Source organism: Thamnophis elegans, chromosome 3 (genome assembly GCF_009769535.1).
Source record: "Thamnophis elegans isolate rThaEle1 chromosome 3, rThaEle1.pri, whole genome shotgun sequence".
Classification (NCBI taxonomy): Eukaryota; Metazoa; Chordata; class Lepidosauria; order Squamata; family Colubridae; genus Thamnophis; species Thamnophis elegans.
In genome coordinates, this window is record NC_045543.1 from 127,671,288 (window position 1) to 127,815,466 (window position 144,179).

Sequence of the window (144,179 nt, forward strand, 5' to 3'; positions counted from 1 at the left end):
CTTTTTTGCCTTCCCCACCACTTACCTGCATTCAAAACGGGCTCCGTGGGGACTCCTGGGAGGGGAGAGGCAGGGTGGGTGGGGCCAGGAGTGGGATTTGGGGGTTCTCTGAACTGCAGTAGAGGTTAGCTAGTGCACTTAGCTAGAAGTTCTCCCGAACCTCTGTGAACCCCAACAGTCCACCCATGCTGGGGCAAGCAGGAAATACAAATTGGTCTCTTCTCAGATATTTTAATGACTTTTGTATCAATAGCAATAGCAGTTAGACTTATATACCGCTTCATAGGGCTTTCAGCCCTCTCTAAGCGGTTTACAGAGTCAGCATATTTTCCCCAACAACAATCCAGGTCCTCATTTCACCCACCTCGGAAGGATGGAAGGCTGAGTCAACCTTGAGGCAGTGAGATTAGAACCGCTGAACTGCAGATAACAGTCAGCTGAAGTGGCCTGCAGTACTGCACCCCAACCACTGCGCCACCTCGGCTCTTCACACAGTCATGGCCTTGAAAGATGCAATTGCATTCTGAATTAGGTACTGATGGAATCCTGACCCTTTCTTTTGAACCCTGCTTAAATTCTAAAGTTAAAGCGCTAAGGTGTTCTGCTTTGATAACAGGTTGAAGCATGGAATTGGCCGTTTCTGATTGTCTTTAGGCCCCATTGGCTCCAATCAAGGCAGGACGTAAAGCGAAATTTGGACATAAGAGTGAACATGAAACGGGGTCAGACTAGAGGATTTCTTGGGGACCCCATCTATCCCTTCTAACTTGTTATAGATTTACTGAGTCTTGAAGTAGAACAGGAAACTTGAACTTAGGCAATTCAAATGTCAAACTGCGACACCTGTTGTAAGTAGGCCAAGTCAGTTGAAGGTGCTAAGTAAGCTCTCCATTGGGAGAGCGAGTACGTTCAGCGAAGTGTTGTGAGCGTTGTGAGAGTTGTGTTGGAGAACACACAAACCAGCATACAGAGACACTGCAGTTTAAATAGGCTTTTACTTTCATGGAAATAGAGGTATCAGAGTCCACCAAACAGTCCAGGTCATACACAGATAAGACAGATATCAATGTCTTTCAGTTAAGGGATAATCCAAATAACATAGTCCAGTAATCATATAATCAGTCCAGTACACAAAGTTTGCTAACAGTTGCAAAACTTACAATAGCTCACGGCACTTCCAGTTTCCAAAACACTCAGATCAGATCAGAATCTAACGAACAAAAAGAGCTAACAGTCGTTCTGGCTCCCTCTTATGGCCGATTGAGGAAAACAGCAACCAATCACATTTTACAGTATGACTTAAAGAAACAGGTACAACATTGTTACATGATTTATATATTGCCAACCCAACCGTTAGATTATATTTCTAACAGGAGGTCTCGCTTGTGAGTCAGGCATATAGCTTAACCAGAAAAACCAGAATGAAACTAGCGTTTCCTGCATGCTTTTCTGTCTAGCAATAAGGAACTTAATCAATTGAAATGCTTTAATATTTCCGTGTTTTGATGCTTTGCACATACTATAAGAACGCATGTTTGGATTAGAAGGCTGTTCAGATGTTAGAAATTGTTATCTCATTCTGAACTATTTGGCCAAATAAAGCTTTTTCTTGATCTCACAGTCCAAATCTCCTGATTTTCCGCAACACAATGGCATCAGAAGGCAAGCATTTTGTGTTCATTGTAACATTTGATATTCCTGACTTAACAGGAAGTGCCTGCCAAAGTTCACTTCATACCTCTGAGCAAGGAGCACAGAATAAGGAAATGCTAGTGAGTCACCCTGCTATATTTGTCATTTTTTGGTAACATTTTAACTGGCTTTTACATAAGGTTATTTTGTAAAGAAGCAACACTTTTGTCAAGGCAATTATACTGTCTCTTTCACATATGCAACATGGACGTGGAGTGAAATATTTTTTTAAAAAAAAAAACAGATCCCAGTATAGGACAAGATCAAAATGAAAGTTAAGGGATTGTTTGTCCCTTCTTTTTCTCCCCAACCCCTCTTCCTCTATATTCCTTCTAATTATTAATTAATCGATTTTTAAATACCATCTTTGAGGAAACAGAAACAAATGGATAAAATAGTTAACCCAAATTGTGAACTAAAGGCATGCCAGGAAAGGCAAAGTCTACTTACTTCAGAAAATAGGAATTATTTTATAACAGCATGATTTATATCTTGTTTTTATTATCTTCATAAGCACTTAAGGAAGTTAAGTACCATATTTTTGGACTATAAGATGCACTGGAGTATAAGACACACCATGATTTTGAGCAGGTAAATTAAAAAAAGTTTTTACACTCTGCAGACCTCCCAAACACTCTGCACACCTCATTTTTTGCAAAGCGGGTGGGGTTTTGGTAGGCCAAAAATGCTGTATTCAGTGTATAAGATACACCCAGATTTTCACCCTCTTTTTTGGGGAGGAAAAGTTGCATCTTATACTCCAAAAAATACAGTAACTATACATCTCTCCGAATATGCCAGAAATAGTTGAGCATTACAATCCAGCAAAGATCTAGCCATATTTAAGGTAGCATTTTTTCCCTTATTTTCCTGGGACTGATTCTTATGGAACTCCACAGGCATTATTCCTGAGTAAACGCACATAGATTCTAGTGCAATACCATTGATTTCAAATGCTATGGATTTAAAGTCAGGGATAGATTATGGGTTGTTTATTAACAGTTGGACAACAATTTAAACCCCCTCTTGTGCAACACTTAAAGCGGAAGGACAGATGTAAAGTTCTAGATGTCCGCTTCTTTACAACAATGTATAGCACTTGGAAAGAAACCCAGACAGGATCTGGTTTATCAGGGGTGTTAACTTGGTCAGAATATAATGTAAATATCAGTGGCTTCCTTTTTGCTGGCAACACTTTAGATTTTTTTCTCTTTTCCTCCTTGCTTCATCAGCTGTAATAGGTGGAAAAAAATAAAGAGGAAAAACAAGGAGAAAGATTAGAAAATAGGCAGCTGTTTAGTGAAGGTAAAGGTTCCCCTCGCACATATGTGCTAGCTGTTTCTGGCTCTAGGGGGCGGTGCTCAACTCCGTTTCAAAACTGAAGAGCCAGCGCTGTCCGAAAATGTCTACGTGGTCACGTGGCTGGCATGACTAAACGCCAAAGGCACACAGAACGCTATTACCCTCCCACCAAAGGTGGTTCCTATTTTTCTACTTGCATTTTGAACGTGCTTTCAAACTGCTAGGTTGGCAGAAGCTGGGACAAGTAACAGGAGCTCACTCCATTACGTGGCACTTGGGATTCAAACCACTGAACTGCCAACCTTTTTGATCGACAAGCTGAGTGTCCTAGCCACTGAGCCACCATATCCCTAGGCAGCTGTTTAAAAAGACCTAAATGGAGATTTAAAATTAATTGGATGACATACAGACTGGCTTAGTTTAGACATAGCTTTAAACGATGGTTTGTTTAATTATGGTCCATTTAACAAGTCAAACTGTTCTGGATCATCCATAATATTAAACCATGTAGGTTGGATTCACACGGTGAGCTCAATAAAAAAAAACACCCCACAAACATCTTAAAATATAATGTGTTCAGATTAACATGGGGTTTTTCTTCTTCCATTCATTCATGTCTGATTCTCAGAGATGCCTGGAAAATATCCCTGCAAGGTTTCTTGGCAAGGTTTCTCAGAAGTGGTTTGCCATTACCGCCTGTATTTCCTGAGGGAAATAGTCTGGCTCAAGGTCACCCAATTGGCTTCAGGCCCAAGGTGAGAGTAGAACTCATGGCCTGCCAGTTTCCAGAATAATTCCTTAACCACTACACAAAACTGGCTATCTAAAGAAGTTATAGCTTCAATTAAGTAGGAATGAGCTTAGTCACTGGAAGATACAAAACTCTTTGTCCCTTAATCCCTTTCTAAAGTTCAAAAGGCCCACCATTTTGGCCTTCTGATCACTGCCTCTTCAGCCCTCAAAGGACAATTTTAAAAAGTATGGCCTTCAGTTGCAAAAAAAAAAGTTGTTGATTCCTGTTATTTTGTTAAGGTTGGCATAGTCCTTTCTTCAATTATCCTAGCAAAGATATTTATCCAATTGTAGTTCTTGTATCATGTTTTCTCTCTCTCACCGAATGACAGCAATCTTTGCTTTTATATATTTTCTTCTTTGTAAATCGAAGTTATTGTCATAGCTGACAAATGAATTTCAGTATTAATGAGTTGACACAAAGTACATGTGACAGTTAAATCAGAGGTGGGTTGCTACCAGTTCGCACTGGTTTGGGCAAAACAGTAGTGGTATTTTGGCCTGGTCACAGAACCAGCAGCAACCCAGGCTGGCCACACCCCCGAACCAGTTCCCTGGTGTGTTTTACAGTGATGGAATTCCATTTTTTTTACTACCAGTTCTGTGGGCGTGGCTTGGTGGGCGTGGCAGGGGAAAGATACTGCAAAATCCCCATTCGCTTCTCATTCTTGGGGCCAACCAGAGGTGGTATTTGCCGGTTCTCTGAACTACTCAAAATTTCTGCTACCGGTTCTGCAGAACCTGTCAGAACCTGCTGAATTTCACCCCTGTTTTTTTAGTAATTTTTAGTAATTACTACATTACTAAATTTAATTACTAAACTTAGTAATTTAGTAAATTACTAAATTTAGTAATTTATAGTCAACTGCGCACACGCACACAAAGCGAATCAGCAGCAACCCACCCCTGAGTTAGATGCCTCCTAATAAGACAAAGGGCAAAAGGTCTTATATTTATTGTAACTGATGTGCTTAAGCTCCATTGCACTTTTTCCTCATTCAAAACAATTCCAAACTGATATGCCAGGGAGGAGAAGTCAGTTGATGTTTCATCAAGAGAAGCTAAAGGTTAGCAACCTGTTTCCTGATAGCTCAAAGTCTCTCTTTGTTTTAGGATAAGATATCCATAAAGGTTTAGACAAGTTGACATGTCCTTCCAACAGATATCAGTATATGTATGCACAGGTACATGGGTATCCTGGAAGAACTCTTCTCAAATGGGAAAAACAGAGCAGAGACAGAAAAGAGCTTGAATGTTTTCATCTTGGTATCTCACTGGACCATCTGCAGAGGTTAGAGACAGGAGGTGTTGTTTTGTAATGAGTCCACTGCTTCCTCGGTAGACGTTCCAGACTGTGATGGCGGAGGAACAGAGGTCAGCCCCATGGCCCCTAATGTGTCCTCTGTTCCCGGCTCTTTAACTTCTACATTAAACCATTAGGAGAGGTTGTCCAACAGTTTGGGATGTTTCATCATCAATATGCTGATGATACCCAATTGTACTTCCCTGGATTATGAGGAAGATGATATCAATCTCCCTTCCCAGGGTCTGGAAATTATCAGATTCTGGGAGGAAGAAATAGACTGAAATTGAGTCCTAGTAAGTCTGAATCCAAGTTTCTCTGTCACCATCAGAATTGTTCCTTGCACTATCCATCAGGGAGCAGGTTGACCACTTGAAGGCCCTTCTGGACTGATTGCTCCTACTGGAACAGCAGTGGAAGTAATAGTCCTCAATGACTTGGCCAGTGAGTCAGTGGCAACCCTACCTGGAACAGGAGTAACTCATGCTCTTATCGTCATCTAGTTGGACTACTGAACAATCTTCACTTGGGTCCACCTTAAAACATACTCAGAAACTATAACCAATCTTAAATGCAACAGCCTAGGTCAGTGATGGCTAACCTTTTTGTCATTGCATGCCAAAAGTGTGCACACGCACGTGACAGCGTGCCATCACCCATAATGCAATGTGTGTGTGACAGCACCCCTGCATGCCCCTTGCCCCTGCGCATGATTCCCTCCTGGCCCCCCTGCACCTCATTTTGGGTCTAGCAGGCCTCTCTGAAGCCTCCTGGGACCAAAAATGGAGTGTGGTTGGGAGCGCCCCCCCCCCCGCATGACCTCTCTGCCCCTGTGCATGTGCACACAACTCCCGCATGCATGCATATCCCCCATGTTCCCCACCCCCCGTGCATGCACAACAGAGACCCGGAAATCAGCTAGCCAGTGGGAGGTACACATGTATGCACAGTGGAACTGAGCTGGGGCGACAGCTCGCATGCCTGAAGAGAGGGCTCCACGAAGCACAGATGGCACTCGTGCCATAGGTTTGCCATCATGGACCCAGGAACTCCAGGTCTCTCATTGGGAGCATTTAATCCTAGTTTCACTATCTGTTGAATTCCAGATACAATTTAAGATGTGATTTTAACTTATGAAGGCATTTTTGGATTGGCAGCTGGATCACTCTAACCAGTATTAGCCCAATCAATTCAATTGAAGAGAAAGAAATTGCTACTGATCTCAAATTTTGGAGAGTTCTGGAGGTCAAAGCAAGAAAGCACTGTTTCCCCATAGAAATGCTCCTTCTCTGGAACAGCCTTCCCATTGAAATCAGGCTAGCCACCCCCTCCATGTTTGTCTTTCAGAAACTTATAAAACAGTGTTGTTTTGGACAGCTTTCTTCTGATTTTATCATATCATGCTCATGTTTTAATTGTTTGAAGTTTTCTTTTTTGAGTGGTGTTGTTTTACTGTTTCATCGTTATAATACTGTGGATGTTTTATTTGGGTTTCATACTCTGTGAAAGTTGCCAGGAGCCTCTGGATTGTGGTGGAGTAGAAATGTGGACCAAAAATAAATAAAACTTGTGTTCCACTCTGCAAATAATAACATTGCCTGTTTGCCTATGTTTATATTATCCTTAAATATTACTGAAAGGAGCAAATACTATAAGAACATCAAAGTCTTCAGTGGACTCTCTCTCTCTTGCTCTTTGAACTCTGTAGTGTTTGGACTATTCTTGTTGCATGTAATTATGTTCCCCTTGTGCATTACAAAGATGTGCTGACTTGGAAGCTTGGGAAATGAAGTTCAACATATCTGAAGAACAATCTTGTTCTAAAACAAGATCAATGATTCTCTCTTTACTCTTCACATACAGTATTTTTCCATCAATTTTTTTCTATTGATTAGGACCGACAACTACATGTAGTATATATTTTAAGATATATATAAACAGCTCTGTGTGCATGTGTCAGAGGTGGGTTGCTCACAGTTCGGCCCAGGTCAGGCAAGCCAGTAGCAGTGGCGGCGGGAGGCTCTGCCCACCCACCCAGAGGCTTCGTGCATGAGCGTGCACACACGCACATGAGCAAACCAATAGTAAAAAAATGGAAACCCCCCCACTGGTACGTGTTTGTGTATTACAGCATAACTCTGGAATGCCTCAAGTAATTTTAACCAAACTTGGTGCACAGATGACTTACTCTCTGGAAACAAATATCATGGGGGTAAGACACCCCTAAAACACCTCGAGGTGTTTGTTCTGTTAAGATATAGCATGTTGTGCCTTAAAATGGCTTCTATCATACAGCGCAGTGGAGTTGTCATGGTAACAGCTTCATAGTACTTCGCCTTACCCCCTCTGATAAGGGAGAAAATCCAACATTAGCAATTACATTTCATCTGGATATTTTCCCCCCTATAAATAAATACCCAGTCAACGCTGGGTTATGGGCTAGTATATAATAATTACAATATTGTAGTAAACTTATTGCAAAAATATATCTTCCTTCTTATAAAGAGTGCTTAAAACACTGAGGATCATTCCTATATTGATCAATCCTACATTGATTGCGAATGTAAAAGTACCAGATTAACAGAAACATTAATGGAAACAAACCTGAGCCTTCAAATTGTTCATTCGGTGCTGAGACACTGGTCAAGAAAAGACCACACTCCAAGAAAATCTTCCCAAAGAATGGGTGGCCTGAAGGGAAATTGACCACAGGGAGATATCCCAGCCAAGAAAAACTGTACTTGCAGGACTTTAAAACCCCGGGAAGAAGCCTTAGGCTTCCTAATCTTGCTATCAATGCCCTCTGGAAAGACACTGAGGGTTATGAGGTGATGAATATCTTGTGACACAGCTTAACTCTGGTTGACCACATTCTGAGTCTCCAGCTCAGTGCAAAAGCCAAACATTTGATGATCCCTTTCCTGCTACTTTCTTAGAAATATAGGAAGCTGTCTTATGCTGAGGCAACCCCATGGTATTTCTAGCCTTGTGTTTCAGCACTTTCCGATAAAGCCTTTCCAATTCAGCCAAGAGATATCAGATATTAGAACTAGGATTTGCTTAGCTGTTTTGTTTTTGAAATGCCAACTAAACTTTATGACTAATCGTAACTCCTGGGCAAATGCTGTGGAATTATATCTGATTGTCATAGCCATGGAGCTGTAATTAGCACACATGTCTCTTCAGGCTCAAAGTTGTACATTAAAAGAGAGTCATGACTTTCTCTGTTTCTGGTAGATATTTTGAAACCAACCTTTCAAAAACAATTGCATAGTCTATGATAAGGACATTCATGAACATTTAACTAGATTTTCAGTTGACCCATTTAAGGTTTGCTCCTCTGATTTCGCTTTTACAACCAATAGGAAGCTGTTTATATCCAGCCAGATGCAATACAATAGCAGAGTTGGAAGGGACCTTTGAGATCTTCTAGTCCAACCCCCTGCCTAGGCAGGAAACCCTATACCGTTTCAGACAAATGGCTATCCAACATCTTCTTAAAGACTTCCAGTGTTGGGGCATTCACAACTTCTGGAGGCAAGCTGTTCCACTGATTAATTGTTCTGCCAGGAAATTTCTCCTCAGTTCTAAGTTGCTTCTCTCTTTGATTGGTTTCCACCCATTGCTTCTTGTTCTATCCTCAGGTGCCTTGGAGAATAGTTTGACTCCCCCTTCTTTGTGGCAACCCCTGAGCTATTGGAACACTGCTATCATGTCTCCCCTAATCCTTCTTTCTATTAAACGAGACATGCCCAGTTCCTGCAACCGTTCTTCATATCTTTTAGTCTCCAGTCCCCTAATCATCTTTGTTGCTCTTCTCTGCACTCTTTCTAGAGTCTCCACATCTTTTCTACATTGTGGCAGCCAAAACTGAATGCAGTATTCCAAGTATGGCCTATCATTGGTCCTAGTCAGTGGTGGGACTCAAACATTTTTACTATCAGTTCTGTGGGCATAGCATGGCTTGGTGGGCATGGCAGGGAAAGGATACTGTAAAAGGATACTAGCCTGCTTTACAAATCCATTCTCCTGTGCAGGGCAACAAAAGAAGACCCAGCTGATCATCTGGGACTTGGGAGGCAGCAAATAGATGGGGGTGGAGCTAGCCAAAGGTGGTATTTGCCAGTTCTCCAAACTACTCAAAATTTCCACTACCAGTTCACTAGAACTGGTCAGAACTGGCTGACCAGTTCTGGTCCTAGTTCCAGGGAGATTCTAACTCCAGAATCAGAGATGAGCTTGAGGGAAGGAGGCAAACAAAGAGGGTTGCAACATTCCTTAAATTCTGAGAAATGTGATTGTATTTGGAAGAAACTCAGGCAGCTTCTTCATAATTTATTGGGATTGAAGAAGGAAGAGAGGTAAAGCACAATCAAGTTTCTGTTAGTATATAGCATATTTTCAATGAAGTATAGTTCTCGTCTTCTAATGGAGACTGTTTCCTAAGCTGGTCTACCTAAAGGTGGTATATACTGGTGCCAATGGCAATCTTAAATTACAAACAGAACCCTTTTGCAGAAGCAGAAATATTAGTTAGGATGCTCTATATTCAAAGTCATTCCTATAAACTTCAGCAATTCCCTTCCCATAAGCCAGTCTTTCTCAACCTTGGTGACTTTAAGTCCTGTGGACTTCAACTCCCAGAATCCCCCAGCCAGCACAGCAGGCTGGGGAATTCTGGGAGTTGAAGTCCACAGGACTTAAAGTCGCCAAGGCTGGGAAACACTGCCATAAGCAATACTTCAACAATTCCCTTCCCATAAACGGTACTTAGGTCTTCTCCTAAAAGACATAAGTACCTTTTTAAAAAATTATTTTTCTTTCCTTTTCGCCAAACCCTGGGCCTCTAAATATTTCCTTGCTTAATATTTCTAAGTAAGCCCCATCTCAGCAGGTGATAGCACTTGCCTGACATCATCAAGGCTTGGAAACTAAACAATTAAGGCTTAATTCATACTGGGATGGAAGCCCACCAGGGGATTCTGAGTAATTGTACGGTAGAGACATTCAGGAGAAGACACTGACAAATTGCTTTCCTGTTGCCAAGAAAAATGTACAGGTACCTACAAGGATTTACCAGAAGTGGAACTCAATCGGAAGACTTTTTATTTTTGTTATTTATTTTATTAGTTGATCAGTTGATAGGCCAGCCTCTTCAGCAGATCTTTTTCTTTTAATGCTTGTTTTGAAGATAGCTTGATCAAGACTCTCTAAAAACTGGCAGCTAAATTGCAGTCTCTTTCAGCAGCATGGAAAAAACCGACTTTGTTGCAGACAAATGGTGTTAAGTTTACCTTACTGGCACTAATTAAATTATAGTAAACAAAAATTAACTTTCCTCAGTAAACAAAACAGCTAAAAAATTATTTCGTGTGCCTCTTGAAACTGCTGTCTGCTCTGTCCAAATAATGAATCATTCCAATCCCACGCCTGTTCCCCATTGCTGGTAGAAAATATGGAACATGCTTACATAATCAGTAACCAACAATGCCACATGCAAAACCATTAATTATAGCAAGGAAACAGCTAGGGATAGAATATGAGAATGAGAAAAGTTTCAAATATTTCCTAGGAGTAACAGAGCAAAAAGTGCTCACAATATTTTCATCTTTTCTTACACTGCTCTCTTAGAAAAACTTAGGAACTAAGTGCATAAACAATTGATTTGTCAATTATTTATGTATATGGCCCACATTTTTCCTCTTCTATATGCAAAAAGAGGAAGAACAATGGTGTCTTGGGAATTGTCATCACTACTTTTTAGAGGAAATCACACTTATTTATGAAAAGCTTGCTGGGTACAGTGGAACCTCTGATCACGAATGCTTCTGACCACGGCCAAATCGGGTGCCGACCAAAAAATCTGCTAAATGTTTCACTCTGTTCACAAACACATCCTTAGATGGTAATCAATCACAGCCACAGCAATTTTCCCTGCTGCAGCGATTTTCCCTTCCAAGCCATTTTTGTGTGTGCGCATATGCGCAGTCCTTCATGCTTCCAATCACAACCAAATCAGGTGCCGACTGAACTCCTGGAACAGATTACAGTCATGACCAGAGGTTCCACTGTATTCTCTATATTGAGCAGACTACAGCATGTTTTCTTTCACAATAATCACCCTAATAATAATACGGAGGGATTTTTTTTGTGGAAACTTTGAATGCACAATTTTCTGAGCAATTGTTTTATTGCTCCCTGTTCAGTAAAACCAGGAACAATTAAAGCAGTGGGTCTCAACCTTCCTAATTCCCCAACCCTTTAATACAGTTCCTCATGTTGTGGTGACCCACAACCATAAAACTATTTTATGTTTTCTGTATTTGTTTTTTGAAAATATGTGTTTTCCGATGGTCTTAGGCAACCCCTGTGAAAGGGTCATTCGACCCCCAAAGGGGTCCCGACCCACAGGTTGAGAACCACTGAATTAAAGTGTTGTTTAAGTTAATAATACATTTCTGTTCTTAAGGATTGGAAATAATTAAAACATTATATATAATATTTCATTATTTTTCATTAAATCACTCCTATTTTAAACCAACCCTTTTCACTGATAATACAATGACCTTTGTGCTTTGATACCTTCCTTTGTCTTACTTCCCTAGGTAACTTAAAATGAATAATAGAAAACCATAAGTAATGAGTGACAATAGAATTACCAAAAAGTCTATCAGGAACAACCATGCTACCAGGTACAAAAGAACAGTACAAAACATACACCAAGGAGCCACATCACAAATCACAGATCCGAGAAGCTGCTGAAAAACTCAAGATTTCAAGAAGAAAAAAAATCCGATAAGGTTGAAGCCATATCAACTGCTCTTCCAGATGGCAGGCATAGCTAAGGAAAGACCAATCTCCGATGTCCTGCATTTTCCAACTTCTTAGAGAAAAAAACAAACCTTGTCAGATTTTCCAAACATGGAGAAACACTAGGAGAAAGGAAGAAAGGAAGAAGGGAAGAAATAGATATTTCTTTCTTTCTCTTTATTTTCTTTCTTCATTTCCCTTCCTTTCCTTCCTTCCTTCCTTTCCTTCCTTCCTTCCTTCCTTCCTTCCTTCCTTCCTTCTTTCCTTCTTTCCTTCCTTTCTTTTTTTTCTTTTAAAAAATAATCAGAAATTGTCAGGTTACAAAGCAATTTTCCAGATTCCAGCTTTATCTTTATTTGCAGAAATCCCTTTAGGGCTTACAAAGTCATTGTTAGCAAACCAAAATAGTAAAAAGTATGTTTTCTTTGGAACAATGCCATCTGCCCAGAAAGAGAAAAGCCAAGGTACAGAAAATCGGGGTAGTACGGAACATCAATAGGCAGCTAGAGAAGTTGTGAGTTATCAGTTTGTATGATGATTTGGATGAATTATGTCTGAACACTCCATTCATGCCCATCATAACAGCCATTTGTGAATAACATTCTCCATGATAGCTGTTTTATGAGAATATCATAAAATAGAGGTCATTTTAAATGCTAATCTTGTTACATGAAGTTTTTCTGTTGATGATTTGACTTCTTCAGTGAAGAATGCATGAAATTGGCCTGTCACTGATGCATATGGTGAAGCTGTAACATATCTCCGGGCAGCAGACCAAACATAGCTTGAAGCCTTTCCTGGTCCTTCAATAACTATGGTTTAATGGTAGATTTGGCTCTGCCTCCTATGGAACTAGAATTATATTGGAATAAATTACCTAACATAGAGGGTCTGTTAAGGTGTTTCTCTGGGAATTATAATCTTCTATGTTCCAGAGGTTGGACTCATGCAATTGACACGCACAGTTGGGTCATTTCCACACAACCCAGAAACTGTTGATAACAGGATAGGACAACATTTAAATGTTTCTTATAATGTCATAAAGATGCTGATAAATGGACATATATTTAATAGCTTCCTATATCAAATTTCAGTGCTGGAGAATGCAGCAGAGTCTTACTGCAGAAACAATGATATTATAAGTTGGGTAGACGAAACCTAATGCCTTAAGCTCTGAGAAGCTTTGCCTAGCCCATCTAGATCAGTCTTGGAAATTTCTGGTCCTCCAGGTACTGTTGAACTACAACTTCTAGGAATCTGAGTTAATGTAACTATTAAAAAACTGGGAGTTTCATATCAGAAACATCTACCATGTTTTCCTGAAAATAAGACTCAACTGGAAAATAAGCCCTAGCATGATTTTTCAGGATGCCCATAATCCTGCCCCAAAAATAAAAGCCTTGCCCCCAAAATAAGCCCCAGTTAAGATCGTCAACCAGACAGATGCATTTATTGTCGTATTTCCCACCCAATAAGACCTAACTGGAAAATAAGTCCTAATGTGTCTTTTGGAACAGAAATTAATATAAGACCCAGTCTTACTCTCAGGGAAGCATGGTAGCTTGCCATTGCTTCCACCCTCCTGCTGTTAAATAGACAAATTCATTTTTTGCACTGTATATTTACAAAGTTAGCATACTAAAGGAAAATAAGGTAGAGTCACTCTCACCAATGTGCTAACTTTGTTAAGGAACACATTCAGACTTGATGTTCTCTCAATTTTTTGACATGTCTTAGTCCAACAAAACATATAGTAGATGTTGTAGTTTTCTGCTCCCAAGAATTAATTTTCAGACTTAACTATTTCCCTTTTTTTTGTTTTTAAAACACTCCATTGTGTTCCCACTTTGAGATGATTCAGGACTGTTTCAACACTTCCCATGTTCATTTGCTGAAAGATACAAAAAAAAAATTTGATTTACAGGTGCTGAAACAATAGAAAGCTTTTTCCGCAATAAGTAAAACTCCTGGGTAGCTGCTGATTTAGCTGAACTTATGTCAACGGAGAATAGCTTGAATCTGACCTTAGCTCTTGTTCCAGGTAGATACAGGCTAAATCTGGAATCAGTACTGCCAATATATCTTGCATGACCTTGACTGCAAGAGCAGGTGCCAAATGGGTGACATTTATTTTTTCCTTTGTCAAATAATAATAATAAATAAATAAATAAATAAATAAATAAATAAATAAATAAATAAATAAATAAATAAATAAATAAACAGAAAACTCTATGCACAATTTCCTTTTATTATCTGGAGATTATATAGCAGCAGTTCTTCACATTAATTTTTTTCAAATTGTCAAAAATAAGTAACTAGTAAAATGTGCCTTAATGTTTATCTCCAGACAGATGACCCGAGAAGAAATCTTTGCTCTTTGTAACGGATCTTGCAAGATTTGGAGATTATCGGAATTATCTAAATTAGGAAAAGAAATGTATATCTTTATTTTCTTGGTGAAATGTGAAACATTTCAGTAAATTGATTATCAGGTGGTAGTTGAACATATGACTCCCTGAATTAGAGGAAAAGATATGTTAGTATATACTTAACATTGTATCACAAAAGGTTATCTCTGATTGATAAACTGACAACTGAAAACCGGCAAGGTAAGAAAGCTGCACTTTTAAAGGCAAGAACACATCAATTTTCCCCATGTCTACAGTCATTTATAGAAGTACACCTTCATCTCCTTAGCGAAATTGGGATGATTAAAAAAGTGGCCTTCCAAACAGATAATTATGGCTGTCATCATCATCATCATCATCATCATCATCATCATCATCATCATTATAACGTGGTATTAACACTTCACATGATCTTGATTCTTTCCCTCTATTAATGCAGCCTAGCCACACAGTTCTAAGCTGCATTAACAGAGGGGTAGAATCAAGATCATCTGAAGTGTTAATATCACTTTATAATGCCTTGGTAAGGCCACACTTGGAATACTGCATTCAGTTTTGGTCACCACGATGTAAAAAAGATGTGGAGACTCTAGAAAGAGTACAGAGAAGAGCAAGAAAGAGGATTAGGGGACTGGAGGCTAAAACATAAAAAGGACTAGGGGTGACATGATAGCAATGTTCTGATATCTATGGGGTTGCCACAAAGAAGAGGGAGCCAAGCTACTCTCCAAAGCACCTGAAGGCAGGATAAGAATGAATGGGTGGAGACTAATCAAAGAGAAAAGCAACCTAGAACTGAGGAGAAATTTCCTGACAGTTAGAACAATTAATCAGTGGAACAACTTGCCTCCAGAAGTGGTGAATGCTCCAACACTGGAAGTTTTTAAGAAGAGATTGGATAATCATTTGTCTGAAATGGTGTACGGTTTCCTGCCTAAGCAGGATTAGAAGCCCTCCAAGGTCCCTTCCAACTGTGTTTCTGTTTCTGACCAAGGTTTAAATGGACATACTTTTTGCAGACAGAATAAGTCTTATAGATGGAAAACTGGAGAATTGGACTAGAAGACCTCCAAGGTCTCTTCCAACTATTCTATTCTATTCTATTCTATTCTACTCTACTCTACTCTACTCTATTCTTTATCTACTCTACTCTACTCTATTCTATTCTATTCTTTATCCCGCTACTGATTATGTGCCATCAAGTTGTTTTTGACTCCTAGCAACTACATAAATAGCTTTTCTCCATGACCAACTATCCATAGCTTAGTCTTCCAGTCTTCCAATGTTGCACTAATCTCCAATGTATACTATCCACATTGCTGCTGGTAATTCTCTTCTCTTTTCTTTCCACTTTTCTCAGGAATTTGACCCCTTTCCAGCTTTGTATGATGTATCTGAAGTACAATATTGTTATTACTAACATATTTATATGATACTTCTTCTCAGGGTTCAAGGTGACACAAAAAAGGAAGAGGTCTCTCTTCCTTTTATACTGTCATAGCAGCCTCCAAGAGAAACACTGACTGATGAAGTGAGTTCCATGATCTTGAACCAAATCTACCTAGATTTAAGCCCAATCTTTTAATTATTATACTGGCTTTCAGTGTAATCCTGGTTACCAAGGCATTTCAAACAAATCCTGGTTTAAAAATGGGACTTAGACAGGGATGGGCTGCTGGGGGTTCGCAGTGGTTCAGGAGAACCTCTAGTTAAGATTCTGTGCAGTTTGGAGAACCCCAAATCCCACTCATGGCTGTTCCCCTCCTTTCCCCTCCCAGGAGTCCTCACACAGCCCATTTTGGATGCAGGTAAGTGCAGGGTGTGCACGGAGGCTTGAGGAGCGCAAAAAATGGCCCTACCAGAAGTTCAGGAAGGCCAGAAACGGGCCTGTTTCCAGCCTCCAGAGGGCCTCCAGAGCCTGGCGAGGCCGTTTTCACCCTCCCAGAGGCTTGAGGAAAAGCTCCGGAGCCCAGGAAGGGCAAAAATGCCTCCCCTGCCATGGTGCCAGAGACCGACTAGGCCATGCCCACCATGGCCACGCCCACTCAGCAACCAGGCAGAGAACCCCTTGCTAAAAATTTTGAAGCCCACCTCTGACTTAGCATGATGTATGAATCATATCAGTCATCTCCCTGGCACTTGTCAAGACAATGTTTTGGTAAGATGATCTTTTGAGTGCCAAAGACCTTACTGACATTTTCCATTCTGCAGCAAGTACAAGTAGCATCTTCAGACCGTCACAAGAAAGGCATATTTTCCAAGCGTCCTGCAAAGACTTTTTTAAAGCTTTCTCCCCTCTCCAAAAAGTGGGAGAGGCTACTCTGCCTTAGTTACAGAGCGCTTCAACTGTCTTTTGAATTTCCTTTGGTGTTTCTGAAGTTGCTTTATTATTATGGATAGCAGAAAGAAGCTTGAATAGGAATATTTTTTTTTCTGCACTGCGATGGAATTCTTTAAGAGTACATGATCGTATCAGCTGCTGCAAATACCAAGGAATATCTTTGGGAGGTTGGCATACAGCTACCCTGGTGGGAAAGATTTTTATTTCTATGTTTTGGAAAGAATTCTTGCTTGAATGCCTAGGAAAACATGGGTGGAACCACAGGCAGCAAGAAAACTATCTTGGTTCTCTTCCCACTCAGATACAGAATAACATAATTCTCAAAAAGGCTGCTTGGCTCAGTTTCTAAACAGCACTCAATATGCTGTTAGCAATGCAGGGAATACTCATTTGAATGTGATTGTATCTAATTTTGCATGTTTGCATCAATACGCAAACAAAACAAAGACATCCTTCAAAATAAGCCCTTTTGCAAATGTTCCAAGGCAGTTCTCCAATTGAATCTTAGGGCAGTGGTGGGTTCCAGATCCCATTGCAACCGGTACACTGCAATGGGGCCCGGCATCGACCACGTGAATGTGCGCAGCATGCCTGCAGTGCGCACATGCATACTTACTGCCAGTGACGCTACAGTTGCTCGGTGGAGCGTCATGCAGGCGCCGTATGTTCCATGCGCGTGCGCAGAAGCCCCAATCGGCTCAAATAGTGGTAAGGAGAGTGGGCGGGCGAGCCCTCTGGAGCACCGTACTGGAACAGTACCTGGTGCTCCCAGCAGGCACTGGTCCGCCCGTACCAGGGCGTACTGGTCGTATCCCACCACTGTCTTAGGGATACCTAAGCTCCTAAATTCATATATTCATAAAAACAATATATTAAAAAATCCTTATGTGAAAATTGACTGGAAAAAATATGGACATGATCTAAAATTGCAAATCAATATAGTTGGAGTATTGTGCATTGCAATTTTCAAGCTAGTATAGGAAGTGACTTGGATGAAAGGGAAATTGGGAAATGCCACTATTGGTAGATTTACAAATGTATGGAAAAATATCCAGAATGAGAGATTTTTCTCAACCTTAGTTCAGGTTTTGCAAACGGATTCTGGTCTATAGCATGTCAATGAATACTAGAATAATTCTTCCTCAGTCACAAGCAGTTATGGAGATGGTGGAGTTTGATGTTCAAATGTTTTATTTCATTTTTCATTTTCATTTCATACATTCACATATATACTGTGCATGATTGAGGCCATATAACATTGAGCAATAAACACAACCCTCCTTGTATTCCCCAAAATACAAAACCAATATAGCGCTTCAACCCTCCATACACCCTTTCTTTCTCCCCCCTCCAACTTTCCTTTCTCCCCTCCAACATTCCCCTCTCCTACTTCCCCTCCCCCTCTAACACTCCTTTCTCCCCCTCCCTTCCATCTCACCCTCCTTCCATTCATCTCTCGCTCCCTCTCTGCCCCTCCCTCTTCTTTCCCGCTACTCCTCACTTCGGTGTATTTCTACTATTCATCGATATATTCAGCTTCTTATTTATACTAAAAAATTTTTTAAAAAGGCAACAGTATACAAGTGCATTCATGTTGTTTTAAAAACTGGCACAAACTTTATTTCCCCCCTCCCCCCTCCCCCCTATGACCCCACCTCCCTTCCCCCCTTCCGACTTCCCAGAGCCCGTACCCGGTATAGCTTTTTATCAAACACAGTCTAGAATGTATTAAAACCAAGTAAGTTAAGAAAAAAAAAAAGAAAGAAGAAGTGATAAAGAAAAAACAGGGAAAAGAAAAAAGAATAAGAAAGAAAAAGTCAGTAAAATCTCTGCATTGAACTTCTTACCATTACACAAACTTGAGCAGTTTACATTGTTCCTAATCTTAATTAATTAATTACCTGCAGGATTTCAAAATGTATTAAAACCAAATAAATTAACCAAGTAGAACTCTTCTCTAGCTAGGGGCCTTATCTCTTTATCTAAATATCTATCTGTTTCCAAACCCTTAATTTGTCCCCTTTATGCCTCCTTCCTCTATAACACAATTTAGATACATTTCAAATTTTTCTTTTGGTTTCCTCTTCCAACTCTTTTCGTTTTTGCCTGTGTGTGTGTGTGTGTGTGTGTGTGTATACACACACACACACACACACACACACACATATACATACATACATACATACATATATATGTATACAGGTTCGAATCCCAGTAAGGGTGTGACTAGCTGATGAGAGCTAAATAGCTTGAAATAGATCTATACTAGTCTCCCTTTATTTATTTATCAGCACAAATAAACACACACACACACACACACACACACATATATATAATATTCATCAGTACTCCTCTCATATATGCTTTACTTAGATCTTCTACAAATTCCCTGGATATGCCCTAATTCATGTTCCGAACAGTGTATTCAGATAACAATTTTTACAATCATTAATATGCTTTCCGTATCAATATAAGCTCCCATTCGACCTCCAAGACCTTCTTGCCTACACTACACTTCCCAATTGCGTCCAAACTGGATTGTGATCCAAGAGAACCCTCACCGCAATCTTTGTCTTCTTCACCCTAGAAAATAAATCATTAGTAATTTGTATAAAAATTCAAAGTTGTCCATCAAGTCTTTTTAGATCCAATGCAATATATCTTCCAAAGAAATCTGCATCAGTTCGTTCAGCCTTAATGTCTCTTCTTCAGTATACAACTATACCATTTTTCTTTTGCGTAGCAAAAGTCACAAAATATTGACCAAATTCGAGATTGAGCAAATATTTTAGATCAGTTAGTTTAATATAATTTTCTTACCGACAAGTTATATCGTTTTTGAGCTGTTTGAAATAGCAAAATATTTTCTTTCTCTTTTATAATGAGTTCAGACATAACTCATTAATCAATGGCCAATGATTATTGAGGTTGTTGCAATCTACCTTGTTTTCCCATTTGTCTGGTAGTCGTACGGCTAGGTCCTTGTTCTCTGGTCTCCTGCCCTTCCGGAAGGGGAAAATGATACTTTCTGTCTTGTAGTTGTGTGATTTGTTGTTTATCTTGTCCTTCTCGTTGTCTTTCTCCAGGTCCAGATGATTCAGGGTATCCCACCTTCAGGGTCTTATGATAGAAATCTCGGGCTTCCCATACAGAGTTGAGACGATATTTTTGCTCACCGAATGTAATTATAATACCAAATGGCACATCCCATCTATACTGTAGCTGACAGTTTCTGAGTTCTTTGACTAGAAAGCCGTAATCTCTCCTGGCTCTTAACATTTGGGGTGGTATTTCTTTGAAGACAATCAAGTCCTGTCCGCCAATTTGTAGCCTGGTATTATAAGACTCTTGTAGTATCGCATTTCTAGACTCTCTTGTAGCAAAGTATATAATTACATCTCTAGGAAGCTGTCTCTGTTTTGCCGCCCACGAGTTATGACGATAATTTTTTTCAATCTGCCAGTCAAAGTTGATTCCCGGTCTTCCCACCAGACGACTGAAGGCCTCTGAAAAAATCTGTTTCAAGTTCTCCTGTTCGTTTTCATGCAGTCCCCTAACTCTTAATGCAAGCTCCATCTGTTTATAATTTATCATGACAATTTGTTTTTCTGCATTTTCAACTTTTTGTTGCATCACTTCAATTTTGGATGTCAGGTTGGTGTTGGCTTCCTCCAGAAGCTCAAGCTTATCTTCCATTCCAGCAGCATACTCTGTCAGTACAGTTACAAGTCCTACCATATCATCCTTTGTTTTAGCAATCCTGGTATCAAGCTTATCACATAAGTCTGTAATAAGTTGCTTCATTTCCTCTCTAAATTCTCTAAGAGTCTCAAAAAGAAATTCTTTCGTTAGCAAATCTCCAGTAGGGAGCGTAGAAGGTGAAAGCTGCGGCTTTGTGCCAAATGCATGAGGTGTATTGCTAAAAGGACATCTCCCCGACTTTAATTTTGGTGCCATTATTTCTTTTCTTCAAACAATTATTCAACAGTTATTCAAACTCAGCTGGCCCGTTATTTAGCTTACAAGGGAAGAAAGTATTATGCCCCCCTAATTTGTTCGTAGAAGTTTTTCAAAAGATGTCAGAAAAAAGCGTTATAACAAGGCAAGTTTCAAAAGATTAGCATTATAATGAAACAGTTCATATTCGTCTGCGTTTAGAGCGTCCCTTTATTGACAAGGAGGCTTTGGAGCTTTTAAAAATTGATAAGAGAGAAAAAGAAATTCTTGGTAGGTCTTCAAGGAAACAAATCTAATTAGTCAGAGAATGCTATCTGGCTGTTCCTTTGATCTTTCTCTCTGTCAGTCGTGCCAGGGAATTAGAGATATACCATTATAACAAATGCAGAAGCTACAAAATTGCCATCTTGAAAACAATTACACAAAGGAGCTTTTATAGCGTTGAAGCTAGGATTTTCCCTAGAAAAAGCGAATAAAGTTCTCAGGTCCGGGCTCTGCTTGTATTAATTTCAGATAAAATAGTTTCAAAAATTGTCCTAAGGGGGGGGGTGTTCCTTGCCTTGTGCTGCAAAAAACAGCTGAGATTTTCTGGCCGGAGGTATGACTCAGCTTTGGCCGTCTCTGGAGATAAAGACATAGAAGATATGAGTTGTAGTCCACCAAAATCAGGAAAGTATCACACCAGGGATTGTTAGGTAGCGATGGGATTTTTCAATCATTTTGTTCATCTGCCTTCACAAATTAAGTGAATTGGAATTGAACTATGTGTGCATGCTTTTATACTCTGTCCGTCTCCACAGCTTTTACTTGACTTATTTGATAACCATACAAAATCATCCCCTTCAATTATTCACATATATACAGTTTATCCATGCAAAAGTAAGCCCTAGCCAAAAGTGTCACTGGGAGCATGGTTGACCAATATTCCATGAATGGTGGTTGGCCTTTGTTAGCTCTAGTCAGAGGTGGGTTCCTGCCAGTTCTAACCTCTTCTATATAAGAGGTTCCACAAATCTACAGTGTCATTTAGAACCGGTTCCAGCTCCCTCCCACCGCCCATTCACACCACACTTGCCCCGCCCACCACTCACTGATTGACTGGCTCACCAATCACCCTGCCCACTTCTAAGAGTACTATCTAAACCTTAAAGTCTTAAAGCTGTCAAGTTTGAACATCCCTGGGTTTTTTTTTCTAAAGGGTTAGGGGTGAAACGGTCTTGTAACTTGACAGCTTTAAGACTTTCGTGCTTCAAATGCCAGAGTTTCTGAGCTAACATTTTGGTTGCTAAGCAAGAGTGTTATTAAGTGAGTTTACCACATTTTACAAGTTGGCCATGCCCACCCAGTCACATGACTGCCAAGCCACTCCCACTCAGTCACGTGGCTGGCAAGCCACTCCCACCCGGTCACATAGCTGCCAAGCCACTCTCACAAAGCAGACCACACCTACAGAAGAGGTTCTAAAAAAGTTTGAAATCCACCACTCCAATTTTTTAGAACCTCTTCTGTAGGTGTGGTCTGCTTTGTGAGAGTGGCTTGCCAGCTATGTGACCGGGTGAGAGTGGCTTGCCAGCCATGTGACTGAGTGGGAGTGTCCCACGGGCCAGATGCATCACACACTGACCACGCCCATGCCCATTTTAGCAAAGGAGGAAGGAAGTCCTGATGTATCACATGACACCATTGTGATGATGTGAGTTTGACACCCCTGTTCTAGTGCCTCCAGATATATTCATTTAACAAGTCTGCATAATATTGCTGCATAACACTCAAATATTCCTAAACTTTTGCTGAATGTTGAATAAATTGATTGAATTTATTTGTAGTGAATTGGTTTATTCATTCTTCTTGGGGAAGGATAATAAAACTGTGAAATTTTAGGCAATGAGAAAACCACAGTGGCAGCTGGCAGCAAAATAAAAATATCTGGAGACTGGTTGTCTCATTGCCCATTGTGGGGGAAAAAATCCTCTCAACTTCTGCTTATAGTTTTAAGTAGTTTATCTAATAAACCAGAACATTCCAGATACGTCTCTCTAGAATCCATTATTTTTAATATTTAACACGGAAAAGAGATGTGATTCTGTACATGAGTAGATGCCCCCACTGCATATAATCTCCCTGCACATTTAACTCTGTTTTACTCAGGTGGACTCATTTCAGATTTGAGAAGACTTCACAATATTTCCAGGAGTATCTGTGGAGGTTCAGTAAAATCAAGACAGCGGTAACAACTGTGTCCCACCCTACCGCACCCACCCAGAGGTGGTATTCAGCTGCCCCACCTTGCTGTGAGTGATGTTGAGTTAGTCACACCCCCTCAGTCACATGATTCCTCCAAAGCCACGCCCACAGAACTGGTAGTAAAAAAATGGAATCCCACCACTGCAACTTTTCCCCCTAAAAATGGGGATTATCCAGTCAGAAGTACCATCATGATTTTTTTTAAACTCACCCCATCCTTGCAGATTCTGTGTAATTCATGGATGTGGGGCCACATTTTAAACTTTCTGAGGTGATTTTGAACAACCTTGAGATTATCAGGCATTAGGATCTATGTATGGAGGTCAGTTTCTAAATTCAGCCACCCAACATGGAAGATGCAGCTGAGGGTTCTATCAATCCCAAAGAACTCCATCTTCTTTTCTCTCTTTAGACTGCAGTTCACGAGGGAAATTTTATTAACACCGTTTAAATGGTTTTGAGACTCTAGAAAGAGTGCAGAGAAGAGTAACCAAAATGATTAGGGGAACCGGAGGCTAAAACATACAATGGACGGTTGCAGGAACTGGACATGGCTAGTTTAGTGAAGAGAAGGACCAAGGGAGACATGATAGCAGTATTTGAGGGGCTGCCACAGAGAGGAAGATGTCAACCTATTTTCCAAAGCACTTGAAGGCCAGACAAGGAATAATGGATGGAAACTGATCAAGGACAGATTCCACCTGGAAATGAGGAAACATTTTCTGACAGTGAGAGCAATCAACCAACGGAGCAGTTTGCCTTCAGAGGTTGTGGGAGCTTCATCCCTGGAAGCTTTCAAGAAAAGTCTGGATTGCCATCTGTCAGAAATGGTCTAGGATCTGCTTGGGCAGGGGGTTGGACTAGATGACCTCCAAGGTCCCTTCCAACTCTGTTCATCTGTATCTGTATCTAATCTGCATCTGATGATGCCACTCTAAACTCACTGACAGCAGGTGAGTTAGAAACCAAAGACTTTGAGTTTAAAACATGATTCAGGATCCAGAATTTCCTCTGAATGTGAGTCACCGAGTTCATTTTTCTTCTAAAGAAGTTTCCAGTTTCCATATTGAGCAAGAGGAACAGGCTTCCTTTCTTCACATCCCTCTAAAAGTGCAGTTTGTACAAATGCTTTGTTTGTTTTAGGAAAGATTTTTCCCAGAATGAAAGTCACCAGGATGTTGTTGCTTGAAGAGCAAATAGCAGTCACCAAAATAACTTGACACAGTAGATTTATTATTCAACTTTATTTTAAATTAATTTCATAAAAGTTCTTTAAAAATTGTCTGTGCGTTTTTATTATTATTATTATTTTCTACTGGGAAGAGGAGATGTTTTCCTGCCAGTAAATAATAACCAGGCTGGAAGGAACAAATGAATTGTCATGCCTCCAGAGACTAGCATCGAATTCTGAAAAGCCAAACATTTATAGTTCGAGTAAACAGAAAGAGCTTTTAAATATTCGACCCAAGCAGAAAAAGATGGCACACATCTGTCCATCTATGCTTAATGACAACCATTTTCATTCTCTAGAATCTATTAATCCCAATTCTGGAGGTCTTTGTAGAGTCTTCTAAAAATCCAACCAACCAGCAAGCACAGGGTTGTTGTTGTGGGGAACAAAATAAGAGGGGACACAATATAAACATTTGATAAATATTGAGGAAAGGATGCCGGTAAGGTTGCATTGAAACGGCCTTTTTATATTTGCCAGTCTGTTGGACAGCCATGGAAGAAGGTGACATTTTGAGAAACATTTATATATGACCACTTTAGGCATTATAAAAGTGTTAATACCACTTTATAATGCCTTGGTATGGCCACACTTGGAATGCTGCATCCAGTTTTGGTCGCCACGGTGTAGAAAAGATGTGGAGACTCTAGAAAGAGGGCAGAGAAGAGCAACAAAGATGAATAGGGGACTGGAGGCTAAAACATATAAAGAATGTTTGCCGTAGTTGGGTATGTCTAGTTTAATGGAAAGAAGGACTAGGGCTGACATGTTCTGAAATCTCAGGGGCTGCTGCAAAGAAGAGGGAGTCAAACTATTCTCCAGAGCACCTGAGGGTAGAACAAGAGTGGAATGGGTGGAAACTAATCAAGGAGAGAAGCAACTAAGGAGAAATTTCCTGACAGTTAGAACAATTAATCAGTGGGACAACTTGCCTCCAGAAGTTGTGAATGCTCCAACACTGGAAGTTTTTAAGAAGAAATTGGATAACCATTCATCTGAAATGGTGTAGGGTTTCCTGCCCGAGCAGGGGGTTGGACTAGAAGACCTTCAAGGTCCCTTCCAACTCTGTTATTCTGTTTCTGACCAAGGGTTAAATGGACATACTTCTTGCAGACAGAACAAGTCCTATAGATGGAAAACTGATGATGCATCAAGTATCAATGTGGATTCAATTTCTCATGCATTAATCGCTATACAGTTTTGCTTCTCTGGAGTTCCTCTTGCAGTTTCAGTATTGTTTCAGGCCGGAAGATTTTCAGTCTCAGTCCTTAACATCTTGGTATACTGTACTTTACAAACATTTCCACAGTACTCCCTATCCAGTACCCTATTTGTCAACCTTGGCTTCTTTAAGCTGGGTGGACTTCAACTGCCAGAATTCCATATACAGAAGGATTCTTTTTAATTCCTTCCTTCCTTTGTTTTCCTTAATTTTTCAGTTGGCTCTGAACAGAAGAATGGTATATGGGGAAACAATTAAAACATGGCTAGATGGGTATTAGAGGTAGTCACAAGAGTTTGTTTGGTGACTGAAGTTACAACAGCTCTGAAAAAAAAGTCTATGCCTCATCCCATTTCCCAAAGTGCTTATGTAACTGTCGGAGGAAGAAGAACATAGAGACAATCCAAAGGGACATTGTGTTCAAAAAAGTGAAAGTCATAATTGACTTAGAACAGTGAGTAATCTCAGTTTGACATGTGACTTTTTGGGGGTGGGGGTGGGGGAGAAGCCTACATTTTATTCCAACTAAAGCTGCAAAGAATCCAGTGAAATTATGTGTGGTAACCCAGCCTTCCTCAACTTGATGCCCTCCAGATCACAATTCCCATACTTTCCGCAGCGGCTCTCTTAGACTTTCCACCCAACACTTCTGGATTATGGCCTAATGTTTCTGGAACCGCCAAGTTGGCAAACACTGTGCTAGATGACCTTCTTATTTTTCCCCCCACTGGAAAATATTGGGGTAGTTAAATGGTAGTCCTCGACTTACAACAGTTCATTTAGTGACCGTACAAAGTTACAACAGCACTGAAGAAGAGTGATTTATGACCGTTTTTCAGACTTATGACTGTTGCAGCAGACTGATTGACAGATGAACAAAATTCAAATGCTTGACACCTGACTCAGACGTATGACGTTTACAGTGCCCCGGGGTCATATGATCACCTTTTGCAACCTGACAACAAGCAAAGTCAATGGGGAAGCCAGATTCACTGGCTTCGGTCACTAAACAAACTCTTGTAAGTCGAGGACCGGGTTACTAACTTATTGATTGCAGTGATTCACTTAACAGCTGTGGCAAGAAAGGTTGTAAAAAGGGGCAAAAATCTCTTAACAAATGTCTCACTTAGCAACAGGAATGTTGGGCTCAATTGTGGTCAGTGGTGGGTTGCAGGCGGTACACCCCAGTATGGGCGTACCAGAGCCTGCCTGGAGCACCAGGTACCGTTACGGTACGGTGCTCTGGAGAGCCCACCCACCCACCCACCCAAGCTCCTTACCTGTCTTTTAAGCCTTTGGTGCTTCTGCACACACGCATGGTGCGTATGGTGCCTGCACGATGCTCCGCCAAGCAGCTGGAGCGTTGCAGAGGCTTGCGGAGGCATCTCAGGCAGGTACGATGCATGTGCGCACTTCACGCATCCATGTGGGTAACGCTGAGCCCGTTCCAACCATACGAGTTGGAGCAGGATCTGGAACCCACCACTGATTATGGTCGTAACTCAAGGACTACCCTATATAATTTATATAACCCACACTGCCACAGATTCAGCAGACAACAATAATTTGATGAGGGTGAGGTTGTAGTAACAAATGCATGTAATTCTGAATGTTTAAAATGTTGATTTTGGCTGAAACTAGAGCTGAACAGCAATATAAATACCGGAAGCTCCTGCTGCTTCCTCTGCTTCTCATAATACATTCTCTCGCAACCTTTAATTTGGATGGATGCCCTGTCAGCCTGCAAACACAGCCCAAAATACATGAAATTAGATTTTCCTTTCCTTCTCTACCTGCCTCACACCTGATTGTTTCAGCTTTTAGTTTTGCTGAATAAGTAGCATATGCCTTCCACAAAGATACATTTTGTTGTTGTTGTTGTTGTTGTTGTTGTTGTTTATTGACATTACGGTACCAGGAGACGCCAGGTTCGAAGAAAAGGAACTGGAAAAAATACCGCACCCTGGCCATTGAAACTACCCGATTATGGATGAAGCATGTAACAGTGATACCCATTGTCATCGGGGCACTTGGTACCATGTCCAAGAATTTTATAAGATACATCAACAAATTGCAGCTTCCTGCAATAACACCAGCGAAACTGCAAAAAACTGTGCTACTCGGAACATCGTATATTTTAAGAAGGTACTTGGTTGATACTTAGGATGCTGGCAGCAACCTGTATCAACCATTAGCACCAGTCACTGGTATTTGTGATGCATTTTTGAATGTTCAGTTGACTGAGTTTCATGTTTAATGAATAAAGTATAATAACAATAATAGCCTTTATTGTCATTGTACATCATGTATACAATGAAATTGGTTTAGCTTCTACTGGTGCAATCCATAGCAAAAAGAAAAGATAACATGAATAATATGGAAAGAATTTGCAATTTGTGCACGTTCACAACCAGAGAACCTGCCATGAACATAAGTGCAGCCCACCTCTGCATGTGCATATCTCAGCTTATGACCGTCATGACTTATGACCAAACTTCCAGGAAGTGGAATTATGCCTAATCACAGTCATAACTAAGGATTACCTGTTTCCTTATTATCTTGAACATGGAGTTATAACGCCGCAGAATAATAAGAAGTTCTTTTTATTTCCAATATTGACCGGAAACAGAATATTACAATACTAAAATGCAGGCGTTATTGCTGAAATAGCGTGCTACAATCACACATATATAATGTACACACACATAAACATGTTGTACATGGACAGGTAATCCACGTTTTTAGCCTCCAAAGACCCCAGAACCTCTCAAACCTCTCATAAGATGGTTCTTAAACAATGAGTGTTTAAGATCTCAGAAGGCTTCCAACATCTATTTAGCATCTTAAGCTTACCAACCCCTTCCACTTGCCCACCTGCACCTTCCATGGCTTGCTCTCTAGAGATATCGTGTCATCAGTCAAACTCTTTGTCAGGCCCGCAGCCATCTTTTCTTTTGGATCTTTGGCCTGCCACACTTTCTATTATTCTACTATGCATTTTCTATTGTGGGAAATGGGAGGGGGGATTGTACGGAGCTAGATGCTATGTAGCCATAACAAAATTCTTTCTAGAAAGCCAAGGTCATCCTTTGCCTTTTTTAGCTCTGCACCTGACTGGAACTGGATGGATGGAACTGCCAGCATGGCAGTGAAAGATTGGACCATGTGATGGACTTGTGGGTGTGGGGGCAAGATCTTGAACTTTCAACTGGGTGGGGAAAACCGGGAAGCTTTCAGATTCGGGTTTCCCCAGATGTGCCAACATGGCTCGCTTAATAAATTGGAACTTTGAGCAACAGTTTGCCTTGGGCTCTGATTTACTTTTGAATGCTATTTGGAACCCTGACACTCCTGAGCCTTCAAAGGTGAAGCTATTACAGGGGAGTTCCCTACTTTGGAAGGGGATTGTCCACAGTTGTTGACAAAGAATTAAAATGGTGGTCTACATGGTGTGATCAAGGCTGGGCTCATTTCTAATATGCAGCACATATCAGAATGAATAGCTATTCAATCACACAATCTTGAATCTTGCAACCTGCAGATATCCCTATACTTATCTCTTTGGCAAGCATGAATACCTCCTTTAAATTTTATCTATTTTCTCTCATATATAGAGAACTAATGGAAGTTAATGAAACTAATTACACCCCAGGGTTCTGAAGAAACTGACAGATGAGAACTCAGAACCACTGAAGTATATTTTTCAGAGATCCTGGAGCACCCGGGAACTGCCAGAGGACTGGAAAAGAGCTGATGTGGTTCCCATCTTCAAAAAAGGGAAAAAAATAGATCCAGGAAACTATAGATCTATCAGCCTGACCTCAATACCAGGAAAGATTCTGGACAAGATAATCAAGCAACAAATTAGCGAACACCTAGAAATAAACAAAGTAATAGCCAAAAGCCAACATGGGTTTGTCAAAAACAGATCATGCCAGACTAATCTTATTGCATTCTTTGACAAAGTGACAAAATTAGTGGACCAGAGGAATTCCGTCGATATAGTTTACTTGGACTTCAGTAAGGCATTTGATAAGGTAGACCATAACCTACTACTAGATAAAGTAGAAGAATGTGGGTTAGACAGCATCACCACTAGATGGATTCGTAACTGGCTGACCAACCACACTCAATGTGTAGTCCTCAATGGAACTGCATCTACATGGAGGGAAGTATGCAGTGAAGTACCCCAAGGCTCTGTTTTAGGCCCAGTACTCTTCAACATCTTCATCAATGATTTGGCTGAGGGAATAAATGGGGATCTCATCAAATTTGCAGATGACACCAAGCTGGCAGGAATAGCCAACACTCCAGAAGACAGGCTTAAGATACAGAAGGATCTTGACAAACTTGAACATTGGGCACTATCTAATAAAGTGAAATTCAGTGGTGAAAAAGGTAAGGTTCTACATTTAGGCAAGAAAAACGAAATGCACAGGTACAGTATAGGTGGTACCTTGCTCAACAGTAATAACTGTGAAAGGAATCTTGGAGTCCTAGTAGACAACCATTTAAATATGAGCCAGCAGTGTGCAGCAGCTGCCAAAAAAGCCAACACAATTCTAGTCTACATAAACAAAGGGATAGAATCAAGATCATGTGAAGTGTTAATACCACTTTATAATGCCTTGGTAAGGCCACACTTGCAATACTGCATTCAGTTTCGGTTGCTACAGTGTAGAAAAGATGTGGAGACTCTAGAAAGAGTGCAGAGAAGAGCAACAAAGATGATTACGGGACTGGAGACTAAAACATACGAAGAACAGTTGCAGGAACTGGGTTTGTCTAGTTTAATGAAAAGAAGGACTAGGGAACACATGATAGCAGTGTTCCAATATCTCAGGGGTTGCCATAAAGAAGAGGGAGTCAAACTATTCTCCAAGGCACCTGAGGGTAGAACAGGAAGCAATGGGTGGAAACTAGGAGAGAAGCAACTTAGAACTGAGGAGAAATTTCCTGACAGAAGAATTAATCAGTGGAACAGCTTGCCTCCTGAAGTTGTGAATGCCCCAACACTGGAAGTCTTTCAGAAGATGTTGGATAGCCATTTGTCTGGAACAGTATAGGGTTTCCTGCCTAGGCAGGGGGTTGGGCTAGAAGACCTCCAAGGTCCCTTCCAACTCTGCTATTTATTGTATAATCCTTCCTTTCTAATATTCAGGAATTCTTCTACATAAGGGGTAAAGTTGAAAAATGGTGGTTTGACTTTATTACACTTTCAAACCTTAGCTCCTGCTGCTACACGAAATTCCAATCAGCTAGAAGGAAGGCGTTTATAGAATATGAATCCTGAAGCAGAGCTGACAAGTTTATTTTTTCAGAGCAAGAGGCAGCTGTCCCAGACTACATTCTGCATTCATGACTTCATGATAATTTATTTTAGGATGCCAGAATTGAAGAAGAGTCCTAGATTGCACTAAAATGAGCAAATAATTAGGACTGACTTTCCAAAAATATGTATTGTCTCCTTCGTGAAGTTTTGTTCTACATGTTTCTCTTTTGGTTTCTATCCTTTTTGGAAAAAAAATAGTTGAACTCTGTTGTCCTGCACTCCATCTCCTGGTGCTTAAGGGTCACTATTATTATTACAGTTGGTTGCACAGTCAGCCATATGTTTAAGCTGAATTTGGCTTTATTAATCCACCTATCAAGTCCTTCCCAAGGATCTGAATAAGCAGATTTTGTTACTGTATATGCATAAAAACCTGAAATCACAGCTGCCAGTTCTTTACTGGTGTTGGCCTTCAATCACTTTGGGTTCTTCCCCAACACCTAGCGCCATAATGTTTAATCTACGGCACACATGCTAGAGGTGGCAGGCAGCACCCTCTCTGTAGGCACATGAGCCATCGCCCCAGTTCAGCTTTGCTGCGCATGAGCACGTGCCTCCCACCGACCAGCTGGTCTTTGGCTCTCTGCCGAACATGTGGGGGGGGCATAGTGTACATGTGGGGGTATATGCAGGGGGCGTGGTGCATGTGAAGGGCATGCACACATGCATGGGGGTACATACATGCATGGGGGCTGCAACGCTTTGCATTTTAAGGTTTTGGGTGCGCATGCGCACATCCACTCACATACGCATTTTGAGCACTCAATCCAGAACCGGTTAGCCATCACTGACCTAGGATGTCATAATGTATCAGCATAGTATAAAGGTTGATTCAAACAGTGGGGCCTTTTATAATTGCCAGATGGAAATTTTGTCAATGCACAAATTTTCTAAGTGCCATACAAGTTTTTTTTTATTTGGGATCTTGTGTGGCACTTCAAAAAATGTGCTGCTAAATATCAGTTTGGCTGGTGAATTTTGGTTGCACAAACTGGGGACATTCCAGGGTTGGCAGAAAAGTGTGGTTTGTGTCTACCTGTTGCCTCTAGATATCTACCTTCTGCCATTAACTATGATTTGAATAGTTCACAAGGATTGAGTTCCCCAAGTATGCTAAGAACAAAGAAACCCGATTAGGGGTGAACAATACGTGAATCCTGCCTTACATCACATAATACCAAGAAAATTCTAAAAGGAAGATGAACAATGATTCTTGGCCACTAAAACTAGTTTTCCTGCATGTATGCTGATCGCTGTGAAAGAAGACTTGTGATCTTATGCAATGTGAATTATACATAAAAGAGTAGTTTTTATGGGGAAAAATTCAGTTGAATTGGCTGATTCTTGTATGCAACAACTGTTCCCAAAAACGATGCAAAGACAATCGTTGGCTTGACTTTTGCTGATCCATCTTCTTTCCATCTATTTAGAGGCAGCTGAATTTCAACATCCATCCTGTCTATTTAGCAATCTGCTGCCAGTCATTTCTGGCAGCAGCTCCTGGCATCATGTGACTTTACACAGGCCAGCCTGAGAAGTTATTGTTTGACCGTAATGATGAATGAAAAGCAAATAGTTAACAAGTGACTTGAAATCCTTAGAACCTCTGACCTTTGAGAGTCCATGTAATGTGACTTCAGGCCACTGAGTAATAAAAAAAGGCAGAGGTAATATTTGCAGACATGTCTGGGATACCGTGAGTTATTTGTTCCCTTACAGAGAGTTATTGATAATCAGAGATGGAGGCAGATGATAGCATATCTTTCTTGGCATTTATGCTGAGCACTCCTGGTTTTCTTTGCGATGCCTTTCCTTTGCCAAATTAGATGCACTGCTCTGTTTCCATAGGATCTGATCAGGGGTGAGTTTCAACCAGTTCGCGGTGGTCCCTGCGAACCGGTTGGTCGCCGAACCCATAAGTAAGTAACTTCCGGGAACGGCGAAGGGCGCACCCGCTCGCCCGTGGTCCTTACCCGGTTTTGACAAGTTCTGCGCTTCCACACATGCGCAGGACGCATACAGCGCCTGCGCGATAGTCCAGGAGCAGCTGGAGCATCGCGCAGATGCTAGTACGCATGCGTGCACCGCGCCCGTGCACGAGGACGCCGCCGGCCCCATTCCAACCGAACCGGTTGGAACGGGGCGAGAAACCCACCCCTGGATCTGATCCAAATAAGTTCAAGATCTGTTTGAAAAAAACCCTTCATTTAACAATTAGACATTTTTCCAACAATAGGGAAAAGGTCTCTAGAAGTAGTGTCTTGCTCCTACCAGTGGGGTTGAAAAGGAACAAATTCTTCGACTGAGTGGGTATTTTTCTCCCCCTGTTCAAAGTACAAAGTGAACTGTTTCATGGTTCTAGTAAGCAGATTCCACAACTTTAAAACATGCAGTTATTTTAAAAGGGGGAAATGTGGGAAGCTTGTCTTACAGAGAAGTCAAAACGCGCATCTTCTAAGTTGAAAATCAAAATACCTGATGGAGAAGCGGAGTCTGTGATTGGAAATCTTAGTTTTTGGCCTCCAGTGAATTTAGTTTATTGGGACTTGCAGAGAATATAGGATTTGCTTAGTTAAGAAGAGATACTGTTTCATGTTTCAGGAAAATAGCATTATTCCAAACCAAATTCATAATGAATCTTAGATCTCCCTGGACATGGTTGGTAACTCTTTGCCAGTGACCTGAGGCTGTTTATTAAAATTCCACCCTAAGAGCAAAGACAGTGGGGGGGAGGAGGCTAGCTGCCAGTTTTCATTGATCTTGTGGCGTTGAAGGTATTCTGAATATTACTACCTTGTTTCTGTCTTTCGGCCAACAACAGAAGAATGCACAGATCTGTTTCCTATTTAGAACAGGAACATGTAATCAGATTATTTATAATATCTAGCTAAAAATATGTGAAAGGCACCAATTATCTTCAAATAGACCAGCAAGAATTTTTATTATTATTATTTTTAAGAAACAACAGGGAGAAGGAAAACACAACTATTGGGAGGAAGGAAAGGTTTGAACGGTTGATAACAGGGGCTATTTAGGTTTCAGTAAAGTATTTCTAATGCTAGTCTTGATAAATACAGAACCTTGAAATTTGCAAGAGGAATTTCCTGCTCTCGTTTATAATTAGTTTATAAAAGTGGAGTCTCTGGAGGGTTGAAAATGCTTCTTCCCAGATTTCCAGCCACTAATGTTGCATTGCCTTTCATGAGAGAAGTGGCTAATAGACTTGTTTTTAATCTCTTGATTGTTAGTGGCGACTTTAGTGGGAGGGAATTATCTGGTAAACCCTATTGCATGAAAATCAACTAAAGATCTTTGGGTCATCTAGGGTTAAATGTTCACTTGATAGTCTAAATCTCATTATTGGGAGAAGGAAAAGGGCTGATTCTGAAGTTCCTGGGAGCAAACAATTATCACTTTTGATATATACTATCTGAATGTGTTAGATATCTTTAGGGTGACTAGACGTCCCGCATTTGGCGGGACAGGCACGCCTTCCCATAATTTTTCCCGCATCCCGGGCTGTTCCCGAAAAACCCGGTTTATTTTGGCGCTCGCAGCTCGCTCGCTCACTCGCTCGCTCCCCCGCCCATCACCCATTCATTCTGTTTCCCAGCCTGCCTGCCCGCTCATTCATTCTGTTTCCTCCCCTGCCTGCCTGCTCGCTCATTCTGTTTCCTTGCCTGCCTGCCCGCTCGTTCATTCCATTTCCTCCCCTGCCTGCCCACTCGTTCATTCTGTTTCCCCCCCTGCCTGCCCGCTCGTTCATTCCATTTCCCAGCCTGCCTGCCCGCTCGTTCATTCCATTTCCTAGCCTGCCTGCCCACTCATTCATTCCGTTTCCCCCCCGCCTGCCCGCTCGTTCATTCCGTTTCCTAGCTTGCCTGCCCGCTCGTTCATTCCGTTTCCTAGCCTGCCTGCCCACTCGTTCATTCCGTTTCCGCCCCTGCCTGCCCACTCGTTCATTCCGTTTCCCCCCCCCTGCCTGCCCGCTCGTTCATTCCGTTTCCCCCCTGCCTGCACGCTCGTTCATTCCGTTTCTCCCCCTGCCTGCACACTCATTTATTCCATAATTATTCTTTTTCTTTGCCATTCTTATATTATTATTCCATTTGGAAGGTTATAAGGTATAGTTTAAAATGCTTTGTTTACCATCCTTCCTACCTGCTAAGACACCACCTCGTTTTCTCTTTCTTTTCTCCCTCCCTTCCTTCTCTACTTCCTTCCTTGTCTCTGTCCCCTTCTTCCTTCCCTTACCTCTTCCCTACTCCTACCCTTTTTCTTCTCCTTCCTATCTTTTCTCCTTCTCTTTCTTTCTCTTCCTCCCTCCCTCCTCTTCTTCTTTTTCTCTCCCTTCTACCTACCTTCCCTTACCTCTTTCTTCTTCTCTTACCTCTCCTCCACACTTCTTCTTCCTCTCCTACTTTGTATTATATTTGTAAATTGTAGTTATGTTGAAATAAAAAAAATATTACAATACTATTTTTGCGTTGTATGAAAATTTTTGTTGCTCCGTATAAAATTTTTAATCAAACACACACACACCCCGGTCAAAGGTGTCCCTCTTTACCAATCTGAAAATCTGGTCACCTTAGATATCTTGTATCTTCTAAATCAGGAGTCACCAACTGGTGGTCTGTGGACCACTGATGGTCCACGATAAAATTTTGGTGGTCCACAGAAAAATTATTTGCATTTTTTTATATTGTACTAAATCATGGCCCCTGGGCTGGATATGTGCAATGAATGTTTGTGTTGCTGCAGAGAGTCTCCCCCTTCAGGGTCTTTTTGTGCAGGTTTGAAGGGGCTAGAAATTCGAACTTGGGGTCTGCATAAGCCTCCTGGTGTGGGGCTTTGGACAAAAGCTGGAGGGAAACACCGCTGATGGCAAAGAGCCGGAGGGCCTTGTTCCAGTGGGAATGCATCATGCAGCCTAGAACTGCCTGACCATCTCAGCCCATTGAACCTTCAGGCACCGATACCTGGTCTTGCACTCCCACAGGTCTTTCCTCTGCTTGGAAAGCCTATGCTCATAGTCCTCAATGAGGTGCTTCTGCTGAGCCTCCTTCTCGGTCAGATCCAATTTGAACTGAGCCAGCTGTTTTACCAACTCTTTCTCATGGTGGCTGCTTAGCTCCAACAACTCATTCCTGATGGGGCTCTAAGAAGCCTGGGCAGGCAGGTGAGGAGTGGCTGGAAGGGGATGGGCGAGTAGAGGTTGGCAGGGTGCCCCTTGACGTGAATGACATTGAGTTGACCACGTCCACCCAGTCGCATGGCCACCTAGCCACACCCACTCACCCAGTCATTAGGCATATTAGTGGTCCACAGGATTTAAAATTATGAATTTAGGGGTTCCTGAGGTCTGAAAGATTGGTGACCCCTGTTCTAAATTGTGGTTGCAAGCAAAACGTGTGACTTGAGGTCATACACATTTAATATGATCGGCCTATAAAATTCTACTTCAATGTGTGGGATATGAGGCTTCTCCAAATGGATTCACCCAGTCTGAATAGCTCCCATCACAAGATATCAGGTCCTCCATTGCAGATTAATGGGTAGGATATCATCAATAAAAGCTATTTCTTGCTTTTCATTTAAGTTACTCAGATTGGGTGAATACATCCTGTGCAGCACAAAGCATATAAAAATATTTCCCCTGTATTAAGTAGGCAGCAAAGGAGAGAGAGCTATTCAATAGAATATTTTAGGCCAGGGGTGTCAAATTTGATTTCCTTGAAGCATAAATAAACAATATGCTTATTTGCTACTTAAAATGCTAGAATGATAATCAACTGAATGCTTTTCTTTTCTATTTTGCCTGGAAATCATTTCAGATTTTTTTTGGGTTGGGGGGGGAGGATATTTTTTTTAAAGAGAAGAAAACAGGGAATGTGATAAATTTATCATGTATTAAAATGACCACGTGGTCATCTGAGGAGATAAAATTGTCTATAACTCCAATACAATGAATATCCACACAACTCTAAACTATTTTTATAGGTTTGTTTATAATATATCAGTGATTTACAGCTGGTTCTGGAAAGTGTTGCTTCTAAGGGGAAAGGATAATGTATGTGATAGGTTTTCAGTGTGCTTTCATAAGGTGTTTGACATTGTCAAGCCTTTGAATCAGACCAGGTCAGGACATTAACTCCATGGAAGACTAAAACTATGTTGTTGTTAGTTGTGAAATCATGTCCGACCCATTGCAACCACATGGACAATATTCCTCCAGGCCTTCCTGTCCTCTACCATCCTCTGGAGTCCATTTAAGCTCACGCCTGCTGCTTCAGTGACTCCGTCCAGCCACCTCATTCTCTGTCGTCCCTTTCTTCTTTTGCCCTCAATCTTTCCCAACATTAGGCTCTTCTCCAATGAGTCCTTCCTTCTCATTTGGTGGCCAAAGTATTTGAGTTTCATCTTCAGGATCTGGCCTTCTAAAGAGCAGTCAGGGTCTAAAACTATTCTTATTTTTTATTTTTATTTATTAAATTTGTATGCTGCCCAACTCTTTCGCAAGCAACTCCGGATGCCATAAATAACAATAAAACAATTATAGGATTAAAACATTGGCCATTAAAAGCTAAAACATTAAAATAAATATTAAAATGGATTAAAAAACTAATACGTTGATGGGGTCAAGGTGAGATCTTGTACTAGCCTACTAGCCACCTCCAAAATGGAAAGGTCAGATGGCAAAGGCAAGTTTTCGGGATCTTTTTGAAGGCCAATGGGATCAGAGTGGAACTCACCTTGGGACGGAGGGGCGGGGGGAAGAGTTTCCGAATCCCTTCAACTGAAGCCATTGAAGGGATTATCCATCTCTACAAACTGGTCAATGAGTGTCTGGATTTAGCATGCAAACAAACTGAAGCATGCTATCTAAAATTTATCATAAAGTAAAAGATCATTGAAAAGTAAACTTCAGAAGTGAACAGAAATGGATGCTCCAAACTCAATTTGATAGAGAGATGGAGATTTATAGGGGGCAATGTCATCCATTTCTGCCTTCCAGAATATTCAAAGGGTGGGAGCCACCCAGGGGTGGGTTGCTCCTGGCATTACTGCTTTGCTCACGCGCACGCCTGAAATGGCCCAAGTTGCTGAATCATTACCGGTTTGGCCAAACTGGTCCAAACCAGTAGGAACCCACCTCTGGAGCCACCACAGGAAAAGTTCTTCTCCTGGACACCGCCAAGCTACAGTTCCTTGGCCAACATGATCCGGAGCATGCCTCTTCTGCCAGAGCAAGTGGGATGGGCTGATCATACAGGGTGAGACGGTTCTTCCTTCAAAAGGTGGGAGCCACTCAGGGGTGGGTTGCTCCTGGCATTACCGCCAGTTCAGTGTGCTTTGCTCACACGCACGCCTGAAATGGCTCAAGCTGCCAAATCATTACCGGTTCGGCCGAACTGGTGCAAACCAGTAGGAACCCACCTCTGGAGCCACCACAGGAAAGGCTCTTCTCCTGGACACCACCAAGCTACAGTTCCTTGGCCAACATGATCTGGAGCATGCCTCTTCTGCCAGAGCAAGTGGGATGGGCTGATCATACAGGGTGAGACGGTTCTTCCTATTTAACTGAGACAGACTATAGTCACAACATTGCAACACAGCCTATTTTCTTTTCCCTCTTATTTTCCTGAGAATCAAGAAGAGAAAGTATCCTTCTAATAATTTCCTTCTCCCTGTTTCTGCATCTGTTTTTGTCTTAACAGCTTCTGGATGGTTTGTCCAAGGTCATCTCCACAATTCCCTACAGACATTTTAAAAATAAAAGCAATAGCAATAGCAATAGCAGTAGACTTATATACCGCTTCATAGGGCTTTCAGCCCTCTCTAAGCGGTTTACAGAGAGTCAGCATATTGCCCCCAACAATCTGGGTCCTCATTTTACCCACCTCGGAAGGATGGAAGGCTGAGTCAACCCTGAGCCGGTGAGATTTGAACCGCTGAACTGCTGATCTAGCAGTAGCCTGCAGTGCTGCATTTAACCACTGCGCCACCTTGGCATCCTGGAAGATATCAATTCACTCCTGCTTTGTTATCAAGCAATAAATATGGACATATCACCAGGTGTTAAGACAAAAACAGATGCCGAAACAGGGCAAAGGAAATTATTAGAAAGATACTTTCTCTTCCTGATTCTCAGAAACATAAGAGGGAAGGGAAAATAGGCTGAGTTGCAAGATTGTGACTATAGTCTGTCTCAGTTAAATAGGAAGAACCGTCTCACCCTGTATGATCAGCCCATCCCACTTGCTCTGGCAGAAGAGGCATGCTCCAGATCATGTTGGCCAAGGAACTGTAGCTTGGTGGTGTCCAGGAGAAGAGCCTTTCCTGTAGTGGCTCCAGAGGTGGGTTCCTACTGGTTTGCACCAGTTCGGCCGAACCGGTAATGATTTGGCAGCTTGAGCCATTTCAGGCGTGCGTGCGAGCAAAGCACACTGAACTGGCGGTAATGCCAGGAGCAACCCACCCCTGAGTGGCTCCCACCTTTTGAATATTCTGGAAGGCAGAAATGGATGATATTGCCCCCTATAAATCTCCATCTCTCTATCAAAATTGAGGTTGGAGCATGCATTTTTGTTCACTTCTGAAGTTTACTTTCCAATGTTCTTTTACTTTATGAATTCAAACCAAGGGAGCTGATCCTGAAAAATCGAAGCTAGATGGGAATTGTTTAGTACTAGGATGTGCGATTACTAGGAAATCCCAGGGCTAGAAAGTTGAAAAAAAAATCCCAGATGAAAGCAATGGCCAATTGTTTTCCTATTGCTGCTAAGAAAAAATATGGACACATCCACATAGATAGTAAGAGCCAAAATCAATACTGGGGAAACACCATTATCCCTGGACCAAAATATTGCCGGTTGTATCATCAAGAATTGGCACATTTTCAACGTGTACCTTGCTTTGCTATTAAGATAGCTTAAAAGGTTCAATACACTCAAATATAGAAATGTGTATCAGGAATTAAAAATAAGTTGTATGTTACCATACTGGTCAGAAACAGTTGGTGCTATATGGGCAATATATTATGCTCCAGACTTAAAATCCTTTGCCATTCATCATGCTTCCAAGATTTCATGGGCAAGGCATCCAGGAAAAAGATTTATACACACAACTGGTTCATACAACACATTGACACATCACATATCAAAGAGTTTGAGTTTGTTTATGAGCCCTGCTAATACAGTTTGTAAACTTGATTTTGTGGCCTGGCATGTTATGCAACTCCAAATTGCAGTTAATTTAATAGACTAAACCAACAATGGCTAACCTTTTTGTCGTTGTGTGCCGAAAGCGTGCATACATATGACAGCACGCACCCATGCACACTCACCCATAATGCAATGCATGTGCGACCCCACCCCCTGCACCCTGCCACTGTATGCATGCATGTGTGCCCCCCCAAGCTCCCCCGTCCATGCATGCGCATGCAACACCCCCCCCCGCACCCCATTTTGGGCCTAGTAGGCCTCCCTGCAGCCTCCTGGGACCAGAAATGGGCTGCCCTGCCTCTGCCCAACCCCCACGCATGCATACACATGTCCCACATATGCCCCACTTCCCACACATGCATGGCATGCGCCAGTGGTGGGTTTCAAAAAAAATTGGAACCTATTCTGTAGGTGTGGCCTGTTTTCTGGGTCCACTGGTGGAACCTCTTCTAACCGGTTTGGTAGATTTGACGAACTGGTTCTACCGAACTGGTGCAAACTGGTAGGAATCCACCTCTGGCATGCGCATGCGTGGTGTAGCTGAGTTGGGGGTGACAGCTCACGTGCCCATAGAGAGAGTTCTGCGTGCCATAGGTTCTCCATCACGGGACCAGACTTAAACGTTATGAAGGATTTACAAGCCTTGTTCTCTACACCCACACCTCCCAATGGTTTTTCTTGTTGCTAGGAAACAGCCCAATTGTCAATTGTCTGACTAAAAATAGATGGTGCAATAAAATAACTTTGTCTTAATTGTAACTCCCTCAATAAATCATAAGTCCTGATTAAGATATCATTTATTAAAATTAAATTGATATTGTTTCCTTCAACCCCTCCTCCCTCCCAGGGGGAATTGCAATTACTTTCTTTTTTTGTGGTGTAGCTCTCTGAGCCCTGATTAAGCCATCATTAGCATACAAATGAGAAGACCATGCCAGGAAAACTGCGCAAACTGTCTCTCAACCATTAGCAGCATTGTCTGAAAGGCCAAATTAAAAACCATAAATACAGCCACTAACAAGAGTTCAAGGAAAAACAGAGTTAGTTCTGACTTGCCTGCATCTCCCAGGGGAATTATTCATTGCTTATGCTTCTCTCTAGAAATTTTTTTTTTCTTTTTCACAATCTGGCTCCATTTCTGAAACTGGATTTTGCCAGTAGGTGAGTGGAATGTTCCTATATTTAGTTTTTTTTAGCAAACTCGTTTGTCTTCTGAAAGAATAGGCCTTCTATGAATAAGCCTTCTGCTTCCTCCATTGTTTCTCTTCTTTCCCTTTCCACCAAATTAATTTACCTGAGTTATCGTGTTTCCCCGAAAATAAGACAGGGTCTTATTTTCCTTTGACCCCCCCTCCAAAAAAATAAGCACCTGGCCTTATTTTGGGGGAGGGCTTATTATTTTTGAGGTATAGAAGGCGGCAAGCATGGTCACCTCATGGTTGCTGCTGTGTTGCAATATTTTCGGGGAGAGCTTATTTTAGCCCATGCGCTCAAAAGCCCCATTGGGCTACTTATCCGGGAGGTCTTATTTTCAGGGAAACAGGATAGTAGCAGCCTATGTAAAGTTGTTTTTGTTTCTCTCTTAACACGTACAGTATCCTGTTTCCAAATGCCAGATACAATGACTTAGCAATGCTAATGGATTGGGTTATGCTGAGAAGAGACATCCATTCCACCAGCTTCCACTCAATTTTATCTATGTTTATCCTTCTGGAAGCAATTCAGAGGCTCAATTCATTTAAGAGAGCCACTTGGCAAAAGTCCCATGATTATGAAGATATGGATGACAAATCATTAACATACTGCAAATCCTTCCTTACTGAAGGAAGGCGAATCTTTCCTACAGTTTCAGAAAGATTCCAACATTTTCTACTTTATGGAATATGGAGGCAGTGAGGAGTAAGCAGTGCAGCTATTCTTGAGCCATTAAATGGCTTCTACAAGATGGTTGGGCCCAGTTTTCAAAAACTGCAGTTCTCAGTTGCATATTAGTTCATGTGTGAGTATCAGAGGTGGTATTCAGCAGGTTCTGACCAGTTCTGGAGAACCAGTAGTGGAAATTTTGAGTAGTTCAAAGAACCAGTAAATACCACCTCTGACTGGCCCTGCCCAGGAAATGGGGATTTTGCAGTAACCTTCCCCTGGAGTGGGGAGGGAATGGAGATTTTACAGTATCCTTCCCATGCCATGCCCACCAAGCCATGCTCACCAAACTATGCCATGCCCACCAAGCCACGCCCACAGAACCAGTAGTAAAAAAATTTGAATCCCACCACTGGTGAGTATGATTGTATATGTGTGTGATAAAAACAGCTAAATCATTCCACTGCAGGATGAATCCTCTTCACTGAAATTGTAGATGATGATAATAATAACAACAACACTGTTGGCATTGACAAAGTCACCATCAGTCAATTGCAGAAGGCAGCTTTGCTTGGAATAGGCTACATCCTGCAATGATACCTTTAACACCATCAAATAACATTGGCCTTTCCCAAAACTTTGGGAAAGATTTGATTGGTGAAATAAAAATGACAACTCTAGTCTAAATATTTGGCCAGTCTAAATATCTGGGCAGTCTAAACATTCATCCCAAAGCTCCATACTTGTTTCAACTCATTCCAGATCAGAGGTGTTATCTAGTTGTTTTGGCATAGTTCATGCAAATCCACAAGTAAAATTATCCTTAGAAAGAGACAGAGACCCAAGAGTTATGCCGGGGTCCTCAATCAGACAGTCACACTGCCTGCATGCCTCAAAGCAACCACTTCTTCAGCCAGAAGCCCTGTTAGCATGCTCGCTGTACAGAAATAAAGCTAGTCTGAGTTCCCCACTATGCCAGATCAGGGGTGGGTTTCAAAAATTTCTACTACCAGTTCTGTGGGCATGACTTTTGTGGGCGTGGCTTGGCAAATTTATGTTTCAAATTGGAGATGGGAAATAAAATATGCTGTAAAACTTTTAAAAAAGAAAGAAAGCAGCAACCCGAGCTGTGCTGAGCTGAACGCAGGAGAGCTGGAGGGTCCAAAGAGTACGTGGTTTGGTTCGCTGCCTGTGAACTCCAGAGAGGGCCGCAGCCAAGCGAGCAAGCCAGCAATCTGGCGGCTGCTGAGCACCCTGCTCATGAGTAAACTTGCTCATGAGTAAACTGCAGATTAGAGGCAGCCAACAGATCCTGGCATGCTCGTTTGGCTGCTTGCCTCCCCCATTCCCGAGCTCGCAGCCAGCAAACTAAACTGCCACCTCCTGCCTTCATGCATCGAGGAGGCAGGGAGGCTTGATCCCACTTAGGAGGCAGTGGTTGCAAAGCCTCAGGGCTCCCTGACCAGCCCATGCTGCTTACCTGTGTGTAAGCATAGGAGGCAGTTGTGTGGATGCACATGGCGAAGACGAGGCAGGGCGACCGTCGGAGTGAGCCAGTTCAAGGGCATGGCCAGCCAGCCATCACTACCAGTTCGGCGACCCACACCCAATTCCCATTACCGGTTCTCCTGGACTGGTCCGAACTGGGAGCAACCCACCTCTGCGCCAGATCCACTATGACATTTCAATAGGCTGGAAGAACTAAAGCGAGTTAATGCTATCTGGAGTTTGAAGCAGAAAGTGCGGAAATAGGATGGGACCACATTGTAGGAGAAGCAGGGTGGCTAAGGAAGCAGCAGGTGCAAAAAAACACTTTTAATATGCTTAGTCTTGCTTAGAAGATGACCTTTGAGAAACTGTGCAACAGCCATTTAAAAAATAGGAGTAAGGCAGAAAGAAAACATTAGAAAGAAACTCAGCCTAGCTCTGCCTTAATTATTTTGAGCAGATGAGGGAGAGTCGGAAGTCAGGCTTCCAAGATTCATTTACTGTAGCTCATATTGAAACAATAGAGCTCCAACCGTCTTATCTACTGTATCTCAAAAGGTTGACAACAGCATTGGGTGTTCGAAAGCCATAATTATTCTGTGAATCATAGTTAAGAATGTTGATATGTTTGGATTACTAATTACTTTGATATCTCTTATTTTGAAGACTAAAATGTTGAACCACCAACGGTACCTGTTGTCTAATTTAGATATCACCCCCTGCTCCAGACAAACTCCAGTTAGAACTTGTAACAGATGTTGCTTCAAAACTATCAGTGTTATGAAGTTCCTATATTATTCTCTCACCCACCTCATTCTTTCACTTTCTCATACACATCTGCCATCTCCTCAGAAAGAAGGGACATCATTTTTTTCAAAGCCTACTGGGACCTCATTCTGAAAGACCTAGAAGATCTATTCATTGATGCATCATTTCCTGAGCTTTTATCTTCTACTAATGGACATCAGACATCCTGGGATGATGGTAAGGAACCTGTGTAACTTTATGGCAAATGAGCAGCTAGAACAGTGTTTCTCAACCTTGACAACTTTAAGATGTGTGGACCTTAACTCCCAGAATTCCACAGCCAGCCATTCTGGAATTCTGGAAGTTGAAGTCCACACATCTTAAAGTTGCCAAGGTTGAGAAGCATCAAGCTAGAATAATATCCAGGTTAGCCTTCATCCTTCTGAAGCCATCCAGATGTCTTAGGACCGGGGGTGAAATTCAGCAAGTTCTGACATGTTCTAGAGAACCGGTAGCAGAAATTTTGAGTAGTTCGGAGAACTGGCAAATGCCACTTCTGGTTGGCCCCATGGTGGCCATGGAGATTTTGCAATATCCTTCCCTAGGTGTGGGGAAGGAATGGGGATTTTGCAATATCTTTCCCCTGTCACACCTACCAAGCCACACTCACAGAACCCGTAGTAAAAAAAATTGTATTTCACCACTCCTCAGGACCCAAAATTATCTAGCCACCATGTTCAGAAAAAGTAGAAAACTGGGGGTTCTCCAGCACATATTTCTTTAAATGCAGCCTTGCAGATTCCCAAAATACATGCTGAATGCTCAGAATATGCTGAAACAGGAACTTTGGTTTCCTATAAATTTAGAATATGTTATTTTCTCATGCAAGGATGGATGGGTTCTATCTCAAATGTTAAGGATCCCTTTTTGCTTTGGGTGGGTAGGTGGGAGAGGCCCAGTTGTGAAACTAGCTGCAGAACAGAGAAATTGTTTTAAAATTCACCTTCCAGTTATCATTAAAATTGTACTGCTTCAAATGTAACCTCCTTGATTTTAGTAACTCTTAAAGAGACATTACTCCAAAAGATGTGGCAGGAAGTGAAATAGATCCCTGTAATTTGTGTTTCCTTCTCTGATTCCAAATTCCAATGATAATTTTCAGTGAAATTTTTACAGCTGAGTTGGGGGTTAGAAGCAACCCATCCTGCTTATTTGTTTTGGGGTTTACTGATAGTTGCTGTATTTATTTCATTCCACCTAAAATATGAGTTGTCTTCAAAATTTAAGCAAATTTTCCTTTCCTGTTGAGAGTGCCCACTTCCTTCTAAAAAAATTTGGATGGAAACATTATTGCAAGAAATTCAGCTTCTTTGAGAAATAAAACATTAATTATCTGCATTATAAGGTAATGGAAATCCGCACAATTGTAGACAAAAGTCTTTTTTTTTTAAGGAAAGGGGGAAACAAATCTAATTTCCTGGGAGGCAAGTCAGGAGAATATAAACTGACAGCAAACGGTATTCCTTACTAGCACTGATGATGTTACCTGATTAGGATAATGAAATGTCTGTAAGAAAACAAGCAAGCTCAGAGAGCACCAAGGACCCCTCATTTCAACCCTAAACTACAAATATTCTCATTTAAAGTTATTATTGATTACAGAAATGGCTTTCCTTATTTTAAGCACTGAAATTCCAACATAACTCCTGTAAATGCCAGCGTGGCATAAACAAATAACATATTCCACAACCCAAAGGTAACATTCAGCAGGTTCTGACAGCTTCTAGAGCAGAAATTTTGAGTAGTTCGGAGAACCAGCAAATATCACCTCTGGCTGGTCCCAGAGTGCGAAGGGATTGGAGATTTTGCAATATCCTTCCCCCAGGAGTGGGAAGGGAATGGGGATTTTGCAGTATCCTTCCCCTGCTACGCCCACCAAACCACTCCCATAAAACTGGTAGTAAAAAAAATAAATTTCATCACTGTCACAACCCTTCATACTTTATCATTACTTTAGATTCTTTAAGGTTATTACATGAGAAATTAGTAAGTTACACAGAAAGAGTTGGCCCCTGCAAACTTTTATTTGCCAGAATTCCTAATATCCCAAGATAGGTTCTTGGTAAATAACATTGGCAGGTGATTGCACACTTTGTTCAAATTGTGTCATTCTGCCAGACAAAAAGTATAGCAGGAAGCATCATGATAAAATGAAAGTATATTATAAAGAACCACCATCCCATTAGCCTTATGATCAATGGATGTTTTAAGTCTCTGGCTATCATGACAGCCCTTCTATGAGAATTAAATGTTCTCCACATATCAAAGATTGAGGACTCCTGTTTTAACCCCTCCTTGAGATCTATTTTATCTTATTTTTTATTTAACTTTAATTATTATGTTAGTATCTTCTATGTTGTGTGTCATTTAAAAAAAAAACTCATGTAGAGAAAATGACAATAAAAGCACAGGGATCTGGATCAGATGATGATGATGTAGGAAGATCAAGATAACATCTTCAACATGATACCCTTCAGCTGTTTGGGGACTACATTCCAAAATGGTCCAGCAATTGTAGCTCTTGGCCACGTTGGCTGGGAATATTCTTTAACTCTGGAGAACACAGACTGACTCTGCACACAGAGAATGCTGAACCAAATGCCTGAACAGATTTTGTAATCAGATGTTAAGACTGAGAATGCAACTTCAACTAGGATCTTTGGAGGGGTGGTTTTTTTTTAGCCAAAGCAGACTAAACAGCTGTTTACAAGAAACATAACCTGAATTACCTGATGTTCAGGATAGTGTTCAGTGGATTGGATGTATGACCTTAAACATATATTCTTTCTCTGCTCCAGGGTACCATGTCAACTGTACATTGAATTAGGGAGGAAACTTTGAACTGCTTGAAACAATTGGTTTATGGAGCACCTTGATTTGGGCAGCCGTATAAATGTTTATCAGATTATTCAGATGACCCAAATCTAGACCTATAAGAAAATAACCTGCTGTAATGGCTGGAGATGGAGCAGGCAGCTTGGGGCTTCCAGGTATTTTGAATTCTTATGCCTAATGTCTCTGGCCACCGAAAATGGAATATGAAATGGTATCTTAAAATCCCGAAAGTGCCCTCCACCATCTCTTATACCAAAGAGGATCAATACGGGGTAATCTTGAGCTTCTTTTAAAAACTCTTTAGCTTTCCCAAGGTCAAGCTGATGTTCATTTAATCATTCTTACATTCTCTCCTCAAGTTCATTTCTGATGACGGTTAAACCTCAAAACATGAAAAAGAGCCAGCATGAATATCCCTGGGCTGCACAGAATTTTGTAACAGTTTAAGATCACCTCCAGGTCTGTCACTGGGCCAACAAGCAGAGTCAATCACTTTACCATGAGCCATATGACATCATAACAGAGCCATCTTTTATCTTGAAGTGCTTTAGCTGGGCAGAACCTGTGGACCATGATTAATGGGAATTTTGGCTTCTCACTGTCTTCTAGCTTTTTTCTCTGAACATCAGCATTGTTCTTTTCAAAATGGACTGAGGACTTCAGAAGCAAATGGAAGTATATGTTACCAAACTGTTCAATTTTGATGTTACTTTTTATCACCTTGCATTGTTATCCAGCTTGCAGGTTAGCATAGTCAAAGCCATAGATATAAGGGGCTGCAGCTTCTACCCTGGTTTTCCCAGTTGCAATGTATGGCTGTGAAAGTTGGACCATAAGGAAGGCTGAGCACCAAAGAATTGAGGCCTTTGAACTATGGTGCTGGAGAAAACTCCTGCAAGTCCCTTGGACTGCAAGGCGATCAAACAGCTCAATCCTAGAGGAGATCAACCCTGACTGCTCTTTAGAAGGCCAGATCCTGAAGATGAAACTCAAATACTTTGGCTACCAAATGAGGAGGAAGGACTCACTGGAGAAGAGCCTAATGCAGGGAAAGATTGAGGGCAAAAGAAGAAAGGGACGATAGAGAATGAGGTGGCTGGATGGAGTCACTGAAGCAGTAGGCGTTATCTTAAATGGACTCCAGAGGATGGTAGAGGACAGAAAGGCCTGGAGGAATGTGGTCCATGGGGGTCGCGATGAGTCAGACACAACTAACAACAAGCTTCTACCCTGGCCTCTCTACAATCACCTGGAAAGGAACACCAATAAAAGTACACCACTTATGAAAGTACATGCAAACTGTACTAATGTGTTATGCTTATTTGTATATACAAAAGAATCTGTGCTGGGTTGAGCAAAGAGCATGGATCGCAGTTGCCATCTGTTTCTACACTATAGAGCGTTCCAAGTTCTTTACTGGCAGGAGAAGAGAGTGTATTTTACTCATTGTTGATCAAAAAACAAATGAGCAAAATAGGAAATAAATTGGAAGAAATGTACAGTATGTGGAAAAGAATATACAATGAGTTCTATGTTTATAAAACATACATATTAAATGTCCCAAAGGTACTTTTTCCAAAAGACAACAGGGCTTTCTTGATTTCCACCCACCCACCCTTTGAAATGCTTTGCTTCTCATCCAAGAAGCTTCTTTAGTTCTGAAGTTCAGTTTGGTTCTTGGACGAGAAGTGAAACATTTTTTTTTAAGAAAGCAAGCCAGAAATGTCCAGTTGTTTTAGAAAAAGCACCTTTGGGACAACCATGACCTGGATGATTGAGAATATTCTTAGACATATATATTAAATGCCTATTTGTGCTTAAAGCTGTGTACATTAGATGCATACAGAAGTTCTGTATTTTAGGGAAAAAGTAAGGTAAAGAGTCAAGTTCCAATCTTGATAATTTCCTAGGCATAGACAGGGGTGACATCAACTTACTTTCTCGACCAGTTCACAAATGTGAGCACATGCGCCACCTCCACACACGCACAGGACCTTCCACACATGTGCAAAGTATCAAAAACAGGACGTGATAATGTCCAGGTGGGTGGGTGGAGCCTCCCGCCACCACGGCCACTGGTTCGCCTGAATCGGATAGAACCGGCTGAATTGCACTACTGGGCATAGAGCTTTTCTGACAGTAATATAGAAGTATTTGGCCACTGCCATCTTCTGGGATATATTTTGAACTTTCTGCCTGGCATTTCCTAATGATCTTCCACCCAGATAGTAACACAAAAAGAAATATGGCACACATGTGCATGTATGAACTAAACATAGACCAGTGGTGGGTTTCAAATTTTTTTAGAACCTCTTCTGTAGGTGTGGTCTGCTTTGTGGGAGTGGCTTGTTGGCCATGTGACTGGGTGGGTGTGGCTTTCTGGACATGTGACTGGGTGGGCATCAGGGACATGCAGTCACTAGAGGCAAGGGAGGCAGAGCCTCACCAGTCTCCTCAGGAAAAAGAAAGAAATTTAAATATATTTTTTTAAATAATTAAAGCCAAGATAGTTGCTACCAGATTCCAGGTCACAGTGGCTTGGTGTCTGCTTAGTGTTAACCAAAGCAGGAGGCGAGAGAACTCGGGGCCTCTTTTCCATAAGGAATTTTTCGCCTTCTAAAAGTTAATAAAGAGTTAAAAGGCAAAGAAGTTCAGATGGAAAAGAGGCACTAATTCTTCCGCCTCCTGATTTGGAAGCAGCCAATCGTGTCTTCTTGAGCACGCTTACGTTGGGCGGGGCGTGCTTCAGAGGAGAGAGGAGTGGGCGAGAAGGAGAAGGCTGCCTCTTTGCTGCAGACCTGGGCGCTTGGCGGCTCCCGCGATGCAAAGTGCCCCACCATCCCCGATGCTGCCGCCCGCTGCCCCGGCCTGCTTCTCCAGGCTCCACCGCTGGAAGTCCCGGATCGCCTCTGGGGGAAGGCTGGGTGAGAAGCGGAGCGAAGCTTTTCTGCGGCCTCCCGGCGCTGCCCAGAGGCTCTTGCAGGAGCACGTGTCAGCGGCTGGCGGCCTGGAGCGGCCCCGGCTGTGAGACAAGGGAGCACTTAAAGCAGCCGCTGCCGCCGCCACCACCACCCCTCCTTCGCCCGGCGGGGTGGTGGTGGCGGCAGCGGCAGCGGCTACTTTAAGTGCTCCCTTGTCTCACAGCCGGGGCCGCTCCAGGCCGCCGGCCGCTGACACGTGCTCCTGCAAGAGCCTCTGGGCAGCGCTGGGAGGCCGCAGAGAAGCTTTGCTCCGTTTTTCACTCAGCCTTCCTCCAGAGGCGATCCGGGACTTCCAGCGGCGGAGCTTGGAAAAGCAGCGGACGCAGGCCGGGACAGCGGGGGGGGCAGCGGGGCACTTTGCATCGCGGGAGCCACCAAGCGCCTTTGCTGCAGACCCGGGCGCTTGGTTGCTCCCGTGATGCAAATCCCCCCCCCGCCGAGGCCGACCGCTGCCTTGCTGAGCCTCACCAGGTATCAACCTCACCGCACGTCACTGGTGGGCATGGCCAACTTGTAAAATGTAGTGAAATTCACTTAACAATGCTCTTGCTTAGCAACCAAAATGTTGGCTCAGAAACTCTGGCATTTGAAGCACACAAGTCTTAAAGCTGTCAAGTTACAAGACCCTTGCACCCCTAACCCTTTAGAAAAAAACCCAGGGGTGTTCAAACTTGACAGCTTTAAGACTTGGACAGCTTTAAGACTTTAAGACGTGGACATGTGCGGACGGGCGGGGGAGGGAGCTGGAACTGTTCTAAATGGCACTGTAGATTTGTGGAACCTCTTCTATAGAAGAGGTTAGAACTGGCAGGAACCCATCCCTGACATAGATCATGGACAATGGATCTCAATGGAAGGTGATACAATAAAGGGAAATGAATGGCATGTCAAATGTGGCTGTCAGGCATTCAGCAAGCTAAGCATACATTTCAAGAACAACCTCCCCCTATGCCTGAAGAGAAAAGTTTTCAATCATGCTATCTGTTCTAACTGTTCTGCTGGTGAAACATGGACACTAACCTCACAACTGATAAATGTCTACGGAGATTCTCATTCATCCATGTGATGGTTGTCTCAACGATGCTTTTTCAAGAGGCAACTCGTTTTATTTTGAAGATGTTTCGCTTCTCATCCAAGACGTTTCTTCAGATGATTCTTCCATTCCCCACCATCCAGTCAGAGCTGAAGAAGCTTCTTGGATGAGAAGCAAAATGTCTTCAAAGAAAAACCAGAAAGCCTAGTTGCCTCTTCAAAAAGCACCGGTGGGACTCACAATCGATACAAAAGCTATGAGCCATGGAAAGATACATGCTCGGCAGCACAAGACAAGATAGAAAGATTTGCACATGGGTTAGAGAACAAACGAAAGTATATGATATCATCAAGAGAGTAAAACAATTGAAATGGAAATGGGCTGGTCACATAGCAAGAAGAACTGATGGCAGGTAGACCAAAAGTAGTCATAGAATGGATCCTACTTGATAAAAAGCATCCACGAAAGAGATCTAAAACAAGATGGATCAACCACATCAGCAAGTATCGCGGGCCAAATTGGCAAAAAGAAGCTCATGACCATATTGGTTGGAAAAATGTCGAAGAGGCCTTCATCTTGCAGTAGACAATGGCTAAAATGATGATGTATTAAGAGCATTGGCTCTTAAACCAATTTAGAAAAGAAAGGAACAGGGACAATGACCTCTGAATGCAGATATTGGAAGAGCCAGTTATTTTTCAGCACTTTAGTCTTCCAGCTGACAAGCGACACCACTGGTAAATTCCAAGCCTGACTCCTGAATGAATGTTTAAGAACTTTAAAGTCAGTGATTATTCTACTCATTTTGTTTTTAATGAAGATTAAATAAACATGGGTGGGCAGGGCAGGAAAGGATTACATTTAAGCATTTGCTGGCAACAAGAGTCCTTTGCGTAGCATTATTTCTAGCTTTAACACATGCCCATGTTGGAACTGTAGCAGAGATGCTTGCAAAAAACATTTGAAGTAAAAAAAATACCATCCCCCGTAAAATTGTTGGGGTGCGTGTGTGTCCCTTTTCCAACCAGGAGTTACAGTCTACGGTCTTTTGAGATCATCTTCTTGACAATGTGCATTTATAACCACGCTGTTGGTACTTTGGTAGGATCTGTTAGAACTTGCAGTAATTCTTCAGGATCCATCGCAAGGATAATCATACTGCTGTGAGTAATTTCCAAATTGATGTCTAGCAGACTTTCACATCCTGGATTACAGCATCTGCCTATTCTTAGGATTTACTTGCATCACTTCCCTTTTTTTTCCTGCTTGCATTTTATAAGTCTATATTCCTTCTCTTTCTTCGGTAGAGTTCTTTTTGGGATAGGGAAACTCCTTTTAAAGGGTGCAGCTCGGTTCTTATTGAGAGGCAGCCAAACGTTCCCTTTGCAGCTGCTCCAAATTGAAGCATGTGGGAGGCCATGGTAAGCTCAGCTCCTCAGGCCCGTGGGTGGCTGGTTATTCTTACAATGTTTACATTTTAGCACAATAATAAAACAGCTGCTACAGGTGGTGAGTTGCCGAACACCTTAGAATCATAACAGATTTAAGCATGGCCTACAATCAATGGGGAGAATATTTGATCCTGTGGAACGTAATGAATTATAAATCCCTTTATCCTTCATCTATGATCATGGGGCTGCTGTGAACTCTCATTTGGCAATCCCATAAGCTCATTATTCCTCAGCTAGAGCACCAACCATGTATAGGCAGTGGTATAGAGGTGGGTTCCTACCGGTTCAGACCGGTTAGGCTGAACAGATAGTTGTTTGGCGGCCTGAGTCGCTAGAACCAGCAGCAACCCAGGCTTGCAACGCCCCCGAACTGGTTCTCCTACATGGCCACCATCTTGATTTTTGATTTTGCGCATGCACAGAACAATTGTAATAGCACAAATTTATTTATTTTCCTTTTTTTAACGTTTTGCGCATGCACAGACCTATTTTTGTGCAAATATGCATGAATGCGTAGCGCATGCGCAAAATTTTTGCATGCACCAAACCAACAGTAAGGCCGGGAGCAGCAACCCACCCCTGAAGTGGTGGGATCCTTCCGATTTAACAACCAGTTCGGTGATCGCGTGCTTCCATGTTACTGGTGAAGTAACACAGCTGAGACGCAGCAATCTGCTCTGCTGCGCAAATCAGGTGAGAGGATATAAGTAAGTAAAGCGCAGGGGTGGGTAGACAGGCCCACCTGATTGTCAGAGTGAACTGGTTTACTCCCAGCTGATCGTCGGAGTTACCAGTTTGCCCGAACCAGTCCAAACCGGCTGAATCCCACCCTGTAGGTCTTTAACAGGACCAATCCCAATATTACACACACACACACACGGAACACATTGGATGGCAAATTGGAAAAAACTCATAGAAGAGTCCACTCAGTCTCCTGCCCAGAATGACCGCTTCACTGCACTGATTATCTCAGGCTCTTCGCAGTAATTGACAATTCCTTTAGCATCACTGCAAGAGCCACCTGTGAATTGGCTGTGCCACCTCTGAAATTGAAGGTTTTGAAGGTTGAAGGTTTATTTTATTTATATGCCGCCCTATTCTCTGAGGGACTCAGGGCGGCTCACAAACCCAAGTGGGGGGGAGGTAAACACAAAGAAACTACAGCAGAAAAGGTACAGGGGAATTTAAAAGACAACCAACAGTCACACGATTCGAGAGGGGAAGGGAACTCATCAACCCCAGGCCTGCCGACACAGCCAGGTTTTAACGGCTTTTTGGAAAGCCTGGAGAGAGGTGAGGGTCTGGATCTCTGCGGGAAGCTCGTTCCAAAAGGCCGGAGCAGCCACAGAGAAGGCCCTCCCCCGGGTAGTAGCCAGATGACATTGGCCAGTAGATGGAACCTAGAGGAGGCCTAATCTGTGGGATCTAATGGGCCTTTGGGAGGTAATTGACAGTAGGCGGTCTCTCAAGTACCCAGGTCCAATACCATGAAGGGCTTTATAAGTGACGACTAGCACCTTGAAGCGTATCCAGAGACCAATCGGTAACCAGTGCAACTCGCGGAGGATAGGTGTAACGAGGATAGGTGTAACAACAATCGCTCGCGCGGCTGCATTCTGGACGAGCTGAAGTCTCCGAAGGCTCTTCAAGGGCTGCCCCATGTAGAGCGCATTGCAATTGTCAGAGAGAGCTCACGATCGGTTGTTTTCAAAACTCCATCAAAGCAACATGGACAGGGCAGTAAGTAGCATTCCTCCTAAATCAGATAACTTTTATTGTCAATTTTTTTTTTTTACTGTGAGCACATTAAAAAGTGAATTTCTGTTCACTGCTCTCGAGAGAAAGTGTATATCTACCCAAATACATACCTAACACACAAATACACATGCTATCTACATACATAAATATCAGGTATGAAATTCAGCAGGTTCTGACAAGTTGTGGAGAACTGGTGGCGGAAATTTTGAGTAGTTCGGAGAACCGGCAAATACCACCTCTGGCTGTCCCCAGAATGGGGTGGGAATTGGGATTTTGCACTATCCTTCCCCTGCCACACACCCCAAGCCACACCCACAGAACTGGTAGTAAAAAAATGAATTTCCACTGATAAATATATACCTGCACCACACACACACATATACACATACACACATATATTAATCACTGTTTATTTTGAATACGTAGTGGAAAGAGGTAACTTGAGAGTTCACTAGGTTGATGCTGCATGGAACAAAATTGAATCTAGATGTTCTGCTTTGGATACCATGAAGCCTCCTCCCAGAAGGTAACAAGGAAAACAAATCATGCAGAGGATGTGTAGAGTCCCAAACAATCCTGCAGAGATGCTACTTTTTCAACTGTTGTGGAAAGGGGAAAGCAGAAGAGAAAATGTAAAATCTCAGATGCTGATTCCTGCAATCCGAGGACAACCTGGGGGCCTCCAAAATCCATTATAACTTGGTTCTTCTAAGAGCCTTCTGGAAGTTGTCATTCTAAAAGCATAAGCCTAGTAAAGTAGTATCTCCCATTACAATGAAGTAGCATAGTTTGGAGAGGAGCTATCCCTCTTATAATGAATATACTGTTTAAAGAAATGTCCATCTGGGTTCGTTTCCAAGTGGGGAAAAAGACACTGGATTCATGGAAGTTGTTAAGTCTATCCCCATTAGGAGACTAGAGTTCTGCAGCAGAAGTTAGTAACGAATAAGCCGCTGAATAGTCACTCACAGCCACCGAAGGTAAAACAAAGAATAGCTTTACTTGCGTATAAAAATAGGATAAATAGTCTCTAAACAGACTATAAGCTGTCTTGAAGTATATACACAGTCTATTTACAATACGTTGAAGTTACAGTTGCTCAATTCCCGATTCACCATGTAGACAGGTAACTAACATACAGACTAGCCACCATCCAATACACGGTCTTCTCTCCAATTACTAAGAACATACATTAACAGTCAGTAACTATCAGGAACATCAGGAGCATCAAGGAGAACTCCGTACTAGTTCCTACTTCCTTATATGGCTGCTCAAAGCAATAGCATCCAATTACCTCTCTTACATTTAAAGTAACAAATACATTTGTTACAATCATAGTTTATATACATTGTCAAGCCAAGACTAGGATTACATCCCTAACAGAAGTTGCTTGGAAAGAAGGTTTATTGATGATGGGCAGGACCACATGGTTTGACATCCTGGCGGGGGGGGGGGGGAGGGAAGAGATGCTGAGAGTGTCCTGGTTTTATGCCCTCCCTGGGCTTTTGAATTTGAGCTTGGATTCTGATTGGTTGTCAGACTTCCATGGGGCCATGCAGGGGCAACTCTGTAGGCTGTCCTGAGTCCCAGCCTAGGGTTGACCCTTGGCTGGGTGATGATGTAATGAAAAGGCTTTGGGATTCCTATTGTGGCTCTGCCTGAAGGAGGTAGATCTTGTTATGTAGAATAGTCTGGCTCAGGCCTTAATGGCCCATTGATGAAGTTGGGAAGGGGGGCTGAGTTTCTGCCTCCCTTTTAGGGGAAATATTCTGTCCTTTTAATATTTCCTAAAATATTTCATTTTTCTAGGAGAGAGCTGGGTGCTAACTTCTTGCAATACAAATCTACCGTGATGGCCAGTGAATACGGGCAGAGTGTTTTTCTCTAACCACCATTGTCCCATCTATCTTGGTGTGTTTGATCATTCAGGCCTTATTTTTAAATCAGAATTACCGAGAGGTTTTCATTGAATTTGCTGAACTTTAGATATCACGGTTGTGGTAGGGAATATTTTGTGAACCAGACTGGGCAAATGAAAACAGACTTCTGGGCTAAAGATAGAAAAGAGGAAGGAAGGTTATACATCTCCGAATTGCAGATAACCAGGACAGCAGATCATGTGAACTTTCTGACACCTGCTCTGTAGATCATAGGCTGCAAACTTGAGATCTTTGCTCCTTCTAAGATAGCAAGGGGATAGTTATGTCTAAGGCAGTTGGCTTTGAAGTTTTTGAGGTGGGGAGGTTATGTTGCTGAGCATCTTTGGTGTAATCCTCAAGGTAACCGTATCCCTTTTAGCTCTTATTGATATAATAATACCTTCCCTGCCAACACTTTGATGCTTCAAGGATAGTCCTGGTAGAAACAGATGATTCATCAAGGACAAGAGAAAGTAGAGCAATTATGTGGCTCAGAACACAGACCTGCAGGGAATTCTCCTTCTCCTCCTCCTCTCCTTGCTCCTCTAATGAATAACATCTCAATTGGATCTTGTTTTTATTTGTGAAGGATTCCTCCTTCTTAAAAAAAAAAAAACCTACACACTAATTGTCTTTAATTACCTTGCCATATATTTTAGATGCTTTTAATTGTTTGAAACAGAGGTTATCTTTAGAAACCTATTAGTAGTGCCTGGAAGCCAAAGAAATATCAGAATCTCCAGCTAATAGAGCATTGATGCAATTTGGCAGTTCAAATCCCACCAGGATTTACTCAGCCTTCCAAGGCTGGTAAAATGAGGACCCAGTTTGTTGAGGGCAATATGCTGACTTTGTAAACCACTTAGAGAGGGCTGTAAAGAACTGTGAAGCAGCATATAAATCAAAGTGCTATTGCTAAAACAGGTGAGCTCATGTTGATGATTTTATTCAGGGCCTATTTTGTTCAACACAGCCAGGAAAAGTTGGTTGATATTCCATTAGCAGAAGCTAATCATTGAAGGAAGCATTCAGGAGAGTTGGAACTATTTTTGAAATGGCTCATATACCCTTATCTAAAGAAGATGATTGGTTTTCCAGTTGATGCCTGGCCTGGCCTGGGTGGAGTCAGTGATAAGGGACCTTCCATTTCAAAGGAAGAGAAAAGTGAACCAAGGAGTTCTTGATTGCATTAGCCAGAATTCAGGATGCTATCTTGGAAAAATGCTGGAATTGTTCTACTGGGATCTTTGTCCCGTAAGAGTGCCATTGTTTCCCCACTGTCTATATGCTTGTTCATAACACATTTGCTCACCCCAAGAAAATCATCATGCCCTTGAAACTACTCACTGCTCAGGAATGCGAGGATTACAATTACATTAATTGTAATAATAGTTATGCAGTAAGCTTGTTTCATGTGTGTTTCCTTACTATAATCATTGAAATAACTACATAAGCCAGATTTTTCCAACTTGGAATCTCCAGATGTTTTAGACCAGTTTAAGACTTGCAATTGAAATTGCAAAAAAAAAAAAACAATTTAAATGGATGGCATCTCATGGAACTGTTTTTTTTTTTTTTAAAAAAAGATCTCCACTCATAATAATAAATAAGCATTTATTAAATAAGCATTTATTGTTTGGGTGCAAAAAACTGAATGGAAGCTACTATTAAATATCAATTTTAATTCTACTTCAAAGTTAAACTGTTCACAAAGGAAATGTAATTAAAAGACAAATAGGCAGAAATAATCATGCAAAGTTGGGTTTTCAATTTTTTTTTCAACAAATACTCTGATATATATCTATACCAATTATTGAGCAAAATTTTCCAATTCCCTTTGATTCATATGGAAACTGATCACCTAGTTAAAAAGTAGATATATTCTGCCTTTACGTGCTTGTGTATATAACAATGAGTTGTTTTATTCAATCATTTTGAAGAATTGTGTAAAGCAATAAAGTGATACCTACCTTAGCAACTTTATGATAAGTAGACTTCAACGGCCAGAATTCCTGTGGTGGCTAGGAAATTCTGGGAGTTGAAGTTCACCCATCTTAAACTTGCCAAGATAGAGAAACACTGTTCTATACAATTTAGGAAATGAGAAGGCCAAATCCATTTGTTCCTTTCAAATATAAAAATAAAACATTCTTCTAGCTTCCAGGACATCTAACCCATAATTTACTTAATCAGAATTTACTCAATCAGCTGGATTCAGTGTAAAAGATAGGGTTGGCTGATATATGGCTAACTTCAGCCAGTGGACCATTATTAACTCAAATGAGTTGCTTTAGTTCCCAAATAAACTGAGCAATGAACTCAGGGTATATTAACTGGAATATGGTGGTTTCGTTCAGTTAAAGGAACAAGGAACTGCATTCACACAATATGGTAAAGTAGTTAGCATTGATGATCCTCACTCTGTCAAGGAGGTGGGAGTACTCATTTCTAATGATCTAAGTGCCAGAGCTCACTGTAACAGCATTGCTAAAAAGGCATTAAGAGTTCTCAACCTAATCTTGCGAAGCTTCTCCGCTAACATTGTATTGCAAACTAGGGCATATAAAACCTTTGCTAGACCTATTCTCAGATACAGCTCATCTGTCTGGAACCCGCACTGCATATCGGACATTAATACAATTGAGCGAGTCCAGAGATATTTCACAAGAGTCCTCCACTCCTCTGCTCACAACATAATATCTTACACCACCAGGCTTGAAATTTGGGGCTTAGACAACTTAAAACTATTCCTCCTTCGGTCTGACCTGAACGTAGTACACAAAATTATCTGCTACAATGTCCTACCTGTCAATGACTACTTCAGTTTCAACCACAACAATACAGGAGCACACAATAGATACAAACTTAAGGTAAACTGCTCCAAACTCCACTGCAGAAAATACGACTTCAGCAACAGAGTGGTCAATGCCTGGAACGCACTACTTGACTCTGTGGTTTCTTCCCCAACCCCCCAAAACTTTAACCTTAGACTGTCTACTGTTGACCTCACCCCATTCCTAAGCGGTCTGTAAGGGGCATGCATAAGCACACCAATGTTCTACCATCCCTGTCCTACTGTCCCAACTTATTTGTATCCATTTCCTGTATTCATAATCATGTTTATTCTTATATCTGTTATCTTATACATGCTTGACAAAATAAATAAAATTTAAAAAAAATTAACCTTGTGTAAACTTTAGACTTCTTTTAAAAGCCAGGAGGGCCATTTAGCCGACTGTGCCAAACCGAGCTTGGGAGAGGGAGAGGTTTATGGCTGGTCGACAGGTTAAGGCTGTGATGGCAAACCTATGGCACACGTGTCACAGGTGGCACACAGAGCCCTCTCTGCGGCCTGGCCCAGCTCTACTGTGCATGTTCCCATGCCCCCCACTGGTCTTCAGGTTTCTACTGCACATGCGCAAGGGCCGGGGCGCATGTGAGGGACACACGGTGGGGTGTTTGCATTGCATTTTGGGGCCTCGTGTAATGCCCCGTTTTGGCTTCCAGGTTGGTGCAGGCCCAAAATGTGGTGCCGGGCTGCCGCACAACACACACACACACACACACACACACACACACACACACACACACACACACACACACACAATCCCTGTTTTGGGCCTGAAACGGCTCCTGCACCAACCTGGAAGCCAAAAATGGGCACTAGGGGGACGGGGCGCATGCATGGGAGAGCGCAGGGTGGTGGTGGTCACTTTCAACACATGATGGCAAAAAGGTAAGCCCTCAGTGAATTAAGGCAGGGGTTGGCAACCTTACACTCAAAAGAGCCACAAAGGTTCTAACCGGAAGTCCACCCTCCCTTCAGTTCTGAAGCCGACCAGAAGTCCGGTTCCCCCACCAGAAAGTCTCCTCCTAGCATGGCACCATTTTTCCTCTACTTCTCCTAACCGAAAACCCTATCAACTGTGGAGCCCGGTGACGGGAAGCCGCAGCAGAGAAATGAAAGAGCCACATGCGGCTCCGGAGCCGCAGTTTGTTGACCCCTGTGTTAAGGTATTCTACAAATCTAGTAAGCAGAAGAAATCAACCATGGGATCATTTTAGTTATTCAGTTAGTTATTCAGTTAGTTATTCAGTTAGTTATTCAGTTAGTTATTTAGTTAGTTATTTAGTTAGTTAGAATCCATCAGGTTGTCTGAATGCAGACTGGGGTGCCAGGCGAACCCTGCCAGCGTGGATATTCAAAGGGACCGTGAACTCGCAACACTGCCGTCGTTCACACAACAGGGGCCTCGCGGGTCGTGAGAACGCAGCTCCTGCTGCTGCTGCTGCCGCCGCCGCCGCCGTTTCGGCTTTTCTTTCCCTCCTCCTCGGCGCGGAAGGAGTTAAGATTTGGCAGGCGCAAGACACGGCTAAGGGGGAGTCGCCCGAAGCCGAGGCAGGCAGCGCAAACATCGCGGCGCATTCCTGGGTAGCCCTCAGCTGCCAGCATCTGATTAAAACCATCTCTCTCGCTGTGAGTGGCTAACTAAACAGAAGGCTGGAGTACGGCTGCGTCTATTTAAGCCGAGTTGCCGGAGCTGCGCCTTCGCCGGCTCCAGGGAAAATCTCATGCGCCAAGCGGGTCGGGAGTAAGCCGGGTAAGTTGTCAACGGGGGACTTGGGGAGTCTCGGAAGGGCGAAGCTGCAACGGGGGTCGCGGTGGGCTGCGCGTTTGGAAACGCCAAGTTGGGTTAAGTAGGAAGGAAGGAAAGAAGAGACGGTGGCCAACTGAAGGGACGAAGCCGAGGCGGTCGCGGCTTGGGAGAGAAGCGTCTTCCGCGGCTCTTTTTTTTCCTCCTTCCCTCGGCCCCCCAAAAAGGAATCTCCTTGTGGATCTTTTCCTCCGGGCCGGCCGCCTGGCCGAAAGCGGCTGCGTTTGCTCGAGTTGCTTGCGAAATAAGAGAAGCCTTTTCTGCTCTCCATCCGAGCTGGTTTGTTGAGCCGCCCAGCAGACGCGCATGGATTATGCGGGCTATAAAACCTCTATGGAGACAGATTTTTTTTCTCTCTCTCTCTCTCTCTCTCCCCCCTCTTACGTTTTCTAAAAGCTTTCTTTTATTAAAAAAAAATTGTTGCCAAAAGAATTGGGGGAAGGGGAGAGAGGGAGGAAGAGTGTTGTAAGGCTTGTTCGAGGAATCCAGAAATCCTTGCCAATCTTGGAGGGTGACGGTAGGAAAAAGGGAGGCAACCGAATGAATGAGAAGCACATAAGAGACCAAGCGAGCTTTAAATATGGTGTTTGTATAGGAAACTTGGCTTAGAAAAGATTACCTTTTCAGCATGGAAAATACCACCCTAAGAGTCCAGAATTCCAAAAGGGGTAGTGGAGGGCACTGACTTTAGGAAATAAGTATTGGCACAGCCTTAAAAAAAAAACACATCAAACCAGGCAGATGCTTGCAGCTGCTGAAAAGGAAAACTTGGAAGAGTTGTGGGAGAAAGATTGCAATGAAATTTCAGAAGACGAAATTGCAAATTCCTCAGAACTGGATGGGGGGGGGAGGGAAAAATAGATGGTGAGGAGTTGTAGGCTTTTCCTCTTAATGTAAACTCACTTGTTCCTAGGCTTAAAAAATGTTAAATTGAGCCTTGGTACTTGGAGTCGCTGGACAATGTTCTAAACATAATAGCTTTGCCTGGAGCAGAATTTCCTCCCAGGTGTAACATTATTCCTGCAGCTCCTTCCTTGCCCAAGTGAAAACAAATTGTAACTTCCCCAAGCAGCCCAAAGATGGAATGATACGGTTTTTACAACAGCAATGGATGAATTTAGTCTGTGCGTGAACCAGTTATGTTGGAATTAACTTAGGCTGTCTGGCCCATCTTTTGAAGATAAAAGTATTGTTACTTTTAGAAGCCCCTGAAGAGCTTGTAGGATTCTTGTTCCCTTCAACCTGCCCACCCCCAGTCCCTGTTTGTTACACAGGGAAGGCTAAACCTTTCTTATGGGATAAAATGTCTAAGTGTTGGCATCTGGAAGCATTTGTCTAAAAAAAACCAACATTGGCCATGTTGTGTGAAATAATACATAGTCTATGGTTTCAGTAACACGTGAAGATGGAAGCAAAGATTATCTGGGGATTGCAGGATTCATTGTGGACAGCAGACATAGTCTTGCTTAGGAAGAAAATGGGTTTGCCAAGTTATCTGCTAGTTCTTTATAACCCAGCATGTTGTCTGAACATGGGCTGAGTGCCTGCATTCTAGTGCTGGGTTCATACCAAGTTAGCTTCATTATTAGGGGGGAAAAAGAATTGCTCTGCTCACTGGCTTTGGATTTAGGAAGCCTCTAGCACACACCCTAATGTGTATTGATACTGGCTGCAGGGAAAGCTGCTGATATCTTGGAAAGAAAATTGTCTCCAGCTGTATGTAGAGAGCCTGCAAAAGGTTAGCTGTAGAGAGCCTGCAAAAGGGGGCTAATGTGTCTTATGCAATGTGTTCTTGGGCTGTGTTAAGCAAAATGAGAGACAGCTGACTCTACCCTCACAGGTGTGATAAGGAGTGCAGGATGTAGGAGTCAAGTCGTGTTGCGGCTTCTGCTGATGAAATAAAATCTGGAGTAGGTTGGTTTCATGGTGGTCTGTGTATAACCTTGATTAGCTGAAATGCTTGCTTGATGTGTAGAGTTGGCAACTCAAGGAAAATAATTTTCAGCAATGTGTTTGTCCTCTGATACAAACGATGGAATTTTTCTCTTGGGCTGCATGTCCAGGAAGACCTGGAAATTGCTTTGTAAGCAGAAGACTGTATGAGAAAAGATGTAATGTTTAACTCTGGTTAAAGATATCTTCAGCAGGCTACTGAAGTTGGGAGCAATGTAGGACCAAGGAGTGCAATGTAGATGTGATATGTGATGGTACAGTTTTATTAGCTACTTATGAGGAAGCTTTAAGACTGGGTTAGTCTCATTAGTAAGGCAGCCCCTTTACAGGGATTGTGCAAAATGTTAAGTACTCACTGCATTCTTTCTGTCATGTAAATGTTGAGTCATCTTTTCAGTCCCAGCAAGGGGCTGTAACAGCAAATAGAGATATAGAGGATAACTAGCTTAGCCTGCTCTGTACAGCTGAGATACAGCCAGCAGGGGGGTTTATCGGAAAGCTGGTTTCAGCAAGGTTTTTTCATAATCTAGTCTCCCAATATGATACCCTCCAGATAAGAGACCACAACTTCCTGAGGGTGCCAGGTATGGGGAAGATTATGGATAGCTTGAACTGCATGGATGGATGTATTGAATGTACATGTAAATCTGTGGGATTCTTAAAGCAATAAGATCTGTAGCTAGTGCCAACCTCAGGTTATACCAGGGATTTGATGTGAAGGCTATTGAGTAGGGCAGTTGGCATCAAATCTTGATCATGCAGGCACTTGAATTCTCCTTTTTTGTTCTAATGTATCTTCCTCAACCCCTTTAATTTTTTTGGATGAAAAGTCCTGTAATAAATTCTGAGGAATCTCTAAAATGTAAACATTGCAACATGTGTTTTTTTTTTCTGAAGAATTGCTTCTACTGGACATTGTAGAATTAATTTTCAGCCTTTATGTAGTTTTTCACAAATGTTGCCAAGACGGGCACATGAGGGTTTTGCTGAAAGGATATTTGTTTAGGAAGGAAAGTGAAGAAAGCAGATGAGTCAGTTTGCTTTCTAGTCAAATTGTGTTTGGTTACAATTTCTACAATCTGATGTTTTGGTTGTGCTGCCTGGAACTTTTGAGGACTGAAGTCTAAATCATTTGCCAGGTACCTGATTACTTATTCCTAAGTCTGTGTTATATATTGTGATAGCCAATGAAGACCTTAACACAACTGTCCTGGGCCTCACTGATTTTCAATAGCAATAGCACTTAGACTTATATACTGCTTCACAGTGCTTTACAGCCCTCTCTAAGTGGTTTACAAAGTCAGCCTATTGCCGCCAACAATCTGGGTCCTCATTTTCCTGACCTCAGAAAGATGGAAGGCTGAGTCAATCTTGAGTCACTGAGAATTGGAGTCCTAGAGTGAGCAGTGAGTTAGCCTCCAGTACTGCGTCCTAACCATTGCACCACCACAACTCTGTACCATTAAACATGGTATCTTTCTGGATCAGCTCAGTGAGTTGGGACGCACCATGTTGTGATGATTTTCCCCCAATTCCACTTGATGCTGGGGGAGTTGTCCCACCCTAGAATTCTGCTTTGCAGGGGTATCAGGGCTTATTTTAAATATCTACAGGAGAAGGTCATTCCACCACATGGTGTATAGTAGTATTGATGACTTCAGTTGTGGCGACTTCAGCTAGTCCAGAATGCGGCCGCGCGAGTGATTGTGGGTGCACCTCGGTTCGCCCACATAACACCTATCCTCCGCAAGCTGCGCTGGCTACCTGTTGATCTCCGGGTGCGCTTCAAGGTGCTACTTACCACCTACAAAGCCCTTCATGGTAGTGGATCTAGGTACTTGAGAGACCGCCTCCTGCCAATTACCTCCTCACGACCCATAAGATCGCATAGATTGGGCCTCCTCCGAGTTCCATCTGCCAGTCAGTGTCGACTGGCAACTACGCGGAGGAGAGCCTTTTCAGTAGCAGCTCCGACCCTTTGGAACGATCTCCCCGTGGAGATTCGTACCCTCACCACCCTCCAGACCTTCCGCACAGCCCTCAAGACCTGGCTATCCCGTCAGGCCTGGGGTTAAAGATTATAATCCATCCCCGCCCAAATGTTGAATGAATGTTGCTTTACTCTTTTAATTATGTATTGTCCTATATGTCATTGTATGTTTCCCCTTCCTATATAAGTTGTAAGCCGCCCTGAGTCCCCTCAGGAAAAGGGCGGCCTATAAATAAACTTAACCATAACCATAACCATCTTTGTCTTTGGCTGAACAGGTGTGGCTGTCAAAGTTCTGGCCTGATATTTGGATACTATAGGACTTTGGTTGAGGAAGAAGAGTATTTTGATGAAACATTGAGCCCTGGTGGCACAATGGTTAGACTGCAGTATTGCAGGTTAATTCAGCTCACTTCCAGGAGTTTAATCCTGACTAGCTCAAGGTTGACTCAGCCTTCCATCCTTCCAAGGTTAGGAAAATGAGGGCCTAGATTGTTGGGGGCAATAGGCTAAATCTGTAAACCACTTAGAGCTGTAAAACACTATGAAGCAGTATATAAGTCTAAGTGCTATTGCTTCTTACCGAGACCAGATTGTCCATTCTTGGTTCTACTCAGGGTTGTACTCCCCTACTCAGAACTAATGTGCAATTTGGCCAGCCTCCTGATCAAAGAAGTGTCCAGAAGTACTTTTGTCCAACTTTGTCTTGTGCTTCAGTTGCTTCCCTTTCTGGATTGGGAGGTTCTGTCCACAGCTGCTGAATGGAGTACTGCAATGGTACTGCCCTCTAAGGCTGTTGAAAAACTCCAACAGTCCAGAATGCAGCGGTGGTTATAGTTATGGATGCACCTCATATATATGTATAACATCATTTATTTTCTAAGCAGCACCAACTCCCTATGGTATGATAACTTGGGTGCAATTGAAGGAACTGGTGATTTACCTATAAAACCTTTCATAACACAGAACCAGGGTATTTATGAGACCTCTGTAACTTTCTGTCCTACACATGCTAAGGGTAGGGATGCTTGGGTCTCGTCCTTGGAACAATGCCATCTCATGGGACTGCCCTCAGGAATGTCTCATCCCTGACCCTACTGGTCTTTAGAAAGACATTTAAAAATATGGCTTTTTCCTGAGGATTTTAACTGAGATTGTTTTTTTTTTCCTTTTATTGTGCACCAATAGGAGTCACAGCATTTTGAGTCTGGAGGCTTTATAAATTCTTTAAATAACTTAAATAAATGAAAACCATATTATGGCTCAGAGGTGTATGCATCAAAATATTTTGGCTTAAAATCATTATTTTAATATCATTGGGTTGCATATGTGAGTTTAATTTATCTTTGTATCTAAGTATTATTAGACCCTGAAATTCAGAGGAGTTTATTATTACTTTTGTTATGGCTCTCCGGTCCAAAAGACATTGTGCAGCAAGCAATATACAAAAATATCAAATTAAAACATTGAAACAAAATATATTAACCTGGGCAAAACCCAGCTATAATCAAGCACACTATCCCCAGGCCTTCTAGAATACTATCAGGTCTTAACACCTTCTAGAACCCCAGGGCAGGGGAAGCTATATGGTTATATAAGAGCCAAGATGGTGCAGTGGTTAGGGTGCAGTACTGCAGGCTATTTCAGCTGACTGTCAGCTGCCTGCAAATTGGCAGTTCAAATCTCACCAAGCTCAAGGTTGACTCTGCCTTCCATCCTTCCGAGGTGGATAAAATGAGGATCCAGATTGTTGGGGGCAATATGCTGACTCTGTAAACTGGTTGGAGAGGGCTGTTAAAAGCACCATGAAGCGGTATGTAAGTCTAAGTGCTGTTGCTATGCTCTGAGGCAATGCTATACCAGAAGGCAGGAGCAGCAGCGACAGAAGGCACACTTATTCTGTTCTACAAGATGGTAATGTTTAATTGAGAGGAACCACAGTGCCTCTGCCTGGGTAGGCAGAAATGATTGGAGACAGATTACTAGGCCCTGCAGATTACTAGGCCCTGTGCCACAAAGAGGTGATGACCAGTACCTTGCATTGCATTCAGAAGCCAATTAGCAGTTAACGCAGCTTGCACAGCAACAATGGTATGAGGCACATGATGTGCCCAATACAGTTTCCACCTTTGTATTTTGGAACAGCTGTAGTTTCTGCATGGTCTTCAAGTGCAGCCCTCTGAATGCATTGCAGTACAGTAGTCCAGTTCTGAGATCACCAGGCATAATGAGTGACTTCCTGGTTGAGGAACGGGTGAAATTGGCAGACTAGATAAACCTATGCAAAGGGGCTCCTGGCCACAGTTGTTACCTACTCCTCAGGTGTCAGCCTTCCAAGACCAAGGATGGAAATGTCCCTAACCCAGTGGGCTCAATCAGTTACAGCTACTCAGTTAAGTCAGGATTGAGCTGAAGTCAGTTCCCTATCCAGTTGTTTGGGTTAGAACACACAACTGACTTCATCCATGTAGCTTGGAGTTGAGATTTATAGTTGGGTGTCATCCATATATTGATGATACTAAAGCCTTGACTTTTAAATTTGGTCCGTAGTAAAACATCTAAGTACATTGTGTTGCCACTGAATTTTCATTTACACTCTGAAATTCCTACCAGCAGAAATTGAGCAAAAAAGTAGAGATTACAATACCTATATACCACTTGTCTTAGAGCAATAGCAATCATCCTATCTTTTGGAGATGTAATATACCAAGATTTATCAGTTTATGTATCTCAGATATTCTGCATTTATAGAGGAGGATTGTACAGCGATCTGGTGTAATCCTGTTTTTCCTCCAGCAGTTTGGGAGGGTGTACCTATTACTTCATCCTCCCCATAACAACTCTGCAATAGGTTGGGCTGGGAGCTGGTCCAGAATCACCAACTGAGCATTCGTGGCCAAGGATGAACTTGAATTTGGGGTCTTGGCCAATGTTCTGGTCTTGTGGTTGCTAATTGAATACCCATGAGAAACTCACAAGAAGACCAAATATTCTCTTGCATAGTTCCAGGAACATAAAACAAAGCCAGCGAGATAAAAATCAACCTCAACACAACATAATGTATAATTAACTTTCACCTGTGAGTGCTGGAACCACCAACAGAGGATTGTAAGTTAGTGGTGAAGAACATAATCCATCAATTGCTGTATACTTGACAGAGCAAGTTGCCTTAGTTCTGGGATTCATGTATTGGCCAAGATAAACCTTGCATCACTAGACATGGGTGGAACCAAGAATTTTTTGGCATCGTTGCAGTCAACCTTGTGACAAATGCATAACCATGCCTTCCTTGCTTGATATGAAATTTCATACACTTGCTAGTCCAGAACCCATCAATGCATATTATTATTTTTAATTCTTATTAAACTTCAAACCAATGCTTGCTATTAAACTTCATAGACTTTCCTACTATCAGTGCATATTATTCTTAAGGCCTTGATCCATGTTCCTTATGCTGTTTTCCCCCATTAATTTGACATAACGGGGTCCTTGCTTGGTGCAAACATCTCAAAAGGGAAAGGATCTCAAATCATGCATCAGAATGCCATCGGCTAGCTTTTTCAGATGTTTTCCAGATATAGTGGGACAATCAACATTTATGTGACATGACAAATACATAATTTGATTTTTCTCTCTCTCAGAAACAGCTGGGAAAATTAGTAAAACCTGGCAAAAATGTGTCAACAAATTCAGTTTAAGTTTGAATAGATTAACATTTTAGGAACTTATAGTAATGGGTTTTACTTGTAATCGTTCAAGAAAGAATCAGAAAAATTGTATTGATATGTCTTGGATGTTATGGTAAACAAAGCAAATAAGAAATTCCACTTTAAATTCCAAGATAAGGAAGTGAGGTTCCAGTTGTACAATATTGAAAACTGTTTTGTAAATATTTCCTGTTTGGAATTCAGTTTCACAACAGAAGTTTTTTTTTCTTGAAGCAAAGGGATTTGTGCTTTAATTCATTCTTACCTATGCATACTCTTTCTTCTTCTTCTTGGGCAATATCAGTCATCGGATGTTGGTGATCCTATTTTCATCAACAGCTGCACGAAAAAGTGCTGTTGAGTTTTGTCCAAACCAGTCCCTTAGATTTTGAAGCTGTGTTCTTTTTTTGCCTGGACCTCCACAATTATCAATCCATCAGATTACAGAATCCTTTTGGGTCCACATGATACTGAGAAAGGCTGAGGTTTATTTATTTCTTAAATTTATATGCCACCCAGAATTGCTTAGCAGTGAGATTGGCAGCATATAAATTTAATAAATAAATCTCACCCTTTCTCAGCACCTTGGAGGAAAGCCAACTCGCTGAAACCAGTCCAGAAGGATAGCATGGTCAATGGAATCAGAAGCTATTGAGCACCTCTGTCTCAAACCTACCAGAGGTCATCCACAAGAATGACCCATGCTGTCTTTATACACTCTGAACCCAGTCTGAAAATGGTCCGGATAATAAATTATTGTATGATTTGATGTATCTTATTATTACACAATATGTCTTAGAAATAAATCTCTTCATAAGGAAGTTTCCAATATGTCTTAATAGCAATAGTACTTAGACTTATATACTACTTCCCAGTATTTTCCAGCCCTATCTAAGCAGTTTACAAGGTCAGCATCTTGCCCCCAACAATTTGTATCCTCAAGGAAGGATGGAAGATTGAGTCAACCTTGAGCCAGGTGAGATATGAACTGCCAAATTACAGGCAGCCAGCAGTCAGCAGAAGTAGCCTTTAGTACTGTGCTACCATGGCTCGTTATAAAACAAGCAATTAAAAGTGGCATAGAATAGTGCTCTAGAGCAGCACTATTAAGATTAAGCAGCACCTTAATCTTTCTGGTCTTGGGGATCAGTTTCGGGGTGTGTGTGTGATTTTCTTCCACGAACTGAACACAATTGCAGATGATGTTGGGGATCCCTGCTCTAAAGTGAAGTTAGGAGTTTGTTCAAGTTGGTTTTGAGTCCTGGTTCTGCTTGTTGACCTTTATAGACAAACCTCCTCAACCTCATTCTCCTTGTGTGATGTGAAGATGTGGAGAAGAGTGATTGGAATACTGTTATGCTAATTGACATAATTAGTGCATGTGCTGTTTTGAACGCTAGAAATACTAAAATGTAAAATCAATATTAGACTTCGTAGTTGTAGAAATCTGAATGAGAACGTCATTCCCCAAAGAGCAGGGTTAATGCCCATATACTCAGATCTGTTTACGATTCATTGATAGGAAAGAAATACAATTCCATTCTTCAAAGGAAGTACATTTGCTGATGACTGAAATCCTGTGTAGTAAAAATGTGCTGCATAAGCCAAAATGCCTTAGTTTTTGAGACGGGATGTTGTAGTTCATTTCATAACTTCCTCTTTGAAGTATGTAACAATTCATGAATTATCCTCTTCTTGACTTACCCTTGACTCAAGGATATCACCATTCTTGGTGGTATGAATACAATAGATATACAAGTTTAGCAAATTCTTGGCATAATTTCCCAATACAGTGCTGTATTACTCATTCTATTCCAGTGGAATGAATTGAGTTATAATATTCATCCATGTGCATAGCTGAGCAAAGGAGGGAAAACTCTATGTTTGTTAGTAAGTAAATGTATTCAATCCTGGCTATTTTTAAATAATAAAAATCCAAGTAAAGGAGTTGTCTTTTCTTCAAGGAAGAAAATGAATTTGCCTGTGTCGTATACTGAGGAAGGGGATGTGGTGGCTCAGTGGCTAAGATGCTGAGCTTGTCAATCAGAAAGATCCGCAGTTCAGTGGTTTGAATCCCTAGCACTGTGTAACGGACTGAGCTCCAGTTACTTGTCCCAGCTTCTGCCAACCTAGCAGTTCGAAAGCATGTAAAAATGCAAGTAGAAAAATAGGAACCACCTTTGGTGGGAAGGTAACAGTGTTACAGCCATGTGCCTTTGGCGTTTAGTCATGCTGGCCACATGACCATGGAGACGTCTTCGGACAGTGCTGGCTCTTCTGCTTTGAAATGGAGATGAGCTCCGGCCCCTAGAGTTGGGAACAACTAGTACATATGTGTGAAATGAATCTTTACCTTTACCTTATATTGATGAGAATGTTGGCTGAATTTATACAATGTGCGCTGTCTTGGTTACTGAATTAATTCACCTGCCTGGGTTCTTGTAGTGTATTGAACAGTACCTTGATCAAATTGTAAAATAGGCAGCCAGATTTTCACAGTGAATTGGGTAGCAATAGCAATAGCAATAACAGTAGACTTATATACCGCTTCATAGGCCTTTCAGGCCTCTCTAAGCGGTTTACAGAGTCAGCATATTGCCCCCAACAACAATCCGGGTCCTCATTTTACCCACCTCAGAAGGATGGAAGGCTGAGTCAACCCTGAGCCGGTGAGATTTGAACCGCTGAACTGCTGATCTAGCAGTCAGCCTGCAGTGCTGCATTTAACCACTGCGCCACCTTGGCTCTTATACCTTTGATCTGTTTGGTTTCATATGATTTAAAAATAAAGACCAATTGGAAGGAGCCAAAATCTCAAGGTTGCACATTAATCGTTAGAAATAGAATAGGTTTTCCTAATTAAGGTGAGATTTTTCTTTGACGCTGACTTCTAAATTTGTCTGCATCTTTGCCTATGAATAGAAGATGGCATTCCTTTTCTATACTTCAGTACAACATATCAGTTAGATTGCACTAACCGAATTCCCTAAGAAATGGAGATTAGATGCAGGGTAGCTTTTGACTGGATAAAGGACACAATTTTTTAGAATATATTTTGAGCTACTCTTTTCCCTGAAAGTAAGACCTCCCCAGATAGTAAGCCCAATCGGGGTTTTGAGTGCATGTGCTAAAATAAACCCATCCCCAAAAATAAGCCCTTCCTGAAAATATTGCAACATAGCAGCAGTCATGAGGTAATCATGCTCGTTGCTGCACCTCAAAAATAATAGGACCTCCCCAAAAATAAGGCCAAGCACTTATTTTTGGAGTCAAAAGAAAATAAGACCCTGTCTTATTTTGGGAAAAACATATTGACACAGCTGAATGTAAATTGCTGGGTTAAATGTTGAGGGGTGGGGGTTTCTTGCTTTTAAATGTTAATTTTTATCATGATAACAAGGTAGTCCTCAACTGATGGCTAATCATTTAAGGACTATTTGCAGTCCTGACAGTTGTTGAACAGATGCTTTTTGGCCCTGTAAAACATTTGTAGGCATTGTAAGCTGTTGCGCTGTCCTCCTGCTCACATGGTCACATTTCTCCTCAGTCTTTTTTTTCCAAAGAATTTTTATTTATTTTTTATTCTCTTACATACCATTTTAAGTATACATTCACATAATTGTTATTCTTCTTTACATTTATCATTCTTATACATTATTTCATTTAATAAGTTAGAATGTACAGTTTGGGTTGCTTTGTTTACCATCCCTTCTTCTTTTGTAACACCTCCTTGTTTTCCCTTTCTTTTCTCCCTCCCTCCTTTCTCTACTTTCTTCCTTCCTCCTCTCCTTCTCCTCCCTCCTTCCCTTACTTTTCTCCTACTGCTTCTCTTCCCCTTCCTACCCTTTCTCCTTCTCTTTCGCATCAGAGTCTTTCTGAATGCTGGTTTAACTAACATTTTCTCCCCCAGGGAGGAGAAGGATGCTAGGAAAGAGGTAGATTCCAAAAGATAAAATACTGAAGGCTTCTGAAAGTCTCTGAGTGTCAGTATTCTGAAATGTATGCAGTTACTTAAAGACCATAATGGGGAGCTCAGATTACGGTTGTTGAGCAAAGCAGTTATATGGAATCTTTCTTAATGCTGCTATGACTCGGGTCCAAAATTCTGGCTTCAATTAAGGTTGTCAGCCAAGGACAACATATATATTGTGTATTCTTATTCTCAAGGTGATTTTTGACCATAACCACAACTCTTTAGGCTGGGCTAAACGTGCGGTCAGAAGTCACACCATGAAGTTCCATGTCTCAGAGTGGACTAGAAACTGGATCTCCCAGTATGGCATCTTAACTTTAGCTCACTGACTTTAGAAGAGTATTTTAATAACCGAATCTTGCATCAAGGCTTAAAACATCAAAACAACCACAAATTCTTTACAGTTTGCCATTGCAAAGCCATTCCTGTAACCAAAAGGACTCTGGGTGTCTAAAACAAGCGGTTCTAGGCCAGAGATGTCAAACTGGATTTCATTCAGGGCTGGATCAGCATTGTAGTTGTAGTTCTCTGTGAGCTGGCCCGGAGAGGGGGAGACGGGACAGCTGGCCTCCGGTATCACCCTGCAGGTTGAAAATGAGGTGCTGGGGGGGGGGGCATGTGTGACCTCCTCCAGGCCCTGTTCTCACTAGCAGAGGCACCATGGGCCGGTCCTCTGCTATTTCCAGGCCGGCCCCACAGGCCAGATTTAAGCACTCCGCAGGCTGGATCCTGCTGCAGGCCTTGAATTTGACACCCTTGTTCTGACCCAGCTCCCCAAACATGACAAACCCTCTTGAAGTTAACTGAAATATTCCTTTATTAGGAGCGCCAGCAGCTCCGGCAAAAAGTTTCTCTCTCATCACAGGCTAATAAGCTTGTCCAGCTAGAAGATAGCAATAGCAGTTAGATTTATATATCGCTTCATAGGGCTTTCTAAGCGGTTTACAGAGTCAGCATATTTCCCCCAACAACAATCCGGGTCCTCATTTCACCCACCTCGGAAGGATGAAAGGCTGAGTCAACCTTGAGCCGGTGAGATTTGAACTGCCGAACTGCAGAACTGCAGTCAGCTGAAGTAGCCTGTAGTGCTGCATTTAACCACTGCGCCACCTCGGCTCTCAACCACATCTATTCATCTCTGCGATCTGCCTTTTATCCCCAGAGCTAGGGTGGGGCTTTGCTAGCAGCAGTGGCTCTTCCTTCCCAAGGATCGGCCATGGATTTCCACTGCTCTCCTCTCCTCTTCCTTCTGCGTATCCATGCATTGGGCACTGGACCCAGTTGTTCCTCCTTTTCCTCATCAGCCACCTCCAGACCTGGGGGCTGTTGACTCTCCATCTGAGGACTGACAGAGGCTCCACCTCTGTCTCCCTCCCTCTCTCCCTCTCCCCCTCTCTCTTTCTCTCTCCCTCTCTCCCTCTCCCTCTCCCTCTGCCAGCTCCAGTCCCTCTCCCCCCTCGGAGATCCTCTGATTCAGCTATTGGAGGGGCTGTTGGCTGACAGGCCACCACACCCCTGTTCTACACCAAAGATCATTTCACCCATTTCAATACCAGGAAGAAATTCCCTTCCTGCGCATAGGAAGAAAATGTTAAATGATCAAAACAATCTTCCCTCCATATCCCCCACAAACACTATGTTTATTATATGCTTTAAAACCATGTAAAACATAAAAGGGTATATACCTTCTTAAATTCCAAAAAGCAAAGCTATCTTCCACAAGCTGTGTAAATTCTTAGCAAGATGCAGGAAGAGGATAAGTATTCTGGGACTTCCCATATATCTGCCTGTGAAATGCAGACTATTAATCTTGAGTACTTGCTAGACCAGTGTTTCTCAACCTCAGCAGCTTTAAGATCTGTGGACTTCAACACCCATGCTGCCTGGGGAATTCTGAGAGTTGAAATCCACCACATCTTAAGTTGGTGAGTTTGAGAAACACTGTGTGAGGCCATCGAGAGATCAACATAAGGCATTTACTGTTTGCTGCCTGGCTACATTTTAATAGACCTCAAGATAGTAAACACCCAGAACAATACCCAGAAAGATGAAAATAATCGGTAGACCTGTATAAGATATCCATGAAGTTGTGGGCTAATTAAGATGTTGCATATATTGTAGCCTGAGGTTAATGCTCTGGCAATCTTGGACCTCGATACAATGGGCAACCTGGTTAGCAATATTTCTCATGATACCTGAGCTTAATTATGTAAGTTACTTTCAGTAGCTGCCTGTCAACTCTCATCAGCTTTCTCTAATTTGTGAAGGTGAAATGAGCGTGAGAAGTTAAGGTGAATTCCTGCTCTTCCTGTGATCAGTGGGGCAGTTCAGATTCATAAAGGGAGATTGAACAAAAGGGCCTAGGTAGTGAAATAGTGTAGCCTTTATTGTCATTGTACATCATGTATACAACAAAATTGGTTGCCCTGTTGGTAGGATTCTATACTCCTAATCCAAGGGTGGGTTCCAGTCGGCTTTACTACCAGTTCGCTTGTGTGTGCACTTTGCACGTCCTGCACACACATGCGCAGTTTAATTAAAATTGTTCCGTGCATGCATAGAACCCAAAAACAAGATGGAAGCAAACCCACCTCTGTCCCAATGAATTATGATTTCAGCCTAAAAGACCTTTTCTTCTTAAAGGAAAGGTGCATATGGGTAGTCCTTGCTTAGAGACTGTCTCACTTAGTGACCATTCAAAGTTATGGTGGTACTAAAAATCAACTTAGCAACCAGTCCAGTAGTGGGTTGCAGGTGGTACACCCCGGTACAGGCGTACTGCCCGGAGTATTGTTCCGATACGGTGTTCCGGAGGGCCCATCCGCCCAAGCTCCTTACCTGTATTTCAGCTCTTCAGCACTTCCGCGCACGAGCATGGAGTGCACAGCACCTGCGCGATGCTCCGCTGAGTAGCTGGAGGCTTGCGGAGGTGTCGCAAGAGGGAAGGACGCATGTGCAGGCTTCTCACGCATTCATGTGGTGAACGCTGGGCCACATTGCAACTGTACCAGTTGCAATGGGATCCAGAACCCACCACTGAACCAGTTCTTACATTTATAACCTTCACAGGATATCCCTGCTCTTAGATTTACTTATTTGCTCCATTTCAATATGACCTAAAAAGAGAAAGAACCCAGTTCAGTTGAAGAAAATAATAAAAAGCAAACTAAAACTGAAGTAAAATCATAAGCCCTATCGCTGTCATGGGAGTTTCAGCTAGCAACCACTTCCCTTAAGAACCAAGTTGCTGGGCCCAATTGTAGACACTAAATGAGGATTACCTGTACTGCTTCCGAGATGACTTGAAGAATTTCCTTTAGATAATAATTCCATCTTTCCATTGGAACTGAGGTACCAAGATTTTAAAAATGCAACCAGGTTTGCACACTAGAGTAAGTCTCACCTTGCTTATCTATAGTTTATTGAATAAAGTCTATACAGAGATATAAATTGTGGTTTACACAAAACCACAATGATTGGGGTCAGGCAGCCTTGTAGGCCACAGCCAAATTACAGTATGGCTTAGCTGTATGTTGTCAGAGCCCTAATCTTTCAATGTTCTTCAACTTTTGCTAATGTTCAGCCGTGAGAAGCATTCATATCTTTGCATCTACAAGGGTCAAAACACACGCTGTATTTTCTGTCCCTGATCCTGTTGGCACGAATGTAACTCTGAAAATAGAAATTGACTTGCCGGTCACAGAGTGACCCAGCTATTCAATCACATCCAACTTTTACACTTCCTTCTCTTATGCCTCCTTGGGGGTTCTGTCAAGCAGTGAAAGGCAGGACCAACACAAGGCACAAAGCTGATCAGGGTTTGGGTGGAGATTGATGTGATCTGCGTCATAGCAGGTCAAGGCTGGCAGGCATAAATGATTGTGCTATTGTACAAGGCATAACTAGTGAGCAGCCTGGACTCAAGCTTGCCATTTATAAATGTCATGCCGCTTTGGCTCTGCACAAGCTTTGTCATGAGTGATGGAGAGTTCTGTAATTTTCTCTTTTGGACAGATGTTCCCATCTATTAGTACTTGGATACATATTTTCCAAATGCAAAAAACCACTGTACTATGACAATGCCTTGAAATCATTGCTGCTTCAAAGTGGGGGAACTCATGGTAATTTAAATGTCAAGTACTCTGTTTTGAGGGACGTGGTGGCTCAGTGGCTAAGACACTGAGCTTGTCAATCAGAAAGGTCAGCATTCGGCAGTTCGAATCCCTAGCATTGCGTAATGGAGTGAGCTTCCGTTACTTGTCCCAGCTTCTGCCAACCTAGCAGTTCGAAAGCACGTAAAAATGCAAGTAGAAAAATAGGGACCACCTTTATTGAGAAGGTAACAGTGTTCTGTGCACCTTTGGTGTTTAGCCATGCCGGCCACAGATGTCTTCGGACAGTGCTGGCTCCATTGCTTTGAAACGAAGATGAGTACCACCCCCTAGAGTCAGGAACAACTAGCACATATGTGTGAGGGGAACCTTTACCTTTACCTTACTCTGTTTTGAGGACAGGAGGCAGAGAAGTAAATTTATCTGGCAAAACCTCACATCATCTTGGAAAATTTAATTTTTTTCAGGGAATGGATAGGGTGTGGATAGTTTTTTTTCAATACTTCAATACAATAAGACACCATGATCGCCTTACTGGGGCTTTTTTTATATCATCATTGATGCAGCTAGTGTGAGATTAAAATTGATTTAAATCATCATAATGTTCATCAAAAACCACATTAAAAATGCTAAAACACAAAAAACAACAAGAAAATAAAATGGAATAAGGAAAAACTTAAGAAAAGTTTCCCTAAAATGATTAACTTGCAACTTTCCTTGAATTTATGTGGAAAAATGGGAGAAGAAAATGAACATAATTCCTTTAGACATGACAAGCTAGATATATATCCCAGCAGCCAACAGGTCTCCAGAATTGGTAAGATAGGTTCTCCTAATAGCTAATCAAAATCAATGAGTGAAAGCTTTTCTAGAGGACCTACATTGGAAACCTGGCACCTGAAAATATTTGGCTGTTTTTCCTTCCCCCAGGGGATGAAAAGCTATTTTCCACTGCTGTTTTTTTTTTCTTGTCAGGATTCCCAGGAAGCAAGAATTCACATAATAGCAGAAAATTTCAAAAATTTCAGCAGTGGGTTCTCTGCCCGGTTGCTGGGTGGGTGTGGCCATTGTGGGTGTGACCTAGTCGGCTCCTGCACCACGGTGGGGGGGGGCATTTTCACCTTCCCCAAGCTCTGGGGGCTTTCCTTGAGCCTCTAGGAGGATGAAAACTGCCTCTCCCGGGTGCCGGCGGCCCTATGTAGGCTGGAAACAGACCCATTTCCGGTCTTCCGGGAGTCCCATTTTTCCCCCTGCCTGAGCCTCTGCATGGGCCCTGCACTTACCTCACATCAGAAATGGGCTGCGTGGAGACTCTTGGGGAGGGGAGGGGCTTGGTGGGTGGGGCCAGCCAGAGGTGCAATTTGAAGGTTCTCTGAACTGTCCATAACATAGGTGAACCCGTAAGTAGGCAATATTTAGGTAGAGCAGTATATGTTTTTTTCAAGGGACAATTATGTGTTGGGTTTTCATTTGTTGCTTTTGTTTGTAGGATGGTAAATAATAAAATTGAAGAAAATGCCTTTATCCTCTGATAGCAGCCATAGGTTTGTATATTAGTAGTAGATTAATACTACTATTAATCTAGTATGTAGATTAATACATACTAATCGTGAAAAGAGTTCATTCCCTCAGCTCTGTGGGAATTAGAAAAGATCTAAGGAGCTCTCTCTAAGTAATTCCACAGCAACGTTCCCGAGCTGGTGTTCGTGTTAGGAGTTCTGGAAACTGTAATCCAATACATCTGAAGGACATTTGAAACATTCTAACCTGAAACAGAAGCTGAAATGGTTTTTCTAAGACTAGAGCAGAGTGTTTTGACCTTGAAATATTTTGTACACCTCTAGGCATTCGTTTACTTGGTATTCAATAACTTCCATGCTTTTTTTTTAAAAAAAAAAGTTATCCTGATGTGCTAGAAAGTTTGAACATAAAGTCCCAGGATTGTTGTATTAGGGATGTGGAACTTCTTAGCCGTCTGTTATAAGAAGCTTCAAGAGCTATCTCTTTTGGAACTACTATTTTGTCATATGACAAAGCTATATATTTTCCCAAGAATTGATGTTGTTCTCAAATGCAGTCGCAATCAATCTTTATGTCCATTCAGCTGCAACTTGCTTCATATCTAGCTGTGTACCTACCACGATGGGGAGTTGCAATCCAAAGCATCTGGAGATATCAATAGAGATTCTCAGTCATCCAGGTCATGGTTGTCCCAAAGGTGCTTTTTCAAGAGGCAACTGGACATTGTATTTCTTTGAAGATGTTTTGCTTCTCATCAAAAAAGCTTCTTCAACTCTGGGCTGAAATAAGAAGTGAAACCTCTTCAAAGAAAAACAAAGTCCAGCTGCCTCTTGAAAAAAAACACCTTTGGGACATCTGGGTATGGTAAGTTGTAGAAGGTTACTCTGATGAATAGTTTTGAAGGAAGAAAGAGTTCTTCTGTCTTGGTTAATGTACTGCAGTTTGTTTGTTGACTATAAAGGCTGAATAGAAAGCCCACATTAAAAGAAGATTTTTATCTAGATGTTTGTGACCTATTGCCAGGATTGCTAATGGCATCTGGAAGAGGCAAAGGGAATGCTGGCTTGGATACACCTTGACCCATCACTGGTCTTGTGTTCTAATAGGAGAGTGCCACTGGTTCATGCCGTTCAAAAGCATCCACTCTAGAGTAAATGATCGGGTGCCTTCCAAATGTTATCTAGATTACAAGTTGTGGTGAATTGAATTGAATTTATTGGTCTTGTATGCCGCCCACTCCCGAAGGACTCCAGGCGGCTTACAATAAACAAAGGAAGGGGATAAATAGACAAACAACAATTTAAAATACACAACATTCATAGTTCCCATGGGGCTGACTATTTCAACAGCCCCCCAGCCTGCCGGAACAGCTAGGTCTTCGTGCCTTTGCGGAAGGCCAGGAGAGTAGTAAGGGTCCGGATCTCGACGGGAAGCTCATTCCAGAGGGCTGGAGCTTCAACAGAGAAGGCTCTCCCCAGGGGAGTCGCCAGCCGACATTGGCTGGCAGATGGGATCCGGAGGAGGCCTAGTCTGTGCGATCTGATCGGTCTATCACCAAATACAACAAGTGACGCAGAGGTGGTATTCAGCTGGTTTGAACCAGTTCAGGTGAACTGGTAGAGGTGACCTGTGGCCCACCTGCCCAGGTGCAATCCCGCCCTATATAGGTGTGTTTTTGACATCGCACGCATGCACGGACGATGTATTGCTGTGTTTTGTGATACTGCATGTATGCATGTACGGCACGTGTGAGTGAAATGAGCTAAACATTTCCGGTGCTGGGCGAACCGATAGTAACAGTAAGTGAATCCCACCTCTGGGTTGAGGTTATGGAAATTTTTACCCAAAATCTTTGATTGACTTCTCTTCGGCTTTGTGTCCTTGGGTGAAAGTTTTCCAGTGTTCTGAGAGGAATCTTTTTTCAGCTCTAGCTGGAGATGCCAAAATTTAACCTGAGACCTTCAGGCGAAGCACCCGCTGTGGCTCTTCTCCTAAACTACTGGGAGTTTCCTTTAGCTGGCTGTTCTTTCTAACACCCCCATATAATTAGCATAACATGCCTATTATTGTATTAAGTGTTTTTTTGTAAATTATTGCTCTTTTTAGAAAAAAAACAACTAAAACCTACATCCAGGTTGCTCAACTATCCATTAGGCCTAATTCATCTGTATGGAAACATGTTTGTTTTCTTTGTAACAGCAGGATTTTGTTCTTCCACTTTTCTTGTTAGTGATTCTTTTTTCCTCTTCAAGACAAATGGAAAACATTTAAGTTTTGGGCAATGAATGGAGGTGAGGTCTGAGTGACTTCTATCGGCTTTTGATTTACTGCCTGTGAGGCAACTGAACTCCCTGGCTGACACACCTCCTTTTATAGAAAACTGCTCAGCCAAACAACCAATCAGGAGAGAGTATTTTCCCGCTCCAACAGAGGACCAGAATGAGAACGTCAACTGACAACTATACACTATATACAATACGTAACATTTCCTGTTAGATATATAAATACGACTCTCTTGAGTTTGTAAGACTTTATATCACAGTGTTGGAAGAAAATATCTAACTGGTTCAGTTCCAAGCTGGGAGAAAGACACTGGAAACATGGAGGCTGATTGGGAAGCTGGTTTATTGATGAAGCAGAACCACATGTGATTCTAGGCAGCTGACCACATGGAATGGAGAGTGGGTGGCTTTTATACCTTCTCTGGGCTTTGTATGTGAGCTTCCTGTTCCTGGGCAAGAATATGTATTCTATTGGCTGTTGTCAGACTCCCATGAGGCCATGTAGTGGTCATAGCTGGCTCTATAGGCAAATAAATCCTAGGTGTTTGAGCTAAGTTTGGTGGAAGTTTGCGAGGATAATGCAATGACTGAAATACCCTTAGAAGATGCTGCAATGTAGTGAGCTCTGTGTCTTCTGCTAAATATTAGTGGGTTAATTCTATTACATCCTGAAGGCTCATGTCCTGTTCTTAATCCCATCATGCTGGAGCTGAAGGTCTTTTGTTTTGTAGATAGGCTGGCCCAGTCTTTCTTAGTGGGCACAAAATATCTACTGCAGGAGGGGGGGGCTATTAAGAGTGAGTCTGCTTCCTGCCTCTAGAAAAAGAAATGTTTCTCTATTTCTCATTTAGAGAAATATAATATTCTGCCTTTTTAATATTCCTCAAAATAATCCATTCTTCGGAGGGTGGGGGGTTGGCTTCCCTTGGTTCACCGACAAAAGGGCACCTGACAAAAGCGCGCCTGACGAAACCGTGATGACAAAACCGCGAGTTCTAAACCGCGCCGACGAATGAGTGCTGAAGCACGCCGACAACGGCGCGCTGACAGAAGCATGCTCTAAACCTAACCCTAAACCTGACCCTGACCCTAACCCTAACCCTTACCTTAACTTAAATCATGCTTCTGTTGGCGCGCTGTTGTCGGTGCGCTGTTGTCAGCATGTTGATGACGTTGCGGTTTTCACGCCGCGGTTTTGTCGGCGCACTTTTGTCATGCGCGCATTTGTCGGGTCACGGCTTCCCTCAACAGTCTCATACAAAATGCATGTTTTCTAAGCCTTATTATTGAAAACAAAAGGGACACAATAGCTGTACTGTCCTCACACATTTATCTTGAGGTAATTACTGTTTTAACATATGTCCATTGCCTGTTTCCTTCTGTGCTGGTAGTTATATCTAACAGGACAACATATTTTTTCCTGTTCTGTTGGATTATGGAATACTTGCAATGTTCCAGTGGAAAGCTTCAAATGGGGCTGTAACAGGTAGTCCTCAGCTTATGGCCACAATTGAGCCCAAAATTTATGTTGCTAAGTGAGAAATTTGTTAAGTGAGCTTTGCCCCATATTACGGCTATTCTTGTCCCATTTGTTAAGTGAATCACTTAACAAATCTTAAATTAGTGACACAGTTGTTAAGTGAATCTGGCTTTAACATTGATTTTGCTTGTCACAAGATCGCAAAAGGGGATCACGTGACTGCGGGGAAACTGTCATAAGTGTGAGCCAATTGCCAAGCATCCAAATATAAATCACAAGACCACCGGGATGCTGCAATGGTCATAAGTGTGGGAAATGATCATGTCACGTTTTTCAGTCCTATTGCATCTTTGAATTGTCACTAAGTGAATTTTTGTAAGTCAAGGACTACCTGTATTGATCTAAATTCAATAGGAAATGTATCTTTGTGAATGTCCTTTCTGGAAACACTTTAGTTATGATATAACACAAGTTTTCCCATTGTCCTAAGACAGGGGTGTCAAACTTGTGGCCCACATGCGTCATGCACTGGCCACGCCCACACCCAGTTTAGTGAAGGGAGAAAAAGTCACGATACATCATATGACCATGTGACAACACGAGTTTAATACCCCTGTCCTAAGATATGCCTAAGGGCATGAGGTTGAGGAAGGCTTTTCTAAGAATTATTACCCAAAACACTTTTCTAAAGTATAATTGTATTCTCTATTAACATGGAACAGTTAGAAGAGAAATAGTGCAACATTTACCAGGTGTATTTTTCAGAAACATGTTTAAATAGTCTTGATGAACCTTGGTCACAACCTGAAAGCCATGTGATTATAAGAAGCAGTAGTTCTTTCTAGAAGAAATTAAAAGCAAGCAAATTAAAAGAAATTAAGAGATGCTTGCTCCTGGGGAGGAAAGTTATGGCAAATCTAGGCTGTATACTAAAAAGAGACATCACCCTGTCAACGAAAGTGTGTATGGTCAAGGCTGTGGTTTTCCCAGTTGCAATGGATGGCTGTGAAAGTTGGCCCATAAGAAAGGCTGAGCACCAAAGAATTGAGGCTTTTGAACTATGGTGCTGAAGAAGACTCCTGCAAGTCCCTTGGACTGCCAGGCGATCAAACCAGTCATTCCTAGAGGAGATCATTCTTAGAAGGCCAGATCCTGAAGATGGAACTCAAATACTTTGGTCACCTAATGAGAAGGAAGGACTCACTGGAGAAGAGCCTAATGCTGGGAACGATTGAGGGCCAAAGAAGAAGGGGACGATAGAGAATGAGGTCGCTGGATGGAGCCACTGAAGCAGTCAATGTGAGCTTAAATAGACTCCAGAGGATGGTAGAGGATAGGAAGGCCTGGAGAAACATTGTCCATGAAGTTGTGATAGGTTGGACACAACTTTGCAACTAACAACAACAACTACTTCTTTTCTAAAGTGTTCTGAGATTGAATATGAGTAGTTTACGAAGAGAAAGGTTGGTAATGGAAGTTAAACCCAGCTGGTACCTAAGGATAGAAGACTTCATTTTCATTTGAATCCTCCATGAGGATTTTCAAATCAGCTACCCAAGGACAGTGTCCTCTTTTGCTGACGCTGCTTGAAATAGTGAAAAAGCAAAGCTCCAAAATGAGCTGGGATTCAGGAGCAAAAGTCTTCCTCAGCTGAAAGAGCATGGCAGGATCAAAGGAATCACGGGGGAACTAAAATATTAACTTGTTAAGGCTGCAACCTTTGTACTCCAAAAACCTGTGTCAGCATTCCTAGTAGTTTCAGCTGGGAGATAAAATACAAGCAGGGAAGAAAACATGGCTCAGTCTTGGATTGAATGGGAATTCACTTGCAAATCCATTTTCTGTTCCAGTAAAGGAGAAGACAGTATTTGCAGCTAAGAGTTGAAATGAGGTGCTCTTGGTGGTCTTTGAGCTTGGTTGTTTTCTTGCAGATATTTTTGCTAGCGCTGACAACTTTGCCTAGTTTGGGTAATGAAACATCTGCAAGAAAGCCAAGCTGAGAGAGCACCAAGGACCCCTCACATGTCTGCTCCTTGCTAAAAGCACAGTGGAGGGGGGTGGGGAACACATGGATACCAGTAGGACAAATGCTTATATATCTCTAAACAAGAACTCGAATCTGCAAACCTGGCTATGTTCCCCTGCCTGAGGCGCTGAATGGGCTAAGGGCCATGGTTCCTGGCTGTATTGTTAACTGATCAAGGATCTTGCCCCCATGTGTATTTCATTTGGATGTCTTTAGTGTTTTTATTGTTTTAAAATGTTCTTAGCCTTTTTCATTGTAATGGGTTTTCTGAATTGTAAGCTGCCTTAGAATCATTGACTGAGATGGATGGGTGGCTATAGAAGTTGAATAAATAACACAAATTTTGCTCTATAAATAAAATGTTTTCACGCGAAGACTGTGCCCAATGCCCATTCCTCTGTAGGATGCTGACTACATACTAATTGATCATAAGGCTTTTCCAAGCCTATATTCCATTTATCTTTCTATTAGTTATAAATGGCCTTTTAAACCAAAGACTTCTGGGAAATAGATGCAGGCTCTCCGTATAATAGATGTATTAATGCATTAGGGTCAAATGTTGCTTTATTCCATTGTTCAATAGAAATAATGAAATGAATCTTTCTTGTGAGAAGTGTTCTGACCTAGGCTTTCTGAGACAGTACAAAGCACGCACTTAGTCCCAAAACCCCTCTTTTTATTTCAAAGGCTGTGAATTAATGTTCATTCACAGCCCGTAATGAGTCACAAATTGTTTATAAAGAGTCCAACAGAACTCTTCCAAAGTCTTTGGGATAAGGCTGATAAGGACCCACCTTTATCTCTCTTGAAACGCTGCCAGACCTAATTGGCAATTAACTTTGCAAGGCCACAAGGAGCACAGAGTCAAAACAGAGCTTTAGACTTTAAATCGATCAGAATGAATGAAGTTGCTTCCCGCTCGTGTGCCTTTGCTCCTCCTTTATGTCTTAAGGGAGGGGCCAATCATCTCCAGGTCTTACTCCTGAGTCTCCTCTTTTGTCTTAACTGTTCTTGCCTTCTGGCAGCTTTGTGCATGCATGCACTGGGAACAGGCTCCCCCGGTTCTTCTGCCTCACTGATGTCCAACTCTGAGGTCCGGAGGCAGCACATAATTCCCAGGTGGTTCTGGCCTCCTCTCTGCCTCCGACGCAGAGCCCTCATCAGAGCCTCCCCAGACTCCAGGACGGCCCATATTCCTCCCCAACCATTTCACTCTCCGACTACTGCCAGCTCCACAGGCTGCCGGCAGACCACAAGAAGAACTAGAATATGGAAGGTAATAGCATAGAGCTAGCCTTGGCCAAATTGGAAAAAAAAAACTATGGGGTCAGCCTTATGAGGAAGACCAGATCAGAAAATTGATTCCACAAGAAGCTTAGGACTTTATTGAGATAGGCCAGTGATGGCTAATCTTTTTGTCGCTGCATGCCAAAAGCTCACGCATACCATAATGCAATGAATGCATGACACCTCCCCCTGCACGCCCCATCCCCCATGCATGCACATGTGATCCCCATGCTCCACCACCCCCATACACATGTGGCCCCTGCATGCACCCTGCCCCTGTGCATGCGTGCATGACCCCCCCCCCACATGCATGGACACCCCTCCCTGTGCTCCACCTGCCCATATGCAGCAGAGAGCCAAAAACCAGTTGGCCAGCGGGAGGCAAGCGTGGTGGAGCTGAGCTGGGGTGACAGCTCACATGCCCGCAGAGAGGGCTCAGCGTGACACCTGTGGCACGTGCGCCATAGGTTCGCCATTACGGAGATAGGCTATCAAATCAGAATATTGCAAATCTGCCTATATTTTCCTTCCCTCCCTGTAATGTCCAAGGAAATCAAGACAATCTGAGTCTTTTCTTAATCCTTTCCTGTCTATCTGCCTGTCTTTTGTTCTCCAAATGGCTTGCCGTTGCCTTCTCCAAGGTCTTCTCCTCAGTTCCTTCTACTGAACAGAGTCAGTAGAGGAATGGCAGATCCCAAAGAAATGTCAGAGCTGTACAGTAGACTGGGGAGATGAACAAACAATGCTGGAAACAGATAATGATGTTTCCACATTGCTGCCAGAAAAATTACATGGATATGCCCTTGTCGTCGCCAGGAATTCAGCTTGAATCCCTGAATGTTTTTACTGCCAGCATCTAATAAAATACTGCATAACAAAATGTTGGGGGAAATATGAAACTCCGGGGTTCTTAAGATGCAAGGTCTGATGCTTTTTCATCATTTTCTTGGTTGTAATTCAGGTCGATGATCCAAGAGAAATGAAGCAACGGAAACCAGTTACTTTAAAATATAAAAGTATCTACCACAATTTCATCACACTCATGGCTAATAGGAAACTTCCCTGAGTGAGGCAGGATACAATATTATAGTTTCCGGAGATTAATAGTTAAGACTGTTGAAAATTCTAGCGGCTGTGACACTTGGACCCCCATCCTAAATATTTTAAAATCCAACCTTAGACTTTCCAAAACTTGACTAGAAAAAAGCAGGTCCATTAAGAAATTGGATTACTTTTGAGACTTTAACTAATACTTTTAACAGGCTGAGTTGAGTAGTTCATAATATTGCATAGCTTGTGGTGATAACTTTTCCAGATTCTACGGCTACACACATCCTGAGATGATAACCCATTCAATAATATTCAACCGTCCTTATATTATTTTAAGATGCTTACCAAAGGAAAAACTTTTAGTCAAGCAATTATTGTGACATAATCAGGGCACAGATGATCATTTCATTTTGGAAATAGTGTAAATTTCCTTGTACTGTGCCTCACTATATGATTCTCCTTGCTTTATCGAAAGTGTCTTGAATTCAGAGTGAGAAAGCATCACATAACCTATCAAAGTTAATTTTCTGGAGAGCCACATTTAAATTATGACTCATACTGTTTGGCAAGAATGCAAGTTATTTTGAAAATAGCAGGTTGGGAAAAGCTGATTTGATAGGAATAAATGAGATGATTCTGCAACTGACTATTTTAGATTCATTGGAAAAGTAGAAAGATTTAGTGGATTCTCAAAGGTAGGAAGATATGGATGGGATGATGCGATCTGTGAGTTTTGGATTTACCAATAGCAGTAGCACTTAGACTTATATACTGCTTCACAATGCTTTACAGCCTTCTCTAAGCAGTTTACAGAGTCAGCCTATTGCCCCTAACAATCTAGGTCCTCATTTAATGACCTCGGAAGGATGAAAGGCTGAGTCAACCTTGAACCTGGTGAGATTCGATCTGCCAAACTGCTGGCATCCGGTGAACTGCAGAAGTATCCTGCAATACTACACTCTAACCACTGCGCCACTGTGGCTCTGTAATGGTTTATCTGTGGCTACTTCTTAGGGCAAATTTCAGGTACCTGTATGAGCATCTAGAGCAGGGGTATCAAATTTATGACCCTTGGGCCGGATATGTCATGCACTGGCCACGTCCATCCCCGGTTTAGCAAAGGTAGAAAAAATCACGATAGGTCATGTGACAACAACATGAGTTTGACACCCCCGATCTAGAGAATGATAAGGATCAGGCAGTCATCACCTAATCTGGCATTCAGACGCAACACCTGAGCTGTTGGCAGGAGTTACTGGGTTGATATTACTTGCTATAGCATTACTCTCACAGACAACAGAACATATTAAGTCACAAGGATAATTAAAAAAAACATTTTAATGTTTAGAACTTATGTTTTTCTAAAACTACAATGGTGCATACTCTGAGAAGTCATTTAGTCTAAGGCAGTGGTGGCATTCAATTTTTTTTTACTACTGGTTCTGTGGGCGTGGCAGGGGAAGGATACTGCAAAATCTCCATTCCCTCCTTGCTCCAGGGGAAGATTACTGTAAAATCTCCATTCCCTTCCCACTCCAGGGGAAGGTTATTGCAAAATCTCCATTCCCTCCTTGCTCCAGGGGAAGGTTACTGTAAAATCTCCATTCCCTCCCTGCTCCAGGGTAAGGTTACTGCAAAATCCCCATTCCCTCCCGATCAACTAGGACTTCAGAGGCAGAGAATAGATGGGAGCGGGGCCAGTCAGAGGTGGCATTTATCGGTTCTCCAAGCTACTCAAAATTTCCGTTACCGGTTCTCCAGAACTGGTCAGAACCTGCTGAATACCACCTCTGGTCTAAGGTCTGAATTTACCTTAGTGCTCTGTAGTTTGGATTACAGCTCCCCAGAAACTCTTCTCATGAAGCCACATTGCTTGATGAGTGTGATGAGAGTTGAAATTCACAATATCTAGCAGGCTGCAGCCAAAAACATTGATAGCATTTAATATTTTGGTTTGATTGATGGGTTGCTCTGGAAGTCATAAAATAACCTGAAAGGGGGGGGGGATTTGGCTTCGTGGATAGACCATCCGTCTTTTCTATGTGAGCCAGTTCCCTTCAGGCCAAACGTGGGATATGAGATCTGCATCAAGCGTGCAAGACATTCTGATACAGTTTGCTATCTTTGTCCCATGCCAGAAAGTCTTTATTTTTATTATTCCTCTGGATGCAATAATTGCTGATGGAAAACCAATTGAAATATTTTGACAAATCTTTAACAGATGAGGTAGGGTTCTGGCACTTTGCTTCATTGTGATGCATGTTATGTATGCATGTGTAAGACTGTCTAGTACAGTGTTTCTCAAACTTGGCAGGTTGAAAATGTGTGGACTTTTAACTCCCAGAATTCTCCGTCCGGCATGGCTGACCTCAGGGAATTCTGGGAGTTGAAGTCTACACCTCTTCAAGTTGTCAAGGTTGAGAAACACTGGTCTAGTCACTATTTCATCACCAGTTTGCAGTCTGAAGTTCATATTCCAGTTTGTCCCAAAGGACATGAAAAACTTTATCTGATATAAATTTTTCAGATCAAGAAGCAAGGGGAACCAGCGAGGCTGTAGAATGATGGGAGATTTATTATTATCATTATTATTTTACTATTACTAGATGCTGCCTTTCTGAACAAAGCTATCCCTCCTGGTAGATTGCAGCATCTTAAAGTTACAATTCAAATTCATAGAGGGATCTTGGAGTCCTAGTGGGCAACCATTTAAATATGAGCCAGCAGTGGGCAGCAACTGCCAAATAAGCCACCACAGTTCTAGGCTATGTAAACAGAGGGATAAAATCAAGATCACGTGACGTGTTAATACCACTTTATAATACCTTGGTAAGACCACACTTGGAGTACTACATTCAGTTTTGGTCACCACGATGTAGAAAAGATGTGGAGAATCTAGAAAGAGTGCAGAGAAGAGCAACAAAGATGATTAGGGGACTGGAGAGTAAAATATATGAAGAACGGTTGCAGGAACTGGGTATGTCTAGTTTAAGAGAAAGAAGGATTAGGGGAGACATGATAGCAATGTTCCAATATCTCAGGGGCTGCCACAAAGAAGAGGGAGTCAAACTATTCTCCAAGTCACCTGAGGGTAGAACAAGAAGCAATGGGTGGAAACTAATCAAGGAGGGAAGCAACTTAGAACAAAGGAGAAATTTCCTGACAGTTAAAACAATTAATCAATAGAACAACTTGCCTCCAGAAGTTGTGAATTCCCCAACACTGGAAGTCTTTCAGAAGATTTTGGAGATCCATTTGTCTGAAGTGGTGTAGGGTTTCCTGCCTAAGCAGGGGGTTGGACTAGAAGACCTTCAAGGTCCCATCCAACACTGTTATTCTAAATCAATCTATGTGAAATATTAAGTTTTCATTGAAAACCTGCAACTGGAATATACTTCTGTAGCCAAATGAAGTTAATTAAATTCTTTGGGAGAAAATTTTAAAATGTATATTGCACGCATACCTCCTGAACATAGAATAGTGCCTTTACCCACTTTGCAACATCATAGTAAATTCATAAATACCATACTTAAAGATACAGAAACAGGCTTTTATAAAAAGGGAAGACAGTGTTTAAAATATTAGGTAACATAATATTAGCTGCTTACCATGATGTAGGAACAAATGAAATTTAAATAGGAGTAGGATAGATGTCTAAATGTGTATTTCTACTAGGAGAGATAAGTGTTCAGAAACTTTGATTGGATCTTGCAATGATGAATTTAGAGAGAACAATCCTTTGGAGAGAAAAAAAAACAGTCCTTTTCCTCTCCAGCATGAGTACTTACCAGGACCTATTTAAATCCAAATCGAATCAAGTCCATTAAGCTTTTAATCTTATCAGTTTATGAATTATTCTAACATCAAGGAGTTGATTATGTAGTTTATTAATGAATAATATCAAGATCCTTCTGTTTTTTAATGATTACTATCAGAGAATTGCAGGATAGAAAGCTTTTTAACACCATTGTAAATATTATGGAGGTATCTGACCTTGTCTGGGATGGGAAATTAAGTAAGAGGGTTGTTCTTTATCTGTACTTGGAAGGTCATCAAAATGTCAGGGTTATAGGCAATACTGGGAAAAAAAGCAAAATACTGGAAAAAGGCACTGGCCAACCAATTATATGCTCTTGTGAAGACAACTGCTTTGAGGTTCCATGAAATCACCATCAAATTCAATTCAAAAGACAAATCGTTTTTTCGTGCAAAATAGATATAGATATAGAGAGAAATAGAGATAGAAAAATAGATAGATAGATAGATAGATAGATAGATAGATAGATAGATAGATAGATAGATAGATAGATATAGCATTCAAAGTCATATTTAATAAGACCTTGAATTGGAAGAATCAACGACAGACTGAAGTGAGATGGACTATCTTGACGTAAAACATCTTTTATAGCTTTCTGGTTTTTTGAGCTCCATGTTCTAATTTCGAACATGAAGCTCAAAAAACCAGAAAGCTATAAAAGATGCTAATTTCGAACATTGATCCAGAAAATTTACCATAGAGCTTGTTAAGAGTGAATCTGAATCTGGATTTTCTTTACCACTGATTCTGGGGGACAGTTGAGCTGCATTGTTTTGGAGTAGACAGGTTTCTGCTCCACATCCTGCCATACTTGAAAGGAACTGAATTTTTTGCTGGTTGGGGACCAGTTGCTTCCTATAACATCCATATGATAAGAATGGAGGTTTACCAGATCAGACATTTACTCCCAAGTGGAGATCATTAAACAACACAAATCTACTTTTGAGTTGCTCCTTCCCCCTTGAATGCAACACACACTGAAATAAATCAATTCATTTTCTCTTCTGAAGGTCAGAGTGGTATGCTTGTCCTCTGAGGACCAGGAACTGGAGATCAAATTTTATTATTAAGCCCGGTCTTTGTCTTTGGAATTGAAGCTGGCCTCTCACCATGTCAAGTGAAGCAGAAACAGTCAGTGTCAACAGTCAACAACCAACTGCCCAGCAGCAAACCCCACTCAAGCCACAGCCTTCCAAAAAAGAGAAAAAGAAAGGTAAGGTGTAAACACGAATAGAAAGGCAGGTCATTTCTGAAACCACCTGGAAAACACTTTAGGAAACAGCCTGGTGGAGATCACAATAGGAGGGAGGATGTGGTTTCAGTCCAGTTTGAATCAGACTGCACTTATAATTTGGTCCTTGGGATTCGGATATATACTTCTCTGATGAAGAAAATGCATGGAAATATCTGAGTAAATAGCAACTGGGAAAGCAGATAGTAGGGGGAATCGTTTGCAGGGAACACTTGTAGGAGAGGAAAATATGTGAAAGTTACAACAAAGTTCATGCCACATGTATGTTAAGCATTTGCAAACTGATGCAAGAACAGAAAATGAACTCTGGAAAACACAATGATAAAATGAATAGATTTGGTGGGTCCAGTGGTCCAATGTGCAGCAAATCTCGAAGCTGATGCTTATGAATCTTTAATATATTTTATAGGGTACAAAAATATACACCAGTCTCTTGAAACTCCATCTATCCTTTTTACTTTATGTTATTACAAATTGAAAGCAAACTCATTGGAATCTTGCATTGGACTGCCATCTTATGGTCTTGCCGTAGATAGCAGGATTATTTGACTTCAAAAACTGCTCAGCCAACCTTGGCTCTTATGTGTGTGTAACCTTCTGTTCAGAGACTTGACCCTTTGTGCTCCTCTATACACAATTATAGCTCAAATATATTTATGGCTAGTGCAACACGGAAGAATTACTAACATGCTGAATGTCTGCTCATTGCATCCAGAAGAAGTGCTAATAACTTATGCAATACAATACACGGATCAGGGCCACTGGCTGTGATAAAATGCATACTGTACTCTGTTATCTGTAGCCACAGCAAGAGTTCAGATGGGCTTACATGAGTTAAACTGGCTTTTCAGGATTGGAAAAGACAGAGGAATTCCTTTTGGCCAGATTTCAAGGAGATGGGGTAAAGTACAAGGCCAAATTGATTGGTATTGATGATGTTCCAGAAGCAAGAGGAGACAAAATGAGCCAAGATTCAATGATGAAATTAAAGGTAGGTTTGACTCATTCCTTGCAAATTTAAGTCATCTTAAACTTATAGATGATGTCCTGTCATGTACATAGATACGGCTTTTTGTCTAAGAAGACCATCTCTAGCATTGGAGATGATGGGATAGTAGGTCCTTGGTGGTCTCTGAGCTTGATTGTTTTCTTGCAGGCATTTCATTACCCAACTAGGTAACCCCATCAGTGCTCTGTTAGGGATAGTGATGGGTCATTGACAGTGAACAGGGTGTGCTTGCAAATCTAGATTTACCAGAATTTTTTGAGCTATTCATTATTGCATCTTGACAAGACATAATTTGGAGATGGACCAAATGTCATGTTTGTGAGTTTTATCAAACAAGTGTTCGAAGAAGAGAAAAATATCTAGAATTTCCACAAAATTAAAAACAAATAGAAACCTTGCTAGAACAAGTGTTTTGAGTCTTGTATAAATTGTATTCAACTTTCTGGCTTTTCTTCATATTTTCCATCAGAAAGCTTTGTTTACTGGGCCAGGGAAAGTAAGATTCAAGGCTTGTGTTTTTTGTAACATAGGTCAAAAATGTTGATAAATCGCCATATTTTGAAAAGCGAGAGTTCATTATGCTGCATCCCAATCCATCAGGAATGCAAAAATGAAAGGGTGTATTGGATCCAGCCAGTCAAGGCAGGCAGTTTCTTAACTTTGTGGCTTCATTTTTTTTTTTTTTTTTTTGATGAAGCACTAAAAGACCAAAATGGTTTTTTCATGCTCTTTTAAGAAAAAGAATGCAAAGTGAAGTAAACTGATTTGAATAACAACACTTTTTTACAATTTTATTTTATTATTTTGTATTTTATTTTATTTTTTATTATTTTATATAATATGCTGGCTTTTGATTACTAGGGAATGGCAGTTGCAGCCCGTTCCCAGGGACAGCACAAGCAGAAAGTATGGGTGAACATCTCTCTTGCTGGAATCAAGATCATGGATGAAAAGACTGGGGTGAGTTCTATGTCCAATAGGGGAATCCGATTCTGTTTAGAGGCCTACCTGCTTATTGAAACAAGGGAAGGTTAGTTTTCACTCTACATCTTTATTACTCTCAAGCACTGTGTCTAAATCAGGGGGTCTCCAACCTTGGCAACTTTAAGACTTGTGGACTTCAACTCCCAGAATTCCAGCTTTGCTGGCTGAGGAATTCTGGGAGTTGAAGTCCACAAATCTTAAAGTTGCCAAGGTTGGAGATCCTCTAATCTAAACAGAAGCTGGAGTTGCATCAATAAAGTGAAATGGCCATGTTAGAATGGAGAAAGTAATTATGCACCTGGATTAAGTATATCCTGTTCTTAACTTTAAAAACGTTACCTGCCTGCAAACGCTTGCTGAACTTTGTGAATCACCCTGTAAAATTGGGTTAGCTCTGATTTGCAAACAGCAAATGAGGAACTAACATTGAATCACTTCTTTTGATGGGTCGAAGGAAAAGCAATTACTGTAACATCTTCAATCACTATCTGACTTCTTGTCCTATATTCCTTGTTCTAAACTGAAACTTAACTTCTCTTACATTAAATACCGTGTTTCCCTGAAAATAAGACAGGGTCTTATTTTCTTTTGACCCCTGAAATAAACGCATGGCCTTATTTTCAGAGAGGTCTTATTATTTTTGAAGTGCAGGAGGCGGCAAGTGTGGTCACCTCATGGCTGCTGCTGTGTTGCAATATTTTCAGGGGAGGGCTTATTTTAGTGCATGCGCTCAAAAGCCCAATTGGGCTTATTATCCGGGGAGGTCTTATTTTCAGGGAAACAAGATACTTTTGACCCTCATAACAGTATATGGAATTTCTGGTTCTATGATCGGCATATATGACTTATTCAGGAGAACTTAGCTTTCTCGATCTTTGGTACTAGTAATTCAAAATACATGTTAGACTATAATGCAGCTCATTGGATTTTTGCTTAGGATAATGTATAGACCCAGTCAAGTATGATTTAGTCAGCCAAATAAACTAAGGTTAAACAGTGATATGGAGGGATGTGGTGGCTCAGTAGCTAAGATGCTGAGTTTGTCGATCAGAAAGTCGGCAGTTCAGTGATTCGAATCTCTAGTGTCATGTAACGGAGTGAGCTCCCGTTACTTGTCCCAGCTTCTGCCAACCTAGCAGTTTGAAAGCACATAAAAAATGCAAGTAGAAAAATAGGAACCACCTTTGGTGGGAGGGTAACAGTGTTCTGTGTGCCTTTGGTGTTTAGTCATGCCGGACACATAACCATGGAGACATCTTCGGACAGCGCTGGGTCTTCGGCTTTGAAATAGAGATGAGCACCCCACCCCACCCCGAGTCAGGAACTACTAGCATATATGTTTAAAGAGAACCTTTACCTTTACCTAAACAGTGATATGTGACTCAGTGTTTTATCCATCAGAGTAAAAAAAAATGTTTTGGAACTATTGAACATCAGCTAAAGTGAATAAGAGTGGCAGCAGTCTTGATTAGAAAACAGGTTATCCTTTTTAAGAGGTATGGACTTCAACTCCCAGAATTCCCCAGTCAACCATGCTGCCTGGAGAATTCTGGGAGCTGAAGTCCGTGTCTCTTAAATTGGCCAAGCTTGAGAAAAACTGGGATAAACAATTAAGCATGATATGCAAACTTGTCAAATTGCTTGTACTGAGCTCTGATTACTTCGACAAGGGATTATGCCATTCATGGTTATTTCTATGTCACTTGGTTTGATTCTAGGTTATTGAACATGAGCATCCAGTCAACAAAATCTCTTTCATTGCTCGAGATGTGACTGATAACCGAGCCTTTGGCTATGTCTGTGGAGGAGAAGGGCAACACCAATTCTTTGCCATCAAAACATCACAACAAGTAAGAGAATAATAATGCAAGAGTAATGATTGGAATAAGGGACATGGTGGCTCAGTGGCTAAGATGCTGAACTTGTCGATCAGAAAGGTCAGCAGTTTGGCATTTCGAATCCCTAGTGCTAAGTAATGGAGTGAGCTCCCGTTACTTGTCCCAACTTCTGCCAACCTAGTAGTTTGAAAGTATGTTAAAATGCAAGTAGAAAAATAGGAACTACCTTTGGTGGGAAGGTAACAGCCTTCCGTGCGCCTTTGGCATTTAATCATGCCGGCCACATGACCACGGAGATGTCTTCAGACAGCGCTGGCTCTTCCACTTTGAAACAGAGATGAGCACTGCCTCCTAGAGCCGGGAACAACTAGCACGTATGTGCGAGGGGAATCTTTAGCTTTAGCTGATTGATTGGAATAGAGGCTACTGTCCCTTGCTGTCAATTGCCAATACAAGAAAGGGAAATGTGACACTTCCCCCAGTCCAAAAAGATTGCCCATCTCTGGTCTATGATAAGTTCTGTGACTCAGCTGCAGGTTCTCCCTGAATGTACTCTATTCATAAACATGTTCTTTGGACAGTCATGTCTAATGAAATTCCTATGGGATTGATCTATTAATAATAATTTGTGATCCCACTTATTGGATTCAGAGGGCACATGAGATGCATAATGAAGCAACATTTGGAAACAAAAGCTGTGCTTCATTCTGACTCAGAATTATGGCCCAGGTTCGTTTTTCCTTAGATCTCCAAGAAAGATGACTCTAAAGAATTGTAGAGTTGATTAATAGCTGGGAGACTACACAATTCCTCTTAGTTCCCCAGGCCTGGGGTAATCTTTTCTTCTTGGATGGTGCTTAGCACAATCATTTATATTTCTTGAAACTATATATCTGTCATTTAAAGAACTTGTAATGCCAGCCCTCGAATTCAATGCTTTTTAGAAAATGCATCTCAAAATTGGCTCTCTTTTCTTAGGCTGAACCTCTAGTTGTAGATCTGAAGGATCTCTTCCAAGTAATCTATAACATGAAGAAAAAAGAAGAGGACGATAAGAAGAAGGTAATGCTGCTTCATGGTAGACTCGACAGATTTTAGACAACATTGTAATTGGATACAAAGCTGGAAAATGCTTCAGTTGATTCCCAAATGTTTGCTACGTCTTGAACTTCCAATTTAATTATAGGGTTGTATAGTATCTTCAAAGGGGCCCTTTGCTTGGATAAAAGTCCAAGCATGTTGCTTGCACATAAATACTGTGGTGCTTTACTTTTAATTGGTAGCCAGAACGTGGTGCATCAATTGACAGCAGTGGCTTTTGTCAACTGTAGTGGCAAGGGAGGGAAGGAGCTATGACTCTCCCAGGGCTCTCATTGGCTGCAGAACCACAAAGCTGCATTTCATTGATTCAGCAGCCTGCCATTCAAACTTAGGAAAATGCTTTCCTTTTGCAAAGAGTGAATGTTTGTTGCACTGCTGCCAGTCTGGGTGGAGGGGGGATTTGAGAGGCCTCTTTGATCGGAGCACTGATGAAATTCTTTTTTTTTTTACTACCAGTTCGGTAGGCGTGGCTTGGTGGGTGTGGCAGGGGAAGGATATTGCAAAATCCCCATTCCCTCCCCACTCCTGGAGAAGGTTATTCAAAATCCCCATTCCCTCCAGATCAGCTGGGTCTCAGGAGGCAGAGAATAGATGGGGGCAGGGCCAGTCAGAGGTGGTATTTGCCGGTTCTCCGAACTACTCAAAATTTCTGCTACTGGTTCTCCAGAACCTGTCGGAACCTGCTGAATTTCACCCCTGGATTGGAGTGCCCCAGAGTGCTCCACTGTCCATGTCCAATAGCAACCATAGCTTGCTGCTAGAAAGCACACACAGTACCCAGAATACAGCCTTTAATTTTAAAATAGGCAATGATAATAGTGTTAATATTATATTGGATATTACGCTTATATCTAGACACTGTTTAAACAAACAATAACAACCACAAGATAATATAAAAACCAGTGCCCACAATACAGGTAGTCTTCGACATACGACCACAGTTGAGCCCAAAATGTGTACCAAGTGAGACATTTATTAAGTGAATTTGTCCCATTTTATGACCTTTCTTGCCACAATTGGTAAGTGAATCACTGTACTTGTTAATTTAGTAACACGCTTGTTAAGCGAATCCAGCTTAACAAGCGTGACTTTGCTTGTCAGAAGATTGCAAAAGGGGATCATATGACCCTGGACACTGCAACAGTCATAAATGTGAGTCAATTTCCAAGCGTCCGAATTTTGATCACATGACATGGGGGGGTGCTGCAATGATCATAAGTTTGAAAAACAGTCAAGTCACTTTTTTCAGTGCTGTTGTAATTTCAGTCATTAAATGAACTCTTGTAAGTTGAGGACTATTGTGTTTCCCCCAAAATAAGACAGGGTCTTTTTTTTGACCCCCAAAATAAGTGCTTGGTCTTATTATTTTTGAAGTGCAGGAGGTGGCGAATGTGGTCACTTCATGTCTGCTGCTGTGTTGCAATATTTGGGGGAAGGGCTTATTTTCAGGGGAGGGATTATTTTAGCACATGTGCTCAAAAGCCCCATTGGGCTTATTATCCAGGGAGGTTTTATTTTCAGGGAAACAGGGTACCTGTATAATCAACTTAAGAAACCAGGATGTTGGCTGGGGAATTCTGGGTGTTGAAGTCCACATGTTCTAGAGTTGCCAAGTTTGAGAAACACTGAACAACTTTTCATGAATATTCCTGATGCAAGTTTTTATTCTTCTATTTCAGAATGAAGAGGCCAGTAAAACTGAGGTAAGAAAGATGTGTCTTATGGGGCAAGTTATATATCAGAGATCCTAGCAGTAGATTTCTTAAACCTGACTTACTTTTGTTTTCTTCCAGAATGGTAATGATGAAGCAATTACTGATCAAGTTGGCAAAATAAAGTTGGTATGTAGAACTTTCTAACTTGAAGAGCAGGTTAATAGGCTTCTGAGTAGTGGTTAAACCAGAATGGGCCGCATTATTGCCACAAACTTTGAACTGATATAGCTAGTTTGTCTCATAGCTTAATGCAACAGCAGCTTGGGTTTTTTCCAACATTCCTGTGTCTGCTGTTGTTTGGACTTGAGTGATTTATAGATTGAAGTGTGGAATCCTAACTGTTACAAACTTTGTACTTCAGGGTGTCGACCAGATGGATCTATTTGGGGACATGTCTACTCCTCCTGACCTCAACAGTCCCACAGTGAGTAGTAAATGATTACCACCTCAAAAATCAGGAACATTTTGAAAGTCCTCTTCAATGTTCTCCTTTCATGCCTGGATGATGAAGGGATCCTCTATAGACAGTCCTCTGTTCAAATGATCTTGATGGAGGGACCATGAACAAATTGCAGATTGTACTATTGATCTATGCCAGAGGCTGATTTATAGCTTTGTGTATAAGGATTGATCAGGATCGAAGGAAGAATGCCTAGCATAAGTTGAGTTTCCATATAAAATACCTTTGGCTGGCTTGAGGAATAATGATAACTTAATGATAGTACAGAAACACATTGGCAGTCCAGAAGGTTATAATAAAGGAAAGAAAGAAAGAAGATTGGAGGAAGAGATATGGGAACATTTAGCAGAGTTTATTTAAAGAAACTGCTTTGATGCACTTGGTTTGATAATTAGCTAGAATTTGGAAAGCTCTTGATCACACTGCTATGAGCAAGTCGTCATGACATCCAACATTGCCTATTCAGAGCTGTTTTTGGTACAAGCCCTTCTAGCTTCCTCCTTCTACCACTGTTACATAATCAGGTATGGATAATCGTGATCTCCAGTGGGAATGTTTTCACAACACATAAAGCCAATCCAGTTGATGAATGTGGAAATGCATTCAGCAACCTAAACTCATGGCTCCTTGTTGTAAACTGTGGCTTTTTGGTGGCTCAGTCTACTGTCTGTGTTTGGAAGAGTCATCGTTTCTTGTTAGAATGAATGAGAATTTAAAGTCTTGTCTAATTGTTATTTTGCTTGTAGCTCATGCTAACTATAAATGATGCCTACTCTGATGTTTAACCTATGCTTAAGTCATAGAAAAAAAAACGTGTGGTTAAAGAATTACCAAAACGGTTGATATCAGGATTGTTTTTATTTATTATTTTAGTGAATTGTTGTGTGCTGTCCAAAGACACTTTTTTGTGAGATGGATGGCCCTATAAATGTGATCATTCAATAAATAAAACAGGAGATTACCGTATTTTTCAGAGTATAAGACACACCTTCTCCCCCACAAAAAAAGAGAGTGAAAATTTGGGTACGTCTTATACACCAAATGTAGCCCCACCCGCCCTCATCAGAGGCCCAAAACGTGAAGCATGGAGGCAGCGATGGTCTGTGGCAATCCCTGCAGCCTGGAACAGCTGATTGGGGGTATTCTGGCAGTCTGATTCCACCCGCCAATCAGCTGTGCTGAATCAGGCTGCAATAAGTGCTGAATCTGGCTTGGGTGGTCAGAGTTTGCAGCAGCAATCACATTCAGAAAGCACAGTAACTGATTCAGCAAGATTCAAAATAATAATAATATACAATATATTACCAAAAGCAGGTTTTCCAAGGTAGCAGTAAATACAAGCAAAACGCAAGCAGTTTCACTTTCAGTTCTCAGCTAAGCCAGTCTCCTTCCTGTCTCCTTGTTGCTCACACAGCAAATTTCAGAGTCCAAATAGCCCTCATTGGCTGACTTAGTTGCTATGCCTATTCTTTGGCTGACCTTGTTACCATGTGTCAGCTGAATACCATGGATGCTGATAGGCAGAGGCAGAATTTTTTTTCTTCTTATTTTCCTTGCCAAAAACTAAGATGCGTCTTATACTCCTGAGCGTCTTATACTCCGAAAAATATGGCAGGTGCTGGTCCATGTATGTTTCCCAACCAATGATTGGTTTGGTGTATTATTACCCATTATAAATCCCAACTGAGGTTGAACAGCTGGCTCAATGACTTCACAGTAGGGTGATTGTTTAACAAAAAAGAGCAGCAAAATGCCTTTCTGTCAAAGACGCACATTTTCTATATTAAAAAAAAAATCCATTTCAAATCTGCTTGCTTATCATTGTTTTTAATCAAGAGCTCATGAGACGACTTGCCCACGTGCTAATCTGTCTTCTTTCCCAAACCTAACAGGAGGAGGAAAAAGAGATCCTATTAGTGGATTTAAACTCTGAGATTGAGGCCCCTCCAACTTCTCTCACAGGGGAGGACCTTTTCTTGAACGACATCACGCCTTCCCTGCCATTGCCAAAGCTGCAGCCGCCTTTCTTGCCTGAAAACGCTTTCTCTGCAAACCTCAGCTTCTTTCCTACTCCCAGTCCTGACCCTTTCCGTGACGATCCTTTCAGGCCAGCTGATCAATTGTCACCCCCTTCCCTTGATTCTTCTTTAAAACCTTCCGGTCAGAAGATGGAGAACAGTGGTGTGAATGGGGACATAGACTACTTTGGGAAAGAGTTTGATCAGATTTCCAACCGGACTAGTAAGCAGGAAATGCTGGCCAGCCAATGGCTGCTTGAAAGTAAATCGGCACATTTAGCGGTGAAGACATCCGACGGGGTGCCGGAGAGAGAACAGAATGGTTTCGTGGCCAAATCCCCCTTGAGTGTCTTTGCAGAAAGCTCTCCCAAAGGAACACCTGTGCTGAATGGGTTACGGCTAGACTCTGATAGCAGCCACCTGTCAGTGCCACAAGACTCCATCACGATTAGCCCACCTCCACAAAGTACAAAGCCAGGAAGAGGAAGGAGGACTGTTCAGGTGAACGTTGGGGCATGCACAAAGTGGTAATATGCATGTTTTCTACTTGGAGTAGGTGAAGGAACTTCTTTCCCTCTTTTCCTGAAAGCTCTGCTGGCAAGAAAGCTTTCCTTACCTTCACTCTATAAATGCTGCAGCCACTGTGAACTTAAAATTTTCTCTGTAGAATCATCCTTTCCTAACCTTGCTTTCTTTCTCCTAACGCTGCCATATATTTATATCTTGGGTAAGTAAGACACTTGGAACTAGTTATTGCATGCATTAAGCATATTGTTTTGGAAGAAACAAAGTGTTTTCCTTGTACAGTTCAAGTAGCAAAATCTGGTATGGGATGATCAACCATGTATAGTTGACCTCAAAGGTCTGGAAGTGAGGTCAAGGAGATACCTAAACAACCCTGGTTTTCTGATATAAACTGAAACTAGTGCAGGTTAACCCTCCTGAAAGCCATACCTTGTCTTAATTAAGAACAATAGACGCCCAACAGTCTAGTACTAATGAGAACCATCTCAACTATAGGCTTGGACTGAAAGATGTTTCAGGAATGTAGCCTTTTCATTTTTTAAAGAAGGTATATTAAAACTAGCAGGTGATTAAAACTAGAAGTGTGCATGAGAGTTGATTGAATACCATCAATTCAGGCTACTTTAGATTGATTTTTTTTTTTTTTTTTTGCAACTCTGCGAGGCAAAAGCAGCCCAGACATAGGTATATGAATTGGAGCAGGAGTAGTGGGATTCAAATAATTTAACAACTGGTTCTCTGCCCTAATGATTTCTTCCAACAACCAGTTAACCAAACCGCCCAGAAAGTTAACAACCGGTTCTCACGAAGTGGTGCGAGCTGGCTGAATTCCACCACTGAACTGGAGGTACAAGGAATACAATCTTCAAAACCAAAACTGATTTATGTCATCCCTGATTTTTCTCCCCCCAATAAAAGAAGAGATAAGGGACAATAAAACCAACATTAAAATAAATGAAAACCTGCTTGCAGAGGAGATGCAGAATGACCTTCCCTGAATCTGGATATTTGCTTATACCCTCTGCATGTACCCATCTGAAATTAAGTACAATTGATCTTTGAAGAAGGAATAGTTGAACATGCAAACTTGTCCTATTCTTTCTTTATTTGGAAAGATTGGTTGGTTGGTTGATTGACTGATTGATTGACAGACTAAAGATAGCTCCCCCCCCCCATTCTAATGATTATGCTTTGGATTTTGGACTTAGAGCCAGATCATTCAGGGTATACCCCCAGTTAAAGACCTATCTTAAAAATGTGTAAGTTTTAGCATTAACTACTGAGTGATTACAAGGCTTGTCCATTGTACTAGACCCATATCAGTTCAATAAAACAAAATCTTCCTGGAGCAAAACATTTTGTGTTATAATAAAATATTGCAACACTCAGCCTACTGAAGTTCTGAGATACAAAATTCCACACTTTGTCTCCCAGGGAAAAAAGTCTTATTGGCCAAGTCTGTTACCATTAGGCTTCTGTTTGGATGTTAGATTTGGGCAGACAGAACATGCCTTATTGTGCAACTGATGAGTTGGCTTAAGTTGGCCAAAGGTGCTGCTGGGGTTTATTTCCAGTAAAAGAAAATGTATGAGTATGTAAATCTGGTTTGAACTACGGACTTCTTGGTGCTCTCTCTTGGTTGTTTGCTTGTAATTACCAACTAGGTAATGTCATCAGTTTGAGTAAATGTGAGGTTTATTATCTGTGTATAATAGTTTCCCCTGCCAATTTTAGTGAGAGATTAGTTTCCTTCTTAGTGGTTCTTTGATTAAAATATTGTTTTCTGCTTAATTGTTTGTCTGGTGTTGATCACTGCTTATCTGAGTGTTAGCTGCTGGAAGAAATGTCTTTGCAGAAATGTCTTTGATAGGTTGTTTCCTTCTTGATTTTTTTTTTTATTCTCTGTTTTGAACTGCATGCAGTTTAGTTCCATTTGTCTACTGATGATTGATTTGTCTAAATGCCAAGGCTACAAGAATTCCCTAGCATTTTTTAGGTGGGCTTGATCCTAAAGCATGGGTATCCACCCTTTTGGCTTGCCTGGGTCACACTGAATGAAGAGGAATTTTTTGGGGCCCACAAATAAAGTATATAATATAGTAAATGTATATAAAATCATATAATAATGTTAAAAGTTTGCAAACTTGTGGGGGCCGCATTATCAGCTGTTCGTGACGGCCATGGATTGGACAGGCCTAATCAAAAGTATAACAGTTTGCCAGTTGAGACTTTGGTTGAGACTGTCCATGTGTTCTGAAATTAAGGGATTTTACATTGAGGTTTATTTATTTTTATTACAAATGGAAAGCATCTTTCCTATCTTTCCTATAAGAGCTGAGCACATGCTACCTGAGAGGTAGATTGGGCTTAGACCAACTTGGCCATGACTTTCTATGGTTGATTGGATCATAGTTTCACTCAGTTTCCCAAATCCTAGTCCCAATGCTTACTATCTTACACTGATTACCGTATTTTTCAGAGTATAAGGCGCACCAGAGTATAAGACACACCTTAGTTTTTGGGGAGGAAAATAGGAAAAAAATTCTGCCTACCAGGTATTCATCTGGCTAGAGTCCTTAGTCTGGTCGGCTTCAGCATATAGGTTTGCTGGTTTTGAGGATGTGCTTTTTATCCCCTGTTTGGGGATAAAAAACAGCTTCTAAAGCTAAAGCACAGCTGATCATTGGAGAGAGAAACAATGAGAAAAGCAGGCAAAGCACAGAAGATTGCTTCACTCTTTAGCATCTCATTGGGGCTGAAAAAAAGCTTGGAAGATGCACCCAAATTTTCAGCCTCTTCGGGGGGGAGTGCTTCCTATAATCCGAAAAATATAGTAATTATTCTGTTGCAAACTGGTTTGACTGTACCTGCATTGGACATGCAATGGCATCAACGCTAGCATTTAACCAATTAAAGTTGTGTTCATTTCTTCAGGAATATATTTTAAAAATGCTTCTGAGTTTCTATACAAAAGTAATTGCTTCCCCAGGCATCACTCTTTGGGGGCTGTTTATTCAGTTTGTGTGTAGCCCAATGCTTCTGTGTTAGAGAGAGACTGCTTGTCAAAAAGACACAAAATTTGTTCTTTGCAATAAAATGCTCTTAGCGGTTGATGTTGCACCATCATTTACAGGAAGTTGCACATGAAAGCTCCGCAGGCCACCACTGTAAACGTTGCAAAGTCTTTGTTGCTTTTCAGATGTTTAGAAAAGATTTTACCCAGTTAAAGGAGAATAAGGCTTGTATTAATGTTTTGCACCTCTATACCTGATGCTTTCTGAAGCATGCCACCCTGTTTAATATGAACTGAAATCATTTTGTCCGGGAGTTGATCGCTCACCTCTTACATTTCTAGCTTTCTATGCCAGAATAACCCGCAACCTTTCTAATGAAGGCTCCCTCTGGTGTTTGATTTTTTTCTAGAATGCAGCCAGCGACTTGTTTGGTCCTGATATTTTTGCTCCTGGATATTCTGTAACCCATACTCTGACTACAGCAGGACAGCCTTCCAGTGTGCCAACTAACCCACTAGACCTCTTCAAAACCAATCCTCCTACAGCAGCTCCCATACCTGGACTAGGTTGGTAAAGATTGTGAAACACAAACCTAACTACATATTGGCTGAGTATATTGAATTCATGCACGTCTTCTTACTTTATGGTCCAGGGTGTTATGCAAACCCATTAAAAAGGGGGGTTGCAAGGTAAGCAGTAGATTGGTTAATTGTGGTGAAATATGTCAAGGGACGTGGTGGCTCAGTGGCTAAGACTCTGAGCTTCTCAATCAGAAAGGTCTGCAGTTCAGCAGTTCGAATCCCTAGTGCTGCATAACGGGGTGAGCTCCTGTTACTTGTCCCAGTTCCTTCCAACCTAGCAGTTTGAAAGCACGTAAAAATGTAAATAGAAAAATAGGGACCACCTTTGATGGGAAGATAACAGCATTCCGTGTGCCTTGTGTGCATTGAGTCATGCCAGCCACATGACCATGGTGACGCCTTCGGACAGCACTGGCTCTTCAGCTTTGAAACGGAGATGAGCACCGCCCCCTAGAGTTGGGAACAACTAGTACTTATGTGCGAGGGGAACCTTTACCTTATGGTTGACATTTATGAAATCATATTGATAATGGGGATATTTTAGTTGTCCAATGATGAGTTTATTTAAATGAGTCGTTTTATTCTTCCCCAGGTGGCCTGCCTACATCAGCATCCCCAACACCAGCATGGGGCCCCCAGTCTACGGCCTTCGGTCAGCCAACCCCAGTGTTTCCTGGAACTTCTCTGAGTGCTCAGCCAGTGAAATTTGCACCATCTCTCGGTTTCGGTGCTCCTCAACAAGCACCTGGTTGGGGCCAGCCAGCCCCAGGCCAGACTCCAGCTCCTGATCCCTGGAGTCAATCTGTGTGTGTTTCTTCATCCAATGCATGGGCACAGCCTCCTACTAGTGGGAACCCTTTCCATATCAACATGTTTCCACCTTCTCTGGCATCTCACCCTCCATCTATGTTGTCCTCCATGTCATCTACTAGCCCTCCTCCTCAGTTGCCTCCTAGAACTGCACCACAGAAGGAGTGCAGTGTAAAAAAGGAAAGCGATGCCTTTACTGCTTTAGATCCTCTGGGTGATAAAGAGATAAAAGATGTCAAGGAGATGTTCAAAGACTTCCAGCTGACGAAACCACCCGCTGTGCCTGCCCGGAGAGCAGAACAGCAACAACCAGGTAACAAAATAGAGGTTCCTGAAGATGTGGCTGACCACGATCTCATTGGTCTCATTAAATAACCTTCTAGTTCAGTGGTGAGATTCAAAAATTTTTACTCTGTGGGCATGGCTTGTTAGGCGTGGCAGGGAAAGGATACTGTAAAACCTCCATTCCCTCCCCACTCCAGGGGAAGGATACTGCAAAATCCCCATTCCCTCCCAATCAGCTGGGACTCCGGAGGCAGAGAATAGATGGGGGCGGTTGCAGTCAGAGGTGGTATTTACCATAAATTTCCGCTACCAGTTCTCCAGAACTGGTGAGAACCTGCTGAAGTCCACCTCTGTTCTAGTTCTATATCGAACCTCTTCTTGACCATAGATTTATTGAGTGGCCTTGAATAAGCCATTTCTCTTATATTAGCTAAGTGACTGATGCAGAAATTGTGGTATGCGGTGGCATGTGATGCATTGGACTTTACTTTTCAATTTAACTAAGTCTGAGGTAATCGGTGCCTCAGTAGAGAACTTTAGAACTCTATAATATACCAGTGTTCTCAATCTATGGAAACCTGTAGAGTTCAATACTCAGAATTCCCCAGTCACTGCTCAGAATTCTGGGAGTTGACTACCAGGTGAAGAAGGGTGTTGTATATGCTGTCTTGGATTGATAACAAATGTGATGCAACTATAATCAAATAGTTTACAGCTTTGAATTGACACCAGGAGATTCGTTAAAGTCAGAAAGAAACATGGCTGCTTTCCTGAGGCAGCACAAGTCTCTCGTCTTCATCCACAAAGCCACCTTCCATTCTAGAATTCCTGACTTGCTAAAGAAAGTCACATTCTTTATTTTACAATACTAGGAAAGTCCATCGGGATTTTCTTTTTCAAAAGCTTGTGATAATAAGCCAGTTTAGGGAAATCAAAATGAAAGCTTCAGGGCAATTGTAAGTAGGCTGTGAGAATAACCTTGGGAGACAGGAGGAAGAGCCAAAGCAAGGGCAATGATCAGCAAAATGATATCCCAACCCATAAAAAGAACAGGAGTGAAGAAATAATGTCAGAAGAGACCCTCCCTAGTTCTCTTAATAAAGACAAGGGAGGGGAGAAGTAAATATAGGGTTAGCACACATTATTTTGGTTTCCTGTCTGGACTAACTTAAAAGGCTGGCACTAACACTGTGCAACAAAATAAAACAACTAGGTCCCTGACTCCAAAGTTGATTTGTGTTGGTTGCATGAAATCTGGGGATCATGCATGTACAGTATGCGATGTTGGTTGCTTAGCTAGCCTTGACAGGGAGTGCGCAGAAACACATTATGTATTGTTCTTGTGGAGGTATCCTCAATTTGGATGCTGTTTCCTGTGAAGTTCATGTTTGATGCCAAACATGTACTTCTTTGCTACATAATAAACCTCCTGGCAAACCTTTAATAATGTCATTTGGATACGTTGAAGAGTGATCCTTTGTTCAACATAGGGCCTCTGAAGCCTGGTCTGAGGTTAAATGCTGCCCCACTTATTTCCAAGCCTGTTGAAGACCGCTTTGAGAATCCTTTCAAGATGGATCCTTTTGCTGCTCCCTCACAAGGTTTAGTAAGTATCCGGACTCCATTTTTACATGCAGAAAAATGAACATAATAGAAACTTTGTGCTCAAATAAATAGATGGTATCATGGCTTTACTCAGTGGTCCAGTATACGCAAATATTAAGACGATGCCTGGATTGCCATAAAAAGTTAAACCACAAAGTCCACGTTAGCCTAGTTTAGAATGTTGTGTGAAAAGACAACAAGAAATATTACATATAGCTACGATCCAGTGTTTTCTCTCAAGTGGAAAAAAAAAGTGGGCTCCTATAAGCTGTTAAACTGAATAACAAAGCTGTGGCCTCTAATTGGGAGGAGCCAGAATGAGGGGGGGGGTCCCAGTAAAGTAGAAAGACTTTATTCTGAAGGTTCCCCGCACATATGTGCTAGTTGTTTCCAGCTCTAGGGGGCATTGAACTGCTGACCTTTCTGATCAACAAGCTCAGCGTCTTAGCCACTGAGCCACCGTGTCCCATGTTCTTCTTAGTGTACCTTAAAAACAAAGTTCTGATTCACATAGGCGACCCTTTACAGAAAAAGGCACTCCTTTTAATGGCCTAAGAGACTTTAAAGTTAATCAAAAGTTGGCCCACCACATTTTTCAAGCCAGATTTAGTTACGTAATCCAACATAACATTTCTCTGTGTCAGTTACTCTTGTAGAAGAAAATCCATAGTAGACAGATGGGTGGAAAAAGAGAGTTCATACTTATTTGTTAATATCTAATAAGCTGATAATTGGAAAAAGCTACAGATACTTTTAATGAAACGGACGCTGTGGCCCAGAGGCTAAGACGCTGAACTTGTAGATCAGAAATGTCAGCAGTTCAGCAGTTTGAATCCCTAGCGCCACATAACAGAGTGAGCTCCTGTTACTTGTCTCAACTTCTGCCAACCTAGGAGTTCAAAAGCATGTAAAATTGAAAGTAGAAAAATAGGGACCACTTTTGGTGGGAAGGTAACAGCGTTCTGTTCCAGCCACATGACCATGGAGACGTCTTCAGACAGTGCTGGCTCTTTGGCTTTGAAACGGAGATGAACACCACCTCCTAGAGTTGGGAACAACTAGCACATGTATGCCAAGAGAACTTTTACCTTTACCTTTACTCTTAATGAGACATATTTCAGGAAAGCCTTCTTGGTTCGTTTTTCCGAAAAATGATAATTTTAGAAGTATGAATAATTCTCAAGCTACCTTTGATCCACAACTAGTAAGTTGGGTATATTCAAACTGGGCTAAATGTAGGTAGACTGTACAGACTTCCTTGGTGCTGAACTAAATGAGCCATTAAACTGGGTAAGTTTTGGGCCTGAAGAGACCAAGCTATTATGGCAAATATTTTGAAGTCCTCCATGTCCTACAGTTTTTCAAGGTGTCAAAATGCCTAAATTGCTTGTCTTTCATCTTTGCAAGAAATCTACATCTCAATTTTGTAACATGTAATTATTATGCTTAGTTTTCCCCTGAAAAGTATACGGTGGTAACATTAGCTGCTAGAAAAGTAGTGCTTAATTTTGCTTCTGTACGTCAAAAAATTCTAAAAATATAGGAGTGTTCAATGTACCTTTGGCTTGGCAAAAAGTTTGTCTGCAAAAATATCTTCAAATCATGGTGATTTTTTTTCCCTTGTCTCCAGATTACAGCTCAACAACAGCAATTGTCTTCTGTTCCTTGTAATGACCCTTTTGGAAACCCATTTGCATAAATTAGGTTGGTAAGTGATATTTAATGTAGTTATTACTACTTAGCATATGATTAGAATATTACAGATGAGAAATAAACATATACACATAATCCATATAATTGTATTCAAAACTTCTATGGGAAAAAGGCAGGGGCCTCATAATGGGATGTCCAGTTCAGATATCCAGCTGATCGGTTCTGGCATTCCTTCATGCAGATCTTCTAGGAAACCAAAGAACACACATCCTGGGCAATCTTAATGGTTTGCATATTGGCACCACAATCACCTCAAGGGCAATCTTTCCATTCCCACTGATACAAGACAGAGGAACTTCTTCCAGTATCATATCTAATTCATCCAGACAGAGGGAGGTAGGGTCAGGCCATAAGGAGGTATCCTGGACCATTCCTCTCTCCAGGCATTCTCGGGGTTAAATTAGGCAGATGTTAAATGAATAGTGGTTTATTATGCTGGACGCTGTGCCTCAGAAGGTAAGACACTGAGCTTGTCAATCAGAAAGGTTGGTGGTTCGAATCCCTACCACCGCATAATGGAGTGAGCTCTTGTTACTTGTCCCAGGTTCTTCCAACCTAGTAGTTCAAAAGCATGTAAAAATGCAAGTAGAAAAATAGGAACCACCTTTGGTGGGAAGGCTACATGACCAGGGAGACGTCTTCAGACAGCGCTGGCTCGTCGGCTTTGAAACAGAGATGAGCACTGCCCCCTAGAGTCGGGAACGACTAGCACGTATGTGTGAGAGGAACATTTACCTTTTACTTTTATGCTGGCCTATTTAAATCTTGTAGTGGGCTATGCATTGTCCTGGTGAATAGGGAAGGTTGTGTTGTTAAGCATCCTTGATTTCAGCCAATCAAGAGCTCGTTGTCTTCTAATATGGAAATATATGATATTGCTAAGTACTGGTAACCATTGCACAGAAGTGGGATGCAATGTGCCAGAAATGATATGCATTGTCCGGTGCAATTGGCCACTGGCCATTTGGGTGTGGGTGCTGTTAAGCCACATGCTGGCACAATATTCAGCTGTGGAATAAACCAAAGCCACAGCTGTTGTTCCTAAGGTGTTAGCTTCAGCACGGCAAGATGTCCCAACTTTAATGTACTTAATGGATCTTAACAATGTATTTAATTTAAATTGATATATTTAATTTACTTAATGTAGTGGCAATCCTATTTAATTTTGGTTTTGAAAAACCCATCTGAACTCAACTGAATAGTCAGCAACGTTTTAAGGCCCGATATATCAACATGGGCTTTTGGCTGATGGCAGCCGGAGTTTCCTTAAATTGAAACAATTTTTAAAAAAAAACAAATCTAAAGTTTTGTGAGAATATAAGATTCTCTTACACAAGATTTCTAAATTTCAGTGTTCTCCTTTGAAAATGAATGAGATTTTATTTAAGACTAGCTGATAACCCATAATTGTCCAGTTATTTATTTATAAAGGGGAAATGTCCAGACAAAACGTAATTTCTAATGTTGGATTTTCCCCCTTATCATAGGGAGCTCCCTTGTAGAGTACTGTGAAGCACTACCATGGGAACTCCACCGTGCTATACAGTATAAGTCATTTTACAGCAGTACAGTAGAAGCCATTTGAAGGCACAACAGGCTATATCATAACAGAACACATACTCCTAGGGGTTTGGGGGATGTCTTACTTCCACAGTTGTTTCCAGAGAATAAGTCATCTGTGTACCGTTTGGTTGAAATTGCTCAATGCATTCCAGAGCTATACTGGAACTCACACAGACAGACAGACACACACACACACACACACACACACACACACACACACACAAAGAGCCATTTATAGATAGATAGATAGATGATAGATAGATAGATAGATAGATAGATAGATAGATAGATAGATGATAGATAGATAGATAGATAGATAGATAGATAGATGATAGATAGATAGATAGATAGATAGATAGATAGATAGATAGATAGATAGATAGATAGATTTATTTGACAATTTCATATGACTGCTGTATATTACTTAATTATAAATGTTGCAAGTATTCTTTTGGAATACAGTGAGATATCCAGATGTTCATGGGCATTATATTCTAAATATAATTCTAAAGTATTCCTCAGTTAAACAAAACAAAAGCAATACTTGTCTATACATCCAGGTAGTCACCTTTTTAATAAAATTTGTTTCCCACAGCCCACCAAATGTGAAAAGAAAACAAGTGTTATGGAATGCAGCTCTGAGATGTTCATAATCCATCTCATTTCTCTTCACGACAAGTGGGTGTTATTGGCAAAACTATAACTGGATTGTTGGGTCAAACAGATGCAAGAAACAACTGGACACTGAGATTACTGTCTTCAGTCTGCATTATCTGCCTCATTCAAGTTAAGACCTTGGACCTTCTTAAGCTAAGGAAGCAATTTGCTTGAGACCAAACTGGAACTGGTGGTAATTTTTAGCCCGTGTGGATGGAAGAAAACACTCTATGGTGTCTCTTATTCCTTCACTTTCCGTTTTCATCAATGCTTAGAAGCACTAAATGTGAAAAATGAAAGAGAAATGAATGGTTCTTTATGGACAAAGACACACAGATTTGTACTCACTTCTGCACAAAGGAAGACCATGATGTCAGCAGCACTGAGTTGCCAAGAACATAAAAAAATAATAATCCAGTGCTATTGTAGAGTTTTCCTACCAATATTACTACAATTAAAAAAATTCTAGCACTCTTATGTATGGCCCACCCAAATGTCAAGGTGAAAGAATATTTAAATTATGAAATGGGCAAATATTATATTACTCCTAACTGGTGAGTTCTAAAAATGGAATTGCTAGCTCTAAATTATGCAAATTGAGACATCTTTGATGGTATCTTGTCCAAGATATGAAATGCTGTTTTCCTAGAACATATTTTGTTATGGATTGGTCTCTGGTAAAATTCTTGTTTTTGGAATCAGTGCCCCCCAAAAAGGTAGATACAAATACGGATAAGTGAGTTTTAACATAAGTTATTAAACTGGAAAGCAATTGTACTTTGAACAACTAGTCTGAACAAAATGGTATTCATGTCTATTAATTATGATATTGCTAGAGGCTGATGATCCACTCTTTAAACAATTGGTTTAATAAGCAATAAGTTGGACAAAGCTATTGTTAACAGCTGGGTATCTCTCCAGTACAGCATTTACCAATATGAACTTGAAATGGTATCCATGTTTAAATGTTTAGGTGAACGCAACATGGTAATCTACTTCCTAAAAAATACCAAGTCTCCAGTGATCCATTCAGCTCTGTATAATACTCTATTGCACATTCCTGTAATACAAATCTCTCTGTATATGTGATTGTCTCAGACTGAAAATACAGAAACTACTTCTGGACTGTGTTACACTGTAAAAAGTACTCGGGTGTTCTGGCAATTAAATGTAACTTCATTTCAAATTGGCACTCAGAGGAAATGTTTGATGATTAAATATTTTCTTTACTTGTGTATGGAAGAACACCTGCGCCTGGTGGACTAATTTCAGTTTAGTGATCAGATAAACTATTAAGTAGAACGATTTAATGAAACCGGGATTTTTAATTTCTCTAAAATATAAGCAGCCACTGAATGCCAGTGGATGGTGCTATTGATCCAGTGAGTTGGTATGTAACTCAAAGTTTTGTGTGGATTATGAATTTACAGTACAAAATAACCGAACAGTTGAAAATGAGGGTATCCCCTCTTGAGTGCTTATAGCTGTTGATCCTGTTCTTTTACCAACTAAGCATCTAAGTAGAGTCTTAGATAGCACTTAGCAATAGCACTTAGATTATATATTGCTTTACAGCCCTCTCTAAGTGGTTTACAGAGTCAGCGTATTACCCACAACAATCTGGGTCCTCATTTTACGATCTTGGAAAGTTGGAAGGCTGAGTCAACCTGGAGCCTGGTGAGATTCGAACTGCCAAATTGCAGGCAGGCAGCCGGCAGGCAGCAGAAGTAGCCTGCAGTACTGCATTCTAACCACTATGCCACTGTGGCTTGTAGTAATATGGTTTTTTAATAGAAAGGTTTCTTCACCTTATATGCTAGCATCAGTGTAGAAGCCCATTGTAATCGAACATGCACCTGCAGCAGCAGAACAGGAGGATTTGGCCAACTCAGAACTTTCTCAGCAAGAAACCAAGTTCAAGACACTACATAGTCCTGAGCTGGATGGGAGAGAGATGGGAAGAGGTTGGCAAGATTGATGTCAGGCCCAAGCCCAGAGATGAGGCAGATCCAAACAAATCCAATCCTTTATTGACCTACAACTAATAGACAGAATCTTGCCAAACTGAAGTTATCCTGAGAGATTCTAGATATGAACCTTCCTCCTCCCCATCACACACACACACACACAAACAAACAAACAAATAAACACCTCCCTTCCAGCTGAGGACTTCTCACTCTCATGATCCAGGCTCTTTCTGAGAAAGCTACGAATCTCACTTCTGCTCCTGCAGGTACATATCCCATCACACTTATGGAGCAAATAAATCCTATTTGGACATAATAATATTTAAACTTATATTGGTATATATAAGTATGGGATGGTTCCCATACTACTAAGGTATATTTATCCGTAGTTAACAACATAGTTACAGCTAAAGCAGATCTTGAACTAGAAAGTTTTTTTTAAAGGTAGGAAAATTGTATGGAATATCCATATAGATATATGTGGAATAAGATGATAAGGCTTTTGCAATGGCTGTTAGTAGATTATACTCAACGGGGCAACCATAGAATATAAATAAGAAAAAGTCAATGCAGGAGAGATGGGGAACAGCAAAACACAACTGAAAGCTGAATTTATACATAGAAAAAAAATCAGTGGGGTTATTTTTGCTATTGGTTCAGGTGACCCAGAAATTTTAATGGGGAAATAAAGCAATGGCAAGGCATACACATATTACAATTGGCAAATAAAGGTGGGAACACAAAATGCCTTGTTTCCCAAACACAATTGGTAGATCATCTTCCTATTAGGACAAAAGCTGTGATAAATGAAATGGGATAACATATTCTAAGGTTGCTCTGAGACCCAAATAGTGAAGCAGCAACAAGAATCTGGACAGTATTTGAGTTCCTTAAATGGGTTAAAAATGAAAATGATGGAACTGGGTTGTAGAACTGAAAGCTCAGGTGAGCTAACTCTTAACTGATCCACTGAAAGGTTAACAATTGTGTCACATTTTGGACAGTTTGGTGCAGTAGTGGATTCCGGATCCCATTCCAACCGGTACGGTTGGAACGCTCCCAGTGGCATCCACATGGACACACGCAGTGCGCACATGCATCTTAGCGCCTCCGTGAGCCTCTGCGACACTCCAGCTTCTCAGTGGAGTATCATATAGACACTGTATGCGCTATGCACGGAAGCGCCGAAGACTTAAAAGACTGGTAAGGAGCTTAGGTGGGCCCTCCAGAGCACCGTACTGGAACACTATCCGGTGGTCCGGGCAGGCTCTGATATGCCCGTACCGGGGCGTACCGCTTGCAACCCACCACTGGTTTGGTGTAGTAGTTAAAGACCAACTAGAACCAAGAGACTCTGGGTTCTAGTCCCTGCTTGGGCACAAACCCAGCTGGATGACCTTGAGACAATCACTCTTTGAAGGAGGCAGATGAAAAAATACTTCTAAAAAATCTTGCCAAGAAAACTGCAAGAGTCAAAAACTGACCTGAAGGTGAACACACACACACACACACACACACACACACACACACACACACACGGCCACTGGGTGATCATTGGTTTGCTGATGTTACCTAATTGTACATATCTGCCCTTATGAATTAAATGATGTCATGACTATTTTACTCTCTGACTGGAGGATGTGAGTATCTGGATGGGAAAAGGCAAGTTCTGACCCAGGTTTCCTTAGAAAGCAAGAAGCAAAGTCTTGGTCCCTGCAAAACCTCTTTTATTTACATGATACTGAATTCCTTTCATTCACAGTCAGCAGGGCTTAGCAAACAGTCTTTCAGAGGAATATTTATCCACATGCACCTTATCTTGTTTGGAGCACTGCCACATAACTAGTTTCCAAATGCAGGGCAACGCAAACTTGACACAGAGTCTCTTAAAGTCACACACAACTTTCCACTCTTGAACCCACGGAATGAACAAATTGTTTCCTGCAAAAGCCCATTCCCCGTTGGTTCCTCTTTTGTTTCCTATGGGAGGGGCCAATCGCCTCCAAGGTGTGGCTTTACTCTTAAGTCGACCCTGATTTCTTAGTTGTTCTTGTCTTCTGGCAGCTCTGCACATGCGCACACTGGGAACAGGCTCCAGATGTTCCTCTGCCTCACTGCTGTCTAGCTCCCTCTCTGCCTCTGACGCAGGGCCCTCATCTGAGCTTTCCTCAGTCCTCAGGACTGGCCCATGTTCCTCCCCAACCTCCTCACTGTCCGACTCTGCTGCTAGCTCTGCTGGCTGCTGGCGGGCCACAACAAACTTTCAGCAGAACCCTGGCAGGATTGTGTGGTTTGGGGGCCTGCCACTTCTAGGACTATGCCATCCATGATTTTGGATGGCATTGCATTGTCCCAGGCAAGCCCAACGCACCATTTGGTTTTCTTTTTGGACTCGCAACTCTTGCTTAAAAGGCAGGTGACAATCATATTTAGGAAGGCCTATGCACAGCTTTGTGTTGTATGCCAATCACACCCACATGGGGGAGGGAGGCTCCACTCACAGTCACAACCTAGTCACCTCTCAATTGGATGTTGTAATGTGCTCTTTATGAGCCTGCCCTTGAAGAGTGTGTGGAAACCTCAGCTGATGCAGAGTGCAGTGGTGCGGGCAATAATGTGTGCATAGAGAGAACACAGTACTTCTATTCCATGAGCTGTATTGCCTACATGTCCAATGAAAGGTGCTGGTTTTATCCCTTTAAATCTCTTTATTTTATATTTATTTATTTATGCATCAAATTTAGAGACTCCTCATCTTATTCACAGAGCCCAGTCATCCAAGGGACTGCCTCTCCCTGGTTAGAATAATTTCAGACAATATTTTCAGGTATGCAATATTAGTATTACTAACTTAGTAATTACTAATTACAGTATTTTTCAGAGTATAAGACACATCTTTTTTCCCCAAGAAAAGAGCGTGAAAATCTGGGTGCAGGTAGACACTGAATACAGCATTTTTTGTCTCCCGAAACCCCATCCTCTTTGCAAAAATGGACGTGCAGAAGATTTAGGAGGCCTGCAAAGTGCTCCTGGGGGCTGAGGAGGGCAAAAACGTGTGAAAACGGACCCATTTTTCACAAAAACTGTGGTTTTCTCCTCCCAAGCTCCCAGGAGCAGTCTGCAGGTCTTCCAAACTTTCTGCACATCCTGTTTTTTGGGGGAAAACAGGTCCATTTTATGAAAAATTGGCCATTTTTTGCTCATTTTTGCCCTCCCCAGCCCCTAGGAGCACTCTACAGGCCTCTCAAATCCTCTGCATACCCCATTTTCTGCTCCCCAGCCCTCAGGAACACTTTTCACCCAAAAAATAGGGTGTGCAGAGGGTTTGGGAGGCCTGCAGAGTGCTACTGGGAGGCGGGGAGGGCAAAAACCTTTTTTTTTTAATTACGTATTCAAAATCTTGGTGCATCTTACAGTCCAAAAAATACAGTACTAATTACTACAGTATTTTTCAGAGTATAAGATGCACCTTTTTCCCTCAAAAAAGAGGCTGAAAATCTGGGTGCGTCTTATATACCGAATACAGCGTTTTTTGCCTCCCAAAGTCCCACCCCTTCACCAAATTGGCTGTGCATACCCTTATGGAGGCTTTCAGAGAGCTCGTGGAGGCTGGGGAGGGCAAAAATGAGCAAAAAATTGGTCGTTTTTTGCCCCCCCCCCCCAAGCCCGCAACACTCTATAAGCCTCTATAAGGCTATGCATGCAATTTTTTTGACAAAAAACAGGCCTGCTTTGCGAAAAACGGGCCATGTTTTGCTCATCCCCCCCCCCAGGAGCACTCTGCAAGCCCCCCCCCCTCCCCAAGGCTAGTCATGCCTTTTGGGGGAAAATGGGCCATTTTGGGGAGGTTTGCAGAGTGCAAAAAACTTTTTTTTCCCTTTTAGAAATAACTGATTGATGAGAATTACATTGATCAAGTGCTGTGCCAGCAGAAACACCTACCTATCTACTGTATCTCTCTCTCTCTCTATTTCTCTCTCTCTCCCTCTACCTACCTACTCACTCTCTCTACCTACCTACCTACTGTATTTCACTATCTCTCTCTATTTCTCTCTCTCTCTCTATCCCTTTACCTACCTACCTAACTACTCTCTCTCCCTATCTATCTACTGTATTTCTCTCTCTATCCTTCTACCTACCTACCTACCTATCTACCTACACATACTCTCTCTCCCTACCTACCTGCTATATCTCTCTTTCTGTATCTCTCTCTCTCTCTTTCTCTCTCTATCCCTTTATCTATCTAACTTCCTCTCTCTCTCCCTACCTATCTACTGTATTTCTCTCTCTGTATTCCTCTACCTACCAACATATAGCAATAGCAATAGCAGTAGACTTATATACCGCTTCATAGGGCTTTCAGCCCTCTCTAAGCGGTTTACAGAGAGTCAGCATATTGCCCCCAACAATCTGGGTCCTCATTTTACCCACCTCGGAAGGATGGAAGGCTGAGTCAACCCTGAGCCGGTGAGATTTGAACCGCTGAACTGCTGATCTAGCAGTAGCCTGCAGTGCTGCATTTAACCACTGCGCCACCTTGGCCTACCTACTCTCTCCCTCTCCCTACATATCTATTGCATTTCTCTCTCTTTCTCTTTCTATTTGTTTCTCTCTATCCCTCTACCTACCTCTCTCTCTTTCTCTCTCTCTCTCTTTATCTACCTACCTACCTATTCTCTCTCTCCCTACCTACTGTATTTCTCTCTCTTTCTCTCTCTGTCTATCCCTCTATCTACCTACCTTTTTTTTAATTTGCCTCTTCAAAACCTTGGTGCGTTTTATACTCCAGTGCATCTTATACTCTGAAAAATACGGTAATTTTAGTAACACTAATGTTTTAATACTTAATACACTCACGATTGTGAGATTCTGTTAATATAACTTTGCAATAAAATAGAATTAATTCATCTGCTCTTGTTTCCTGTCCTGTCTATTTTATAGGGCTGAGATCAGTCTTACAAAGTCTAAAAGTACTTTTCTCCCACCATACTTTCTGCAGCTCAATAACTAGGAAGGGTCTCTTCTGAGATTTTTGCTCTGCCCACATTCCTGGAATGGACTTAGCCACCCCTTATCAGACTTTTCCTTTGGTTGAATCTCATTGCCCTGTCTCCCAAGGTCACTCCTACACACTATTACTTCTGCTTTAACCGAGAGTGCCCCAAACTGCAGGTTGGATCATCTGCATGCAAAGCATGTTCTCAATGCTCACTCATATTCTTCCATATATTACTACAAATCCCAGCATTCTTCAGGATTAGCCATGTTGTCTGGATCTGTTGGGAAATGCAGTTCAGCAATAGCTAAAAAATCTACATCCTACTTACCTGTTAATATTATCACCTACTTAAGTACAGTCCTTAATACAAATTTCAAAATTATAATGAGGGGACTTTTTAAATTTCTCAACATAACAGAAAGTTGATTTAGGCTTGATTCATCTTAAACTTGGCAGCTGAAAATGCAAATGCAAATATAAAAAGAAACAACTAGCAAATATTTAATTTCTTTTATCAGGATTGGGTTTCTAAAGAATGGAAAAGAGATTATCTCCATGGGATAATCTTTTAAATAAACAGTGTGACTTAACAGCAAATAGCAATGGCTTGGCTTTCTATATTTTCATCAAACTGTACATGAAAGCAAAACTTCAGCTTTATCACAAAGTACTATTTTGCAGCTTTTATACAGTCTGCAATGCAGCAAAGAAAATTAGGTGACTCCAAAAGCTTACTGAATAGCTGTTCACTTTATAGGAAAAAAAACCTGTTCTTACTCAATCTTGAACGATGTAGAAGCTATCCATTAATGACTGTTGCATCACATTTGTTTCCATTAAATTCAATTAAATATTGAATTAGTTAATGGAATGGATTGCCCCAGTTTGGAGTCTAGGACAGGATAATGAGAAATGAAATTTGCAAATGCCCTCAGTTTAAAAAAAAAGATCCTGAAATTAAACAAGTTTACTTAAAACGTGTGTGCATGCACAAACGCAGATGCGCACACACAAACGCACACATTTTGCCAAGTGTCAAAGCCATGATCAGGTGCTAGGATTAGGTACCTTATCAACTGGTTCTTTTGAACACAGAGACAATAAGTGCACCAGTAAATAAAGGATTGAAATCTTTATTAAACTCTTATTATTTGCTCAAGCAAACAAGATTTTGAAGCATAATATAAAAAGCAAATATACCAAGCAAAATTAGATCCAAATCTCTTACAAGCTGCCTGGAACTCTTTAATAACATAAATACTCTAAGGATGGTCAGTTTCCCACAATGCTTAGACCAGAATATGCTCTAAATCTCTAGACCAGGGGTGTCAAACTCAAGGCCCAGGGGCCAGATGTGGCCCATGGGGTGCTTAGATCTGACCCATGGGGCCATCCTGGAAATAGCAAAGGACCGGCCTGCGGTGCCTCTGCCAGCAAAAATGGAGCTCATATGGACCATGTGCGGCCCTCCCAAGCTCCATTTTTGCTGGCAGAGGGATGCAGGAGGCCATCTCAGCAGAAAACAGAGCTCATGAGGGCCCCATGTGCCCCCACAAGCTCTGTTTTTGCTGGCAGAGCACTCAGGCACCCCAGGCACAAGTGACATCATGCTGGCCACACCCACCCTGGCCTCTGAGGTTAAACACAACCCTGATATGGCTGTCAATGAAATTGAGTTTGACACCCCTGCTCTAGACTGTTCTTAACATGAAGGCTAAATCAAACATATTACTAAAATCCTCGAAATAACAGTGGTCTTTTATAATGCAGCTATAGAAATGTGGAAAATATCTTGGGGGGGGGGGGAGGAAATATTTCTCCCATTTATGATCTGAAAGGAAAAGGTGCATTCATGCATTATTTATACCATAACCTAGATCACAGTTTCTGCCTACCACAAGTTCTTTTTGGGCCATAGAAACTCAAAATGTCCTTTACCTCCCTCATGGTTACAGAGTGCAGATTCCTTCAAAGAGAAGGAATCCAATTCCTTCTCCAATTCTCCAGTCCTTTACCTCCCTCATGGTTACAGATTGCAGATTCCTTCTCCAAGAGAAGGAATCCATCTCCAATTCCATCTCCAACTATATTATCATTAGTAACTGTCTTTTAAACAGTTGCTTCCTTGCGGTTTCTAGCTACTCATGATTATAAATATCCCCTGAAGTAACAGAAGACAAATCTACTATCTGGACAGTTACTCAGAAATTATAAAGGGTGATCAATGAACAATCTTCCTAGTGTGGGGACCCGACCAGTGGTGGGATTCAACATTTTTTACTACCAGTTATGTGGGCGTAGTGTGACTTGGTGGGCATGGTTTGGTGGGCATGGCTTGGTGGACGTGGCAGAGGAAGGATACTGCAAAATCCCCATTCCCTCCTGATCATCTGGGACTCGGGAGGCAGAGAATAGATGGGGGCGAGGCCAGTCAGAGGTGGTATTTACTGGTTCTTCAAACTCTTCAAAATTTCCACTACCAGTTCTCCAGAACTGGTCAGAACCAGCTGAATACTACCTCTGGACCCAACCTATTAGAAGGTGGAGTCCCTTGAACATTATAAGAGACTTTGAATGCCAGTGGACAGCTGACGGTGAGTGAAATCAGTCCATTTTGAGAGGAGGATTTAGGAGATTTTGAGAATTTAGGATTTTGGCGCATTGCCTTCCAAGCAGCTAATCTGTGTATTAAGTTCTTCTCTGTAATGAGCTGCTCCTTCCTGGTTTGAAGAAATTTAAAGTCTTCGTTTCAGCCACTACCTTCTTTAGGAATTGGCAGCACTAAATGTGAGCAAACTTGCTCTTCCACTTTTTAACCAATAAGATCAGCCTTATTATTGAGCACAGAGAGAGAAAGAGAGATACTGTCCACTCAGACAGACAGCAGGTGAGAAGCAGTGATAGGCTGAAGAGTAGATTTTAATGGGCCATGAGCACCACACACCACCATCTAAGATAGGTTTTCTGTCCTTAATTTTATGTCTTATTTCCATCTGCTGAGGGTTTGCAGGGGTTCGGGAGAACCTCTAACTAAGATTCTGTGCAGTTTGGAGAACCCCCAAATCCCACTCCTGGCTGGCCATGCCCACCCCTCCCCTTCCCTCCCAGGAATTCACACCCAGCCTATTTTGGATGCAGATAAATCCAGGGTGTGCACTGAGGCTTGGGGAGGGCAAAAAACAGGCCTACTGGAAGTTCGAGAAGGCTGGAAACATCCAGCCTCCAGAGGGCCTCCAGAGCTTGGGGAGGATGTTTTTGTCCTCCCGGAGGCTCGACAAAAGCTCTGGAGCCAGGGGAGGGCAAAAAGCCTCCTCCCTCCACACTGTGGTTCAGGAAGCCAACTAGGCCACACCCACCCAGCAACCAGGCAGAGAACCTCTAAAATTTTTGAAGCCCACCCCTGTTCCATCAGTTCCTAAATATTGAACAATACTGTTGCTGGTGCAAAAATTCCATTTACCAACCCCATTTCTACCATACTTTATTCTGCAGTGGAAACAATGAGGTATCAGTGCTCACGCCTTTCTGAATTTGAGTTCTAAAGCTCGGGGTTTCCCATCTGCCCTTCGCCTCTATTTGTACAAATAGATTTGTCAAACTGAGTACAGGTACAACTAGGCCCAGGGGACTTCTCGGTAGTCAACATGAGCATTGACCTTCATTTGCCTTCACGTTTTGTTTATTGTCCTTTTAATATTTAACAAAAATGAACAAAATAAAAGACTTGAATCTGGGTCTGATTTACTTTTTAATAGACCTACCACCATGTCTATCTCTTTGCGTCTTATAGGAGTTCTCTGCATTTTAGGAGCAAATGGTTTTGCCTCTGCAGGGAAAGCAAGGTGAGTTCATTTTATGGGATAGAAAGTACATTTGGTAGCATTTGTGTATGATCTTCTCCAAATTTCCTGGTACTCTATTTTTAATTTCTGGAAGACAGAAGGTAAGAGAACTACCTGCTTCCCGCCATTTTCCAGATGTGTCTGAATAATCCTATTGAATGCAATAGAAATTATTTCCATGCATAAAATAATCAAATTGTTAAATTAGCCTTATTTTATTAGTAACAGATTGTTAAAATTTATGTACCTTTGAACCCAGTTTGTGGACACTGGAATTTCAAACCAAAAATAAAATATTTTTTCCATTAGAGATATTCATAGAAGTATAATTTAGTCAAATTATGACTCTACTTTATGTAATCTGTCTGTTCTTTTCCATCTTGTCCAAATTGCATATCACAAATGTAATTTGTATTTGTCCACAATTTTTATTCTTACAAAAAAAATGAAAGGAAGAGAGGAGGGTGGGAAGAAAGGAAGGAAGGAAGGAGTTACACCTCTCTAACTTGAGCGAAAGCAATTTAAACAAACTGGAACATGATATCTGATGCTCAATACTTGGTAGGCCTTTGCTATTACAGTAAGTGTTGACATTCTAAAACTTTGATGGATCAGGTCAACCTCAATCTTGTCTATTTATTTCAAGGATAAATAGCCAATATAGGGATAGCATGGAAGAAGAATGAGCTAAATACTGCCTCTTTATGTGGTGTGTTGACAGTAAACACAAGACAAAGGCAACTGTTTGCCTCTTATCTTGGGTCCCCATGTATTGTTCCTACATCAGTGGTACAGAGAAAGTATCTGAGAATTCTTTAAAAATATGAATGTACAAACCCATCAAATCATTTTTAAAAGCTTCTTTGTTCTGTATCACATCAGGTAATATCTATCATGTTTGAATTCTGTTTTTAAAATAAGAATTGTACTTAGAAACTGCAAATCATCTGCAGGAGTCAACCCACTTTTTCACACTATAAGAAAGATGTTGAGACTCTAGAAAAAGTGCAGAGAAGAACAACCAGGATGATTAGGGGACTGGAGACTAAAACATTTGAAGAACAGTTATAGGAACTGGGCATGGCTAGTCTAGTGAAGAGAAGGACCAGGGGAGACATGATAGCAGTGTTCCAATATTTGAGGGGCTGCCACAGAGAGGAGGGGGTCAACCTGTTTTCCAAAGCACCTGAAGGCCAGACAAGGAATAATGGATGGAAAGTGACCAAAGAGAGATTCAACCTAGAAATAAAGAGGAACTTTCTGACAATGAGAACAATCAACCAATGGAATACTGTAGCTTGCCCTCGGAAGTTGTGGGAGTTTCATCACTTGAGACTTTCAAGAAGAGATTGGACTGCCATTTGTCAGAAATGGTGTAGAGTCTCCTGCTTGAGTGGGGAGGTTGAGCTAGATGACCCATAAGGTACCTTCCAACTCTGTTAATCTGTTAAACCTATTCTGTAAAACATTCCAAAATGCAGCTTCTGTGGAATCTTGAAATCAAGTATTCTCATGCAAGGTTATGTATCAAGAGACCACAATGAGGGGGCATGCAACTAAATGACCAGGCAAACAAAGTCATATCGTTCCCTTTCAATATGTAGATACAAACATTGTACATATAAACAGTGTTAAATCAGAAACATTTCAATTAACTTTAAGACTTTTTTATTCTAAGGGTGACCCGAGAACCTAATTCTCCAGAGCCCATTGACTGCTTTCTGACTAACTGGAGTGATTGGGGGCCATGTAGTCCATGCTCAGAAGAAAGAGTAAGTAGTTTTTCCATAATTTATCATGTATTAAAAGGGCTTCATAAAGAAGATTTATTTATGAAATAAAAGCTCCTTGGTGGAGATTAATTCCAAATAGTAAAAGAAAAAAGGCTTTCTTGTTTGGAATCACTGGTTGTCCACTAATTATAGTGTTAAATTTGAATGGATGGTAAGAGATTACCCATTTAAATCCTTTTCACAGTATAGATGTATACATTTTTGGTAGCTATGAAGATTCTCAGTCATCCAGGTTATGGTTGTCCCAAAGGTGCTTTTTCAAGAGGCAACTGGACTTTCTGGTTTATCTTTGAAGAGGTTTCCCTTCTCATCCAAGAATCTTCAGTTCAGTGGTGGGTTTCAAAAAAATTTTGAACCTACTCTGTGGGTGTGGCCTCCTTTGTGGGAGTGACTTGCCGGCCATGTGACCTAGTGGGAGTGGCTGGCCATATGTTTTCTTTCTTTCTTTCTTTCTCTCTCTCTCTTTCTCTCTCTCTCTCTTTCCTTCCTTTTGTCTCTCTGTCCCTTTTTCCTTTTTTTCTTTCATATCTCTCTCTCTTTTTCTTTCTTTTTTTCTTTTTTTATTTCTTTCTTCCTTCCTTTCTTTCTCTTTCTCTCTCTCTCTATCTCTCTCTCTCTGTGTGTGTGTGTCAGTGGTGGGTTTCAAAATTTTTTGGAACCTCTTCTGTAGGTATGGCCTACTTTCCAGGTCCACTGGTGGAACCTCTTCTAACCAGTTTGGTAGATTTGACGAACTAGTTCTACCGAACTGGTGCGAACTGGTAGGAACCCACCTCTGCTTCAGTTCTTCAAGAGCTGAAGAAGCTTCTTGGATGAGAAGCAAAAGGTCTTCAAAGAAAAATCAGAAAGTCCAGTTGCCTCTTGAAAAAGCACCTTTGGGACATTTTCATCTCAACAGCAGCAACTTTAAGATGTATGGATTTCAACTTTCAGAATTGGAAATACACACATCTTAAAATTTGCTGGGGTTAAGAAACATACACACATCTTAAAATTTGCTGGGGTTAAGAAACAGAGGATAGTCTGTCCTCCTAATAGCAATAGCAATAGCACTTAGACTTATATGCCGCTTCACAGTGCTTCTACAGCCCTCTCTAAGTGGTTTACAAAGTCAGCATATTGTCCCCAACAATCTGGATCCTCATTTTACTGACCTCGAAAGGATGGAAGGCTGAGTCAACCTTGAGCCTGGTGAGATTTGAATTGCCATATTGCAGGCAGGCAGCAGTCAGCAGAAGCAGCCTGCAGTACTGCACTCTAACCACTGCGTCACAATCTTGTTCCCTGAATTTCCCATCCTTTCTATCTTGGGGTAATAAAATACTTTTCCATTTCTTTCCCCTTGTATATTTATTTTATTTATTTATCATCTTTTGGAAACAGCCCATCTCCCTTGCAAAGGGATTTTGGGTGGGGCACAAATAAAATATTAAAACATAAAAGTATATCAAATTTAAAATTTATAAAGGGGCAAGGACGATTAAACTTCAATGTTAATCATGAATTAAAAGGCAGAGGGAGACCAGCCTCATTTCCCCCAGCCATTCATCTCCTCCACAACTGACTGATTCTGAGCCTGTTTTAATTTCATTTTTAATGTCTTCCACAAAGTACCGCTCAAGGAGTATTGTGAAGTTTGGACAGTTTGGAGGAAAGCCATGCACTGTCCCTCTGAGTGACAGAGAGTCCTGTGAGCCAACAACTCCATGCCCAGATGAGAGAGGTCAATGTAAGGATCAAGAGTTTGAATGTGAAAATGGTAGGTAGCAGGGATGGTTCCCGGCTGCTGCTATTGCCAGTTCGCTCAGGGATGCACCACACTCATGCGCACGCTTGATACACGCTACATGCTCATGCACAGTACTATAAAAATGCTTCTGCACATGAGCAGAAGCCAAAAACAAGATGTCGGCACCAACGGCGCCACTGAGAGAACCAGTTCAGGGGCGTGGCCGGCCTGGGTCACTGCCGGTTCCAGCAACCCAGGCCACCAAGTTACTACCTATTCGGCTGAACCAGTCCGAACCGGTAGGAACCCACCTCTGGTAGGTATGGAGATCCTGACATCATTTCTTTACTGCTATCACTGATTATAGTGGCATCTTTTTTTTTTTTTACAGGCACCTTTTCTTTATTTATTCTTTATAAATTTAAAAGATTTACATTGCTGCTTGCATTGTAACAATACTGGGTAGCCTACAGAACAATTAAAGCAGTATCTCCCCTACAATCAGAATAAAAATCAATGAAGACTATAAAACTCTATAAAAACTCATGGCACCCTAGGGCAGCACTGTAGTTCACACGTTCATCTTCCAATATGATATATGCCATCATCTGTCAGCAGTGCCCCTCTGCATGCATTGAACATGCAGGCTCAGATGTTGTGATCCACTAATCCTTCCCACAACGTTCAATTTACTTGTTCATTTTTTCCTGAGATACTTCACTATAACTAAGTGGGTAGAACCACTTATATAAACAGATATTTTCATTTATATTAAGAAGCATTTGTTGCTCATAACAGATGTGCTTATCACTTCTTACCAGCATCTGTATGTCTTAAAATGTCTTTAAAAAAAAAAGGAAAGGAAGGAAAAAAAGAAGGAAGGAATGAAGGTGTTCAGTACACTGTGGTTTAATACCTTCCGTAACCTTGGATTTAGCAATGGTCTCAGTTAATCTGGCTTTAAGAACCTTCACAACTATGGTCTGAACTGTTGGTCTCACAAAATGTATGATAACTGTATTCCTTTAAACTATTTTCTCTCTAAATTAGAACTGAAAACAATTTACTAAAGCCTCTTTACCATCTTTATAGTATTTTTTTTTAATGGGAGATTTCATGGAAAGAAAATGCAGAGAGAGAAGGTCCCTCTGAAATGTTCACTCCAGTTGGGCAGAATCAATTATTATAAGGTGATATTTGAAGCAACCTGCTGCTATACTATCTGACGTGGGTTTTTTTTCAATATATTTTTATTATTTCTACATTTAAAACAATGCAGTACCGCGAGGTCGGAGTGACAATACATTCACATTATATACATCTAGTCACAACTATTGACAATTAGCCTACTTAATACATTATCAATCCTTCTGTCCAATCACAGTATATACAGTTTGTTCCAGTCTTGTCACCTTGTCTTATACCAGTCATAAAATCTATTCCAGACTTCAAAATATCCTGATTCCCCTTTATTTTTAAGTTCAAGATGACAAGATGAAGATTCAGAGCCATACCATGATGGTTTAAAACTCTAGGAGAGTGCACTTCTTTGCAAGGAAAGCCTCCAGATGCAGAAAATTACAGATGTGTTCTTGCTTGCTTTTAAGCCACAAAAAAGCAGCGTTCTCCCATTCCACATTTTTTTCCACCCCCTGCATTGTGCAGCGTGATGTTGAATATTCTGTTTGCTAATGTTATTTTTACAATAATATTTTCTTTATGCATGCTTTTTTTATAATTGATGGGAAAACCACACTGTCATGTTCAGGAAATATTAAGTATCAAAGTTTTATGATGTTTCCTGTTTAAAAAGCTGAAGATCTTTCTCAGTTTCAGTATACTTTAATCACCAATATGTATTATTTCCACTGCATTATGATATTATGATGATTGTTGCTTTTCACCAAAGAAATCTGTTTAAAAATAGTTTACATTACATATAGGTGTAGCTACATTTGCACTGAAATGCACCATCTCATTCAAAACTATTATAGTATTTCCCCCCAAAGCAAATTAACATTAAAGCAGTCAGTCATTCTCACATAAATGGTAGTTATTTGGGCTGCAATTTTGGGGGTGGGCTTCTGGGGGTTCGCAGACGTTCAGGAGAACCTCTTGCTAAGATTCTGTGCAGTTCGGAGAACCCCCAAATTCCACTCCTGGTTGGCCCAGCCCATGCTGCCCCTCCCCTCCCAGGAGTCCCCATGTGGCCTGTTTTGGATTCAGGTAACTTCAGGGTGCACATGGAGGCTTAGGGAGTGCAAAGAATGGGTCTACAAGACGTTCAGGCCCATTTCTGGCCTCCAGAGTGCATTCAGAGCCTCGGGAGGCCATTTTCGCCCTCCCGGAGGTTCGACAAAAATCTCCAAAGCCCCTCCCCCTCGCCGTGATGCAGGTGGCTGAGTAGGCCATGCCCAACATGGCCACGCCCACCCAGCAACCGGGCAGAGAACCCCTTGCTAAACTTTTTGAAACCCACCCCTGAGTTGAGGTCCAATACACAACCAGGGAAGGCAGTGTTGATTTATGGAAGCATTCAACATATCCAATTACATATCCAATTACATATAATTATAAATGTTTCATTCTTTGTTCTACACTAAGGATATTGTCTGAAGAATAGGCTGGTATGTAACACAGAAAATGACTGTGGTGACTTTTCTGATGAAGATAATTGTGATGAAATCAAACGCTCTCCCTGTGGGGATCGTGACATTGATGAATCAGAACTTGGAAGAACAGCTGGACAAGGGTGAGTTCTAGAAAATGTTCGCCAGAAGAATACAAATTACAGGTGCTACCTGATAAGGCTGGAATCCTCAAAATGGCTTTCAAGAATGCTAAAGTTGTGAACACCTTTCTTCATTCCACCAGGATCACACACACACACACAAACACACACACAAACACACTTTAAAAATTATTTGATTTTGCTCTGGCCTGTCATCTACTTTCTGCTAAGGACAGGGATGGGCTGTTACAGGTTTGCCCGGGTTCAGGAGAACCCGTAGCTAACATTATGGCCAGTTTGGAGAACCTCTAAATACCACCACTGGCTGGCCATGCCCACTCCCCTCCACCCCTCCCCTCCCAGGAGTGTCATGGCCCATTTTGGATGCGAGAAAAGTGTGGGGCCAATGCGGAGGTTTGGGGAGGGGGGAAAATGGGCCTTCCGGAAGTTCAGGATGGCTGGAAACAGGCCCGTTTCCAGTCTTCAGAGAGCCTCCGAAGCCCAGAAGAGGAAGTTTTCACCCTCCCAGAGATTCTGGAGCCTGGAGAAGGTGAAAACACCCCCCCCACTCTACCCACCGTGGTGATGACTAGGTCACACCCACCATGGCCATGCCCACCCAGCAACCGGGGAGAGAACCTGTTGTTGAAACTTTTGAAGCCCACCCCTGACTAAGCATCATAAGACATTCTATGATGGGAACACTTTTTTAAAAAAAAATGAATGTATAGTAACAATCAGCTGGTGTGTAGGGCCACTGACCTTTTATCAACCCCTTGCAGTTAATGAATTACCATTTTGCTTTCTGATCCCTACATTTCAACATCCTGGAGATGTAATAAGTTCTTTATTATTTTTAGCTGCTTCTACATCTTGGGAAGATCAGATCTGCCTGTCAATGATTAGAATGTTCTATCTGCTAACCTTGGGATCTTACGGATGTTCGCAAAGCCAGTTTTATTTCTTCTGTTTTGTACTGCTGACAGCATGCCAGCTTAGAACAAATCAATCCAGCCCAGATCTTAACAGAAATGGATCGGATTCATCCACTCTTTTCTAGCTCAGTGAAAACCTTTTTCCAGATTGTCTTGATCTGCTTTAGAAAGGGGCTTCAGATTAATCCAATGTAGCCCTTTAATGGATAAACATGTAAACCCATATGATAATTTAGTTTATGATCCTTGAAATGATGTGATCTTATAGGTTTCAGGCACTATACTTTCCTTATTGAGGCACTTACTCTCTGGAATGATATCTCCCCCACCACCCCCCTCACACACACACACACATACTTTAGGACAGGTCCCATCGTAATGACAGTCTGAAAATCATTAAAAACTTGCCAGGTTATGGGAAAAGGTCATTGTATAATCCTCATAACTTTGGTTTTTGACTGGTCTTCACTGGCCAGCTAAGGATTCTTTTGTAAGTCGTCTTCTCTATTCTATTATTTGTAAGTTACCTAGAAATATTGAGGAGCCAGAGTGGCTCAAAACTGAGTTAAATAACTGCTAAAGTCTATCAAGCAATTTATGCTAATATTTAAGGAAACATAATACTCTTTGTGTCAATTCAGGGGTTAGGTTACCAGGCTAGAAACCAGGAGTGAGTTCTAGTCCCATCTTAGGCATGTATGCTGCATGGATGACTTGGGGATAGTAACTCTTAAGCCCATCATCCGTGGGTGGCAAACCAGTTCAACTGTTTCTTTTTTTTTTTTTTGCAACCAATGGATCAACACAGATTTGATAAAAATGAACTTGGGGGAAAATGCTAGGAGAAAAAAAATATGGCTCAGTGGCTACGATGCTGAGTTCAGAAAGGCCAGCAGTTCGGTGGTTCGAATCCATAGTGTCGCGTAACGGAGTGAGCTCCCATTACTTGTCCCAACTTCTGCCAACCTAGCAGTTCGAAAGCATGTAAAAATGCAAGTAGAAAACTAGGGACTACTTTGGTGGGAAGGCAGTGGTGGGTTTCAAAAATTGTTCGAACCTACTCTGTGGGTGTGGTGTCCTTTGTGGGAGTGGCTTGCCGCCCATGTGACCAGATGGGAGTGGCTTGCCGCCCATGTGACCGGATATGAAGATGCCGACAACACTTGTCAGAACCACCTTAAATTACCTCACACACAGCACTGGCATGCATAAGAATATGATGTAAACTTGTTTTTTAAAAGGCATCTTTGGTTTGTGTTAAAACAACTTCAACACACGCAATGTTCTGATTGCACCACAAACGCAGTAGTCATCCTTACCTTTCACAGAGGCACTGAGTTTTATAAATATGAGCATGATAGTGTAGAATAATCATATCCAAGGACCAGTGGTGGGTTTCAAAAAATTTTGGAATCTCTTATGTAGGTGTGGCCTGCTTTCCGGGTCCACTGGTGGAACCTCTTCTAACCAGTTTGGTAGATTTGACGAACTGGTTCTACCGAATAGGTGTGAACTGATAGGAACCCATCTCTGTGGGAAGGTAACAGCGTTCGTTGCCCCTTCGGTGTTCAGTCATGGCGGCCACATGGCCACAGAGATGTATATACAGTATCTGATTTGTCTTTGTTGTATTGGCTTTATATTTTTTAAAGTATATGACATTTAATAGTACAATGAGAAATTTGATGATTAATATCTCTTTCCTCCCTCCCTCCCTTCCTTTCTTCCAGTGTGAATGTGTTGGGAATGACACCGGCTCTAACTGCATTTCAAAATGAGTTCTACAATGGCCTCTGTGACAGAGTCCGTGATGGGAACACAGCCACTTATTACCGCAAGCCATGGAACGTGGCTGTCCTCAGTTATGAAGTAAGCTTCCTTGTGTAAAGCAAAGCTTTGTTTTGCATCAAAAGGCAAAATCCAACTTCTATAATGTCATGGGTGTGTGCATATAGTTTTCTTGGCAACTTTACATAAATATTTTGCCATTAGCTTAGGATATTTTTTAAAATTCCATTGTTTAATTTAAAGGAATTTCTAATGTCCCATCCAGATAGTCCTCAATTCTAATCCTACTTAGCCTTTTAAGATTATCCAGAAACAATCAGGTGCTTTTGTTGCAGCAAAACAAACCTGGCAAAACCATAATGCAGTGCTATCTAGTTTTGGGTGGAAAATTCTGATAATAGTAAGGTTTCCCTATCCATCTTTACTAATTCAGACTCCCCATCATAGTGTTGGCCATAGGCATTGGGATTACAACATTCAGAAATTCCCATCAGCTGTAACCTCTATATGGATGAAAGGCAGGAGTTATAAATATTTTGTTAAATGCTGATAAAACTATAGTGAGTACACCTTGGGGTACCAAAGGATGCCATCACAGATTATGTTGTTTATCATTACCATGTCTGTTAGTCAGCCATTTAATGGTATATTTTCTGCCTTTCAAGACAAGAGGAGACAAACGCTTTACACATGAATTCTACAGCGACCAAGGATCAGCAATGAAACAAATATTCAAAACAAAAACACAGTCTTTCTCTGCAAGCTTCTCTACTAAACTGACACCAACTGAGTCCAAAGAAATAGCTACTATTGGGGGAAGCTTCAATGCTAGCAAATCATCCAACATGAGTGCATTCTTAAAACAAGCCAAAGAAACGGTAAGCATTTTTTAAAAATAAAAATTACCATAGGTAAATATGCATTATTCCAGAGGAATAATAATAATTTACATGCCATTGGCTGCATTCATGCTGAATTGGGTTATTGCAATACCAAAAATTATTAACCTTGTTTAGGTTTTTAGTGTCTTAGGATGAGATGAGAATCCATTTATTAGTTTATGGGTTAATGTACTATGCAAATCCCCACAATGGATTATCTTGATAACCAAAATAAAGATGCTGCATGAATACAGAGGGACAAAACCTACAATCCTCTGCCTACTTTCCTTAAGTAAGGTGCACAGGATGATACCAAAGAACTAAAAACCCTAACCCAACCCACATACTGATACGTTTTGTGGTGGAAGTATTTACAACAGGTATTTAATGAAGATCTTGGCTGCTACCCAGTGTCAGGTTTCTTCTTAAGAAGAAATCTCCCTCCCAGAGACTACTTCCTTCTAACTCATAAATACTCATAAACTCCTCATAAATACTTAACTTCCTTCCAGTTCACTTTATCTCCCTCTTCCTCCTCCTAGGGTTATCAAAAGTGAGTTAAAGAAAAGAATGTTCAGGATTTATTAATGAGTTTGCTTGGCATCACTCACCTCCTTTCCTTGGGTCTCCTCAGCCAAGACTCATTTGCATCTCCTCCAGTTCCTCCCTACAGACTGGGGCCTTACCCTCTGTCCATAGCCAACTGTCTCCCTCCTTCCTATCTTGGGTAGGAATCCCATTTCTCTGGGATTTCTCTTCCTCCAAGGATGCCACCTGTTGACTTTTCTTCTTTGTTGTTGACAACTGATCTGCATATCCACATCAACTTTACTCCCCAGGTTTTCCCTATGGTCATGTCCTTCTAACAACAGCCTTTGTTGTTTTCAATGTTTCTGTTCCTTCTTCCCCTCTTTTTCTCTGCTCTCAATCTCCATTGTTGGGTTATACGGGCAGCAAGTCCTCCATCAACTGTCCCCTAGGGGTCCGGTCTCTGGTCTCCAGTCTCCGGTCTCCAGCAGCATACACAAGGCTAGACTGATAGGAATACTGTCTATCGCTATTGGGTAGCAGCCAGTTCATCCACACACACTTCAAGGAATTGAGAAGAATTGAGCTTTTCCCCTTTTCTCTTTTCATTTGCTGACTCACATACTAAAGAATCATATTCCATCTCAGTGGTGGCTTTCTCTCGTAGGGGAAGTAATCATGATTACAAAATACTGTATTTTTTCAGAGTATAAGATGCACTGGAGTATAAGACGCACCAAAATTTTGAAGAAGCAAATAAAAAAAAGTTTTTGCACTCTGCAGACCTCCCAAAAATGGCCCATTTTTTCCGAAAACTGGCCTATTTTTCCCAAAAAACAGCCTGAATTGCCTTTAGGAGGCTTGTAGAGTGCTCCTGGGGGGTGGACACCCCCCCCCCCCAAAAAAAAATGAGCAAAAAGCAACCTGTTTTTCATGAAAACAGGTCCGTTTTTTGTTCCAAAAAGGGCATGGATAGCTTTTTGGAGGCTTATAGAGTGCTTCTGTGGCTGGGAGGGCAAAATTGAGCAAAAAAATGGCCCGTTTTTTGCTCATTTCTGCCCTCCCCAGTCCCCAGGAGCACTCTCTAAGCCTCCTAAAGGCTATGCACAGCCATTTTGGTGAAAGGGCAGGGTTTCAGGAGGCAAAAAAAATGCTGTATTCAAGTGTATGCTGACATTTCTAAACTGCTCAGAGAGTGCTGTAAAGCACTGTGGAGTGATATATGTCTAAGTGCTATTGCTATTGTCTATGAATTCCTGCATGGTCCATATATAAATAAATACTCAATAAACAGAGGACAATGTAAAAGAGTGCCACAATCTCATTCTCTACCGCTATAACTTCTATATCACTATTTTCTCCTTATAGAATCCCATCTACTTACATGTCAAATCTAATATACAACTGGGAACTTTCCAAATGCGAAAACGTGATTTGCGCTTGAGTGAGACTTTCCTGGAAGAGCTAAAGGTTTTGCCAAGTACCTATGAGAAGGGAGAGTATTTTAAATTTCTGGAAACATATGGAACTCATTACTCACATAGAGGAATCATTGGCGGACAATATGAGCTACTATATGTGTTGGATAACCAAACTCTTTTAGCACATGGTAAGGACAGAATGAAAGTGGTCTCTTATACATAAGAGTAAATTGTGGAATAATGGCATAGCTGACAATCAGAGCAACTGATTTCTGACCATAACCCTGTGTTTTTTAAAACTTCAAAAACCTCAACTTGGATTGGTTCAGGGTACTAATTAGAACAGAATAAAATAACAGAGTTGGAAGGGACCTTGGAGGTCTTCTAATCCAACCTCCTGCTTAGGCAGGAAACCCTACACCACTTCAGACAAATGGTTATCCAGCATCTTCTTAAAAACTTCTGGTGTTGGAGCATTCACAACTTCTGGAGGCAAGTTGTTCCACTGATTAATTGTTCTAAGTGTCAGGATATTTCTCCTTAATTCTAGGTTGCTTCCAGTGGTGGGATTCAGCCAGTTCACACCTATTTGGGAGAACCAGTTGTTAACTTTCTAAGCAGTTCAGAGAACCGGTTGTTGGAATAAATCTTATTTTGTTTTGTCCCACTTTACAGGGCTAATCCTGTAAGGAAAGCAGGAAGGAAACATTCTGGTGTTGTTTCTAGCCTAATCTTTATTGCCCTGCTTACAGAAACTGCCTCTCCGGTTAACCCTTATTACATTGTAACAGCTAAAGCAAAGTGCCCATCAACAGGAGTGACATTGAGTTGGCCACACCCACCCAGTCACATGATCAACGAGTCCCACCTACCCAGCTGGTCATTAGGGCAGAGAACCGATTGTTTAATTATTCAAATCCCAACACTGGTTGCTTCTCTCCTTGATTAGTTTCCACCCATTGTTTCTTATTCTGCCCTCAGGTGCTTTGAAGCTTGACTCCCTCTTTTTTGGGGCAGCCCCTCAGATATTGGAACACTGCTATCAATTGCACCTTAGGGTGTTTATATTGAGTCGCTGTTAATTTTATTGTTGACTGCTACACCTCAAAGACAACTAGATTGGCCTCCTACACCATAGAGGGAGTGCTGTTTTCGCCTTCCCCAGCCTCTGAAGGCTTTCCTCGAGTCTCTGGGAGGGTGAAAACTGCCTTCCCCAGGCTCCAGAGGTTTCTGGGAGGCCAGTTTTCCCCTCTCCGAGCCTCCACGCGGGTCCTGCACTTACCTCACATCCAAAACAAGCCGTGCGGAGACTCCTGGGAGAGGCGTGGTGGGGTGTCGGGCATGGTGGGCGAGGCCAGCTAGGGGTGGGATTTCTCTGAACCACCCGTAACATTAGCTACAGGTTCTCCCGAGCCCGGGGAAGCCTGTAGCAGCTTACCCCTGGCTTGAGAGCACCCATGGTCAGGCTGAGAAGTGGTACCTGGCCTCTGAATTTCACACCTCACCATTGGTAAGGTGATTACTGCACTGTCCCACATGGAACAACTTTTGTTAAGCCTATGGTCTTTTTCTTTCTTTCTTTCTTTCTTTTTTCCTTCCTTCCTTCCTTCCCATCTTACAATAAAGGAATTCTACGTACCCTACATTCAAAGCAATAATAAAACCCAAATGCCAAAGATTTCAGTTACTTGAGAACTCTTATATTAGAGGTTGGTTCAGCTCAGTGGTGGGTTGCCGGGGGTACGGCCCAGTACGGGTGTACCGGAGCCAGCCCGGAGCACTGGATACCATTCCATTCCGGTGCTACGGCATCTCTTCTTACCATCATTTTACGCCTTCAGTGCTTCCACGCACACGCATAGCGGGTACAGCGTCTGCCTGACACTCTGCTGAGCGGCTGGAGTGTTGTGGAGACTCGCAGAACCACCAAGACGCATGTGTCTGCTGCGCACATCCACATGGATGCCGGCAAGCCCGTTCCAACTGTACGGATTGGAACAGAATCCGCAACCCACCACTGGCTCAGATCTCTTGTAAGAGCTACTATTGTTTCCCTGAAAGCAGCTATTAGGAAAGCAATGACATCTGAAAAACAAATAGACATGCCTGGTGGGGGCGGGGGAATAAAAAGAAAGTGTCACAAAGCTAAAAAAAAAATCTCCAATACTTCCCACCTTGCAACTTCTTCCAATGGATATAAAATCAGGAATTTGATAGCATATTTTCTGTGTAACAATTGTGTAAACCTCTGATCATTTTTATTGACTCTATTTTCAGGACGCACTGCAGAGGATGTAAACGAATGCTTAGGCTTTAATTTAGGAGCTACTGTCACTGCAGATACTGCAGAAGCCAAAGAGCATATTAAAGCTAACCAATGTAAAGCCAGTGGATTTCAAAACGGTGAGTACATCACCTGCTACCTTCTTCTGACATTTTGATGCCCAAGTTTGCATATTGATTGGCACATTGTATCCCTCATACAAGAACTAGGATGTGTTGCATCAATCACATGCTGTATAATCACATTAAGTAATGAACAATACGGATATACATATTAATGCCAGTATCATACAATATATAATGAGCGATGTGGTAGCCTAGTGGTGAGGATGCTTGCCTGTCACTAGGAAGATTGAGAGTTCAATCCTAGATAGCCACACAAAGAAGGAAGTATCTGCTGCGAACTCTGTGTGTGTGTGTTGTGTGTATACCATCTTGAATTTTCTCTCTCACACACATATACCAGACACCCTCTGTATGCGTGTGTGTGTGTGTGTGTGTGTGTTATTGGCAAATTTGACTTATTCCCTGCTCAACATAATCTATTTCCATTCTTCATCTTTAATATGGATTTGTGCATTTCAAACTTTCGTTTAGTTATGTACTAAAAAAAAAATCAGTTTTGTAATCCTTACCTATGCAGAGCACCCATCCACCTGCAGTTTGACATAGTGGATTTTATATTTCCCATGCTACAGTATGTTTCAACTGCATTTTATTTCATAGTGGCTAAGATGCTGAGCTTGTCGATCGAAAGGTTGGCAGTTCAGTGGTTCGAATCCCTAGCACTGCGTAACGGAGTGAGCTCCCGTTACTTGTCCCAGGTTCTGCCAACCTAGAAGCTCGAAAGCATGTAAAAATGCAAGTAGAAAAAATAGGAACCACCTTTGGTGGGAAGGTAACAGCGTTCCGTGTGCTTTCGGTGTTTAGTCATGCCGGCCACATGACCACAGAGATGTCTTCGGACAGTGCTGGCTCTTCAGCTTTGAAGCAGAGATGAGCATCGCCCCCTAGTGTCGGGAACGACTAGCACATATGTGTGAGGGGAACCTTTACCTTACCTAAGAAAAATATATACTATCACTGTATACTATTAGCTTGAGCCTTCTTTCAGCTAAACTCAACTCTTACTGACTGGCTGCTTGTTGTCTATAGCAACAAAGATTATTTGCCATTGTTTTCTTCCTGTTTTATTTTTTAAAAACTTTCCAATCTAGTGTATAAGCCTGGCATTTCCTCATAGTCTCCTGCCCAAATACTAATCATATCCAACCCCATGTTGCTTTTTCATGAACAGCCAAGATCAGCTAAGCATTGTAGAACAGTTAGAAATGTTGAGCTAAGACAAATCCAGTAAAATAGAGAGAGTGGGGTTTGTTTATCACTAAGTAAAGCAAGTCACTCTTTTTGTCCATGGCTTTCTGGTTTCAGGTGAGGAAGAAAAAATAAGATGCACATCACTGTGTAATATCAGTGGCAACACTTTAAATATTGGCTGGATCTGAACTTATTTTTTTGTTGTTGTTTCTTTTGTTTGTTCAGTGTTGACTCCTGCCTGGATTATTCCTGCCATTTTGTTGGCAATTTTTTGGGAAATGGTTTCCCATTATCTTCTTCCCAGAAATGAATGACCCAATGTTACCAGGTGGCTTTACACCTAACTAGTTCTAAGCCTGATGCCTTAACTACTAGACTGAAGTGGCTGTTCTGAACACCCAGAAAATTAATTCATTAGAATTAATAATATATAAACATAGTGTGGGTGCTGCATTTATTTACCAGTTTCACAGTTTTAGCATATTGCAAGACTCATTTTGCCAAACTGCTTCTGCATGAATCTGGGGAGAATGGTTTTCCAGGTAGCAAATTGACAATTGCTTTGAGAGCAATTGTTTCACACGCTGCGTATGGTGTGTTGTGTTCTATGCAGAAGTGGACCAGGGGTAGGTTCTGGCAGTCACTACCACCATTTTGCTCGTGGTTGCACAGTGCATGTGTGCACTTTATGCGCTCAGCATGTGCATGTGCAGTACTATAAAAATGCCTCTGCGCAGTTCGGGGGCGTGGCAGGCCTGGGTAGCTGCCAGTTCCAGTTATCTAGGCCGCCAAACCACTACCGGTTCAGCCAAACCAGTCTGAACTGGTAGGAACCCACTGAAGTGGACTGTACTCTCAGACCAATCTTACTGCAGTTTCAGGTAACATATTAGCAGCCATGTAACCTGATCAGATTATCCAATCAGGATGAATGTCATTGTGTATGTAGTCTGCTCTTTCACAGAAATGTTGTGTTGTTGGGTCTTGGTAATAATAAATTCCCAGGGAGGAGGGCTGTCTACCAGCTGTAAAGAAGATGATGGTCCAACTCTTCCTTCAGAGACCATTGATGGACTAACTATTCTGGACATTTTTTGTCCAGCTGTAGCCTTTCCTTTAGGCTGAAATTGATGGAGAAGATAGTTGTATGATAGCTCCTGAGAACTCACCAAGTGAATCATCTGGACCCTTCTCAGTCAGGATTCAAACCTGGATAAGAGATTGAGATGTCATTGATCATACTTCTATATTATCTCCGGCAGGAACAGGATGAGATGTTGCATGGTCTTAACCTCTCAAAGACTTCAATACCATTGAACATCAGAAAAACTGACAAGAATTTGCTAGCATGTCACCAAATTGGGGCCATTTAATCTGGTTGCATTTTGGAGACTTATGGGATATGTGCTGTCATGGGATGTGTGTTGTCAGCCCATAGATTGACATTAAGGCTGGCTTGCAGGCATTGATGGAAAAAAGGAAAGTGAAAGCGTCTTTAGAAGCACAGCATCTCTATGTCTCTAAATATGTGAATCCCAATCTTTTGGGCACCAGGGACCAGTTCTGCAGAGAGAGGATTTCCCATGCACCAAAGGGGGCATAATTTTGTGTTGCCTTCATCCTGTGGATGGGGCTTCACTTATTTGCTCAGACTGGTTTCTGGCATGCTGCAGACCAGTGCCAATCCATGGGTTGCGGACTCCTACTCTAAACCATGAAATAATTGAAGAGTGACTGAGCAAGATGCCTATTCTAAAAGATTGCCTGGTCATTTAGGCACCATGGAATTCTAGCAGAAATTTCTGGATAATACATTGGTTCTCTGGATCACCAATATACAAGATAGAATAGGCAACACCATGCCACCTGGAAGATAATCCCAGAAAATCGCTTGATACCAATGAATGTAGAAAGATTTAAATTCCTTAATCTGGGCAAATGTAGTTGGCAGAAACTCTTGGGTAATTCATTTCCAACTATAATCAACATCATCATTTTCCTTTCTTCCAAGTGAAAGCGAAAAAAAATCAAATCAAATGAATGTTCAGTTGCTGGTATCATCACCATCATCACCACCTCTTTTTATTACCCAAGAAAAATCTTAAGACTACTCTTCGTATTATTTCACCTCCTTTTTTTTTCTCCGCCAGTTGATGAAGTGAAACGGAGTGGGATTATCCAAGATATAGTCTCTATGGTTCAAGGTGGGACAACAGCTGCCTTAACCAAGTTGAACGAGTTGCTTTCATCAAATGTAAGGCTAATTGATGTAGAAAACTATGTCGAATGGGCTGCTACACTACCTCAAGCTCCCACAGTGATAAGACAAGAGGTGAAAGGGTTTTCTTTTATCTATAAATAAGTTGTAGAAGTTTTCAATAAATGTAAACCCACAAATGAAAGAGTTTTCCTCTTTCTTGAAGAAATATTTTAAAGGTTGCAAATTTTTCAGAGTCAAAGATTCTGATCAAGTAAAGCTAAAGCCGCACTCCAGTGAAGTTTAACTGCTGTGGTTTCTATGATGTTTTCTAGGAATGGCTCACCATAGCTTTCTTCCAAGTTGTTTTTCACTTTACATTCTGGTCAAAAATCCTGGGATTTCCTAATAATCCATCGTTCCTTCCTTCCTTCCTTCCTTCCTTCCTTCCTTCCTTCCTTCCTTCCTTCCTTCCTTCTTGCCTTTGCCTAGATAACAAAGCAGTTCTTTGTTATCTTCTATTTCACAAGAATGTAATTTTTTAGAGCTATGGACCATGATCAGCCCTTCTTCAGAACCCGAAGAAAGAAGTATGTGGAATTAAGAGGAAACTAGCATTAACTTTAATTTATAGTAAAATTAATCACATGAAATGGGAGAGAATGAATGACTAGAAGGTCCTATTCTATTTCTTTTATAATTATATACATTTATATAATTTATGGTTATAATTATGCAACAATCTTTCTTTGGGGACCTCGTGTAAGAGTTTTGAAACCTATGGATTCCTATTTTAATTTTCCAAAAAACTTTATTTCTACAACTAGCCTCAGCAGGAGTTTTGTATTCATATCATTTGCATTAGAATCCTGGTTGACTAGTTCCAGCTAGTCCACCTAATCTCACAATCCAAACTGTATGCATCATATAGACAAAATTTCATCTCAACAAGTTATGTCTTACAGTACTTAAAGTTTACAAACAACATTTCTCTCATTTTAAATTAGCAATAGCAATAGCAGTTAGACTTATATACTGCTTCATAGGGCTTTCAGCACTCTCTAAGCGGTTTACAGAGTCAGCATATGGCCCCCAACAATCCTGGTCCTCATTTTACCCACCTCAGAAGAATGGAAGGCTGAGTCAACCTTGAGCCGGTGAGATTTGAAGAGCCGAACTGCAGAACTGCAGTCAGCTGAAGTAGCCTGCAGTGCTGCACTCTAACCACTGCGCAACCTCAGCTCTGTATAATATATAATAAAATAAAATTGTTCTAAGTCAGGGATGTCAAACTCAAGGCCCATGGGACGGATCCAGCCCGCAATGTGGTTTGCATCCGGCCTGCAGGGCCAACTTGGTCTACCCAATGTGAAGAGGAAAGATCAGGCCAGCGTGGCTTCAGCCCGATCTACCCAATGCGAAGTGGAAACATGCCAGCAGTTTGGGGAGTGGCATCAAACTAGCCCTGCCCACCCAGTTGGTCACACCCACCCAGTTGGCCACACCACCCAGACAGCCATGCATGCCTGGCCTTCCGAGGTCAACCACAGCCCTGATGCAGCGCTCAATGAAATTGAGTTTGACACCCCTGTTCTAAGTGAACATGCTGATCTCTTGCCCTATCTTGATGGCGCTACTTTCCTGAGGCCTACTTCTAAAGCCCCTCACAGAGATCTCTAATATCATGAAAGAATTACTGGGAATTTGATAGAAAGATTGACACTTGACAGATATTAATGATGGATCTGTAGTAAAATGAATCACTAAAATCTGCAGTTGAAAAAATCAATTACTGAGGAGTGGTAAATATAACATAGGAGAACATGGATCTTCTCAGGATGAAGTGCTATAATCCGTATTTTCTTTATGTACAGAACCGCGAAATAATGATAAACAATTATTTAAACTAAAAAAGTGCATTAAATATTTCTGCAGTTAACCTCAATCTCGGAACTTGTACCGCTGAAAATCCCAGACTCTCGAAAAAAGAAAGAAAATCTGGATTTAGCTGTAGAGGATTTCGTGGCTGAATACAGCGTATGCAAATGCCAGCCTTGTCTGCATGGTGGGACAGTGATGCTGATAGAAGGGAAGTGTGAATGTGCCTGCACTCCATTGTACAAGGGGGATGCCTGTGAAATACCCAAGTCACCTTTCATACCAGGTTAGTGACTTAGCATATATTTTAATGACTCTTTTGTCTCTACTGTGTTATTTACAAATATACAAAACCTATACAAAATGTACAAAAGTTAATTATGTGGAGTTAACCCATCCTGTCATCTGAAATAAAAAAGAGTTATGCAGTTCTCAACTTATGACCACCATTGAGAGCAGAATTTCTGTTATTAAGTAAGCATAGTTGCTCAAGTCCCGGCAGATTTTATGATGCAGTTAAGCAAATTTATCTTCCTCTGTTGACTTTGCTCATCGAATACTGGCTGGGAAGGCTCAAACAGTGAACACCGGGAAGTTAGGATTGGAAGGCAGGAGTTAAAAATTAAGAGTTGGTAAGTAAGGTGAAGGGGAACAATAGGAACGTATGAGTCTGGAGGCCCAGATTCAAGGCGGAGGTTCAAACAGATGTTCACATATTGCACTGAACCACAATGTGATGTACCTGTTGTGGCTTCTTCAAGAAGGTGTTTACTACCTCCACCTCCAATGCTGATTGAAATACCTTGTCCATTAGGGATGAAGTCACCATGACTCAGATCCAAGCACATGTGATTTCCTGGGAGCTCTTAACTAATCTAGAGGGACATGGATCTAATGTACAGGTGTTTGGATTTATAGCCCCGAGAATCCTGTCTACGCACTAAAGAATTACATGAGCATAAGGAGGGTAAGGAATGTAGATTAGATTCTTCCAAGATATTAGGGCAAAACCATGTCTCGGTCAATTCAACTGCAACTGCCCATTTTAATTCTAACCTGGAGTGACTGTCAGGTGCCTAGAAAATTCTTCACAGTCATTCTGTACATGTTGTTGAGATTCTTTCTTTCTCAGCCCGGGGCAAGTCATTGTGAAACAGATTACTGGTTGACTATCTATAGACACGATAAGAGCAGAAAAATAATAGTAATTTGCCACTGCAAGTGACAGCCCCTAGAAAAGTACATTATAAACAAATAAAATATAATAGAGAGTTACCGCTATATTGCCAATTATTTTTAACTGAGCAGGAATTGAAACTGTAACTATAGGTCTATAGAACAGTTCAAATGTAATTAGACAGTGCATTGTTAATCAATGTTTTTTGGGGGGAAAACTGTATTGGTTGATTTGGATTTATGCAATATAGTTAGCCCAAATACCCAATCGACATACAATTAAAATATAGCAATAGAAATAGCACTTAGACTTACATACCGCTTCACAGTGCTTTACAGCCCCGTCTAAGCAGTTTACAGAGTCAGCATATTGCCCCCAGCAATCTGGGTCCTCATTTTACTGACCTCGGGAGGATGGAAGGCTGAGTCGACCTTGAGCCTGGTGAGATTTGAACTGCCAAATTGCAGGCAGCTGGCAGGCAGCAGAAGTAGCCTGCAGTACTGCATTCTAACTATTACGCCACCAGGGATCTTTAATACTCTATGATTGTGAGATTTTGAAGGAAGACAAAGTGATTTCTAAAATTCTGAATGTTCTGAAGTTAGACAAATTCTTTTTGATCCTGATCCAGCTCAAATCGCCATTGATGGGAGCTGGAACTGCTGGTCTAACTGGTCCACATGTGAGAATAAAGAACGTCGGCGAACAAGACAGTGTAATAATCCTGCACCTGGATCTGGGGGAAAACCATGTCCTGGAACGAGTGTAGAACAAGGCCATTGTTAATTACAGAAGACTACTAACAGGTTTGTAACTTCTGAATGTGCATAATGAATATGGTACTATTTTAATATGGAATATCCTGAATTTAATATTTCTGGAAGCAGCTTATCCACATGGAGAGCTGAAACTGTGAAGGTTTTGCTGGTTATATCAGAAAGGAGGGAGGGAGGACAGAATGAAAGAAGGAAGGAAGGAAGGAAGGAAGGAAGGAAGGAAGGAAGGAAGGAAGGAAGGAAAATATTTGGTAATTTTGATTTTCCTGTCACAGGAGGGAATGGAAAATGTTTTCTCAGAATTCAGCTGACTGACTCAGAGAGAGCAAAGATTGATAGAACTTGCTTGCTTTCAGTTGCTATTCCATCACTAGTTGTTCTTGGGATCTAGGCTGATGAGCATATGGACTTACTGTAATTATTTCTGCAGATGTTTAGTTAAGGAATTTAACAAAAGCTTAGTTAAACTAAAGCTTTACACTTAGTTTCATCTCTTTCTCTCTTTTAGTACAGAAAACAAATGCATTTATAGATATAAAGGCAGGGGTGGGCTGCTGCTAGTTTGCACGGGTTTGGGAGATCCTCTAGCTAAGGATCTGCCCAGTTCGGTGAACCCACAAATCCCACCCCTGGCTGGCCCCACCCATCCTGCCCACCCTGCCCCACCACTCCCAGGAGTCTCCACACGAACTGATTTGGATGCCAGTTAAGTGCAGGGCCTCTGGAGACCGGGAAGGCCATTTTCACCCTCCCAGAGGTTCGAGGAAATCCTCTGGAGCCCTGGGAGGGTGAAAATGCCCCCCCTGTGGTGCAGGAGGCCAGCTAGACCATGGCCACACCCACCCAGCTACCAGGAAGAGAACCCATTGCTAACAGTTTTTAAGCCTACCCCTGTATAAAGGGCGAGTCTGTTCCAAACAGTAAGAGCCAGATTGGAAAAGCTTGTAATCCAAGTCAGAAG

The 144,179-nt window shown here is 41.6% G+C and overlaps 2 protein-coding genes across 3 annotated transcripts in view; both read left to right on the forward strand.

Moving 5' to 3' along the window:
* The first annotated feature begins 60,368 nt into the window (after positions 1–60,368).
* Positions 60,369–111,846, forward strand: DAB2 (DAB adaptor protein 2). Of its 2 annotated transcripts, none has more exons than XM_032213622.1 (15): positions 60,369–60,594; positions 90,857–91,059; positions 91,950–92,089; positions 92,969–93,067; positions 94,810–94,941; positions 95,908–95,991; positions 97,710–97,733; positions 97,824–97,871; positions 98,107–98,169; positions 100,098–100,724; positions 104,172–104,328; positions 104,936–105,466; positions 106,929–107,044; positions 108,674–108,751; positions 110,915–111,846. In XM_032213622.1, the coding sequence occupies exons 2-14, from the start codon at positions 90,957–90,959 to the stop codon at positions 108,740–108,742; spliced, it is 2,193 nt and encodes a 730-aa protein (XP_032069513.1). In that variant the 5' UTR covers positions 60,369–60,594; positions 90,857–90,956; the 3' UTR covers positions 108,743–108,751; positions 110,915–111,846. The 2 variants fall into 2 exon arrangements, with proteins under 2 accessions (XP_032069513.1, XP_032069514.1); XM_032213623.1 differs by having other exon boundaries at positions 108,674–108,747.
* Positions 111,847–121,677: 9,831 nt separating this feature from the next.
* Positions 121,678–144,179, forward strand: part of C9 (complement C9) — a 22,707-nt gene continuing 205 nt past the window's right edge. The window contains exons 1-11 of the mRNA XM_032214658.1: positions 121,678–121,784; positions 123,463–123,556; positions 125,189–125,336; positions 127,911–128,058; positions 130,703–130,841; positions 131,426–131,638; positions 133,538–133,778; positions 135,868–135,993; positions 139,341–139,522; positions 141,323–141,551; positions 143,074–143,248. Of these exons, the coding sequence (XP_032070549.1) occupies positions 121,708–121,784; positions 123,463–123,556; positions 125,189–125,336; positions 127,911–128,058; positions 130,703–130,841; positions 131,426–131,638; positions 133,538–133,778; positions 135,868–135,993; positions 139,341–139,522; positions 141,323–141,551; positions 143,074–143,228 (1,752 nt within the window). The 5' untranslated portion in view covers positions 121,678–121,707 and the 3' untranslated portion in view covers positions 143,229–143,248. The remainder of the gene's footprint in view (positions 121,785–123,462; positions 123,557–125,188; positions 125,337–127,910; positions 128,059–130,702; positions 130,842–131,425; positions 131,639–133,537; positions 133,779–135,867; positions 135,994–139,340; positions 139,523–141,322; positions 141,552–143,073; positions 143,249–144,179) is intronic.

Bases quoted from the DNA above. Each gene is read 5' to 3' on its own strand.
- DAB2 (XM_032213622.1), top strand. From the start codon at position 90,957: ATGTCAAGTGAAGCAGAAACAGTCAGTGTCAACAGTCAACAACCAACT. The intron at 93,068-94,809 runs GTGAGTTCTATG...GTTTGATTCTAG, and splicing joins TCATGGATGAAAAGACTGGG to GTTATTGAACATGAGCATCC. The intron at 104,329-104,935 runs GTTGGTAAAGAT...ATTCTTCCCCAG, and splicing joins AGCTCCCATACCTGGACTAG to GTGGCCTGCCTACATCAGCA.